At 37.2% G+C, this 144,179-nt stretch overlaps 1 protein-coding gene across 1 annotated transcript; it reads left to right on the forward strand.

Moving 5' to 3' along the window:
* Window positions 1-14,268: 14,268 nt before the first annotated feature.
* On the forward strand, window positions 14,269-104,972 carry SLC15A5 (solute carrier family 15 member 5). Its single transcript, XM_019452090.2, has 9 exons — window positions 14,269-14,629; window positions 18,779-19,001; window positions 34,464-34,633; window positions 44,867-45,087; window positions 49,316-49,502; window positions 70,142-70,330; window positions 80,473-80,601; window positions 99,538-99,646; window positions 104,676-104,972. The coding sequence occupies exons 1-9, from the start codon at window positions 14,269-14,271 to the stop codon at window positions 104,821-104,823; spliced, it is 1,737 nt and encodes a 578-aa protein (XP_019307635.2). The 3' UTR covers window positions 104,824-104,972.
* Window positions 104,973-144,179: the final 39,207 nt, after the last annotated feature.

The following is a 144,179-nucleotide window of genomic DNA, read 5'->3' on the forward strand; positions in this document are numbered from 1 at the left end:
CACAACTCCTTTTCTGTCTTAAATATTAGAATTCTCCAAGGTGCTTTGTATTACCTTTGTTTTTCTCTCCCCACCCATCTTGAATGGCTTCAACTACTTTTATGTTTCCATCTAGCATCAGTAAGTAGATGACTCAATCTGTATCTTTGGTCCTTGTTTACCTTCTTAACTTCAGATAAGAATATTCTGGATATCTCTTTCTGCCTGATCCATGGGCTTCCCAAAGGCATCATAACAAATTTAGTTCACTATCTTTCTCAATCCCATCAAGTTTCCCACCACAAATTGCCTCCACCAACCTGTGTCTCAGGGAGTATCAGTGTGAAATTTCTCCAGCCAGAAGCCTGGAAGTCAAATTCTCCTCCCCTAGTACGAATATTTAAATCAGCCAAAAATATTTGTAACTTTTCCCTCTTTAATGACTCACTAATCTATAACCCATTTTCTATTAAATTCTCATTTAATTCTATTAAATTCTCATTTAATTTCTATTAAATTCTCATTAAAACACTCTTAAATAGGGGCGCCTGGATGGCTCAGTTGGTTAAGCGTCCGGCTTCGGCTTGGGTCATGATCTCACGGTTTGTGAGTTCGAGCCCCGTGTCAGGCTCTGTGCTGACAGCTCAGAGCCTGGAGCCTGCTTCAGATTCTGTATCTCCCTCTCTCTCTGCCCCTCCCCGGATCATTCTCTGCCTCTCTCTCTCTCAAAAATAAACATTAAATTTTTTTTAAAAAACCACTCTTAAATAGACACATGATAAGATGCTCAACATCGTCAATCATCAGGGAAATGCAAATAAAAACTACAATGAGATATCACCTTACACTTGTCAGAATGGCTAAAATAAAAAAAGACAAATAACAAGTATTGTCAAGGATGTGGAGAAAACGGAACTCTGGTGCACCATTGGTAGAAATGCAAATTGGTGCAGCCACTCTGGAAAACAGATAAAGATTTCTTAAAAAGTTAAAAATAGAATTACCATATGATCTGTAATTCTACTACTATTTACCCAAAGAAAACAAAAATACGAATTTAAAAAGATACATGCAACCCTATAGTTATGCAACATTATTTGCAACAGCCAAGATATGGAAGCAACCCAACTGTCCATCCATAGTTGAATGAATAAAGAAGATGTATCATGGACTATTACTATACGATACAGACACCACACATATATGAAATGGACTATTACTTAGCCATAAAAAAAATGAGACCTTGCCATTTGTAACAATATGGATCATCCTGAAGAGTATAATGTTAAGTGAAAGAAGTCAGACAGAGAAAGACAAATGCCATATGATTTCACTCATGTGTTTAAAAAATAAAGAAAGAAAGAAAAAAGAAACAAAAAAACCCCAGACTTTTAAATGCAGAGAACAAACTGGTAGTTATCAAAGGGGAGGTGAGTGGGGGAGATGGGTGAAACAGATAAAGGAGATTAAGAGTACACTGGTGATGAGCCCCAAGTAATGTACAGAAATGTGGGATCATTATACTGTACACCTGAAACCAATATAAACCTGTACATCAATTATACTTCAATACAACAAAAAAGTCCTAGAAACCTCAAAACAATGAGGAGGAAGCATTCCCATCGGTTAGGATGGGGACAGGGAGAATTTCCCACACTGGATGCTTCTTCACTTTGTCCAGTAGCCACTGCGGCACCCCCCCGGTAGGTCCTGAGGAAATGAAGCTCTTTCTGTACTGAGCACACCCTGGAGTCCCCTGCATGAATGCACATGTGCTCTATATAGCTCGGTAATGGTGAGTTTGCCAGTCACCTGTTGGCTTTTGGGCTCTCAGCACCAGGGAGTTCAGGATTCAGTATTTGATTGGACACGCACCCCCTGCCATCTGTCAAGGGCAGCGCAGGATGCACCAACCCTACCCAGCCACATCTATTACTATACATATTAATATCAGATGAATAAAACCACTTTGCCGAAATAAAAGGCATCTTGGTATAAAAAGATTTTTTTTTAAAACCCTTAAACAGACTCCCATTACTTATCACACGGATTGTTTCTATGCTAGCCAGTTTCTACGGCCTCCTGTCCATTCTCCCCATTGCTGCTAGAAAAGTGATCCTCATTGTTCCCTAGAATGTAGTTCTGACTACATTCAATCCACAGGTGGACACTTTTGATGGCATTTTACGCAGCTCCGAATAAAATCTATACTCTTTATCATGACAAAAGACTTTCCACAATTTCACCTCATCTAACTCATCTCTCACCACCCCTTCTCTTTACATTGTGCTCTGGTACTATCAAAATGCCTGCAGTTCTCAAACTCTCTGTTTGGTTTCACATACTATTCATTGCCTGTGGCTCACTCCTCCCTCTTCCCAGAATACACTTCCCTTCCTTCTTAGCCTGGATAACCCATTGCCCCTCACTGAGATTTCATTCAAGCCTACCTCTTCCACAAAGTTTTTTCTATATAGTCTCGTTAAGGTGTATTTTATCTGTTACCCCATAGTGTCCTGTGCACACTTCTTTGAGAACAATTGCCACTGTTTTCTAATTTTATTTTTATTTCAGTCTGTACCATCAGACTATGAATTCCTTGAAGGCCAAATCTATGTTTTTCCCCCCTGGGTCCTTTCTACTTATTATAGTTTTCTAGCACACAACAAATATTAAGTAAATATATCTTAGTTGAATGAAGTAATTTTGTCATAGTTATATGTATATATGTCATATCTAAAATATATACTCATTGGAAGAAATTGAAAGTTAACCGTCAGATCATATTCACCTTTGAATGCCTAACATCAAGAAAAATGCCTGACATACAAAAAGTATTCAACAAATGTTAATTTTTTGTTGGTCCTAAATGCTCTAGATTGAGTTGATTTGGTGCCTGAATTCATTAGAAAACCATGCCAGCCCTCTGCTCTTTTGTTCTATGCCAAACTATCAGAAAGTTCGTCTGTCAGTCTGTCATTTGAGGACCAAAATTGGGCAAAATACCGTGAAAACCTTAAAAGGTTTGGCCTTTGTTCTTTTAGAACTTTATAATCTAAATATACACATAGCTGCAAATATATGTTTAGTATCAGAGTCCATCACATGAACAAGACAGGTGAGATCTCACGAGTCCTATAAAATAGTTCAACACTCCCTCTGCCCTCCATGCATTCAAAGATGACATTGTTCCCATTTGTGGATGCTGCTTTACAATACAAAAACTTTTCTGAAATCCGTATCAAGAGCTAGGAAATGAGTCAGAGAAAGACATTTCACTCTATGAGATAACTCGCTCTAATTTCCTCATTAGTGAAAACGACATCATCATAAAGAATATCTGCCAACAATCTGATATAAAAACGTACATGCATCATGAAAAATAATTGCTGTTCAATTACTACTGAATTATAAAGCCGTCGTACAGGTGCAATAATGCAAGAGCTTTCAAAGTATGAAAAACTGCTTAGCTTAGGTAATTACATGTGTTCAAATAAAGTTCCCAGAATAAAATTTGCAGAGTTTGAAAAAACAATAAAATCAGGACCCAAGTGCTATTTATAGCTATATATTTTTAAATTTTCTGGGTTTTTTTCTCCTGTATAAATTTTGAAAGGGCAGAGATAATAATTTTTAACTCTGGGGTCCAGAGAAAGAGAGCGATGGAGTAGCTCTTCCTTTGCTTTCCATCTTCCCCACCTGTCAAATTGGATCCACAGGGACTGTACTACAAAGATAGAAATCTAGCCATAACCAAGGTAATTGCATCTTTTAAAATAGTTAAATCTTACTTATGCCCTCTGCATAGTTTACATATACAAAAAGAAAAATTTATAGGAAGACAATTCTATTACCATTCTGAAAGGGATATATTTCTTGTAAATTTTCAAGGTCTTTAACAAGGGAAATGAGAATCAGAGAACCAGAAAGGATCTTAAATATCTAATCCAAGGCTCTTAGTCACTGTTTAAGAAAACTGGGGCCCTAAAAATTTTATTGTACAAATTTGTGTAGATAGTGGAAGAACTGAGTCTAAAAGCATTTCTACAATATTATAGATTTGATTAAGCATAAGCTCTATTGATTGTTCCAGGTCAATTTCTAATTTTCAAAGTACTCAAACTTCAAAGCTCTAAGGGAAAATTTTACCCAAATACAATGTTATAAAAATACGATTAGACTGGCAGCAAAAGGACATGAATTTATGGCAGGACAGGCTATTAATTAGTTAAAATAGCTTAGACCAGTCATTTCACCTCTCAGACCTTCAGTTGTAAAACACTGTAAAACAAGGAGCTTGGCCAAAATACCCTCTTCCAAATCTAAAATTATACAATTTTGAAATTAGGGGATATTAGTCTAAAATTATGGGGTTTCTTTTCTTTTTATATTTTAGTTTATTTATTTAATTTTCAGAGAGAGAAGGGGCACACACAAGCAGGGGAGGGGCAGGGAGAGAGGGAGACAGAGAATCCCAAGCAGACTTCCTGGTGTCAGCACAGAGACCAACAAAGGACTTGATCTCACGGTTCATGAGATCATACCTTGAGCTGAAATCAAGAGTCAGATGCTTAACTGACTGAGCCACACAGGCACCCCTAAAATTGTGGGTTTCTAAAATGATATACCACCAGTCCTATCTGCGTATCCACGATCTCTAATCCTCCCCCCTCCCTATAGGAAGTTATCTTCCTTAAAGGAGCCATCATTCCTTTACATGTCTGTTAACTTATGGCCAAGCTCATATTCTAAGCAAATGATTGGTTTTTTAAAGCACTTTTTTTAATGTTTATTTATTTTTGAGAGAGACAGAGAGAGACAGAAGCTGAGTGGGGGAGGGGCAGAGAGCGAGGGAGACACAGAATCTGAAGCAGGCTCCAGGCTCCAAGCTGTCAGCACAGAGCCCAATGTGGGGTTGGAACTCAGGAACCAGGAGATCATGACCTGAGCCGAAGTTGTATGTTTAACTGACTAAGCCACCCAGGAGTCCCTAAGCAAATGATTGGCTTAAAAGGGCATAGATGGCTTTAACATTCATCATTATTTTAAGTTTTCAAGACCAGTGCTATAGAGGTTAATTATTTCTTCCTGTATATTTTCCCCCAAATTGGTGCAGGCAAAACCCAAATCTGAGATCAAGGACGGGGAATTAGTTTTACCTCCTTATTGATTAACATAGTACGTGATCCAACTGCTTGCATTTTTCTTTTAATGAAATATAATCTAGTGTTAAAATAACATCCACATTGTTTAGATTACCTCAAGAAATAAAAGGAAGTCACTCAAAGTATTAAAAGTAAATTAGATTTGTATTTTGTAATTAATTTTAAAACAAGCATACCCATTTTCCTGTTTTAATAAAAACTTTTTCTCAAAAAAGATGATTGTTCTACAGTTTATATTTAGCATTGGCTGCAGTCTCCTACACCTTCTCTAGGCACTTTCCATAGGAATGGCATAGTGCCCCATAAATTCTCATGAAATTTGAATGGTATTCAGTAGAGGTGGTTTAAATAGTAAGCAATGTTCTAAGCTTTCTTTGCTTCTGGAATGTTTAATATTGTTACACTAAGTTTCATTGGAAGATATGTTTCACGTCAGTTCAGAGTAAGAAGTGACTCTTTCCACACCCCCCAAAAGAGGGAATTTGACTCCCCTGTTTCCTCGTCTATTGAATATGCCATTGGTGTCTCGAACTCAGTCTGTCACATTGTAAAGTTATCTTCCTTTACCCCAGAGCTGTTCCTTTGTGCCGAATAACACCATTATCCACTGAGATGTCTACACTAGAAACCTACACATCATCCTTGATGGTGGTGGTGATGGAGAAAAAAAGTAGCTAGAAATTACTGAGTCTTGCCAGCACCTCTTAACTGATGCCCATACCTCTGATCTTGAGTAGGAACAAAAAATGATTTGGTATGAAAATACTTAGTCCTTTATACGTTGGTTTATGGTAGAAATTCATTCTACTTAGATAAGTCTGGCATATAGAAGAAAAATGACTTTGAGAAACGGTCAAAATTCTGTCTCATAAAGTCATTTATGATCTGGTTTTTTCTTGTCTTTTCACCGTCAGTGCTCATTTCTCCCCAGATCCTTGTCACTCCCTGATCCAGACCTGCTGAATCTGCTCCTGCATAGAACCATTAAAAACAACGTCTTCGGTCCTTCAAGAGTAAATGTTCTATATGACAGAGAATATGCTCTCTGTTAGGAACACCGCTCACCTTACATATTCTCCCCAAACTGAATTCTATCCCTGTAAAGGACACCCAAGCATAGCTATTGCTTCAATGGAAACCTTTTTGTGAACTTGCTGAGGTTGTGATACAAGCACTGCTGTATGCTCTGTGGCACTTTCTTCTTCTTCCATCATGGCGCATAGCTCACTGGACCTTAGCTCTTGCTTGATTGTTGATATTCCTTACCACATTGTAAGCCCCAGAAAGCCAAGGCTGGTATTTTGTCATTACGGGATCCTCAGAGCCTGGCTCCTACTAGGTGCTTAATAAATATTTGGTCATAGTCAGATAAGGTCCACTGGTGCATATGAATGCTTTTGTTTCCTTCATAATGTCCTGCGAACATCTAATCTTAAACCATATCTTTTTCACTTATTCATTCAGGAAGTCAACTACCCATTTATCCATTTAAAATGTTTTAATATATAGATATCAAGTAGATTTTACCCAGATATTAGAGTCAAGATCCTGGTAACATATTGGGGAAAACTACACAAATAGCACTTCTTGCAGAACTTTGGATAAATGTTATTTATGACTGAGTATAGCACGTGGCACAGACACCCTTAGTCACTAGACACAGACCAAAACAACTAATACACTCCAGGCAGGGTGCTAGGCAGTGGGGGGATAAAGATAAGTAGGAAACTGCTCCTGTTCTCCAAGATCTCATAGTTCGTGAGGAAAACAGTCAGGCAAACTAATTAATATAACATAGCATATGTATTAAAAGAAAGAGAGAGAAACATAGTGTTTTAAGAGCATAGAAAAGACTATGTGAGAATCAGAGGAGCCTTCACTGAGGATGTGATACTTGTGCGGAGTTTTAAGGAATGAGAAAAGACTCCCTGAGTGCAAAAGGGTTCCAGGCAGAAGCAATAGCATGTGAAAAGCATGAAAAGATAAAAGAGCATAGCGTAGTCATGAAACTGTGAGTGTGCTAACCAGCTCCATGGCAGACTGGCAAGGGAAGATTCTTGTCACAAGGCAGCAACTTGATCATCAGAGGCCTTACGTGCCAGCAAGGAATTTTTAATTTAATCTCTTAGTCTAAAGGAGTTTTTCACAGACTTTAAACATGGGAGTAAATTAATCAAATTCAAATTAAAAAAAAGGTCTCTGGAAGGTTTAAGGAGACTTAAATAGAAGAGTGTTTCCCAATATCTTGGAATTGGAAATTATTTCAAGTGATATGTAGTTTGGGCATTGAATAATGTAGAATTCTGGGGGGGAGGGAGATGTTTTTGGTTTGTTTGTTTGTTTGTTTTTTACATATTCTCTTTCCATGTTTTTATTAATAAAAGAAAAAGCATCTGTTAAGTGTAGGTTCTGGAGTCAGAGCACCTAGGTTTAAGTCTTTGCTCTATTATTAATTATCTTGAGTAAGTTAGTTGTAGTTTGTGCCTCAGTTTCCATAACTGTAAGATGGGGTTCATAAAAATGTATCTACCTCATCAGATGGTTACAAAGATAAATGAATTAAATTTTAGAACAGAACCTGACCAGAAAAGCATTTAATAAATGTTAGCTATTATTTTTAACTAGTATTATTATACAGATTTTTTTAAAGTTGATTTGCTTATTTTGACAGAAAGAAAGAGTGTGCATGAGCAGAGGAGAAGCAGAGAGAGAGGAAGAGAGAGAAACTCAAGCAGGCTCTGTACTGTCAGTGCAGAGCCCAATGAGGAGCTTTATCCCACGAACGGTGAGATCATGACCTGAGCATAAATCAAAAGTCAGACACTTTAATGACTAAGCCACCCAGGTGCCCCCCCCTTTTTTTTACCTTCTATTATGGCAAATGAAACCACGTATAGTAATAATTTAAAACTTCCTGTTAAGGGGCATCTGGGTGGCTCAGTCAGTTAAGCCTCCGACTTCGGCTCAGGTCATGATCTCACAGTTACTGAGTTCGAGCTCCGTGTCGGGCCCTCTGCTGACAGCTCAGAGCCTGAGCCTGCTTCCAATTCTGTGTCTCCCCCTCTCTCTGCCCCTCCCCTGCTCATGCTCTGTCTCTCAATAATAAATAAACATTAAAAAAAAATAAAACTTCCTGTTAAATAGACTTACTTGATTTTAAAGAGCAAATTATTCTAAACAATACTCCTAAGGAAATAATATAACATGAAAACTTCAAAAAAGTCAAAGAATACACAGGTATGGCAAATCGGTGAAAATAATATATATATGAAGGATTGAGATAAAAAGAAGCGATACTAGATGCAGGCATTGAGAAAGGGAGAAAGGTTAAGAGTTCAAATTAAGATCAGAGTAGAAAAGGTGAAGAAGGAAAAAGATTTATCAAATATTTAGAAGGTTGAATTGACAATACTTCCTTGATCCCCAAATCTAGGATGGCACCTGGCATGTGGTAAGAGCTCAACAAATATTTTCTGTGAAAAGGTGAATAAAATAGGTAAGGAAACAATAAAGAAAAAGCCTAAGATATCTCATAGTTTTCTAGTTTGAATATTTGGGTAGATGGTGACGTTAAAGAAAGTAGAGCAAGAGAAGTAGGACCCAGAAAGATGATAATGAGTTAGCATAGGATGTGAGGAGTTTGAATTTTTCAGTAAAAATCTAGACAGACATGTCTGTTAATTTACCAGCAACTCAGGACAAATGTCTTGGGTACACATAGAGATTTGGAAGCTATCAATCTTTAATTCCATGTTCCTTTTTTTAAATTTTTTAAAAAATTTCTTAATGTTTTTATTATTTTTTAAATTTTTTAAAAGTTTTATTTATTTTTTTGAGAGAGACAGAACATGAGTGGGGAAGGGGCAGAGAGAGAGGGAGACACAGAATCTGAAACAGGCTCCAGGCTCTGAGCTGTCAGCACAGAGCCCAACATGAGGCTCAAACTCAGGGACTCCAAGATCATGACATGAGCTGAAGTCATGCGCTTAACCAACTGAGGCATCCAGGCACGTCTCAATTCCATGTTCTCAAGCATGTCTGTTTTTCCTTCATGAACGAAACAGGAAGAAAAGAAAGAAAAATAGGGATGGTTTAGATAGTGTCTCTATCAGTCAGAATTCTCCAAAGAAACAGAATCAACAAGGTATGGATTTATACAGTAAGAGATTTATTTTAAGGAATTGGCTCACCTTACTGTGGAGGCTTTGTGAGTCCAAAATCTCATCAAGGAGGCTGGGAGGCTCAAGATTCAGGAAAGAGTTACAGTTCTGGATCAAAGGCAGTCTGCTGGAAAACCAGGAAGAGCCGATGATGTAGGGAAGTCCAAAGGCAATCTGTTAGAGGATCCCCTTTGCTCAGGGGAGTGAGCTTTTTGTTTTATTCTAGCTTTCAATTGATTGGATGAAGCAATCTGCTTTGCTCAAAGTCAGTGATTGAAATGTAAATCTCATCCAAAAATGCCTTCACAGAAACATTCCAGAATATTGTTTTGCCAAATATCTGGGCACTGTGGCCCAGCCAAGTTGACACACAAAATTATTACAGTGTATGTGTGTGCATACTCTTGTCTTACTTTATACAAATATATCTTGCATGTAGAGCTCAATGTAGTAGCAAAATTCATAATAGTCATTAGTGGTATGGAAGAAAATCCCCTTAGGAGTGCAATGGCCTTCATTCTTAGTTGTCCTCAGAGAAAGAAGAATGGAACATTTTCTGTGTTCTTGGGACTACTTGAGCTATTACCTGCTGGAGTTGGAAGTAATTCTCCTTCACACTAGATAGAAGGATCAGGATAGAAATACATACAATTGCCAAAGCCTCTGTATAATGGAGTAGTAAGGATTAACACAGAGAATGTCTTTCCCAAAACAAAACTACAGCCCAATACGTCCCTTTCCATTTCCACTTTACAGCTTGAACAATGGAGCAGAAATTTCACTCCAACAAGTCTTTGGTGCACAATTTTTAGTAATTAAATTATAGTTAAGACCAATCTTCTATGTTCTTGATAACGGTCAAACCAGGTTTTATACCAAACTTCATAGTCAATGAAATAAAGCAGAATTGATAGACCTAAAAGAATAAATATCTTCAAATGGCCTTTGTCCTTACCACATACAGACAATTATTGAGCTAGAAAAGCTTTTCCATTAAAAAATGCTTATTAAGAGTGTAGAAGACCTATGAAAACCCATTCTGCAAATGCACATAAAATTTGAAAGTGTTACAGTAACACATTGTAAAACCACTTTAGAAAATACTACAGTTTTCTCAAAATTTATAATCAACTTGGAGATTATAAAAATACTTTATAATCTTGCATTGCTAAAAATAGTCTCCCTAAAGCAGGGCTTCTGTTTCTGGTAGATTCCCAATGCAGCCCTCATGAGATCTGATGCATTAAGGCTCTAGATGCTTAGTAAAAACCATGAAGGGAAAATAAATAAAAAACGGAAAAAAAAAAAACCATGAAGGATCATTGGTTCCTCAAATGAGCTTCTGACTAATTCCATCGTACGTAAGATACATTTTCCAATACCTGTAAGTATGGTCAACACTGTTACCCCACACAATGACTTATGACTTCTGTTTTTCCAGTGAAGAATTCTAGTGTTAAGTATAGTCTTTGCATTCCAAAAACAACATGGGCTTTTCAATTAAAAAAAAAAAATGCCTGAAGTTTGTACTGCAATTTGACATATGTCAACATGTCTGAAAATTTTCCCACATTTTAACTCAGTAATACTGTTAAATACTGGTCTAAGAATATATCATGGGTTTCTTAAATTGCACATATGAGTGAAATCGTATGGTATTTGTCTTTCTTTGATGGGCTTATTTCATTTAGCATAATACTCTCTAGCTCCATCCACATAGCTGCAAATGGCAAGATTTCATTCTTTTTTATGACTAATATTCCATTGTGTGTGTGTGCGTGCATGCGTGTGTGTGTGTGTGTGTGTGTGTGTGTGTAATATACACAGCATATCTTCTTTATACATTCATCTGTCGATAGACATTTGGGCTCTTTCTATAACTTGGCTTTTGTTCACAAAACAATCATGGGGGGGGTGGGAATGAAAGCCAAGAAAAGGCTCTTAACTATAGAGAACAAACTAAGGGTTACCAGAGGGGAGGTGGGCATGGGTAGGGGTTATATAGGGGATGGGGATAAAGGAGGGCACTTGTGATGAGCACCGGGTGTTGTATGTAAGTGTTGAAACACTAAATTGTACACCTGAAATGAATATTAACTGTATGCTAACTGGAATTTAAATAAAAACTTTCTTTTTAAGTTTACTTATTTATTTTGAGAAAGAGAGTGTGCGCATGCGTGCACAAGCGGGAGAGGGGCAAAGAGAGAGGAGAGAAAATCTCAAGCAGTCTCCACCTTGTCAGTGCTGAGCCCAACCGAAGGCTCCATGTCATGACCCCGAGATCATGACCTGAGCTGAAATCAAGAGTTGGACGCTTGACCAACTGAGCCACCCAGTTGTCCCTTAAATAAAAACTTAAAAAATAATATAATGTGGGACTGAGGGAATTTTTATATATAATCATTCCAGCATTATTTATAAAGGTGTTTTTCTCTTTTAGATGTGGATTTGTAATCAAAAGTTAAAGAAAATTTGGCTTATAACTGATCTGAGACAAATGTAACTAACCAAAAATGGAGGAATAAAGGAATGATGTATCTATGAATACAACCATAAAAATTTATGTTCACAAAGACTTCATAATGGAATGTTAAATTACCTAAAAAAGGAATGGAAAATGCATTATACAGTAGTTGTATATAATTATATAATTTAAATATTTAAAGCCTATTAATAAAAAATAGTCATGAGGGAAAACAGCAAAATAAATTCTGCATCAATTTTCACTTTTTTCTATTTCTAGATATTTTCCACATTGCATCTACTGTACACACATTGCTCTTAAAATGGAGGGAAAATATCATTTTATTAAGGGAGGTGGGGGAAGAAAGAGAACAAGCCCAAGGTTTGGGTGGGGGGAAATTTGAATGAAGCTCAAGTATGCATCGGCCCCCACTCAAGGGCTCAAGTCTGTTGACAAAGAGGATGGCATTCAATATTCCCTGCCAAGTGTTATTCTCAAGTGGAATTTGTACTTGTTCTTTAAGCTCCCTCTGAGCTTGGTATCGAGAAATAATAACGAAAAAGAGGTGTTTTCCTATTGCTCTAACTCTCGTCAGCAAATGCTGTTGCTCTCCCTGAGTCAACCATCTCCAACACAGGTTTCTAATACCTGTAGCCTGTTTTGGGGCAAGGATACACATTTTAGCCAAAGAATTCAAACATGATTATCATCAGTGCTACCCTTCTTATGATATAATCCTGCAGGAGTCCTTTGTCAGGTGCTGGTTAAATATACACCCAGTGGCTGGGGAAAGACTCTTCCCTTGCACCTGGGGTAAACAAAAAGATAAAGATCACTCAGGGTTCTTTGTAAACCACAGGAACCAAACAACCAAAATTGATTGGAAGGTGAGTCCTTTACAGAAGAAAAGCTAATCATGCCTCCTGAAGGATAACAACCAGGATGGCCCTGAATTTTCCATCAGAACCTCTTGAACAATCCCTTTTTTTGAGAACTGCCATCTGAATGACTCAGCTTCCATGTCCAAATTTCAGTCATTTCACTCGTGATTAAAATTCTTGGGGGGAAAATATGAAAGGGCTGCCTGAGACCATGTGCTGATTCCTTTAGCCAGAAGAAAACTCCACCAGGAGCTCACATAATAGATGGGAGCTATTTCCCAAAAGTAAGATGTATGTTGGGCCTTGCCCTAGATGGTCTAGTTTATATCTGTTTTGGGGAATAACTATAAATAGCTTCATTTTCACTCACCGAAGAGGCCAAGTTTGGATAATAAATTGCATGATCACCCTACACAAAGGAAAAGTAGGGCATTGTTACCAAAGAAGACGATGCTGAACAGATGAAAATAGTTACCATTAGAATGAAACTATTAGAAAGAGCTGAAGCAAAGTGTTTGCTCCCAATCTCTCAGGTCGGAAGATAAGAATCAGAGTCAAAAGCCCTTATCAGTCTTTTGCTTCTGACTCCACCATAAAATTAACATTCTTATACTCATTGCCTATGTGTTGAATTATTATGACTTTAACCCAATAGTTCCATCTCCTTGTCTTCCTATGTTCTTGCAGCTAAATCCCTACATGTTCAAGTGTTCTATTTTACTGCTGCTTTTTTCGCTTAATTGGTGCCCTCCTGTTTTCCAACATAGAATGCTAACATCCATTCACCCAGCTGGAGGAGGGTCAGGGTGATACCAGATCCAACATTCCCCAAAGCATGTGTAGGATGGTTGCTGTATCCCTGCTGCTGACTAATAATAAGGAGTCAAAAAGCACCTTTTGATTCTGATTTCCTCTGAGAGGCTGTTCTACAAGCATGGGGTCAACTTAAAGGAAAAGGGTTTTTGTTTAATATTTTCTCCTTTCATTAGAGCACTTAAATTACTTTCTTGCAAACTCTGCTTGTTACCTAAATGTACCAGCACTTTTGTTACATAATTAGCTTTCTTATCAGAATTTCAACCAAAAATAACAAGAAATGTAATAATGATAAGGTATTCTGCCCCCTCAAAAATAGATTTCCTTTCGCGCTTTATCTCTTGGTGCTGTTCTGGCTTGTTTAATTAAAGTATCAGAAATTATTAGACTCAAATTATTTCTTGATCTAGTACTCAAATTCTCCTGAAAAACTGCTTCTTTTGCCTCAGTATTTAAACCTTTATCAGTGTGAGGCAGATGAGTTTCTACATGTATGCAACAGGATTCATGTCATACAATATAAGTTTGGAGGAAAAGCCTAATTAGCCTCTAAATAATTAGACAAACAAATCAGATTTGGCTATGCTGGTCTACCATGAACATTTAAACACTTGTGTCTCCTCCCCCATGCTCCCGGATCATCAAAATGAACAACATTAATGTGCAAAAAGAGTATGAAACTTCAGCATGGAGTTGTGAAATTCAAAGCAAAGATCTTATTTATTTTTTCATTAGAGGGTTGGGAGTAAAAAAAATCACCAAGTTCAAAACACTAACAAAAGTTGTATTCAAGGAGGGTAGTCATGTCTGTTACAGACTTTGAAATATCGGATGAAGAAATATCCTTAAATCACCGCACTGAGAAGGAGAAAACTCTAAGACATATTGGTTATTTCTCTTCATCATACTCTGTGAAAAAAATTCGGGTTAGAATCTGTTTGTTTCTGGTGGAGCTGTGTGAGAGGTTCATTTTCTTTGAAGTCGTCTGCAATATGATCCCCTTTTGCACTGTCAAGCTTGGCTACCTCAATTACCAGGCAGCCATTTTGAACTTGTGTTTTATTGGAACTTCAATACTTACCCCTGTGTTTGTGGGATGGCTTGCTGATGTCCGTCTAAGAAGAAACAAAGTGGTATATGTTTGCTTATGTCTACATTTTCTAGGTGAGTGTCCTCTTCTCACTGGATTGTTTTGCAACTCAATTGAATAGCTTTTTGGTAGAGTTTTCACTTTCTATTATCCTTATCTTGCTGTTAGCCTAAAATGTGATAAATGAAGAGTATTGTTTCAATTTATACTATTCTTTGTATTATTTGAGGGATGCTAGTAAACATCTGTGCGTATGTGTGAGTGTGGATGTGTGGATGCTTTGATACCTATATCGTTGCACTGATTATCTTTTATAATAATTACCTCTTTACGTGTCTGTCTTCTGTGCTTCAAATGCGCTCCTTTCCCCCTTCCTGCCCCAAGCCGAAATTCGTGACAAATTCTATGTGAAACCTGAAGTTCACTTGCTTCGCAACTACAATGAAATGTGCTAAGAAGGGTTTTGAAGTTCACGTAGAATAATTGAGGATGTTTTCATCAAAAGGTGGTTCTTAATTAGCCATATAGTAATTAAGATTGCATATGCAGGCATGATTTCTATATTATGAACTATGGCTATATGCTAAACAAATGAATGAATTCAAGCACTACACTGTGCTTCTTTATATAGAGAAAAATAAATAATCTACACAAGTTTGGGAGTCAAGAGATTGTGAGAAATGTTGGGGAGATATCAAGATTGTTTGATACGGTATAGAGAATAAGTTGATGAACAGTCTGGAACTTGGGGCTGAAAAGTTATGTTGTTCTTCTGGACAACAGAGTCACTGAAGATATAATTAAAACAGTTGGGAAATGTTTTTCTTCAATAAAAAGGATAGACAACCACAGTGACAGGTTTTATACAGGGAGACCAGAACACCTCAGAGGACAGTCTAGGAGAAATGTCAATCCAGGAGAGAACATGGAAAAAAAAAAAAAACATTAAAACTTGGCTACTAAATAAGAGAACAAATATGATGGAAAAACAAACATTAACTCCAAGTTTCTGAGCTGAGGAACTTAGGAAGGTAGTATGCAATTCACCATTACTGAGAAGTGTAGCAGAAATGCAGGTTTGGGGGAACAGGGGAGGAGATAAATGAGGAAGGGGTGGATATCAGGTATGCAACATATCACCCAATTTCCAGCAGGTGATCAATTACCTTCACCATTCATCCAATAGAGTGTGATTTAAACTTATAACTTCTTCACTGCTCCAGTTTTGTTAAATAAAAACAAAGCCACTGCATGGCAAATATTCAGTCAACATTCAACAAACATTCCTCAGTGACCACTTTGTGCCAGGCATTGTCCCAGGATCTGGGAATGCAACAGAGGAAGAATGCAGTCTCTTCTCTGTTGGAGTTGACTTTCCAAAGAAAGAGAAATGTAAACAAGCAAATGACACTATGCCAGGTGCTCAGTACTGTTATGATGAAAAATATGGCTCAGTAAGGGGACAGGGGAGACTAAACAGTGACATGGTTACTATTCTGTATCTGGGAATGTTTTCTGATAAGGAGACATTTAGGCAAGCATCTGAATGGTTTCTCTTCTGAATTTGGTAAGAGACCACACCCATAGATTTTGGTAACTTCTTATTTAACATGGTGATTCCTATCAGTCTAAATTCTTGTGTAAGCCATCAGACTAGGACTGAAGTCCCAATTTTAGAATTTGACCAACAAAAGACCTACGTCAACTCCATAACCATTCATTTTCTTACTAAAAGCTATTTCCTTGGCCCCCACTCAACAGCTGCCATCAAATTCCAACCAGTCACTGAGTATCAGAGGTTCTATCAAAAATGTGTCTTTTATTTCCAATGTTAAACCTTAGCTCAAAACTGCAGATTGCTTTTTCTTGATCATTACAATGGCCTACTTACTGGTCTATCAGTATGACTCCAATCCATATACCTTTCTACTAACAACATTGACTTCCTCAGCCAATAAATCTATATATTGGCTGTATTGTCTAAAAAAACAAAATCCAACTTAGTACAAAAGAACCTCTACAATCTGTCCCAAATTTACCTCTCCAGACTTTTGTGTCAATATGTGACCTCAACCATGCTGAACTTCTTGTCTACTACCCTTCTTTAAAAATTTTACATATGCTTTTTCGTATGTCTGAAATTTTCAACCTTCCTTTATGTTTCTGCCCCATATCCAAGACTTGAAAAATCCTGTCCCTCCTTCAAGACCCATGTTGTTCACTTCTCTGTGCTCACCCATACTCTAATCAAACCTCTATAATTTCATTTAGCACATTATAATATAATTTCCACCTGTATGTCTGTCTTCTCTGATGGACTCATTAGCTTCTGGAGAGGAAATCCAGTGGGGCCCCACGACCTAGCAGAGGAGATAGCACATCTTGGTGTTTTACAAAGACCTGTGAAGTATGTGTGCTGATTATGTAGTGCACAATAGCACACATCAAACAGGAGACTTTCTATCATACGTGTAATAGACTTGTATTTTTATTACATCAATTTTACAACAGATAAAAATAAAGTTTTGATCCAATGAAATCAACATATTACATTTTCTCAAAAGATGGAAGCAAAGCATCTTTCTAATGTACACAAAGGTAAAAGTGTTTTGTCTTTAGGGACGCCTGGGTGGCTCAGTTGGCTAAGCATCCAACTCTTGATTTCAGTTCAGGCGATGATTTCATGCTTTGTGAGCTTGAGCCCCGGGTCAGTCTCTGCACTGACAGCATAGGATTCTCTCTCTCCTTTCTCTCTGCCCCTCCCCTGCTTGTGAGTGCTCTCTCTCTCTCTCTCAAAATAAGTAAACAAATGTATATTTTTAAAAGTGTTTGTCTTTAAATATATGGTTGCTGCAAGAAGTAACTTCTCTGCCCATCCCCTTTGGGTGCCCTTAGCCTAGCCAGGCCTCACATCACCCTTCCAGAGACAAGTGGACTGAGTGGCAGAGAAAAAGCAGTTGGTATCACATCTGGCCAAACTTGACAGGAAACATCTCAACCTCAGTAATCTAAAGGGCCCACTCTCATGATAAATCAATTTGTTACCAAGCAGCTATTGAGTGCATATATTCTTCACATTATAAAAGCCATTGTAAGAGGGAGATAAAATATTAGACCTAAGTTTTGCCTTTAGGAGCTTATAGTCTAATTGAGAAAATTAACCACACAAAACCACCATGTAAAAATTTATATCAAAAATACGAAAGCCAAATTAATCTAAAATATGGAAGACGAAAGTAACAGGGAGAAGCATTTTTCACTAATCAAATTGATAAGTAAATAAATAAATAAATAAGATGATTTGACCACTTGATGGGAATTACAAAAAGAGGCAGATAACATCACGGTTGCTCTGTAACATTGGGCAAGTCACTTAACCTCACTAAATCTGATCTATTTTCTTTGAAAAATTGGAATAAGAGAAAATCTACCTCTGACATCACAAAGCTTTTCCAGGATGAAACAATATAATACATATAATTGCTTTGCAGAATTTAAAGAGCTTAGCAAAAGTATGAAATTTCTATCAAACAAGGAAAGTGCTCAAGTGTGGTCCCTGCGAGATGGAAGTGAGAAGGCTTGACTGGCCCCAGCCCTGTCATTTCCTGTCTTTCCCTCCTCTAGGCTTGCACTGCTTCACCCACCTGACCTTCTTACCTCTGTGTGTGCCAAGATGGCTCTGCCCAGCTGCCTCAGTGAGAGAAATCAAAGGGCATTAAAAGGAGAAAGAGAGTAGAAAAGGAAAAGAGACTCTGTTCTTCTTACAATTCTGATAATGTTCTCCTTAAAACATTTTCTTTAGCAGGCTTTTGACATGTCTGAGATCTTCGAGTTTTCTATCACTCTAGTGACCGAGAACAAATAACCCTTACTAACAGTGGTTGGCTCTGGGGCGTGAGATTACAGGCATCTCTAGCTTCTCATATGACATATTTCCAAATTCTGTTAAAATGGACATGATTTCCTTATACATCTGAGAGAAAAGATACGTCAAATTTGAGAGGGGAAAGAACTAGGCTTCTGGATTCATTAAAAGACATATTGAAGGGAGTTTTCACATTTAGATAAATCATGCTATCTCCAGAATCGCAGTGACTAACAAATATTTTGATAAGACAATCACACAATGATGCTACTTTCAGAGTTAAAACCTTATTTATAACATGGTCTGGTGATTCGGTTGGTCTGTGCCATATTTATTCTCCTTTTTTCTCTCTCTACAGGCACTGTTTTATTATCCGTGGTTGCTTTTCCCTTGGAAGATTTCTATATAGGCACACACCATATGATTAACAATATACCAACAAAGGAGCAGAACAGGCTGTTTTACATGGCACTATTGTTCATCTGCCTTGGCACAGGAGGAACGCGAGCCATCATTTGTCCACCGGATGCTTATAGCCTTCAGGAGTATGGATCCCAGAAACAAATGTCTTTTTTTAACTGGTAAGTAGCACTGGCTAGAAGAGAAACAAGGTTTATGATGTTCCTCTCCCTCCTGGGATTTCTCATTGTTTGCTCTCTGGTACCCTGTTGATGGTAGTAATTCAGTTTTTGTCATTGACTGGGTTGGGTAAGTGAGGACGTGACAATGCCTGTGACAATGATTCAGCCAGGAACTGTGGGAGCCTGTGAGTCAGGTACAGACCACCACAGCTTACCAGCACCTTCCTGAAATGCAATGATAAATTAATCTTCCAAATAAACAAGTGGCTTATCATATTAAATACAAGGTGGCTTTGGAGCCAAACAGGCCTGGGTAGAAGTCTCAACTCTACTTAACACAAGCTATCTGACCTTGGTCAAGTCATTTATTCTCTATAAGTTTCAGTTTAATCATTTATGGAGGGTTATAATGATACCTCTTCTTGGGTTTTATTAGAGGTAATAATGTGTGCATTGTGGGCAGAGAACCTGGCACATCGTAGGTGGTCAATAAATGGTAGCTGTTGTTAGTTATGTCTACACTGTAGCAGACTAATGTGGCAGAGGTTATAAATGCACAGGTTAGTGCAGAGAAGATAAAAAGTATTTTACAATTTGTTGAATTGCAGTTTACAATTTTTGTATTCTACAAATTGTAAATTTTTTAAATGTGTTGAACACAATTTGAATACAATTTGTTGAATTATATTTTGCAACTTGTTGAAACATCAACCAGTACCTCTGTCTTGCATCCACTTCACCCCTAACACCTAAAAGAGTTTGGATTCCATGAAAATCTAACTACTTTCTGTAAATCTTTTTCTCTTTCAGTGAGTTCTTACACAGCTTTATGTGGTTTTAGAATCAATTTTTGTTATCGAATACAGATTCAAAAAAATAAAATTTGGATCTTAAAGTAGAGCATTTCAGCGTTTACTAGCAAATTTTGTTGTTATTATTACTCATCAGTGGAATATCAAGTAGATCTGAGATACATTCTTTTGTTCCCCTGTTTCTGTGAAATGATTTGCCAACATTTTTTCTAAATATTCTGTCTTTCCATCAATGTTAGCAATGGGAAAAAGCAATGTACAGACAGAATCAGACAAAACATTTAAAGAAAATTCATATTAAAATCATTAAATGAAAAAATTTAGAATCAATAATCTAGGTATATATAACCATGTAACTATCCAAGGCAGTTTCTTCCTTCCTTCCTCCCTCTCTTTTTCTTTCTCTCTTTCTCTTCCCTCCCTTCCTCCTTCCCTCTTTCTTTCTTTCTTTCTTTCTTTCTTTCTTCCCAGTTATATTAATATTACAAAGCACTCAGGCCTGTTTTGGATTCAGTCCAAACGTCAGAAAAAAATGCAGTTTTACCAAGGGTGGAAGGGACTCTTTACTTCCTTATAGCAAATTCTGCCTCCTTGACCTGCCCAAAGGAGAAAGAAAAATCCTTCTTTTTTATTCTATTCGGAGGTTTTAATCCTTAATTAGCAACATCATTTTGATTAAATAAGACTCTGGAGGATTAAGACTGGAGAGCAATCAGTTGTTCTGAAAGATAGCTCTGGAGAATTTATTGTACTGTGGTCTTAGTCATTCAGAGTTGTGTTTAATCAAAGTGACATTTCTCAGTGTTGATTACAAAGGAGACATTATATGAATGAAATATTTCCTTTGGGAAAGGGGGGGACTCCCAATGGGTTTGTACTTTAGGCCTTTAAAAGGGGGATGGGGAGCAGGGTGAAAATGAATTTCTGCAGCTGGGAGGAGCAAGGCCAAATTTAGGATGAACACATTTCAATTTGGCTTCTTATTATTTCCTAATTTTACTAAAATCTCTAATAGAAAGAATCATGCAGAATCTTTAAAACCTAAAGTTAAAGCACCTAGAAATGTGCATGAGGAATCAAGGTGTTACTCTTTCATGTTATAAAGGACCCCCCTGGAAGGCAAGCTTCTTGAAGGCTGAATCTGGTTGTTTCAGTTTTTTGATTTTTGTTTTTTTGATTTTAAGTTCCTAAAATCAAGCTACGGGAAAACTATGAGCAACTGCTTTTTGTAATTTATAGAAAAGAATGTTAACTCTATTGCTGTATATACTGCGGGGGCTGGTGGCAAGATGGACAGGGATCCAACTGGGCAGCCGGCAAACTGATGGGATCCTGGCTCTGTCAGAGGAGTTTTATGCTTTTCAGCGGGTCCCTTAACCTCTCAAAGCACCAGTCCCTCATCCACAAAATGGGGTTAACTTGGAGGGCTGTTTTATAGCTTATTTTATATAAAGTACCCTAGCACATCACAGGAATTCAAATTAGGGTAGCTGTTACTATAATTAAATGACTAGTAAGTCCTCAGCTAAAATCGTTGTCTAAATTCTGGGTAAGAGGGAACCTGTTTAGGAGGAGGCCATCTTTAAATGGGCAGCACATTAATATAAAATCTATTTCTCCAAGTCAAAAGTGTGTAGAGAAATTACAAGCTTGGTTAATATAATGAATTTCAGTAGTATCTTTAAAAACCAGCATACCACTTGAATGTGTAACCACTTGAAGGCTGCATCCAGTTCTATTTTCAGCACAGATGTCAGATGTTCCTAGTTACAGGACCTTTAATGAGACGTGTCATTGCATCTATACCACCTAAAGCTTCCCAATGATCATGTTAAATAGTATAGACTGGAAGTCTCGAGCACTGAAAGCCCCACTTCCGAGTGGGGCTGCCAAGTGTAGGTGAGAAAACCACTCCCAGCCAACATCACCATCTGGTACTGGATCTTCCTCAACTATGTACCTTATTGAAAGAATATAGCTAAACTCCCTGAAATCAAGAGGCATACTAATCTGCCAACATTCTTGTGCTGTTATCTAGATTAGAACCTGGCTCTTCCAGCATTTTCCAAAATCTGAGATGTGCAATTAAGAGTCACCACACTGGAGATCATCTAGGTAAATACACCTGTGCAGAATCTTTTCTGGAAGCAAAAAGAAAGGTGGATAATTAAGTCTGTCTATAACCATAATTTTAAATTCTACTGCAATTAACTTCAAATCTTGCTTCCACATTTCTCTAGTTACTTCACCTGATAATTTGCATCCTATCTGCATATCATAGTCTGTTGCTAACCAGTTACCAGAGTGAATTATACATGATTTGAAAGTCCAAATAGAATATTGGTGGAGTTCTTCAAAAAGTCTAGAGACTGACTTATTCCATCCCAGAAATTTTGAATATCTAGTACTCAAATTGATTCTATATAATATTTGTTTCCCACTAAAATATTCTGATGTTAATACTTACTTGAATTTAGTAACTTTTATCTTAGGGAAACACGAGAGGTAAAAATTTGTTATCCCACGGAATGTTTTTTCTGAAGCTGTTTAATATTTACTTGAGTGTTGTTTGAAAGCAGCGATTCTCAATCCTAGATGTACATAAAAGTCACCTGAGGAATCTTAAAAATACTGATTCCTGGGGCGCCTGGGTGGCTCAATTGGTTAAGTCTCTGACTTTAGCCTAGGTCATGATCTCACCGTTACCAGTTTGAGCCCCACATTGGGTTCTGTGCTGTCAGCTCAGAGCCTGGAGTCTGTGTCTCCCTCTCTCTCTGCCCCTCTCGCACTCATTCTCTCTCTCTCTCTCTCTCTCTCTCTCAAAAATAAACTTAAAAAAAAAAAGAAATACTGATTCCTGGGCCTTGACATCAAAGGTTCCAAATATATTGGTTTGAGGTGAGACTGAGAGACCAGAATTTTTTTTTTTTTTAAGCTGCCTAAGTAGTCAGGTTTAAGAACAACTGCTCTCAAGCAATTGCCTACTTTTAAGAATCACTTAAGGGCTTTATTTAAAAATGTTTTCCAGACCCCACCCACAACCACTTAGATCAGAATTTCCTGAAAGCATCGCTAGGGAATGTACACATTTATCAAGTGCTTCGGAATTGTGAAAACAATTCCAGAAGTTTGAGGGAAGGGAATTCCAATGTGGTCTAGGGATACCTTGAAAAGATATGAAACTAAACAGTGAGTGCACACACTGGATGCCACGCGGCTTTGGAAAGTTTTGATGATTCATAGCAATTTTTCACCACACCTAAAAATCCATCTGAATGAGAAAATCTACATGATCCTTGAGAAGAGAAACAAAATATGAATCTACTGAATTCTGCAGTAGTAAAATCATAATTTATGAAGTACATTTCAGCCATCAAAATCAAAGCAGTTTGTGGAATAACTGTATTAATATTCAAAATATCATGTGAGTTACATACTGAGAAATAGCCTGTAAATAGCTTTAAGAGAATCACTGGGTGCCTGGATGGCTCAGTTGGTTAGGCATCCAGCTTTGGATCAAGTCATGATCTCACAGTTCTCCTGTGTCTGAGCCCTGCATCAGGCTTCACGCTGACGGAGGGGAGCCTGCTTGGGATTCTCTCTCTCTCTCTCTCTCTCTCTCTCTCTGACCCTTCCCTGCACACTTGCATGCTCTATCTCTCAAAATAAATAAATAAAGGTTTTAAAAAATATACAAAAGAAATCTTCCAAACTTCTATTTGCACGGGTCCTACTCAAGTTTAACAAATGCTACCTACCTACTCTTATAACAATAGGCACCACCTTTAACTTTGCCAAAGTTGTAAGCTTTCAGGAAATACACTCAGAATTCCTCTCCAACATACAATCTTGGAAACCAAAGAATATTGAGGAAAAGAAAGACAGATTTCTTACATGACTTACTGCTCCTGCTTTTTCTTAAAGCCTGAGTGGTTGCATTTAAAATTAGTAGGTACATGACTAGGGACTTATTTCCATCAGTAAATATGCGATAGTCTAAAGTTCTTAAGGAAATAAGAAAATGATACACAGGAGCAACTGTGAATGAGGGTAAGTTAAAAGAAGGAGAGGCAGGGAGAGAAAGAGTGAAATATTCTCCTAAATTTCTTATTTAAAAATATACCTTTTACTTTAATCATACTATCTCTTCGCCAAAATCAATATCTTCCTTTATTAAATTTCCTCTTCTTTAACTGCAGCGTTGAAAAAAAAGTATGGATAAACAGTAAGACCTGTAAAAATTCCATTTGATCCTTCTTTCCCCAAATTCATGGCTACCAGAGTGTTCTCTGAAGTACTTCAATGGGCCAATGTTTCTACTAAAAGAAGCAACCTTTGACAACAGCCATCCACCAGGGTTTCAGCGCCCAAGTGTTTCCTTGACGCTTCCGAACAGTTCAATTCTATCCCATTGAAGAGCCACCAATCCCCTGGTGAATTATCTCAATATTGTTCAGTACAGAATAAAATGTTCTCCCTGAACTCCGTAAATTGTCCACTACCACCATGAACACCTGAAAGCTTTCCTCCTCAGGTTAAGAAAAACCATTTCAAACCATTTCCCCTAAAATCACTTACAATAACACTGAAGTATGTGAAACTTGGTCCATCTAAGACATGACAAAATATTCGAGCGACTCTAATAATGATTACTAAATAAGGTAAGGCAAATATTTAAAAGAAATGATCTCAAAAGGATTGCTGAGGTTTTAGCAACAAGTTTTCCCCCCCTTATTTGTATTCAATACCATAGGATCATGAAGACAAAAAAAATCAGATTTCTATGTACTCCCCGTTATTTGCAGTTCCCAGTCTGTATTTAAAAGTAGACTAAAGAAACATATTTTTACTGCTGCTTTCAATTTTCCTTAATCACTGGTATTTATTTTGCTTTAGTGCTTTGCTCTCTGACTTTCTGTGTGAGAGGTGCTTTATATACTCAATTTGCTAGTGAGCTATGAGATGAAAGGAGTCTTAATGGTGAGTTTGAACATGGTAGATTTTTATTTCTCTTATTTTTTTTACAGTTGATACATATACAATTTCCCCCTTAATTATCTATGGCTTATCCTGTCCATGGATCAATAAAGACATATATAAAACATGCCTGTACTAGGTAATTCTTTCGGAAAATTACACAATCAAATAGGTCGGATGGCATCTGTTAAAATACATGGAGTACTTTATGTGAAATCTCTTCCTATACCTAGATATTCAGCACTATAATTCTTTTGTTTCTAACTACCTTTCACAAGATTTAAGTCTTGGAATAATTGTAATTTTCTTTGACCTTCTTTAGAGTAATTTCGTTTACATCACCATGTGGTGTTTAGAAGAGCCACACAATGTCTTCTTGGATTTTCTCAGCAACATTTAACATTTAAAAAAAGGGGGGTTTCCTAAAGATTGAAAGAAATATAACACTGCTTGCGGGCTCCAGCTTCTCTCGGTTGCTGACAGCCACAGCTCAAGTGTGCAGCATGAAAGGATGACCGGAGGCTGAGCCTAGGGACTCTCCCCAGTTGTCCTACAAAACTCTGTGTGTCTCACCTGCATCGTGACAAGTTTCCATTAGTGGACAATAGCGAACCAGTTTCCTCAGCATGGCCATGTTTCATGTTTGATTACTTTCCTAGGTCAATTATTCAGTTTATTGTTCTATGTTGTTGTTTGATCAGTTGATTTTTTTATGAGATGCTGTGTTATTCATCAAATACTTATTTACTAGTCTTTTATTGTGGGCCTAGAGCTGTGTGGCCCCCTTGGCATTACCTATAGCAAGTATCCAGTATCCAGTCTTCTCTCTCTCCTCCTCCTTTAGATTAGTTCTAACATTTTCCTTTCTCCTCAGACCTTTAATATCCCTTTCCCGTAGCCAGTCCTGCCTGGTGACTCTCTTTTCACTTAGAGGAGATAAAAAGGAAGTAGAGGAGAGGCGAGGGAAGAGCGGGGGGAGGGGAGGAAAACAGGAGGGAGACAGCGAGGGAGGGAAAAGGAAGGAAGAGTGGATCAATTAGAACAAGTAGAGGAAATGCCAGAGGATGACCCATAGTGGTCATACTCTTGACAGACCCATCCCCCAGAGTTTGGGCACAGCCTGTGACCTGACTCCACCCAACAGAATATGGCAGAGATGACAGGGTATAAATCCTTGATTATGTTGCTATATGGCAAAAGTGAAGGGATTGTGTGGTGTAATTAAAGTTTCTAATCATTTGATTTTAAAGTAATCAAGGAAGAGATTATCCCGGAATCCTGCATAGGCCTGATCTAATCAGGGAGGCCCTTTAAATCTTAATGATAAGGTTAAGTGTTCTAAAACTTAGATCTATTAGTGTTTGCCCAATTGAAACACTTACCCAAACTCATAAAACTATATATTTAAACAGGTATTTTACTGTATTTAATTCTACCTCAGTAAATGTTTTAATTTAATGTTAAGACCCCCCTCTACAATGTGACTCTAACAATGCATTCTAATAATTCATTAGACCCAATGCAAGGTTGACAGGCAGAGATTATTTCCCCAGAACTAGCAAACCAGACTGCTAGTTTAGGTACTTATTTGTAATACTATTCATTGGGAAGAAATACCGAAAGTTTTATTCAAATGACAGTCGTGTCTTTGGTTTAATGCATTGTCTAGATATAACCTGAGTTTGCCCATACTCTGAAAAGTGGAATAAATAGGAAGATTCAACTCTTAAACCATGCAACTTTTTCCAGATTCATTAGGCATATTCAGTGAAGTATTGTGTATGGCTTCTCTAACACCACAACACATAGATGAGTCGTTGCTGTAGAGACTATATGGCCTGCAAAGCCTAAAATATTTACTATGAGGCCCTTTGTAGAAAAAGTTTGCCAACTTCTACTTTAGATAAGAGAACACATTCTTTCCACATGTAATCTCAAAAGGAATGAAACACAGATGACAAAATTGGTTAAGACTCCATAGCTGATATGTATACACTTACTAAGAAATCTAATAAACAATATTTGAAAATTCTAGTTCAGGGGCGCCTGGGTGGCTCAGTCAGTTAAGCGTCCGACTTCGGCTCAGGTCATGATCTCACGGCTCATGAGTTTGAGCCCCGCGTCGGGCTCTGTGCTGACAGCTCAGAGCCTGGAGCCTGTTTCAGATTCTGTGTCTCCCTCTCTCTCTCTGACCCTCCCCCGTTCATCCTCTGTCTCTCTCTGTCTCAAAAGTAAATAAACATTAAAAAAAAATTCAAAAAAAAAAAAAAAAGAAAATTCTAGTTTAGCCAACATGCCACAATTTTATAGCTTAAATGTATATACAAGCGGGAGGAGCGAAGATGGCAGAACAGCATGGAAGTTTTTTGTGTGTTTCGCATCCATGAAATACAGCCAGACTAACACTAAACCATCCTACACACCTAGAAAACTGACTGGAGGATTAACACAACGATCTGCACAACCTGAACCACAAAATTCAGTAGGTACACGGCGCGGAGAAGTGAACATGGGGAGCGAGAGGCACAGGAAGGGAGGTGCTTTTGCCAGTGGAGAGAGGACGGAGACTGGGGGGGGGGGCGAGAATACGGGAAAAGCACCCCTCCCCAAAGCAGCTGGAGAGAAAGTAGAAAATTGGAAACAGCTGCAGGGACTAAACTAAAAAAAGGAGAAAGGAGAAGGTTTAAATTCCATTAAGACTGTAAACAAGAGGAGTGCAGAGTCTGCAACTCCGCAGCTCCATACGTGGCGGTGCTCTGGTGGGAAGGGAGAATCACCAGGAACAGAGTGGGACCCGGGAGGATCTCGGGCCACATGGGGAAAAACGGTTCACTGCTGGAAGGACATTTGGTAGAGACTGTTGAAGCCACCTGGTCCCAGCAGACCCCAGAGGGTGGCCACATTCTCTGGTGCTGGAACAACGTCATTAAGGGTGAATCCTGGTGCCAGATGTGTGTTGTGATCTTCCCTAATCCCTGAAAAGCTGCTGCTACACCATCTCATGAACATTTTCGGGGGCAGGCTGGCACCTGGCTACAGTATCGGGGCACTGGCAGCAGCAGGGTCCAGCAAGCGTTCCAGGGTGCAGTCGACACTCAGCCATTGTTCATTCGGCCATTGCTCGGTAAGACCCTCCACAGAGGGGCAGAACGGGTCAAAGCTGCAGTCCTTCAGAAGTAAGGGGCTTGGGAAAGCAGCCACATATGAGACAAAACTCAGGAGAGAGGTACTGCCTGGGGCCTGGTCACAGAGAGTGAAAAAGCAGGGAGTGGACGAAAGCTGAAGACAGATGACAGGTGTGTGATTGCTGATCTGGGAGAACAGACTGGGTAGCTGGGTGGCACCATTTTCACCCCTCCGGCACATGCGCATACGCACCTACAGGGACTTCAATAATCCACCTCAGTAGGCTAGCAGCGCCATCTAGTGGAAAGCAGAGCCGTTACACTGAGCCCCGCCCAACTGGGCCAACCTTGCTCTTCAAGAACACAAGTCTCACCATCTACTTAGTATATGGACTATAAAGCGATACCTAGACTGACTTTTAGGGGAAAAAGAAGTAATTTCAGTCCTACTTCAATCTGTTAGCAGATTGAATTCAATTTTCTTTCTTTTTTTTTCTCTTTTACACTTCTTTTTCTTGAAAACAGAAAGAGAAAAAATTCATTTTTATTTTCAATTTTTATTAAAGATATTTTTCTTTAATTTTCATTACTATATTTTTTACTTTTGTATAAATTTTTTTAATTCTATTTTAAATCCATCATTTTATTTTAGTCTACTTCACTTATTCACCTTTTCAAATTTTCAAACAATCGCCTTTTTTTTCCTCTTTTTCTTTTCTTTTCTTTTTCTTGAATGCAGAAAGAGAAAAACTTCATTTTTACCTTCAATTTCTATTAAAAATATTTTTTAATTTTTTACTATATTTTTTGCTTTTATGTAAATTTTTTTAAAATTCTATTTTACTTCCATCATTTTATTTTGGTCTACTACAGTTTATTCACTTTTTCAAATTTTCAAACCATTTCTTTTTTCCTTTTTATTCTTTTTTCTTTTTTCTCTCATTTCTTTCCTTTTTCTTGAATATAGAAAAAGAAAAATTTATTTTTATGTTTAATTTTTAATAAAAATATTTTTCTTTAATTTTTTTCTATGTATTCTCTACTTCTGTGTATATTTTTTCAAATGCTATTTTACTTCCATTCTCTCATTTTAGTCTACTTCAGTGTATTCATTTTTCAAATTCTCAAATGGTTTCCTTTTTTTTTTCTTTCTTCCCCCCCGCCCCACTTTTTTTCTCTAATCTGTCAAACCACTTTCAACACCCAGACAAAAAAACATCTAAGATCTAGCATCATTTATTCGATTTGTGTGTGTGTGTGTGTTTAATTACTTAATTTTAATATTTTTTAATTTTAATTTTTTAATTTTAATTTATCTACCTCATTAATTCCTTTTCTCCCTTCAAAATGACAAAATGAAGGAATCCACCCCAAAAGAAAGAGCACAAAGAAATGACAGCCAGGGATTTAACCAACACAGATACAAGCAAGATGTCTGAACCAGAATTTAGAATCATGATAATAAGAATACTAGCTGGAGTTGAAAATAGATAAGAAACCATTTCTGCAGAGACAAAAGAAGTAAAAAATAGTAAGAATGAAATTAAAAATGCTATAACTAAGCTGCAATTACGGATGGATGCAGCGGCAGCAAGGATGGATGAGCAGAACAGAGAATCAGCGATATAGAGGACAAACTTATAGAGAATAATGAAGCAGAAAAAAAGAGGGACATTAAGGCAAAAGAGCACGATTTAAGAATTAGAGAAATCAGTGACTCACTAAAAGGGAACAACATCAGAATCATAGGGGTCCCAGAAGAGGAAGAGACAGAAATGGGGGTAGAAGGGTTATGTGAGCAAATCATAGTGGGAAAAGTTTCCTAACCTGGGGAAAGACACAGATATCAAAATCTAGGAAGCACAGAAGACCCCCATTAAATTAAAAAAACAGACCATCAACAAGGCATATCATAGTCAAATTCACAAAATACTAAGGCAAGGAGAGAATCATGAAAGCAGCAAGGGAAAAAAAGTCCCTAACCTACAAGGGAAGACAGATCAGGTTTGCAGCAGACCTCTGCACAGAAAATTGGCAGGCCAGAAAGGAGTGACAGGATATATTCAATGTGCTGAATCAGAAAAATATGCAGCCAAGAATTCTTTATCCAGCAAGGCTGTCATTCAAAATATGAACGAGAGATAAAAGTTTCCCAGACAAACAAAAATTAAAGGAGTTTGTGACCACTAAACCAGCCCTGCAAGAAATTTTAAGGGGGACTCAATGAAGGGAGAAAAGATGAAAAAAAATTTATATATATATTTATATAAATATATATATATATATATATATATATATATATATATATCTCAAAAGCAACAAAGATCAGAAAGGACCAGAGAACACCATCAGAAACTCCAACTCTAAAAGTATCATAATGGCAATAAATTCATATCTTTCAGTATTCACTCTAAATATCAACAGACTCAATGCTCCAATCAAAACACATAGGGTAATAGAATGGATAAGAAAACAAGATCCATCTATATGCTGTTTACAAGAGACCCACATTAGACCTAAAGACACCTACAGATTGAAAATAAGGGGATGGAGAACCATCTATCATGCTAATGGCCAGAAAAGAAAGCTGGAGTAGCCATACTTATATCAGACAATCTAGACTTTAAAATAAAAACCATATTAAGAGATGCAGAAGGGCATTATATCATAATCAAGGAGTCTATCCACCAAGAAGACCTAACAATTGCAAACATTTATGTGCCAAATGTGAAAGCACCTAAATATATAAATCAATTAATCACAAACATAAAGAAACTCATTGATAGTAATACCATAATAGTAGGAGACTTCAACACCCCACTCACAGCAATGGACAGATCATAATCAAAAAATCAACAAGGAAACAATGGCTTTGAATGACACACTGGACCAGATGGACTTAACAGATATATTCAGAACATTTCATCCTAAAGCAGCAGAATATACATTCTTCTCCAGTGCACATGGAACATTCTCCAGAATAGACCATATACTGGGACACAAATGAGCCCTAAGTAAGTACAAAAAGATCGAGATCATACCGTGCATATTTTCAGACCACAATGCTATGAAACTCGAAATCAACCACAAGAAAAAATTTAGAAAGGTAACAAATACTTGCAGACTGAAGAACATCCTACTAAAGAATGAATGGACTAAACAAGCAGTTAAAGAGGAAGTTAAAAAGTATATGGAAGCCAATGAAAATGATAACACCACAACCCAAAACCTCTGGGACGCAGCAAAGGCAGTCATAAAAGGAAAGTATATAGCAATCCAGGCCTTCCTAAAGAAGGAAGAAAGATCTCAGATACACAACCTAACCTTATGCCTTAAGGAGCTGGCGTAAAAAGAACAGCAAATTAAACCCCAAACCAGCAGAAGACAGGAAATAATAAAGATTAGAGCAGAAATTAATGCTATCAAAACCAAAAAAAAAAAAAAACAGTAGAACAGATCAATGAAACCGGAAGTTTGTTCTTTGAAAGAATTAACAAAATTGATAAAGCACTAGACAGTATGACCAAAAAGAAAAAGGAAAGGACCCAAATAAATAAATTCAAGAATGAAAGAGGAGAGATCACAAACAACACAGCAGAAATAAAAACAATAACAACAGAATATTATGAGCAATTATATACCAATGAAATGGGCAATCTGGAAGAAATGGACAAGTTCCTAGAGACATATACACTACCAACACTGAAACAGGAAGAAATAGAAAATTTGAACAGACCTGTAACCAGTAAGGAAATCGAATTAGTAATCAAAAATCTGCCAAAAAACAAGAGTCCAGGGCCAGATGACTTTCCAGGGGAATTCTACCAAACATTTAAGGAAGAGTTAACACTTACTCTCTTGAAGCTACTCCAAAAAATAGAAACGGAAGGAAAACTTCCAAACTCTTTCTATGAAGCCAGCATTACCTTGATTCCAAAACCAGACAGAGACCCCACTAAAAAGGAAAACTATAGACCAATTTCTCTGATGAACATGGATGCAAAAATCCTTAACAAGATATTAGCCAACCGGCTCCAACAATAAATGTATTGTTGGAGAAAGAAAATTATTCACCACGATCAAGTGGGATTTATACCTGGGATGCAGGGCTGGTTCAATATCCACAAAACAATTAACGTGATTAATCACATCAATAAAAGAAAGGACAGGAACCATATGATCCTCTCAATAGATGCAGAGAAAACATCTGACAAAATACCGCATCCTTTCTTGAAAAAACCCTCAAGAAGTAGGGATAGAAGGAGCATACCTCAAGATCATAAAAGCCATATATGAATGACTCAACGCTAATATCATCCTCAATGGGAAAAAACTGAGACCTTTCCCCCTATGGACAGGAACAAGACAGGGATGTCCACTCTCACCACTGTTATTCAACATACTATTGGAAGTCTTAGCCTCTGCAATCAGACAACACAAAGAAATAAAAGGCATCCAAATCGGCCAGGAGGAGGTCAAGCTTTCACTCTTCACAGATGACATGATAGTTTATATGGAAAACCCAAAAGATTCCACCAAAAAACTGCTAGAATTGATTCATGAATTCAGCAAAGTTGTAGGATATAAAATCAACACACAGAAATCCGTTGCATTCCTATACACCAACAATGAAGCGACAGAAAGAGAAATCAAGCAATTGATCCCATTTACAGTTGCACAAAAAAACATAAAATACCTAGGAATAAATCGAACCAAAGAGGTGAAAAATCTATATACTGAAAACTATAGAAAGCTTATGAAAGAAATTGAAGAAGACACACACACACAAAAATAAAAAAGATTCCATGCTCCTGGTTAGGAAGAACAAATATTATTAAAATGTCGATATTACCCAAAGCAATCTACATATTCAATGTAATCCCTATCAAACTAACACCAGCATTCTTCACAGGGCTAGAACAAATAATCCTAAAATCTGTATGAAACCAGAAAAGACCCCAAATAGCCAAAGCAATCTTGAAAAAGAAAACCAAAGCAGGAGGCATCACAATCCCAGACTTCAACTATACTACAAAGCTGTAATCATCAAGACAGTATGGTACTGCCACAAGAACAGACACTCAGATTAATGGAACAGAATAGAGAACACACAAATGGACCCACAAACATATGGCCAACTGATCTCTGACATAGCAGGGAAGAATATTCAATGGAATAAAGACAGTCTCTTCAGTAAGTGGTGCTGGGAAAACTGGACAGCGACATGCAGAAGAATGAACCTGGACCACTTTCTTACACCATACACAAAAATAAACTCAGAATGAATGAAAGACTTCAATGTAAGACAGGAAGCCATCAAAATCCTCGAGGAGAAAGCAGGCAAAAACTCTTTGATCTTGGCCTCAGCAACTTCTTACTCAACATGTTTCCAGAGGCAAGGAAAACAAAAGCAAAAATGAACTACTGGGACCTCATCAAAATAAAAAGCTTCTGCGCAGCAAAAGAAACAATCAGCAAAACTAAAAGGCAACCAAAGGAATGGGACAAGATATTTGCAAATGACATATCAGAGAAAGGGTTAGTATCCAAAATCTATCAAGAACTTCTCAAACTCAGAACCCAAAAAACAAATAATCCAGTGAAGAAATGGGTGAAAGACATGAATAGACACTTCTCCAAAGAAGACATCCAGATGGCCAACTGACACATGAAAAAATGCTCAACATCCTTCATCATCAGGGAAATACAGATCAAAACCACAATGAGATACCACCTTACACCCGTCATAATGGCTAACATTAACAACTCAAGCAACAACAGATGTTGGCGAGGATGCAGAGAAAGAGCATCTCTTTTGCATTGTTGGTGGCAATGCAAGCTGGTGCAGCCACTCTGGAAAACAATAGGGAGTTTCCTCAAAAAACTAAAAATAGAACTACCTTATGACCCAGCAATTGCACTACTAGGCATTTATCCACAGGATACAGGTGTGCTGTTTCAAAGGGACACATGCACCCCCATGTATATAGCAGCACTATCAACAATAGTCAAAGTATGGGAAGAGCCCAAATGTCCATCGATGGATGAATGGACAAAGAAGATATGGTATATATATACAATGGAGTGTTACTCGGCAATCAAAAAGAATGAAGTCTTGCCATTAGCAACTACGTTGATAGATCTGGAGGGTTTTTTGCTAAGTGAAATTAGTCAGTCAAAGAAAGACAAAAATCATATGACTTCACTCATACGAGGACTTTAAGAGACAAAACAGATGAACATAAGGGAAGGGAAATAAAAATAATATAAAAACAGGGAGGGGGACAAAACAGAAGAGACTCGTAAATATGGAGAACAAACTGAGGGTTACGGAAGGGGTTGTGGGAGGGTGGATGGGCTAAATGGGTAAGGGGCACTAAGGAATCTACTCCTGAAATCATTGTTACACTGTATGCTAGCTAATTTGGAAGTAAATTTTAAAAAAATAAAAAATTAAATTAAAAAGAAATGTATATAAAAGCATTAAAATTTGTGATTGTTGTCTGAGGTAACTGAATGGTATTTTTAATTCCATCTGTGCACCCCAGGTTTTGTTGGATCATGAACATGAAAGCAACCATTGTCTTTCTGGGAATATCTTACATTCAGCACTCAGGGGCCTGGGCCCTGGTTTTACTCATTCCTTCTATGTCTACACTTATGGCCATGATAACTCTTCATATGATGCACTGTAACCTGATTCATCAGCCAGAAAAATGTAAGTAAACCACATTCTACATTAATTTTTTGGTTTTCATGGTTTTCTCAACACATTTCTTCCTCTTTGATCCCCGGTAACTTCTCTTTCAACTCACAGAATTTGTAGATTCTACCAATTACTACACTTGAGAGCAACAAAGTCTCCAAGAATATCAACAATCTCTAATTTCTTTTACTTTTCCCTTGTTAAAAAAGGTTTACTAATGGGTTATTTTTAAACATAAACAAAAGTAGAAAAAAATCATGTAACCACTCTATCGAGCTCTCAGCTTCAATTATTATCAACTCCACTCACTCTTTTCCCCATCCCTCTTGGTAATTTTGAAGCAATAATGAAACATTATAGCATTTCATTTGTGCATATGTGTGTAAATTACATACTTTAAAAAATATTCACGATGTCATTATTACATACACACACACAATGAAAGACACACAGTGAGAATTTAACACCATTGAATATCTGGTCACTGTTAAAAATCTCTGTCGTCATTTTTTAATTTTTATTTACCTTTCATTTTTTAAAATGTTTTTATTTTTGATAGAGAATCAGAACACAGCAGGGGAAGAGCAGGGAGAGAGAGAGAGAGAGATAGAGAGAGAGAGAGACAGAGACAGAGACAGAGACAGAATCAGACTCCAGGCTCTGAGCTGTCAGCACAGAGCCTATGCGGGACTTGAACTTGATAACTTTGAGATCATGAGCTGAGCCGAAGTTGGACGATTAACCAACTGAGCCCCCAGGAACCCCTCTGCTTCCATTTTAAAAATTTGTTTATTTTTTGCTTTGTTCAAATCAAATCCAAATAAGGTTTGTACATTCCAAATGGCAAATACGTTCCTTAAATCTACTATATTCCCCTTTCATTTGTCTCTTCCTCTTTCATTTCTGTCTCTTTTCAATTTATTAAAGAAATCTAAACATTCCATGGAGCATTTCTCGTATTCTCGATTTCTCTCATTACATCCACATGTGTCAGACATTTCTCCTTCTTATGTCCTGTAAATTCTCTGAAAGACCTAGATGCTTGATCACATTAAGATTTGGGAGTGGGGGCAAAATTCCTTCATAGATGGTGTTATATACTTTGGCCAAGAGGCGTGATGTCTGATTATCTCTGCTTTTGCAGTAACAGTCCCCACTGAAAATTTCTGCTCAAGTCCATACTCCACTGTAGGTTGCAAGGTGGTGATATTCTGTTTCCTCCTTTATTAGCTGAAATAATTCTATAAAGAGAAATGTCTCCTCATTAATTATACATAAGTACAGTTTATATAAGAAAAAGAAAGCAAATGTTCAATTTTTTCCTCTATTTTTAGACTTTCAAATTAATGAGTTGAGCTTCAATATCTTCCATAGGTGATCTGTTGTTTTTATTTTTAAGTTTATTTATTTATTCTGAGAGAGAGACAGAGAGAGACAGAGAGAGACAGAGAGAGAGAGAGGGAGAGAGAGAGAGAGAAGGGGAAGGACAGAGAGAGGGAAAGGGAGAATCCAAAGCAGGCTCCAGGCTCCAAGCTGTCAGCGCAGAGCCTGACACAGGGTTCAGACTGACAAATGGTGAGATCATGACCTGAGCTGAAGTCAGATGCTCAACCAACTGAGCCACCCAGATGCCCCCTTAGTAATCTTAGACTGACACTACCACCACCAGTATGGTTGTTGAGAACAGTTTCAATACTCTTGCAGGTGTTTTTCTTTATGTTATAAACCCTAGGAATGTACACCAAAATTATTATTTTTAAAGTTACTTATTATAGTTTCTCTCCATCTGGTTATGTCACTAACTTTATACACAATTAACTGTATTTGTTCCATTTTTCTTCATACTTAGACATATTTTTAAAATTTAATTTTGTTTTAAGTCATGGAAATAGTTTCATGTATCTTAAATTCATGTACAAAACAAGGTCTATTTATATTCCTATATACCTTCCTATTCCCTTAGGTGTTTGTTTACATTAAAAATTTTTTTTTAATGTTTTTGTATTTATTTTTGAGAGACAGAGACAGAGACAGAGACAGAGCAGGAGCAGGGGAGGGGCAGAGAGAGAGGAAGACACAGAATCCGAAGCAGGCTCCAGGCTCTGAGCTGTCAGCATGGAGCCCAACATGGGGCTCAAACCCATGAGCCATGAGATAATGACCTAAGCCAAAGTCCCACGCTTAACCAACCGAGCCACCCAGGTGCCCCTGTTTACACATTTGTAAAGAATTATCCTCCCATTTTTGCAATAAGGGAAAATATTAAAATTTTATATGTGTGTGTATGTCTCCATGTATGTATTTTTCCCCTCTTTATATAAGCAGTAGTGTATTACTACTCACTTTTCTCACCTGATTTCTTAGTTAATATGACCTAGGGATCGTGTCATAATTGTATTTGAAAATATGCCCCATTCCTTTTTATAGCTGCCTGGTACTCCATGGTGTAGTAAGCCATTGTTTATTTTACCAATCTCATGTTGACGGACATTGGGTTGCTTTTGGTTTCTTTTTTTTGCTTTTGCTGTTAAGTAGAATCTACTGAATAGCTTGATGCAATCCTCTCTTTGCATTTTTTCCCTAGCTTAACTTAAAAGTAGGACTGTTAAGCCAAAAAAGTAAATTTACATACAATTTTGCTATATTTTGGCAAATTCCCTTCCATAGTGGTTGTACCATATGGGTTTCCACCAAAATGCATGAGAATGCCCACTTCCCCACAGTCTCTACAACAGAGTAATGTCAAACTCTTGAATTTTTACCAATTTGAGTGTGGAAAATGGTATCTCACTAAAGTCTTAATTGACATTTCCTTTATTATGAGAAAAGTTGAACCAATGTCTTTTCAATGCTTAGAATAATTTGTATGTCTTTCAGTGAACTATCTATTCATACATCTAGTCCATTTTTTTCCCTATAGGATTGTGCACTTTTGATTTTTTAGAAGATTTTTCTATAGTGGAGATGTTAACTCTTTGTATATGATAAAAGTTATAAATATTATTCCCCATTTATCAAATATCTTTTAACTTCCATTCTTGTGTTATTTTCCATGCACAAGATTTTTAAGTCTGTTTTGTCTTTTCTTTGGGGGGAGTGGTTATGTTTATAATAAAATTTATCATTCTTCTCCCTAATTGCTTCTATATTTTGAATCATATTGGAAAAGTTTTCCTCACTTTCAGATTATAAAGAAATGCTCTCATGTTTTATGTCAGTTTTCATATTCTTTTTTTTTTTACCTTTGTATCTCTGACCCATTTCGAAGTATATTAAAATAGGTTTTAAGAGTGAACTCAACTTTATCACTTTTCTTTGTAACTCTCAACTTATCCAGCCTCACTTATTTAAAAGTCTACATTTTCCCCACTAATGTGAGATGCCACCTTCATTGTATACAGTCACTTGCACTGCTGGAGTTTCTATTCTGTTCCTTTGGTCAGTCTGACAATTTATTTATCTATCTTGTCTGACTGTGGCCTTAATTTCTAACATTTTTTTTTTACTGTATAGTTGTCTATACAGCTGCTATCACTAAGAATGATGCAGTGAGTTGTATTTTTAAAAATTAAATACATTCACCAATGTTACTTCATCCTTCCCTCCCCCATACCTGTGACGTGGGCAGAGTGGGTACCATGTATCCTTTCATAGCTCAGACTCCATATGCTTTGCTCTGCAGTATATGAAGCAGCACCTCTTCGAATCTTTACCATTTTATCTACCATATTATTTTGTTTTTAAATTTTTTCTAATGTTTATTTATTTTTGACACCGAGAGAGAGACAGAGCATGAGTGGGCGGAGGGTCAGAGAGAAAGACACACACACAGAATCCGAAGCAGGCTCCAGGCTCTGAGCTGTCAACACAGAGCCCGATGTGGGGCTCAAACTCACAGACCGTGAGATCACGACCTGAGCCGAAGTTGGATAACGACTGAGCCACCCAGGCGCCCCTATCTACCATATTATTTTGAAACTATCTACTTATAATTATAATTGGGTATTCCCGTGTCTGATAAATGCTTGGAATATGGTAAATGTTCAGTGTCTGTTATCATTAAACTGAGTGCAGAAACTGAGGCATAATTAAATAAAAGACTTACCAAGGACCTCGTGGAAAATAGCTGAAGTGGAACCAGAACCCAAGCCTTATTTTTCTCAGACCGGAGCCCACTTTATTATACTACATATGGGAGCATGGAAAATATCATACACAGAAGCCCCTGCCCCTGTTTGTCAGAGTCCTATGGTCTGTGGATCACAGCTAAGCAGTGCACATCCTCCTGATGGTCTGTGGAATGGGTTCAATGTGCAAAAAAGGTGTCTGAGAGACAGTCTTTGTCAGCCCCAGATAGCAAAAAAGAGAAAAATGGAAAGTATAGAGTTTTATTGAAAGACAATGTTAGCCGTTTTTGGAGTGTGTAATTATCAAATACTTCTGGATTTTTGTGAATATATATCTTTACAATTTTTAAAATTTTATATATACATAACATTTTTAGATGCAAATTTTTCTAAATAATGATACACCATCCATCCATTTGCTTCCTGATTTCTTATTTGAGAATAAACTTATTTGAATTAAGAAATGCAATTCTTCAAGTAAGAACAGATACATATAATCAACTGTTCACCGCCAATCTATTTGTAGTCCATATGTTACATATTTTAACATATGATAAAGTAACCCTTCTTTGGAAATTTACAAGGAAAAATTTTATTACCAGCAACCAAAAGTATAATAGAAAATGTTCGCGGGTAGTTTACTTTACACAATACTCTATAAAGTGAATACCTTGTTGTTTTTAGTTTTGTTTTGTTTTCTATTTTTGAGTTATAAGATCACCCAACTATGATGTGGTAAAACTCTGTCTTCCCTCTTAGAAAAGTATATAATCCTTATTTTGGCTTCTTCTTCTCTGATGACTAAATTGGAAATTCCTCAAAGCTGTAATTCAAAGCCATAGGTGACCTTAAAGAAATGATTTTTTATATGCTACCTTTTATTTTAAGGTAACTTTTCAAATGTGGACCATGCATTCCATTATGTTTAGCTGTCAAGCACGGCCTTCATTTGCATTTCTTCCCACTGCTATAATTTTGAGAACTGGCAGGTGACCAAAGAAGAAAAAATGTGCATCTACCATCAGAGTGCAATGTAGGCTTTTTTTATTATAATTAAGTAGCATAGATATTCATGATTAGATCAAGGTCAGAGGAGCAGAACATCAGAGCCAAGGACTTAAAGGTACAAAGAATAGAAAAATTGCTTTCTAAAGTTTTTTTTAAATAGTAATAGCTACAATCTTTAAGTTTTGCAATAAAACATTTAAAATAGCTCATCTGTTTTATTTTAAAATGTGCACGCCTGGTGTGTTTGCCATGCACATTTGAACCAGAGCTTGAAGTCTCCATTGTATTTTCATTCCAGTTTTTTTTTTTTCAACTTCCCATTTCTGCTCCTGGTGCAGAAAAGCAATTTGAAAATTATAATGACAATGGATTTTTTAAAAAAGCTGAGTCTACACGACACCCAAAATTATTTGTACAGAAGGCTTGAATTTTCTATTAAGTCTAATGGATGAATCCAAGAAGATGGTGCGATATCTAGACGTAGATGTTTTCAACAGGATATCCCTAACATTCGGGGATAACTCCACGGTTTGATGGGACAACCGCTGCTCTCCTTGGGCAGACAGATTACTGTACAGTTCCTTCCCTTGCCTTCTCTAGCTACCTTGTGACTCCCTCCCAGTCCAGCTGATCAATTTAGGCTTGCTACATCCCTGCCTTCTTTCCCTCTGACTTAAAACCTGTATAGTACCTTATCTACTCCTTCTCAATTGCCTTGGCTAACTTTTCTCCCATGATAGTCTTCTAACTGATGTGGAGCCCTAGGATGCATTCCAGGGACCCCATGTCTTCCCACACTCTTTTCTTAAGTGATCGCTAATCCCACAGTTTGTAATGGCAACTATACCCCAAAACACTCAAGTTCATATTGACCTCACCTTGAAACTCACATATCCAACTTCTATTGGACCTTTCTTTATGGTGGAAAACTTTTACTTTTCAATTTAATACATTCTTACACAGTTTCTCTCCCTTTTCCATTCATATATATGTATTGTGAAATTCAGAAATAAGACATCTAATCAAATTGTAGATTGACCATGCATTCATTGCTCTCTCTCAAAACCTCATCAAAATAAAAATACAAAGGGGGCTCCTGGGTGGCTCAGTCAGTTAAGCATCCGACTGTTGATCTCAGCTCAGGTTTTGATCTCAGGGTTGTGAGTTCAAGCCCTGTGTTGGGCTCCACTCTGGGCATGAAGCTGACTTAAAAAAAATAAAAATAGATAATAATAAAATCAAATACAGAAACAAAAATATATGAGCTCTCAAAAATGAATAGAAAATAAGTCATTAGAAGATAAGAGATTTTCGTACATTTCTTGAAGACAAGGCTCAACATTTTAACTTGGTTTTTTAATGGTCCTCTCAAACTTAACCTGACCAAAATTCAACTCCTGATTCATTCAACTGCAACCGAGCCCCTTTCCTGTGTTCCCTGTCTCAGTGTAAGTCACCCACACCCAGTTTTTTAGGAGAAAAATAAGTAGTCATCCTCAAATTTTCTCTTTTGCTCAAACTCCCCCCACATCAGAAAATACTGCCAGTTGTTCAAACATACATCCTATCCTGTCTGCTTCTCTTCTTTGCTACCACTACATCCAAGTCACCACTACCTCTCGCCCTCTCTCAGCTTCCCTTCTTGTTTTCCAAAATGTATTATCCAAGTACACATCCTATAATATCTCTCCTCTGCATAAAATTTTTTAATGGTTTCCCATAACACTGAGGCGGGGAAACTCCAAGCTCCATACTTTAGCCTGTAAAGTCTGATCTCTGACCAACTCTTGGGCCTCACTTCCTTCCAATCTTCTTACTAACTGAGCTATTGCCTCATCGACCTGTACCATTCCTGAATCTCTCTCAGCTCATTTCTACCCTATGACATGCCTGGCATATGCTTCCTCCATGTCTTTTCCCTACTTCCAGTCATTCAGTCCTCAGTTCAAATTTCCACTCTTTTGGTTGTGTCTGTATCTCATAATGAGTGTCTGTCTTATCAGTCCATTTTGGTTTCATCATTGAACTCACCTGATATTTTTCTGCTTGGTTAGTGTCTCTCCCACCAGAAAGATAACTGAGGGATTTGTGAGTCTTGTTCACCACTATATTCTCAAGAATGAAAGTCCTGGGCACATAGTAGCTACTTAATATGTTGAATGAATGAATTATTGCATTCACATTTGTTTGGAATCAATTATGTGCCCTTGCTGGCCTAGCTAAAATTCTAGACCTCATTCATTATCGATCATTTCTTGTTCTTTTTTTTTTTTTTAATTTTTTAATGTTTTATTTATTTTTGAGACAGAGACAGAGCATGAGCAGGGGAGAGGCAGAGACAGAGGGAGACACAGAATCCGAAGGGGGCTCCAGGCTCTGAGCTGTCAGCACAGAGACCGACACGGGGCTCAAACCCACAAACTGTGAGATCATGACCGGAGCCAAAGTTGGATGCTTAACCAACTGAGCCACCCGGCCGCCCCAGTCATTTCTTGTTCTTAACCATTTTGTTTTTGTTGTTTCATATCACCCTATCAGATATAATTTTACTTGTTTAAATAAATTCATTTTTCAAAGTGTGTATTCAGTTGAAGCCAGTGCTACTCAAAGCCTTGCCCGCGGAGAAGTGCTGATCAATGAACTGTTTGTTACTGGAGTGCAACAAAATAAATATAGACACTGAGAGAAAACATGTAGGAATATTTACAGAAAGTTAGATTTTATGTCTGTTGAATGTAATAATAAAAATATCAGGATTTATATTTTATATGTCTTTGTTTTATTCTTTAGGTATTCCATTTTATTATATTTTAAAAATGTATTGACCATAATAGTTGAGACTTTTTTTAAAAACCTTTTTTTAACACAACTAGTTCAAGAAGCAATAATCTAAACTACTTCTCCTTAGAAATAATATGCGGGGTACCTGGGTGGCTCAATCGGTTGACCATTCGACTTCAGCTCAGGTCATGATCTTGTAGTTCATGAGTTCAAGCCCCACATCGGGAGGGCTGCTGTCAGCACAGACAGGGCTGCTCTCTTTCTGCCTCTCCCTCACTTGCACTCTCTAACTCTTAAAAATGAAAAAAAAAATAGAAATGATAAAGATATTTAACTGTTTAATAATACTGCAGGTATCAACTTACCATGCATTAAGAGCAGATGCAAGCTTATTTTGCAACAAATAGTGACTTACTTAAACAAAAAAGGAATAATGAGTTCAAAACGTATTTAATGTAATTTCCTGAATTTAAAAAATAGAAAATTAGGGAGAATATTTTTGGAAATACTCTTTCTTCTTGTGAATAGTTATCATTTCATCATAAAGCCTATTTGAAAGCATAGAACATGTTGGATTAATGCCAGTAATAACCCTACTATCTGCACAGCACTCTTTTGTAAAAGGTGAGCAGAGAACAGGTTGATGAGCAACAGAGGCGAGATCACAAGGGAATGTCAGGGAGTTAAGCCTCCTCACCCAGAACTGTTCAAATTCAGTCTCCAGACTGTTCATCAAGACATTCTCAGCTCTCGTCTTACTAAAATCTTAACTCAACTAATTGAAATAGCTAGGAAAGTCTCATAATAGAGCAGTTCTTCCTGCAATAATAAAAAGATGTCCCTGTTCTTTCCTAAGAGACACAACCACTCACAGGTGCTTCTGTTCCCTTGGCCCTCTCAGTCCCTGGGCTTTCATCTGTGTCTGGCAATAGTGACTACAGATATGAGCTCATAGGAGATGCAATTATTCCGACATACTTCCACTTGACCTCAACACACTTCACAGAGGCCACCAAAGAGCCACTGCTGTAATCATTCTTGGTCACTACCAATTTGGGCTGGATTTGATTCAGTGACTTAGAGGTTAAAGGTTCCATATTCAATTACCAGGCCCCCAGCTTCCTCAATTAATCAAAGCCTGACATAATAGGTCTATTACAACTCTTAAAAGAGATCAAATCAATATAATCACTCTATAACCATAAAAAGAAATATTAATAAATATTCTTTATTTAAATATAAAAACCAATACTCTGTGGCATTTAAATGAATTTGGTTAGAATGTATTTCATCTAGCATTTTATTGTGGGAAACTTGAACGTAAACAAAATGACAATCAAACTATACTCTGCGTTTTTATAGCGGCCTTCTTGGGAGAAACTCAAACATTTTTACATTTATTATATCATTTATCCCTCAACCATGGTTTGGTGTCTATGTAATTTGTGGAAGGGTTTATTTGGTCAAGGGAGTACTATGAAAAATTGTAACAATTATGATGGCGCACTGAATTGCTAACTAAACAGGGTGGGGGGGGGGTAGTCTCTTATCTGTTTTGTATCAGGAAGTCCTAATGGAGTCAAAGAAAAGGTGGAATCTGAAAGATCATAAAAAAAAAAAAAAAGCAACAATGAGGTTGCAAATCACGAGCAGTAAGTGACTGCTAACATCTGAAGCAATAAAATGCTTCTGATGCCAAAGTGACAGCCATATAAACCCAGAGGAAACTACTGGAAAAGTCAAAAGCCAGCTAATCCAATCTGAACTTTTAGTGACACTATCAACATGTATAAAGTCATTTGAAGGGTTCAAAGTTTAACCTTATATCTGAAATTCAAGGATAAAGTCAAAGCAGAGAATACATTTTGCTTCATTTCCATGTCAAAATAAGAAACCACCCTCTACCTGACAAGTGAGGATTATTTATATAAGAGTTTATATTAAAAAAATAGTAATAGTTCTTTGTGTTAAGGCTGTAAAAGAAAGTTCTGGTTGTCTTGTTCATTAATGAGTTAGACTTCTAAGAGATTGTGGAATTTCTTACTTTGGTGTTTTATTTTGTCACCTTTCTTCCCTTTTTAGTATGTTCCCATTGATCTTACTTTTTTCATTTTTTACATCAGCTGTCAAGCACCACCTTGGGCTGGTCACCAGGATGCCAGAACCCTTGTCAGAAGCTTGTTCCTTTGAATTCAGCCCCTTGAGTGCTAAAACCTTCTCGCTCACTTTACTGCCCTTCATCCTTGCAATTGTCATCTTTCTGATTGACATCTTGGAAAATTGAAGAACAATTCCTTTACTAATACATAACATTTCAAATTCATTGCAGGCTACTCCCTCCTGACAACCTTTGGGGTGTTTGTTAATGCACTGAAAACATGCTGTCTGCAATATTGCCGTCTTGCCAGAGATGTGACCAGCTGGTTAGACCACGCCAAGAAAAAAAATGGTGGCTGCTACAGTGAGCTTCACGTGGAAGATACAAAATTTTTCTTCACCTGTCTCCCTCTCCTCATTTTTCAGCTCCTTTACAGAATATGCATCATGCAGGTAAGGAGGGGTAATTAATATTACCCCCAAAACAATAAAATGATTGCATGTGAACCTTACCAGTAACTATTTTCATCCCAACAAGCTCTTCTCATATACTTTGTCAGGCAGTTATCCCATAAATGCTTCTCATCATTACAGGCTCTAATTTGAAGAGACAAGTGGGGTCAGGCAGAGGTATACCTGAGAACCTAGTATGTAAAACGAGAAATGTCTTCCAGAAATTGTGGACGATATTTCGGAGTGCATGTTCACAAGGCATAAGAGCAATGCATGAAAAAATGAAATCTATGGGCAATTCCCCCACCTTTTTTTAACCAAAGGTTTTGCCTTCCTCCTTCATTAAACCTTTAAAAGCCAGTACTCACATGTAGCTAACTTGACTGATTGAAGTACCACCTCCACTGTACTCTTAAGTACATGTGCTAATGAACAAGTGATTCTTTCCCCACCCACCCTTAGTTCCTTGGTGATTCAGTCCCTATGCGGTGGAGAAATGAAAGGGAAAAACAGCAAGGCCAAAGCAACTTTTATAAATATATGTGATAAAAAATAATTCCAATGTGATAATGGTCAAAGACTAACTTTCTTAGGAAGAAATATAAATGATTATAAAGTCTTTGAAGAAATTCAGGACTATATTTGCTGTCAGCCCACAACTTGAAATTTAAATGGCTAATGATCTGAGTTATATTCACAAATCCTAGAGCAATAGAGCTGAAAAGAAACTTAGAGACTAATTTACTCAACTACTTCGTTTGTTGAAGAAGAAACCGACGCTCAGTAAAATTAAGCGATTTTTGGAAGGGATGGCTAAGTCACACAATTATGAAAGGAAAAACAAATCTACCTGCTGGCTCGTAGTATAATGCTTGCTCTAATAGACTAGGGGTCAGCAAATTACTGCCTGCAGGCCAAATCCAGCCCACCGCTTTTTTTTTTTTGCAAGATAAAATTTTTTTATATGCAAGATAAAATGGATTTTATATTTTCATATGCTTGAAAAAAAATCAAAATAAAAAACTATTTTATGGCTCATGAAAATTCTATCAAATTCAAGATTCAGGGTCAATAAATAAAGTTTTATTTGAACACAGCCATTCTATGTCTCCTTATGTATGAAGCAGCAGGGTCCAGTGGTTGCAATAGAATCAGTATGTGGAAATTTTTTCTGTGTGGCCCTTTGCAAAAAGTTTCCCAAGAACCCTTGCTGTAAACAATACATGAAAGCTAAGTTGATTTAGTAGATTCAGCCTCCCTCCTGACTCCACAGTAGGAACTAGCACAAAAAGACAAAAATATTACCAGTATAAATGATCATTAATATCATATACATCTTAAAATGATAAAATTAATAATAAGTACAAAATTACTAAGTGGTCCATAGCTAGCCTCAAACCTTCTATGCAATCAGCACAAATTTATCTTCATAACGCAGTGACACTTGATTTTTTTTATTAAATTCAAGCCTTTTTTGCAAACTGACATAATTTTTTAATCTGACATAAATTACCATATATTTCAATAAACCAACTTTTAACTATCTCACTAAATCTAGAGGCCCAGTTATTGATCACTTATATGTGTCACAGCTCCTAAAAGATGACATCATAGTATCTCATTTAATTCCCACAGCAAGTTTACGATGGCTGATATTATGATGTTAAATCTGAGGCTCAGAGACATTAAGTAACTTGCACCTTGCTTACAGTCACCTTACTAAAAATGGCATTTCAACTCAGGGCTGGGATCAACAACCACGCTTTTCTGTTCCCCACAATGCCTCCCTTGCAGCCGGGTTAAAAACCCCTGACACAGATGTACGGGTGCCAAAATCATACACACTAATATCATGCCAGAAAGATTTTTCAAAAAAGTTTAGAATGTATTTCTCAAGGGAGGTGGAGGAAACTTCCAACGGGACAGGCTGAAATTAGATTTTTACCTTCAGATGAAATAATCACCAGCATAAAGGCGATCAAAGCACCAAGAATAAAACATCCTCGAATTCCATATTTTAAATTTAGTAGCCATTATTGACCTTCAGTTCCAAGGCATACATTTAAAATATGTTGATATTAAGGCTCATGATGTTGCCATTTGACATTACTGGCCACTCAAAGGTGAAAATGAATCTCTATTGACAGCAATTATTTCTGAATACTCAGAGGCTTGTATGAAATAAAAGTATTTAAAATTTTAAAAGGGGATGATTTCAGAACTTGAGGCAGAAGCAGAAATGATTTCAAGCTTTCAAGACACTGGAGCCTTTTCTTAAATTAGGCAATATATTAATATTGCTTCACTAAAGATTAATAGTACATTCACCACATTATTAAGTTAACAGGTTTCTGTGTCTGTGATTCATGCCGATAATAACTTTATTCCTATTAACAATAATTCTCATTTGAAATCAGTAACAGAAACTCCCAAGTTATGCTGGGAGCCTTTCAGTCTTAGAGCCGATCTGCTGCCAGCATTTTTTTTAAAAAACATCTTTCATTTTCCTCTGATTGGGGGATACGTGCTTAATAATTTTATTAAACTAGGGCAGAACTAGCTAATTTTTCCCTTCAGTCTTGCCATCTGAATTCAACCAAAGCAATCTTTGTTTATAATCCTAAAGGTCAAATTAAAGACTGGAAGATAAATTATCACCAGGACAAATTTTATAGAGATAGAAAGAATGTCCCTGAAAATACGGTCCATTCCTGGGTTTAGGCAGTTAACGTTGCAATAGGCTCATTTTACAAGCGGTGGGCTCGTTAACAGCTGCACTTATGACTCTGACTCTTCTGCCCTCTGAAATAGTGCAATTGATAACAGAGAAGGAGTCAGTGAAAGTTTCAAACAGGAAGTTATCATTCGGGTATTTGAGTAGTGCTGTTCTCCCAATACAGCGATAAGGCAGAAGTCTTACTGCGGTGAATGCACGGCCAGAAAAATGGTTTGGAGAATCCATTTCTTAAGGACAGATTTGGGGTGACTTCCTCTCCAAGCCACTTAGCAGCTTTGTGTTCCAGTGGGAATTAAAGAAACACTATGCACTATGAATAATAGTGAGTGATTGCAACAAAGTTCACAAACTAGAAAAGTGAAGAGACGCCCTCTTTCCTGTGACACTGTGCTTATTAACAAGAGGTTTGGAACATGTGAACAGGCTCCAAGTTAGGGTTAGGCTTTCAGTGAAAATTATTAGGGTTATTTAAATTTTTTTTTTAGTGTTTATTTATTTTTCAGAGAGAGACAGAGACAGAGCATGAGCAGGGGAGAGGCAGAGAAAGAGGGAGACACAGAATTCGAAGCAGGCTCCAGGCTCTGAGCTGCCAGCACAGAGTCCAACGCGGGGCTCGAACTCATGAACCGTGAGATCATGACCCAAGCTGAAATCGGACACTTAACCAACTGAGCCACCCAGGTGTCCCAGGGTTATTTTAAAAATGAAGAAATTCAGACACTACACTGAGAGTTTGGGATGGGGTAGAAGTTTTCTTTGTTTTTGCTTTTTGGTTTTTGGGGGTTTTTGTTTGTGTTTTCATTTCTTATCTGCTAGTTTATTATGCAGATCTTTTTCATGCAGCTCCCTTTGTGGTCCTCCAGTGTCACATACTTAGTTTAAAACGAGAGTGTAAACACAAGTATATATTTTTTCTCTTTTTTTGTGTTCTCTTCTCATTGTAGAAGTGAAACCAATCCAAGGAGCCCACAAAGGCAACCTGCTACGAGTGCTATGTTTCTACCCTGGGCCCCTCTTCTTAGTAAAAAATCATTCCTATCTATTTTGTCACCAAACTACATGCTATTTGAAGGATTTTTTTTCTAGCCCCCAATTTTTTTCATCAGGTTAAAAAGAAACATCCTTAATACTTTCTACTGGTTTTTAGTTTGTTGTTTGGGGAAAAAAGTCTATTTGTTTATATGGAAAATTATATACTTTTTATATGTCATTTGATTTCTTATGTGTCATCCTAAGCACTTTCCATAGGAGAAGTAAGAAGTTAGACTGAAGGACAAAAGCTTCCTCCATAAAGAATCAGTAGTTTTGCCAAAGACTAAATAGAACTCATACTGCCTTTTCTCAGCTCATAGTTGGGACGTTGAAGATCTGGGGAACATCCAGCTCATCTGCCCCAGAGAATGTGTAAGGGGCAAGGACATCATCTGCAGGATGCTGTCTGCAAAGTTAAATCACTATCTTGATGCCAGTTCCTTTCCCCCTCAAATACAGATTCCTTCAGGATATTATGTGCAGACCATGAATTCTAACCTGAATTTGGATGGATTTCTCCTGCCAATTGCAGCAATGAATGTCGTCAGCATTCTCCCACTACTAATTCTGGCTCCTTTTATGGAGTATTTCAGTACCTGCCTCTTTCCTTCTAAGAGAGATGGATCATTTCTGTTGGCATGCATTAGTAAGTACAACTGACCATCTCAGGTGAATTGTTTGCAACTTTGTAAAATACACAACACTCTGCTAAGGTCTAAGCTAGCTATATGTTGCGGAGTAGAGACCGATTTTGACAAATTGGGAGGAAAGTGAATGCGAGAGTCATAACATGCAGCTTCTCAAGTCTCTCTGCGGACATCCGTGCCCCATTTTCTTCCCATCCTTTTATACCTCCTCAGAGGACACAGCTGATATAAAGACATGGTGAAACTTCCAAGACCACCGAATGGCCTATCTTTCCTCGATTGAGGCGGTCTTTATTCCTAAATCAGTGCTAACTATGTTTTTAAAACTTAACACAGGAAGGGGTGCCTGGGTGGCTCAGTCAGTTAAGTGTGCAACTCTTGACTTTGGGTCAGGTCATGATCTCACAGTTTGTGAGTTCAAGCCCTGCACTGGGCTCTCTGCTGTCAGCACAGAGCCTGCTTTGGGTCTTCTGTCTCCCTCTCTCGTTCCCCTCCCGCCCCCCCCCCCCATGCTCGTTCGCACTCTCTCTCTCTCAATCTCTCTCTCAAAACTAAATAGTTAAAATCAGTTAATTAACAAACAAGCTTTAAAAAATTAACACAGGTGATGAAACCCAAAAATAATGTCTGGCTGTTCTTGGGAGGCATTAGCCTGTGAACCAGTAGCAAAATTTCCTAAAGATTAATACTGTGACTCACAGCTTCTCATTGCACTTATTCAAATAGTAAGGTATATAGCAATAATTTTCAAACATTTTTTTCCAGTTTTATTGATCTTCCAGCTCACTTGACATATAAGATTGTGTAAATTTGAGGTGCGCAATGTAATGATTTGATACATCGATATATTGCAAAGCGTTTACCACAATAAGGTTAGTTAACTCATCCTTTACCTCACATTACTGCTGCTTTCTTGTTGTTATAGTGAGAACACTAAAGTTCTACTCTCATTTTTTAAAGTGAAAAAAAATTAGGTCATCTTACCCAGAACACAATCAGGAGAACCATAAAACAAAATTTCTCTGACTGCAGTGGGAGAGAAGGAGATGAAGACCGTTCGGATCACACACTCCTCTACCTTGCTCCTGTCCCTCAAGCACTGCCATGAAACAGGAAGAGGCATTGGTACAGCAAAACCAGGCTGAACCCCAGAACAGGAGATCTGGGTCTCAGCCTGTGCTCTGTGGCTAAGCTAGACGTGGGCGACCTTGAAAATCCACTTAACCTTTCTTGTCCTCTAGTTCACTTCTTTCGTTCACTGAGGGGCATATCCTCCATAAATTTGGGGTCCCTTTGTTCTGGAAGACTTTCAGAATCACTCTGAATGACATCAGTGCCTGAAGCGTATCCTGACACATAGTGAAAGTTCTATAAATGTTAAGTAGTATTGAATCATCATGTGTAGGGGACAGGCCTAATTGGTGGGCATAAACAGAAAGCAAAGGCACTTTAAACTCTTAAGAAATATCATATGATGGTAACCTAATGTTTTAGTGTCTACTTAAGAAATAACTCCATTGAACTATTCAGGGTCAGGCATCTAGAAGATTCTCTTCTCTTGGTTAACCTATTTTTATTAATAATTCTTCCTCTTTAGAGATCAGTGGAGACCATGCAGCCTTTTAGTCATCCGTTACTATATTTTTCGGCTGTTTCTCTGTTTGTAGAAGTTACTTTTAGGGAGCACGCTTCCTGTTATTTACCAAAGCCATCGACAAGATCACTTCAGATCACATGTCAAGGTAGATTTGTAATTTACCTTGGTTTATTTTGTTATCTCCAGTTATAGAGGCCTTTAGCAAATAACCTTTTTTTGATTTAGTTCTTAAGAGGCTAACCCCAACATTATTTATTGTAATAGGTTTAGGCAAACTATACATCTTAATAGGTTTTGACAATCCTTAAATCTTAAAAAGTGCTTTTTGGTTTGCCAATGTAGAAATTCCAAAACCAATATTTAGTGAATGCCCAACACTATTTCAAGATAAAACAAGAAACAAGAGATTGTACATACCTTCAGCAAGAACACTATTAAAACAGAATGAATACAGGACAAAATGGGGATAAATTTATATTGCAAAATGCCAAAAACTTTGGCAGTCTTGTCTAGTATAATGTAAAACCAGTCTGGGCTCCCAAATTATGCTTAATTACTAATTTAAAAAAATTTGGGCCATTTTAGGAAAATATGCTATGCAACATGGCTGAAAGAACTATGTTAGAAGTCCTTCCTGAAAATAAGATATCTTAAATTCATTTTAAATATGAGCAAATTTCTCTTGGACAATTCTCCACTCTTGCATATTTAATCATGTCTATTCTTTAAAAGGGGTATGTTTTTTATGGATGGAGGAAAGTTAGGCAGAGTTATCTAACATATCTCATGTATATGAACTAAATATTCCCCTTCAAGATTGGTAGCAGACTTGTTGGATGGGAAAAAAAGGAAAAACTAGACTCATTAAAAAAAAAAAAAAAACAACTAAGATATGTTCCTTTGAGTACAGCATACTGAATTCAGTTGTTTCTAAGCCAGGCTCCATTCATTTGTTCATTTACATACTTGTTCATTTATTTGCATAATATTTTGCTATGGGAGTATAAAAAAAGTGTGATGATATGCATTTTTTAAAACTAGATGTTTGCTGAAGTTCTCCATATTTCTGCTTATGATTATGGAAGATTAACAAGTTTTATCAGGACATACAAGCACAAGTCTTGGGTACATTTTTTTGTGGTAATGTACATAACTGAGTTAGTCTAATATTAAAATTTCCTTTCACTTTAAACCCAAGTTCCTTGAAAATGTGAGTGAAATATATAAGTACACCCATTGTGAACAAATATGTATGAGTTCCTAATTTGAACCTAGGCACTTCCTATACATATCCCATTTAGCCTCATGATAAACCGTCATTTAATAAATCAAGAGTCTCAAAGAGAGTAAGTTCCATTTGAATTCAAGTCTTCTAATTCAAGGCCATTGCATTATTATTATTATTATTATTATTATTATTCTACTTACGAGCTATAAATGACTGCTAGATTATAGTAGTTACATTACCATTGTTAATTTGGAATCCTTACTGCTATTTCTAATTAAGGCTATGATATGAATGAAAAAAATCCTTTCATCACTACAACGGGCAGTTACTGCTTAGACACCCAACTCTCTTCCACATCCAGTCATTCCCCTTAAAGGGACTGTCCTACTGAAGGAGGCAGATGGTACAGACAGTGCAGATGCCTCGTGTTGGACGTGGATCATCACAGCCCAGGACAAGGGTGAGGGATGGGGAAATCTCAGTTGGTCAAGCTAGAAATTTAATAAAGGAAAAAAATAAACTTACTTTCTCTATCTAGCTCATAAACAATGCAACGAAAGAAGGGTTTCTGATTCAAGATACGACAGTCTTGAGTTTATCACCTACAGCCATCAAAAAGTATATCACAGTATTAACAATAAAAAAATCTCAAACCCTTCCGGAACTGTGAAAGGCAAAGTCTTGATATGCTCTGAGTTTTATCTTCCTAATATCTTCCCCTGTATCTTCCTAACACGACATGTGAGCAGATGTATCTGTTTAAAAGTCAACCGTAATTTACCTAAAATCTAAAATCAGGGATATTGTGATTTATCCTCGTCATAATTGGGCATACTTCATTTTAGCCTTTTTCAGTTCCAAAATGTTTACACTGTGAGCATTTCCTTTCCTTAGCATTAATTAAAATCCTGCAGTATGTGGTATTTAGTAGTTAGTGCTGACATACACAAGTATTAATCTGACTAAAATTAGCCTAATTAAGATTGTTATTAAGTCTTACATAAAGCAGAAGTGTGCAACACAGTAGGTAGCAATTATCTTGGCTTTTAAATAACATTTAATTTGAAATGTGGATGAAGTATATTCAAATATCTCCCAGACCTTGCTCCTTAAAATAAAAACTTGAAAATTCAAATTAACTCCAAGTCCTTTATGATGTAGGGACAGCCAAGGTTTTGGTCACTTTTTACATAACCAGTGACTCTCCTTGTTCTAATAATTAGCAGTGATGAAAGACTCCTTTTCTGACTGGAGCCAAAGCGCTTGATAAATTAAAAACTGAGTCAGGGGTCCAATCACCTTCATTGAAAGTAGGATTATTTTGGAGGTGGTCGGAAGATGGCGGCGTAGGAGGACGCAGGGCTCACAGCGCGTCCTGCCGATCACTTAGATTCCACCTACACCTGCCTAAAGAACCCAGAAAACCGCCAGAGGATTAGCAGAAGGGAGTCTCCGGAGTCAAGCGCAGACTAGAGGCCCACGGAAGAGGGTAGGAAGGGCGGCGAGGCGGTGCGCGCTCCACGGACTGGCGGGAGGGAGCCGGGGCGGAGGGGCGGCTCGCCGGCCAAGCAGAGCCCCCGAGTCTGGCTGGCAAAAGCGGAGGGGCCGGACAGACTGTGTTCCGACAGCAAGCGCGACTTAGCGTCTGGGAGGTCATAAGTTAACAGCTCTGCTCGGAAAGCAGGAAGGCTGGAGGACAAAGGGAGGGAGAGCTGCTGAGCCCCCGGACGGCAGAGCTCAGCTTGGCGGGGAACAAAGGCGCCAGCGCCATCTCCCCCGCCCATCCCCCAGCCAAAATCCCAAAGGGAACCAGTTCCTGCCAGGGAACTTGCTCGCTCCGCGCAAACACCCAACTCTGTGCTTCTGCGGAGCCAAACCTCCGGCAGCGGATCTGACTCCCTCCCGCTGCCACAGGGCTCCTCCTGAAGCGGATCACCTAAGGAGAAGCGAGCTAAGCCTGCCCCTCCAGCCCCCGTGCACCTTGCCTACCCACCCCAGCTAATACGCCAGATCCCCAGCAACACAAGCCTGGCAGTGTGCAAGTAGCCCAGACGGGACACGCCACCCCACAGTGAATCCCGCCCCTAGGAGAGGGGAAGAGAAGGCACACACCAGTCTGACTGTGGCCCCAGCAGTGGGCTGGGGGCAGACATCGGGTCGGACTGCGGCCCCGCCCACTAACTCCAGTTATACACCACAGCACAGGGGAAGTGCACTGCAGGTCCTCACCACGCCAGGGACTCTCCAAAATGACCAAACGGAAGAATTCCCCTCAGAAGAATCTCCAGGAAATAACAACAGCTAATGAACTGATCAAAAAGGTTTTAAATAATATAACAGAAAGTGAATTTAGAATAATAGTCATAAAATTAATCGCTGGGCTTGAAAACAGTATACAGGACAGCAGAGAATCTCTTGCCACAAAGATCGAGGGACTAAGGAACAGTCACGAGGAGTTGAAAAACGCTTTAAACGAAATGCAAAACAAAATGGAATCCACGATGGCTCGGCTTGAAGAGGCAGAGGAGAGAATAGGTGAACTAGAAGATAAAGTTATGGAGAAAGAGGAAGCTGAAAGAAAGAGAGATAAAAAAATCCAGGAGTATGAGGGGAAAATTAGAGAACTAAGTGATACACTAAAAAAAAATAATATACGCATAATTGGTATCCCAGAGGAGGAAGAGAGAGGGAAAGGTGCTGAAGGGGTACTTGAACAAATTATAGCTGAGAACTTCCCTGAACTGGGGAAGGAAAAAGGCATTGAAATCCAAGAGGCACAGAGAACTCCCTTCAGACGTAACTTGAATCGATCTTCTGCACGACATATCATAGTGAAACTGGCAAAATACAAGGATAAAGAGAAAATTCTGAAAGCAGCAAGGGATAAACGTGCCCTCACATATAAAGGGACACCTATAAGACTCGTGACTGATCTCTCCTTTGAAACTTGGCAGGCCAGAAAGGCTTGGCACGATATCTACAGTGTGCTAAATAGAAAAAATATGCAGCCGAGAATCCTTTATCCAGCAAGTCTGTCATTTAGAATAGAAGGAGAGATAAAGGTCTTCCCAAACAAACAAAAACTGAAGGAATTTGTCACCACTAAACCAGCCCTACAAGAGATCCTAAGGGGGATCCTGTGAGACAAAGTACCAGAGACATCACTACAAGCATAAAACATACAGACATCACAATGACTCTAAACCCATATCTTTCTATAATAACACTGAATGTAAATGGATTAAATGCACCAACTAAAAGACATAGGGTATCAGAATGGATAAAAAAACAAGACCCATCTATTTGCTGTCTACAAGAGACTCATTTTAGATCTGAGGACACCTTTAGATTGAGAGTGAGGGGATGGAGAACTATCTATCATGCTCCTGGAAGCCAAAAGAAAGCTGGAGTAGCCATACTTATATCAGACAAACTAGACTTTAAATTAAAGGCTGTAACAAGAGATGAAGAAGGGCATTATATAATAATCACAGGGTCTATCCACCAGGAAGAGCTAACTATTATAAATGTCTATGCGCCAAATACCCGAGCCCCCAGATATATAAAACAATTACTCATAAACATAAGCAACCTTATTGATAAGAATGTGGTCATTGCAGGGGACTTTAACACCCCACTTACAGAAATGGATAGATCATCTAGACACACAGTCAATAAAGAAACAAGGGCCCTGAATGATACATTGGATCAGATGGACTTGACAGATATATTTAGAACTCTGCATCCCAAAGCAACAGAATATACTTTCTTCTCGAGTGCCCATGGAACATTCTCCAAGATAGATCATATACTGGGTCACAAAACAGCCCTTCATAAGTTTACAAGAATTGAAATTATACCATGCATACTTTCAGACCACAATGCTATGAAGCTTGAAATCAACCACAGGAAAAAGTCTGGAAAACCTCCAAAAGCATGGAGGTTAAAGAACACCCTACTAACGAATGAGTGGGTCAACCAGGCAATTAGAGAAGAAATTAAAATATATATGGAAACAAACGAAAATGAAAATACAACAATCCAAACGCTTTGGGATGCAGCGAAGGCAGTCCTGAGAGGAAAATACATTGCAATCCAAGCCTATCTCAAGAAACAAGAAAAATCCCAAATACAAAATCTAACAGCACACCTAAAGGAAATAGAAGCAGAACAGCAAAGGCAGCCTAAACCCAGCAGAAGAAGAGAAATAATAAAGATCAGAGCAGAAATAAACAATATAGAATCTAAAAAAACTGTAGAGCAGATCAACGAAACCAAGAGTTGGTTTTTTGAAAAAATAAACAAAATTGACAAACCTCTAGCCAGGCTTCTCAAAAAGAAAAGGGAGATGACCCAAATAGATAAAATCATGAATGAAAATGGAATGATTACAACCAATCCCTCAGAGATACAAACAATTATCAGGGAATACTATGAAAAATTATATGCCAGCAAATTGGACAACCTGGAAGAAATGGACAAATTTCTAAACACCCACACTCTTCCAAAACTCAATCAGGAGGAAATAGAAAGCTTGAACAGACCCATAACCAGCGAAGAAATTGAATCGGTTATCAAAAATCTCCCAACAAATAAGAGTCCAGGACCAGATGGCTTCCCAGGGGAGTTCTACCAGACATTTAAAGCAGAGATAATACCTATCCTTCTCAAGCTATTCCAAGAAATAGAAAGGGAAGGAAAACTTCCAGACTCATTCTATGAAGCCAGTATTACTTTGATTCCTAAACCAGACAGAGACCCAGTAAAAAAAGAGAACTACAGGCCAATATCCCTGATGAATATGGATGCAAAAATTCTTAATAAGATACTAGCAAATCGAATTCAACAGCATATAAAAAGAATTATTCACCATGATCAAGTGGGATTCATTCCTGGGATGCAGGGCTGGTTCAACATTCGCAAATCGATCAACGTGATACATCACATTAACAAAAAAAAAGAGAAGAACCATATGATCCTGTCAATCGATGCAGAAAAGGCCTTTGACAAAATCCAGCACCCTTTCTTAATAAAAACACTTGAGAAAGTCGGGATAGAAGGAACATACTTAAAGATCATAAAGGCCATTTATGAAAAGCCCACAGCTAACATCATCCTCAACGGGGAAAAACTGAGAGCTTTTTCCCTGAGATCAGGAACACGACAGGGATGCCCACTGTCACCGCTGCTGTTTAATATAGTGCTGGAAGTTCTAGCATCAGCAATCAGACAACAAAAGGAAATCAAAGGCATCAAAATTGGCAAAGATGAAGTCAAGCTTTCGCTTTTTGCAGATGACATGATATTATACATGGAAAATCCGATAGACTCCACCAAAAGTCTGCTAGAACTGATCCATGAATTCAGCAAAGTTGCAGGATATAAAATCAATGTGCAGAAATCAGTTGCATTCTTATACACTAACAATGAAGCAACAGAAAGACAAATGAAGAAACTGATCCCATTCACAATTGCACCAAGAAGCATAAAATACCTAGGAATAAATCTAACCAAAGATGTAAAAGATCTGTATGCTGAAAACTATAGAAAGCTTATGCAGGTAATTGAAGAAGATATAAAGAAATGGAAAGACATTCCCTGCTCATGGATTGGAAGAATAAATATTGTCAAAATGTCAATACTACCCAAAGCTATCTACACATTCAATGCAATCCCAATCAAAATTGCACCAGCATTCTTCTCGAAACTAGAACAAGCAATCCTAAAATTCATATGGAACCACAAAAGGCCCCGAATAGCCAAAGTAATTTTGAAGAAGAAGACCAAAGCAGGAGGCATCACAATCCCAGACTTTAGCCTCTACTACAAAGCTGTCATCATCAAGACAGCATGGTATTGGCATAAAAAAAGACACATAGACCAATGGAATAGAATAGAAACCCCAGAACTAGACCCACAAACGTATGGCCAACTCATCTTTGACAAAGCAGGAAAGAACATCCAATGGAAAAAAGACAGTCTCTTTAACAAATGGTGCTGGGAGAACTGGACAGCAACATGCAGAAGGTTGAAACTAGACCACTTTCTCACACCATTCACAAAAATAAACTCAAAATGGATAAAGGACCTGAATGTGAGACAGGAAACCATCAAAACCTTAGAGGAGAAAGCAGGAAAAGACCTCTCTGACCTCAGCCGTAGCAATCTCTTACTCGGCACATCCCCAAAGGCAAGGGAATTAAAAGCAAAAGTGAATTACTGGGACCTTATGAAGATAAAAAGCTTCTGCACAGCAAAGGAAACAACCAACAAAACTAAAAGGCAACCAACGGAATGGGAAAAGATATTTGCAAATGACACATCGGACAAAGGGCTAGTATCCAAAATCTATAAAGAGCTCATCAAACTCCACACCCGAAAAACAAATAACCCAGTGAAGAAATGGGCAGAAAACATGAATAGACACTTCTCTAAAGAAGACATCCGGATGGCCAACAGGCACATGAAAAGATGTTCAACGTCGCTCCTTATCAGGGAAATACAAATCAAAACCACGCTCAGATACCACCTCACGCCAGTCAGAGTGGCCAAAATGAAGAAATCAGGAGACTATAGATGCTGGAGAGGATGTGGAGAAACAGGAACCCTCTCGCACTGTTGGTGGGAATGCAAATTGGTGCAGCCGCTCTGGAAAGCAGTGTGGAGGTTCCTCAGAAAATTAAAAATAGACCTACCCTATGACCCAGCAATAGCACTGCTAGGAATTTATCCAAGGGATACAGGAGTACTGATGCATAGGGGCACCTGTACCCCAATGTTTATAGCGGCACTCTCAACAATAGCCAAATTATGGAAAGAGCCTAAATGTCCATCAACTGATGAATGGATAAAGAAATTGTGGTTTATATACACAATGGAATACTACGTGGCAATGAGAAAAAATGAAATATGGCCTTTTGTAGCAACATGGATGGAACTGGAGAGTGTGATACTAAGTGAAATAAGCCATACAGAGAAAGACAGATACCATATGGTTTCACTCTTATGTGGATCCTGAGAAACATAACAGAAACCCATGGGGGAGGGGAAGGAAAAAAAAAAAAAAAAAGAGGTTAGAGTGGGAGAGAGCCAAAGCATAAGAGACTGTTAAAAACTGAGAACAAACTGAGGGTTGATGGGGGGTGGGAGGGAGGGCAGGGTGGGAGGGAGGGGAGGGTGGGTGATGGGTATTGAGGAGGGCACCTTTTGGGATGAGCACTGGGTGTTGTATGGAAACCAATTTGACAGTAAATTTCATATATTAAAAAATAAACAACAACAACAAAAAAAAAGAAAGTAGGATTATTTTAGCAAAACCACGTTTTTGTTGTTGTAGTTTTAGAACTGATGCATGTTTTTCAAAACAATCACAGTACATACTCATTGAAAATACCTGATGAGAGGAACTGTAAATACTAAAAGAAGTAATGTATAAATATCTAGCCTGAATAATTCATTCATTCGACTGTTCATTTGTTTCATACATGGGTGGCTCAGTCAGTTGAGCATCCGACTTTGGCCAGGTCATGATCTCACGGTTCATGAGTTCGAGCTCCACATCGGGCTCTCTGCTGACAGTTCAGAGCCTGGAGCCTGCTTCAGATTCTGTGTCTCCCTCTCTCTCTGCCCCTCCCTCACTCATGCTCTGTCTCTCTCTCTCTCTCTCTCAAAAAATGAATAAACATTAAAAAAAATTTTTTTTTAAATAACCCAGGGTCGTGGGATCAAGCTCCACATCAGGCGTGGAGCCTGCTTAAGATTCTCTGCCCCTCTCTCCCACTCATGCTCTCTTTCTCTCTCTAAAAAAAAATAACACACATTAATGTTCTCGCGTTCTTACTTTTAGAGTGGACATCAACAATGGATTATATTTGAGGTAACATAGACCATCTAATACACCATCTGAAGTGATAATTGATATCTTAATAGATACATGTGTATATCTGATCTCTATATAATGAGTTACCTGCTCCATACTTAGAAATTAAAACACAAACTGAAGCTGAATCTCCTGAATTGAGTTCCAGTGGTCTACAGAGCAACAAAAGACACAATATGAGTAGCTCAGTTCAAATATAGGAACATACCAGGAATAGGAACAATAAATGTAAAAAACATGCCATTCTTATAGTGGGTAAGTAATATCTTCTGCAAAGGCAGAAGATACATATGACAATAAAATTATAGTTGTCTCTGTGAGAGTGGTTTATGGACACCAGTACGTCCTCACATGAGCAAATTTCTTATTCTGGAAATTTGCCAAAATCATGGATCAAGGCTCAATAGAATTTCATACACACAGTTGTGTTACATATCAGAGACTCATATATCAGACTACCCATAAAAAAACACCCATAGTTTCCTCAGTCAGTAAATTTAACCAATAACTGAAGAAACTTAACATATCTGTTTTTTAGTATTAGATTTTGCTTCAGTGTGAAATGGCAATGTTTGAATAAATTCTGACTTTCCTTTATTTCATTGTTGTCTAATTTGGAAAATTATTACATGGCAGGATAATAGAATAAACTATAAGAGCTTCAAGACTCTTATGGACTTGTCTACAACCACACAGCCAATATTAAAACATACATTATTTATCTGAATATAATATCTCCTTTGGAACCATGTGCTTTATCTTGTAAATACAGATCTGCTAGAAGTTTTAAATGTGTACATTCTGATAAACTGCACTGTGCTTCAGACGAGTTATGATCTCATACAAGTTAAGAATAAAATGGAATGGATTAAATTTAGGTTAGAATCAAACTTTGTTTTGAATTTTAAGAAAGTCATTTTTCACTAGCATCAGAGAGCAGTGGCAAATAAAAAGCAAATGTAGTTATCTAGATCCTTCAGGTAAAAATATGCTTTGCCCTAAAATATCTGGGTAAATGAGTTAAATATTTGTCTTTTGCTCAAAATTGTCTGGAGAACCGTCTTTCATTGGATTTTGCTACATTAGGTCTCATAGTGCTTTATGCTAGAGTCACACTTCTCAAAATTTAATGTGTACTGGCATCTCTGAGGTTCTTATTTAAACACAGATCTGATTCAGTCCTTCTAGGGTGGAGCTGGAGATTCTGTGTGTCTAGCAAGTTCCCAAGTAATACCAAGTGCTGCTGGCCAGAGACTACTCTTTGAGTATCAAGGACAGAGAAAGAGACCAAAAGACCACTCTGTCGTGCTTCATGCCTGTGTACAGGGAGCAGGAGCCCAGAGAAAACTGCCCCAATTTCTCATCAGGCCAGAGTAGACAATAAAAGCTGATGACTAATCCAGGGCCAAATCTGGCCCACCATTTGTTTTTACACTGCCTGCAAACTAAGAATTATTTTCACAGATGAACATTTGCTATTCATCTCATGATAAGAAACAATAACATTTTTAAAAAATTTTAATGTTTATTTATTTATTTTGTGTGAGAGAAAGACAGAGAGCAGGGGAGGGGCAGAAAGAGAGAGAGAGAGAGAGAGAGAGAGTGAGAGAGGATCCCAAGCAGGCTTCACGCTGTCAACACAGAGCCCAAAGCAGGGCTCAAACTCACAAACCATGAAATTGTGACCTGAGCTGAAATCAAGAGTCAGACGGTTAACTGACTAAGCCACCAGGTGCCCTAAGAAACGATAACTAAACACCAATTAAGTGAAATTCCATCACCTCCCCAAAAGAATTATTATTTTGAATTTCATCAATAGAAATTTGTAGAAACATATTCTATCTCTTGTTGCAGACGTATCTCCAAAATTTTGCCCTTTACCTTACAAAATCTAAAATGTTTATTACTGAGCCTTTACAGAAAAAAATTGCTAATATCTTGTCTAAGCTATTGCCTCTAATGTTATAAACTTTTCTGAATAAAATATAACCTTTTTTACATAGTACAAGGAGATAACCAAAAAAAGAGTAGTGAGGGGGCAGACATGATGTTTTTTTCTCTGGATGATCCTAAATTAGTGAGGATGAAGGGTATCATCGAAGATTCTCATAGAATTCAAATTCTAAAACAAGAAAGTTTGAAAACTTATTCTTACCTACCTCAACACTTTCTTTACAGTTGACATGATTATCATGGACAATATAATTCGTGCAATTTGAACAACTGAATTTTTATGTGATGCCTGAACATACATGCATTAGTTTGCTATAGCTGCCATAACAAAATACCACAGAATGGGTGGCTTAAATAACATAAATTTTTTTCTCACAGTTCTGGATGGTAAAAGTCCAAGATCAAGGTGTAGGAAGATTTGGTTTTTCCTGAGGCCTCTATTCTTGGCTTGCAGATGGCCCTGTTCTCGATATGTCTTCATATGGCCTTTCCTCTACTCACGCACAGACATCATGTCTTTTCCTCTTCTTCTAAGGACACTAGTTTTATTGGATTAGGGCCCCACCCTTCTGACTTCTTTTAACCTTAATTAGCTCTCTAAAAACCTGTATCCAAATAGTCACATTGGAGGTTAGGACTTCAATAAATGAATTTTGAAGGAACATAATTCAGTCCACGGCAATACCATATATATGTATAAAGTCATCTCTGAAATTGTGTTACATAAGCATTTCTTCCTATCTCAGTGATACATAAAAAAGTGTTTCTTCTTATAGTTGAATTTATCTTTGATTCAGGGAAACGTGTAGGTTAGTAAACAAATAATACTGAAAGCCTTATAATAGTAAGTACCGGTCTCTAGCTCTGGCTTTCTCCACCATCCACTCAAGGTTCCCAGAGGCAGATCTTTAGGTGTTGTTTGTCTAAGTTAATATTGCTAAATAATATGATTATAGAATATTTTTATTTAAATCAGCTATCAGTTTTACACACACACACACACACACACACTCATGGCAAAATCAAAGAATTAAATTGCCTCATATAAACATTTATTTTCTATATTTAAAAAGTATATGAGGGGCACCTGGGTGGCTCAGTTGGTTAAGCGTCCAACTTCAGCTCAGGTCATGATCTCACAGTTTGCGAGTCGAGCCCTGCATGGGGCTCTGTGCTGACAGTTCAGAGTCAAGCACCTGCTTCAGATCCTGTGTCTCCCTCTCTCTCTGCCCTTTCCCCGCTCATGCTCTCTCCCTCTCTCTCTCTCTCTCTTAAAAATAAAATAAAACACATCAAAAATTTTTTTAAATTATTTGTTTTTTTAAACAGCCTGGACAGGCTCCGGGCTCCTAGCTGTCAGCACAGAACCTAACATGGGGCTCAAACTCACAAACCGCGAGATCATGACCTGAGCTGAAGTCAGACACATAACCGAGTAAGCCACCCAGGTGCCCCCAAAATTGTTTTGTTAATTCTCAGACTGCTCTACCAATTTCATCATCCCATCACCAGCTTTGTCCCAGTGCTAAAACATATAAGATAATATACTAAAGCCTCTTTTTCCTCTGGTGATCTTCTCACAGACTTCTATGTCCTCATTCTGTCTTGACTGTGGCCCTTAGGAACAGCAGCATGGTGCTCTTTGTTGTTAGATTTCTAATTACCTCTTCCTCTTTCTTGACTTACTTCCTTTTTCATTACCATTTATCTTTTAGCAACTCCCTATGAAAGGTATATGGGAAGCAAGTTTTCCAAGAATTTATATGGCTTGAAAAGCCTTCTTTTTACCCTTACCCTTGATTAATTCACTGTACATAGAATTGTAGGTTGAAAAGAATTTTTCTTCAAAATTTTATTTATTTATTTTTAATTTTTTTAAGTTTACTTATTTATTTTGAGACAGAGAGAGAAAGAAAGGCAGGGAGAGGAGAGAGAGAGCAACAGAGAGAGAATCCAAGCAGGCTCCACACTCTCAGCACAGAGCCAGATGTGGGGTTGGAACCTGCAAACTATGAGACCATGACCTGAGCTGAAATCAAGAGTCGACTGCTCAACCGACTGAGCCACCCAGGCACCCTTCTTCAGAATTTTAAAGCTATTGCTCTATTGTGATCCACACACTTGAAGGACTGTTGAAAGGCCTCGTGCCCTTCCAATGCTCTTTCCTGTGTTTATGACCTCTTTTCCTAAGTGGAGTGTTCTATCAGTGATATTCTAAGTTGCCATGTTATTGTGCCCTGGTAAAGGTCTTTTCAACCATCACACTATTCACCAGGTATTCTCATTGTTCTCTTAATCAGAGAAATTTTCTTTTATTTTTAAAATAGAATTTCCTCTCCTTCATTTTCTCTGTATTTTTGTTTTCAACTCCTATTAATTACAATAGGTGTTGGATCCTCCTAAAATAATCCAATAAGTCCCTTTTAAAAAAAAACTTTATTGAGGTACGATTGACCCACAGAAGCTGTACATATATAATGGTCACTGTTTGATGAGTTTGGAGATAAGTATACGTCTATGAATCCATCACATAATCTATGCCATACACATGTAGATCATCTCTAAAAGTTTCCTTCTGCCTTCTTTATTTATTAATTTGTAATAATAATATAAAGCATATATTAGACTTCTAAAATATATTACTTATTATGTATAATATTTATTATAGGTGATAAAATATAATTATATTTAAAAATAAAATATATAGATACTAATTATAGTTTTGTGTGTGTGATAAGAACACAAGCTCTGTCTTCTTAGTAAATTTTAAGTATGCAACAGAGTATTATAAACTATAGGCACTATGCTGTATGATAGATCTCCAGGACTTCCTCACCTAGAATAACTGAAACTTTGTACCCTGTGACAAATACTTTCCCGTATCTTCCTCATTCCAGACCATGGCAACTTCATTCTACTCTCTGCCTCTTTAAGCTCATAGCATGATTATTTTATATTACATATATATGTGATATTATGTAGTATTTGTCATTCTGTGTCTGGTTTATTTCACATAGTGTAATGATCTCCAGGTTCATTCACATTACACAAATGGTGGGATTTCTCTCTTTTTTAAGATTGAATAATATTCTGTTGCATGTCTATGACACATTTTCTTTATCCATTTGCCCATTCATGGACATTTAGTTTGCATCCGTGTCTTGACTATTGTGAATAATGCTGCAGTGAACATGAAAATGGAGATATCTCAAGATTCTGATTTCAATTCCTTTGGATATATACCCAGAGTTGGGATTGCTAGATCATACGGTAGTTCCTTTTTTAATTTTTGTGAATCTCCATATTGTTTTCCATAGTGGCTATACCAGGTTATTCTCCACATCCTTACCAACACTTGTTATCTTCTGTTTTTCATAATAGCTGTCTTGACTGGTGGAAGCTGATATCTCATTGTAGTTTTGATTTGCATTTGTCTGATGATTAGTGATGTTGAGTACCTTTTCATATACCTGTTGACTTTTTCTGTCTTTGGATAAGTGTCTGATCAGTTCCTTTGCCCATTTTTAAATCAGATTATTTGAGTTTTTTGACATTGAGTTGTAGAAGTTCTCTATATATTTTGGGTTTTAACTCTTTATCAGATATACGGTTTGCAAATACTTTCACCCTTTTCATAGATTTCCTTTTCATTTTGTTTCCTTTGTTATGAAAAAGCTTTTTACTTTGATGTAGTCCCATTTGTCAATTTTGCTTTTTTTTTTTTTTTTTTTGTGTGTGTGTGCCTTGTGCTTTTGGTATCGTGTCAAAGAAATCACCAAGACCATTGCTTTTTCTCTATATTTTCTTCTAGGAGTTTTACAATTGCAGGTCTTATGTTTAAGTCTAATCCATTTTCATTTAATTTTTTGTGTGATATAAGATAAAGGTCAAATTTCATTTTTTCTGCAGGTGGATATTCTGTTTTCCCAATACCACATGAGACTATCTTATCCCCATTGTATATTTCTGGCACCTTTGTCAAAGATCAGATAGCCACATACGCATGGGTTTATTTCTGGGTTCCCTATTCTGTTCCATTGGTCTATATGTCTGTTTTTATGCCACTACCATATTGCTTTGGTTATTGTACATTTGTAATATATTTCAAAATCAGGAAGTGTGAGGGCACCAGGGTAGTTCTTGCTTAAAATTACTTTGGCTATTTGGGGTCTTTTGTGGTTACATATGAATTTTAGAATTGTTGACTTTGGTGTCTATAAAAAAAATGTCATTGGGATTTTAATGAAGATTGAATTGAATTTGTAAATCACTTTAGGTAATATGGATATTTTAACAATATTAATTCTTCCAATCCATGAACATATGATGTCTTTCTATTTATTTATAGCAACTCTAATTTTTTTGATCCATGTTTTAGAGCTTTCAGTGTATAATAAGTCTTTTGTCACTTTGGTTAAATTTATTCCAAAGTATTTTATTCTTTTTGTTGTTATTGTAAATGGGATCATTCTCTTAATTTCTTTTCTTTCTTTCTTTTTTTTTATTTTAGAGAAGAGAATGTGTGAGTGGGGGAGAAGGGCAGAGGGAGAGGGGGGAGAGAGAGAGAGAGAGAGAGAGAGAGAGAGAGAGAGAGAGTCCCAAGTAGGTTCCATGCTCAGCACAGAGCCTGACATGAGGCTCAATTCCACGACCCTGGGTTCATGATCTGAACCCAAATCAAGAGTTAGATGTTCAACCTACTGAGCCACCCAGCACCCCACTTAATTTCTTTTTCAAATAGTTCATTGTTAGTGTGTAGAAACACAAGTGATTTTTTATGTTGATTTTGTATCATGAAACTTTACTGAACTTGTTGATTAATTCTAACAATTTGTGTGTATGTATTCTTTAGTATTTTCTACATATGAAATCAAACAAATTGTTTACTTTTTTCCTGCTTTGAATGACTCTTATTTCTTCTTTTTGCCTAATTGTTTTGGCTAGGATTTTCAGTAATATACTGAATATCAATGGTGAGACTGGGCAAGTAAGCAGTAGGAAAAAATGTTTCAGATAGAGTGAAGAGCAAAGCAAAATCTCTAAGATGGGAAAGAGTTTAAGATAGTGAAGAACAAAAAAATTGGCTGAAAAATGGTCCGAGAGGAGAAAGTAGCAAGCAATGAGAGTGAAGCGATAAGTACAAGAAAGATCATGAAGACCATGTGAAAGATTTGGGATTTCATCTTAACTGTATGGAAACCTAGAGAAGGAATTGAAGCAGAAGAGTAACATTGAATTTGCATTTATATAAGATCACCCTGAATGTTAGGTGCTTAATAGATTACAGGTGGGCAAGAGTGAAAATAGGAAGACCATTAATCATGCTATTGCACATAGTCTGGTTTCAAAATAATAATGACTTGGACTACAATGATGACAGTAGCTATGAAGAGAAGCAGGTTCATTCACAGTATATTTTCAAATAGAATCTGGATAACTTAATAATATATTTGGGAAAGACAGAGGATCCCAAATTTCTGCCTTGAGTGCATGAAGGTACTGGAAGAGATGGGGAAGAATGAAGAAGTAGGGAAAGATCAAAAGTTCTGTTTTGTGTAACCTCTTCGTTGAAAACTTCCTTTAGAGATTACCCATCTTCCTGACCTTTCTTTCAGTGGTTTTAGCTCTTTTTCTTGCCCCCAAATGCAAATATGTCTGAAGGCATTGCTTAGATGTTCTCTTCTCTCCCCAGTCATTTTTTAATTTCACCTGACCTTAAATTTCAATTCCATGTAGATGATTCATTAATCTTTATCTTTTGACTCAACCAGGCTTCTGACCTATGATTCACATTTTCAATTGTTTTCTGAGGACTCCTCTTTAAATTATTTCTTTGTATCTCCAACTCAACTCAAAATCAAATTCATGTTATGCCCCATCTATCATGGATCTTATTTATATTATTGGCACTATCATCTTTCTAGTCAACTGGATTCATATTCAACTTTGACATCTGCTTCTTTCTTGCTCTTGCTATGGTTTTATCCGTGGAATCTATTGAATCTTACATTTCTATTCGCAATGTTTCCTGGAAGTGGGAGCCCTGATTATAACTCAATCCCCTACTATACTTTATCAAGATTATTTTTTAAACTTCCTAACTATCTTCTGCCTCCACTCTCTCTCCCATCCTATGAACTAGCATGTAGCCTTTAGAGTAATCATCCCAAATGACAGTTATAATCATTTCACTTGTGTCTCATATCTTCAATGATTCCATTATCTTCAGAGTAATTTAGAAATTCCTTTAAAATATATTTAATGCCTCTTACGATCTGACCTCAATCTATCTTGTCCCTTGATTCCCAAATAACTTGTTTCTCACTATTCTGAAAATCTGACTCTTCACAACTCTGTGCTTTTGCTCATGCCAATGATGCTGCCATCACCTCTTCATATGGATGCCTTTCTTTCTTCAAAGCATAAAATTATTTCTCTCACCTCCCCAACTAGAAATAAGTTTTTCCTACATTCCCCAATCGAATATGAATCTGAAATGGCTAAGAACAGATATTTTCTCATCCTGTATCCTCAGCTGTGCCTAATATACTGCCTTGCATATAGCAAGAAGAGAGTAAATATTAAATTGAATTGACATATTAGCTCTTTTTCTGATGAGTCTGTAATGTGCCAAGTAACCTAAATAAATGCAATTGTGTGGTGAATGTGATCTGAAAAGTAGATAATCTGAAAAGTATAAAAGTAGATCTGAAATTCAAACTTTTTATATGAGCTGTTTAAAGAACCAAAATCTCTACTTCACTATGAATGGGCCTTTATGGAACTGATTTAAAATAAAAATGAATTAAAAATTCCTCAAATATTTTGTTATTCAGATTCCCCCCCCCCTTTTACACCTTCTATTTCTCAGGGTCTCAGTAAAGAGCAGACTTTATGGATACATTTAAATGCTGAGATATAATCAAAAAATTTACCTACCAGTTTCTCTATCAACCAAAACAAACACTAAGCTATTTAAACATTAGATTGATTTTTTTTGAATTGAAAGCTTTGCCTTATCTGAAATTTTATGCAAGTTAGCAAAATGTGACTATCTCTAAATTTCAAGTAAACTCCATCAAGCTAAAGTCTGCCTCTGCTCTAACGATGGGATTAAGTCCAGTAATATGAATGATAAATTGAGAAATGGAATGGTTGCAGTGGATATAACCTGTAACAAAATTGTAACAGAATCCCTACTCATTTTCAACCAAACTTCTGTAGCTAATTCCTCAAGAGTAAAAGGAAAAGAAGAGGTAGGCTACTTTTTGAATAATTGCTTCCATTTACACTCTTTACTAGCTAATTCACCTTTGCTATCTCTTTTTCTAAACAAAAGTTTCTAGCTTTTAATTCTCTAATGGCTGCTTTACTTTGTCTGAAAAGATTACAGAAATGTCAGAAAACTGAGGACTGAAAATACTTATAGATTATTTCAAAACCATTTTTTAAATGATTCAACCCTTATGAAGAGATAATTTTATTTTAAATTTTCTCCAAACTATTTTTGATTCATATAAATTTTAAAAATCATCAAAACCAATCTATCTTATCTGAGGACAAAAATTCAAAACTATCGCTTTATCTTTAATAATTGGTTCCTATTGCTACCAGGAACTGTTATAATAATACCAATATAGTCTCTGCTTTAAATCTCATTGTCACCCTACAAATTCAGCATCACTAACCCCATATTAGAGCTGAGGAAAGTGATAATGAGGTTAAATAACTTTCCAGAGACCGTCTAAGCAGTAAGTCAGGAAATAGCGAGTCAGAGCAGCTATTTTTGAAAGACTGGGGTATAGTCACAGTATAGTCAACACAGTTAGTGGGCATCTGGATATTCCCAGGGCAAAAAATGTTGAGGAAACATCTCCTAGTGTCAATGTGTAAGAAATGCTATGGCCTATACACTGATTTGGGGGCTCACTCATTCTTTTTTTTTTTTTTTTTTTTTTTTGCCTGCCTGATTTTCCTTCAGTCACTGGAAATCTTTCTGCTGCATTGTCTGTGATGGTAGCTGGCTTCTTTGAAATACACAGAAAACACTTCCCTCCCATGGAGCAGCCTCTTTCAGGCAAAGTTCTCACCGTTTCTTCCATGCCCTGTTTCCACCTGGTTCTTCAGTACATTTTACTTGGAGTGGCTGAAACACTGGTCAACCCAGCCTGTGAGTAAAGCCTTCATCACCTCATGTAAGAATACCCTGAGTATTTACACAGAACACATCACCTCAAGGGGTTGGCAACCTATTCACTCCATGGAGATTTCCCATAATGCTTGAGGACAAGTCTATTAATTACACTCATTTTTTTAACAAACGTGTTTTTTTAAATGTTAATTTATTTATTTTGAGAGAGAGAGAGCACAAGCTGGGGAAGGACAGAGAGAGAGAGAGAGAGAGAGAGAGAGAGAGAGAGAGAGGAGAGAATCCCAAGCAGGCTCCAGGCTGTCAGTGCACAGCCCAACAAGGGGCTCAAACTCATGACCTGGGAGATCGTAACCTGAGCCAAAATCAAGAGTCTACATTTAACCGACTGAGCCACCACATACCCTTTATTATTATGTTTTAAAAAAGTGTTTAATTTCATTTCATTCCTCTGCCAGATACAGAACAAGTATTAGTTCTTCCTGAATGTATATGGAATAAAAGATTTATGAATTTGTTAAAGGCAGTAACTATTTGGTCAGATACACAACAAGAGTAAAAAAAAAACTGCTAAAACCTAGAAGTCCAATACATTCAGATGAAAATTCTCCTCTTCTTCTTCCCACCTCCTCCCTTCTCACTCATAGAAAACTCACATATATACACTCCTTCCAAAAATGACACTTTTAATGTACTTTGAGAGTGTATAAACATGCAAATGAAATGAAAATTTGAGCCAATTTTCCAGATAACTCAATGTCTTTAAATTAAGTTTCACTAAATTAAGTGTGATCACTAGTGTTTCATAAGATGAGTTCAGAGTAACTTTATTAAATATCAAGGGTTTTCTGGATTATCTAGATTGCTGATATTAATTAAACTAGCCACTTTAAAATTCATCAAGGTATTTCAGTAACTTCTTGCAATACAGCAGTGTGTGTGTGTGTGTGTGTGTGTGTGTGTGTGTGTGTATTTATCAGTGTAATCTATTGCAATTATTTTTTACCTTCTTTTTATTTCCCTGCAGTGGGAGCCATGATTATAACTCAAACACCCATTATACTTTACAAAGATTATTTTTTTTAACTTCCTACTTTCCTACCTCCACTATCTCTCCCATTCAATCAAACAACACATGACCTTTAGGGTAATCATCTTAAATGATATCTCTGATAATTTCACTTGTCTAAAGTCTTTAATTATTCTATTATCTTCAGTTATTCAAAATTCATTAAATATACATATTTAATAAAGATATATATATGTATGCACACATACACATATATATGTGATACCAAAGCAATTCACTGAAAAAGGTAATAAAAATAAAGTCAATTAATAAAGTTTGTGTAGGATGTGAAAATAATCTGGCTGTGACATGTGTCACCCCCATTGATCATCAGGGTTCATTCAGCTGATCTGGCTGGCTAGGCATATGTCCCCTTCCTCCCTCACTGCTCCATGTACTTCTCTCTCAGAGCTGCACACTCGGTCAAGGAAGATGACTTTCCCCATAGAGGAGGAACATTCTTTGGTCAAGGGTATATGAGTAGCTGCATTCCCCTGCTAGAACCTCCAAACAAGGTCTCAGGGTCCATTTGTAGGAGAATTTAGGGTAGTCAAGCTTCCAAGACCCCAGACACATCCAAATGAGGCACTGCATGTGGTAATCTGCCTGAAAGAAAGAAAGAAAGAAAGAAAGAAAGAAGAAAGAAAGAAAGAAAGTTAGTGAATTATAATCATATATGTGTATTACACTTCTTCTTATAATTTTAAATCATTCCATTCAATACATTTTATATAAACAAATTACTTTATGAGAGTCTAAGATGTGGATATCACTGTTTGACACTATACGAAACACAAAAGAACCATGAAGAAAAATGCCACTACACAAACGTTTGTGACTTCCCTGATGTTGTTGGCAGAAAATTGTTGGAGGTAGCCAAAATGTTGTAGGTTGGAAGTGAAAAAAGGTAATGAATGTGGATGATGAGTGAATGCAGTCAGGAAATTCCCAGCCAACTTAACAATAGTGGTTCATTATGTAAAAGCCAGAAAGTTACTTAAAACAACAGACTATTAAAAAGGTGGATCATGTAATATAAACCACTCAATCTACCCTTCCCTGATTTACTGATAGGGAAACTGACAACCAACTAAGTCAATGGTCTGATCTGTTACATAGACCATAAGGTAGGGACAAGAAGATTTTGTTTTGATTTCCAGCTTTGTCATTTATATTTGTGACCTTGATAATTCAAGTAAACTTGAAGCACCTTCCTGAACTTTAAAATGGAAATAATTATAAGTCTTCTTTATATCATAACATCAGTGTAAGAATCAATGGGAATGGGGACTACTCCTTGAGAATTAAATGACAACACGTGAAAGGATATTTTGAACTGTAAATTCAATAATTACTTAAAAAAAAACAAAAAAAACTACTCTTTTAGGAGGCAGTACAGCATAGGGGTTAATATCTATGGCCTTAAAATCAAACAAATCTGAGTTTAAACCCCAGTTCTTCCATTGACTAAATGTGTGACTCTCAATTATTCTGCATTTCTGAGACTTTCTCATCATCTATAAGCTGGGGAAAGGTTGTTGTAAGGACTAAGTGAAATATTTTATGTAGAGGAAAAAGCAAGGTATCTGGTATAAGACAGCACTCAAAAATTAGCAGCTATAATGTGTGCTGCTATTATTATTATTCTAATATTTCACATGAATTAATAGGGCAAGACTGGACTCACGCACCAATGTCCTGCTCATATCTCTTTCTACCAAACCTACCACAACTTGAACACCAAGGGATCTGGTAGTGTGAATGAAATTGTGTCTTTCTCACGTGAATCATCCTAGATCCTTTTTTTGCCCTTCTCACTTTTAATCCAACAGCAAGATTTAGTCTTTACTCTGAAATAGAATCTAAATCTGGCCATGTCTCATTATCTTCTTTGCTACCCACTTGGTCTACATGGTCACCATTGTCTCTACTGCCATTTCTTTCAGAGCTTCCTAACTTGTCTTGCTGTTTCTTCTCCTGCCCGTGAGTCCATTCTCTTCAGAACAGCTATCATACTCTTTCCAGAAGAAGTCCTACCATTCCTCTACCATTTCACAGTAGGATTTTGAAGACAAATTCCTTAAATGGTGAATGAGACTGCACATGATTGGGCCTCTTGTACTGCTCCATCTACATATTATAACTTTCTTCTCTTTGACCACTTCACTAGAAATGTGATGACCTTCATTCTGTGTTTCTAAAGTGTCAAACTTATTTTTGTCCCAAGGCCTTTGTATTTGCTCTTCTCTCTGCCTAGAATCCCCTTTCCTCTGTTTTTAAGTGTCTGGCTTCACTACATCATCAAGTTTTCTCAAAGATTATCTCTTCAGAGAGGCTTCTCTGGTGATGCTATCGCTTTTATACCATTACCGTGTTCCATTTTTTCTAATAGCACTTGTCAGGATCTAAAGTATCTTATTTATATGTGTATCTTTATTGCCTGCCTCTTACCATAAGAATGTGCAGTCTTTAAGTTAAGATTCTTATCCTCATTATCCATCCTTATGTTCTAATGTTCTTCCTTCCTTAAAAGTGCACGTACAGAGCAGATGATTAGTAATTACATTTTGAATAAACAAATGAATTAATAAAATCTATAGCTATTTCTATGTGAGCACAATAAAACATATTATTCAAATTACTGTCAGTGTCTTACATTGATGACATTGAGCAAGGAAACACAGTAGATTACATTCCAAATTTCAGTGGACATTGTTTCCCATACTAAGTCATGTTATATCTTAGAGATGATCTACAAGAAAGAAAAAACACATAGAAAACTTTTCAAATTATGTTTTGATTATACCAATGTATATGCCAGCTATCTCATAATCTGTGTTTGTTTTATTTATTCAAAAAATACTGCATGGATGCCTACAATATGCCTGACACTACTCTAGAACCTTAAGATGCATCAATTAAAAAAAAAAAAAAGATGAAAATTTCTGTCCGTGTAGTTTCTTTTTTTTTTTTTAAGTAGGCTCCACACCCAGCATGGAGCCTAATGTGGGGCTTGAACTCATGAACCTGAGATCAAGACCTGAGCTGAGATCAAGAGTTGGACACTTCGCCACCCCTGCACAAATAATCCAGTGAAGAAATGGGCAAAAGACATGAATAGACACTTCCCCAAAGAAGACATCCAGATGGCCAACTGACACATGAAAAGATGCTCGACGTCACTTATCATCAAAGAAATACAAATCAAATCACAATGAGATACCACCTCACACCTGTCAGAATGGCTAACATTAAGGCCTCAGGCAACAACAGATGTTGGCGAGGATGCGGAGAAAGAGCATCTCTTTTGCATTGCTGGTGGGAATGCAAGCTGGTGCAGCCACTCTGGAAAACAGTATGGAGGTTCCTCACAAAACTAAAAATAGAACTACCCTTCGACCCAGTAATTGCACTACTAGGCATTCATCCACGGGATACAGGTGTGCTGTTTTGAAGGGACACGTGCACCCCCATGTGTATAGCAGCACTATCAACAATAGCCAAAGTATGGAAAGCACCCAAATGTCCATCGATGGATGAATGGATAAAGAAGATGGGGTATATACATATACAATGGAGTATTACTCAGCAATCAAAAAGATTGAAATCTTGCCATTCGCAACTATGTGGATGGAACTAGGGGGTATTATGCTAAGCGAAATTAGTCAGAGAAAGACAAATATCATATGACTTCACTCATATGAGGACGTCAAGAGAGAAAACAGATGAACAGAAGGGAAAGGAAACAAAAATAATATAAAAACAGGGAGGGGGACAAAACATAAGCGACTCTTAAATATGGAGGACAGAGGGTTACTGTAGGGGATGGGCTAAATGGGTAAGGGGTATTAAGGAATCTACTGAAATCATTGTTGCACTATATGCTAACTAATTTGGATGTAAATTTAAAAAAAATGAAATTTAAAAAAAAAAAAAGAAGAGGAGTGGTATATACATGCAATGGAATGCTACTAGGTGATCAAAAAGAATGAAATCTTGCTATTTGCAACAACGTGGATGGAACTAGAGTGTATTATGCTAAGCCAAATAAGTCAGTCAAAGAAAGACAAAAATCATATGATTTCACTCATATATGGAATTTAGGAGACACAACAAAGGAACATAGGGGAAGGAAAGCAAAAGTAAGATAAAAACAGAGAGGGAGGCAAACCATAAGAGACTCTTAAATACAGAGAACAAACTGAGGGTTGCTGGAGGAAAGTTCAGGGGGGATGGGCTAAATGGGTGATGGGCATTAAGGAGGGCACTTGTTGGGATGAGCACAGGGTGCTATATCTAAGTGAAAATCACTGGGCTCTACTAAAATCAATACTACGCTGTATGTTAACTAACTTGAATTTAAATAAAGAAACTAAAAAAAAATGAATAAAGGATAATGGGAAGAGAACTGTAGATAATTCACTTGAAGGATTTTGCTGCAAAAGAGATAAAACAAATGGAACGACGGTAGCTGACAAAAGACTGGGGCTAAGAAAGAGTTGTTTATATATATTTAAGGAGGGAAAGATAATGGCATCATATAGCATGTTGGTGGGAATGACTCGAAAGAGGGAAAATTGATGGTATTTGGGAGTGGGAAATACTGGAGGGAGTGAGGTCAAGATCTAATTTACAAGTTGAGAATGTGGCAAGAATAATTCATCAATGGTAGTTCAGAGATCTGAGTATGTGGGTACAGAAATTCATAGGTGCATATATATGATGTGGAAATTTCTGTGGAAATTCTCTTCTGGTAATTGATTTTTTTCAGTAAAGTAGGATTCCAGGCCATGACTCTGAGTGAAGGTGAAGCAGGATATTTGGGGGTTTGAGGAGAGGGGAGAGGTATGAAATCGTTGTCTAAACGATGAGAGAGTGAATGAACTAAGGAGATATAAAATATTGGCAGGGAATATTAGGAGACCATTTGAGGTTTGTGGTCAGGAATTTCAAAGGAGTTGGTCAACATGGTTGCGGTTTTCTTCCAGAAACACTAGGCTGCATGGATCTAAGAGCAGAGATGGCAGAGAGTGAATTATTTGGCCAATGAACTTCCAGAAAAGCAAGAGAAAGACAAGGGGATGAGGGTATAGAAAAGAATATGGTCATACCAATTGACTATGGAACTTGGCTAAAAGAGAAGTAAGAACATAAAGGGCATCAAAGAGGTGAGAATAATGAAAAAAGCAATGGAGTGGAGGTCCTGAAGGAGTATAAGCATTTTGTGGTTGAGTAGCACACAGTAAACTGGGAAGACAGAAGGTGGTAGTCAGAGGATGCACAAAGTTGAGATTATGGAGTGGTTACCATTACTGGTCTAAGGTATGGGTTAACTTTTTCCAAAAAGTGGTAGACAGTAAATAGGATTTTCATACCGTCTCTCTTACAACTACTCTGTCATTGTGGTGTATGAGCAGTCATAGGTATATATAATGAATGGATGTGGCTGTGTTCCAATAAAACTTTATTTATAAATGGGTGGAAGCTGAACCTTACCTAATGGTAGTTCACCAACTCCTGGTCTGGGGGACAAGGTTCAGGGTGTGACCATGGGTATGAGTGGCTAATGTAGAGTTAGGAGACATTAGATATTAGAAAGGAACTGAAAAACCAAGATTTGGGAAGAAGGGAGGTTGGAAGGATGATCTATGTAGATGGTAAAATTGCCAGGAACTAAGGCAGGAATAGAAGTGGACAGAGGACCAGGAGAGAGGAGGTGATGACTTTGAATAACAGAGGAAAATGTCCTAGAGATTGATAGATGACATCACAAAAGAGAAGTATTAGATGATACAATCAGATAACTTTGATATAATCAGAAACAATAAGCTGAAGGTTTTCAGTATGTGGAAGGAATGATGATCTGAAAGCAGTAATAGAATAAAGTTCCATTTTCTAGGACTACGGTACTTCTCTTACACATGTTCAAAATAACTTCTCCCCTGTGCTAGCTTCTGCTGCACATATACAAAATAACTTCTCCCCAGATATAATAAGCACCTTTAACAGTTTAAGAACAATTGGAGTAAAAGAAATTTCCAGCAATGAGTCCCCAATACCAGGTGCCTCGGGAAGGGGATTACAACGCTACGGTTTGTAGATTCCGCAGATGCTGTGATGGGGCATCTTTGCAAACACTAACCAGCCTCCACCTGGAGGCACATTTCAGCTCTCCTTGGCAAGACCAGCTTTCACATACACTGAATATTTTTTACTGTGTCTTCATAGTAAAATGAGAATTTTGGAATAGAGGCAGACTTGTTGCTACTATCTATACTATTATGTGCTAAAACAAGCACCACAGAGTCTAAAAAATCAGGTTGATTATCACTAAAGTCGAAAGAGATCGGAACATGCAAGTAAGATGCCTGAAAATGGAGATCCGAGGGCTTGAAAAGCTAAGTCCTCTAAAAGGGAACCGGAGGCTTTCAAAACGACTAAAATGACACCAAAGAGAGATTAACCAGCAGGCAGAGAGCTGGCAAAGTGTGCTCATGAATTATATACCGCACCAGAAGTTCTAGCAAGAGAAAAGCATAGGATTAATAATTAACTAGCAGAGTAATAATGGGCTTGTACGTTCTGCTTTTTCTCAGTGAAAGAAATCGGCCTACTTAGTCTTTCTGCCCATTGTTTGTCTCCTCGTATTTATAGAAAGGAAAGTTCATAAGCCAAATCCTTTTTATAACTGTGAATCATTTCTTCCCAAAGCCTCTTCAGCATTTTGCTCCCACTCTCCTCTGGATCGTCCTGAAAGAAACTTGTGAGATTGGCCTCAGGCTCCTGCTGGTGATTTGCACTACACAAGAGAGCTAGGGTACCTATATGGCCCCTTGCAGCCAACATTTGAAGCCCTTCTCCACAGTATTTTATTTATCACCATCATTATCTTCACCTCCAATAAGTATTTTGGTATTAAGTGCCTGTTTAGCACTCTCCTTCCTGTTGTGCACATCTCTGCTCTCTGCCTGCCTGGAGTTGGAAATCTAGGAAAGATGCACCGTGCCTTTTCCACTCATGCCTTCGACACTCAGCACATTTCCTGGACCACAGACAGGGATTCGTTTAAATGTTTATTGGATGATAAATAAAAACATGCAGAAAACAAAAGAGAAATGTTAAATGAATGGCAGGAAGGAGCATGAATACATTTACATTATGTATTAGTAAGTTTATTTCAAAGTGCTGAACAGGAAGGACTGCCTGGGTGGCTCAGTTGGTTAGGTGTTGAACTTTGGATCTGGTCATGATCTTGTGGTTCCTGTGTTCGAGCCCCGCATCTGGCTGTCTGCTGTCTGCACAAAGTCTGCTTGGGGTCCTCTGTCCCTGTCTCTCTGTCCCTCCCCTTCTTTCTCTCTCTCTCAAAAATAAGTATTTTTTTAAAAGTGCTGAACAAATGCACAGTTTTTCTGGGCTAAAGCACAAGTAAATCAGGGGTGAAATTTTCCTGAGAGAGAAGGGAAGAGATGATAAGATCTCTTTTTATAGAAAAGGAAACTAAAGGTTTAGCCTTTACAGTATATAGGTTTCCTATAACCACTTTCCTTTTAATGTTTATTTATGATCTCTCACTACAGAAAAATTTGCAAATTACAGAAAAAGTAAGAAGAAGGAAAATTAAAAATCTGATAATTCAACCACTCAGAGCTAACATTGCTCACGTTATTTAATGTATCCCCTTCCAATTTTTTGCCACACATATGCAAAAGAGAGAGATTAGTGTAATGAACTCCTGCTGTATTCACATTCCAGCTTTAATAATTTTCAACTCCTAGCCAAACCTGTCTCATCTCTACTCTCACTTGCACACTCTCTTCCTCCTCTTTGTATAATTTTGACGCAAATCCCAGATACCCTATTATGATAAATGTTGTAAATATTTTAGCATGTATCCCTAAGGTTGCGATGCATATTTTAAGATAGTTAATATCGTATGTACAAAATCAGATATACTCATTTTCATCTATTTCTGATATCAGAAAAAAATTGGGGGGCTTTTTAAGTTTTTACTGTAATTCTAGTTAGTTAACATACAGTGTTATATTAGTTTCAGGTGTACAATATAGTGATTCAGTACTTCCATACATCACCCTTTGCTCATGATGGCAAGTGCCCTTCTTAATCCCCATCACCTATTTCACCCACCTCCCACCTCCTCCCCTCTGTAACCATCAGTGTGTTCTCTATAGAGTCTGTTAAAATATATTATTTGTAATTGAAATTAAAAAAAAATTCTCCATGATTGTTTCCAAACCTCTCGCCACCATTACCCCAACAATGACTTGGGGAAAAAAGATAACCATTTTGGAGACCCAAAGTTTAAGCTATTGTCTCTCTCTAGGTAACCTCTCCTTGAATAGGATAATTCAAATGCATGTAAGAGGTTTTGTGGAAGTAGGGGACATTTGACTTGGTAAGATTAATACTGTTAAAAAATAGCCAATCTGATTCCATTCCTACTAATATAGTATTATACATACAGTACAGCAAGTAAGAGCCACAGGACCTCTGCAAGTGGGTGATAATATTATTCCCATTTTATAGAGAAGAACACTGAGGCTTGGAAAGTTTGAGTAACATACTTAAAATCACAGAAGTAGTAAATAGTTGACCTAGGATTTTAGCATAATCTTGCTTAACTCCAGAACCCATCCTCTTAATCTCCATGCTAATTTTATATGATAAATTCAAGTTTTCTACACAGAAACTAATGATGTATATACACTCACAGAGTGGTAGACCTCATTATTACATTGTCATATTACCTAGTATAATCCTCACCTCAATCTAAAATTAGTAAGAAATATTCAAAAAGGAGTAAAATTTGGGTGAATATATTGGGACACTCAAACCACCAAGTAATCAAATTTTCCATGTACCTGCACAAGAGTATATTTTGCCATATTTTATTCCTTTTAGACATACATAAATTCTAACATCACAATGTCTTACTATAGTAACTTTAACAAAATCTAACTCAAATTTTGTCTTTATTGGTAAACTTTTTCTGAGGTATGATCAACACGAATTTGAATAGTATCTATGAAAGTATTTTATAGTGAATGTTCTAAATTTTGACCTCTTTTCCTCTCAGTCTCTGTAATACACAGATTTGTTCCAAGTACCATCAGAGGAACCTGTATGAATCTTTTGACACTGTTCAATGGATTTGGTTGTTTCATGGGGGCACTGCTGGTGGAGTTGGTATATCTCATCTCAGAAGGTAAAAATAGATTCACGGTATGCTTATATATATATATGTATATATATTGATTTGATGACTAGAGAATTGGGAGACAAAACCTTAAGAGAAGGGCTTTGCCAGGGTAGTCTTTTTTTAATTGATCCACTTTTGCAATTAAGATAGAATTAAGATAGGAAATAGACTCTTGCTGTATTCATTAATTTCTGGGAATTGTTTTTCTTTTGATAGGAGGAGGTAATTACAGAATGTCACTTCTCATGAGACCCTTTCTGCTGTCTTTCTTTAGCGTATTTTAAAACAAATCGGTCATTATATTCTTATTAGATCTTTCAATGAGGGCATATTCAATAATGTCTCACAGCTGGCATACATAATCCTCAGAAAAGGTGAGTCCTATGTAAATGTAGGAGGAGGGGGGTATCTGGATGATCTTTTTTCCTTGTGATTGCCCAGAAATCATGTCTACGCAACCAAAGAGAAATTGTAAATTGAATAGCAAATGGTCTTGGAAAATTTTTCCCATACAAATTGATTAGGAAAAACAACCCATCTGAAAAATTCACGTGCAACAAAAAAGTACAACTCATATGTGCTGGTAGAAAAATCAACAGGATGACAACAGTAATTAGATATCATGGTGAAATACCTTTGGCTGTATTTTAAATCCACAGACTTTTTCCTTTATTTGTTCTAAGATGTTAATACGGCTTCACATTTTTTTGAAATTAATTTTGCTTATTTTATGAAAATCTTACAAGCTTATTCTTCTCTACTTTGAAAAATACAGTTGTGCACTTAAAAGAAAGCATTGGCTTGTGTTCTCTTGCAACAAACAAATTTAATTTACTTGCTTTCAAACTAGGGAAAAATTAATTTCTATGAGTGAAAAACTCCTTTTAACACTATTTTCATTCAAAAATATTTATAGGTGACCCACTCTGTTCTAGACATCATATTGAACACTGGGGACACCATGGCAAAGAAATACACACTTCCACATTCTCAGTGTTTCCATGGGTATAGCGAAGCAATAAAATGAAGAGTGATAAATTTGATGATAGGTATAGTAGAGTTCTAGGAAGCAAATGTACAACCCTTGATTGGTTCTTAATAAGATCAAACCCTGCCTTTTTCTTAGTTAACTGAGAAAGTTCAACAAGTGTGTATTGAATGCTTACTGTGTGTTAGGTTCTGTGCTATATGGAATTATTTAAGATTTGGTTCCATTTCTCAAAGGACAAAAATCCAGCCAGTCATAATAACACGTGTACACGGCAGCAAGCTGTTAACCTCTCTGATGGTTAGGTTCTTTATACATATAAACACAGAACAAAGCACTGGTATTAGAGTTTTAGAGGATAACCTGAGAAAGTCTTACCTATATCTTTACATACACATGTGTTCAGCATATATTTATTTTCTTCAGCATTACTCACTGAAGATGTCTCTGAAAATTTGCTTAAAAAATGTCTATAATCAGGGGCACCTGGGTGGCGCAGTCAGTGGAGCGTCCAGCTCTTGATTTTGGCTCTCAGGTCACGATCTCAGTTTGTGAGTTCAAGCCCCACCATGGGTTCTGTGCTGACAACACAGAGCCTGCTTGGGATTCTTTCTCTTCCTCTCCCTCTGCCCCTCCCCTCCTTGAGCTCTTTCTCTCTCTCTCTCTCAAAATAAACAAATAAAGGTCTAAAAAAAGGTCTATAATCAAACCACATTTGACATATTCTAGAAGAATTACAAAGTCAAATTTTTTTTTTTTTTAATTTTTTTTTTCAACGTTTATTTATTTTTGGGACAGAGAGAGACAGAGCATGAACGGGGGAGGGACAGAGAGAGAGGGAGACACAGAATCGGAAACAGGCTCCAGGCTCTGAGCCATCAGCCCAGAGCCTGACGCGGGGCTCGAACTCACGGACCGTGAGATCGTGACCTGGCTGAAGTCGGACGCTTAACCGACTGCGCCACCCAGGCGCCCCACAAAGTCAAATATTATTATCAGTTTATCTTTTACATAAATCTACATTTTTCATATGCATGTTTGAGGAACTTACCCAGTTAGGCCAAACTTCACAAGACTGTGCTAACCTCAGTCATCAGCCACAAGTTCAGAGGTCCCCAGGACTGCCATTGCTTCTGATAAGCTGGCTATAATAAATGTCGAGGTCCCCAAGATCCCCTCCAGTTTGACAATTTGCTAGAGAGACTCACAGAACTCAGGAAAGCACAACACTTATGATTACAGCTTTATTATAGAAAAAAAAAAAATACAAATCAGGACAGGGTCTACGAGGGTTCCAAAAGTGAAAGCACCTTCATCCTCAGTGATGCAGTGGCCAACTGGCTCACCAGTGTGACAATATACAGAATATAGCCAACCAGGGAAGCTTACTTAAACTTCAGTAGGCAGAATTTTCATTGAAGTTTTATTATTTATGTAGGCAAGATTGATTGAACCATTGGCCATATGATTAAACACAGTCTCCCGCCTCTCTTCCCTCCAGAGGTTGGGCTTTCACTTGGCTCAAAGCCCCAACCGTCTAATCAGTGCTGGGTCTTCCTGGCTGGCCAGGCCCCTTAGGTGTCAGCTCATTAGCATAAGCTCTCAGGTGGGGCTCCTGGGGAACCACCAGGAATAACAAAGGCATTCCAGTTACTCAGAAAACTCAAAGGGTTTGGTGTTTACCAACCAGGCCTTTGCCTGACAAAGGCCAGGCAAACTCTTTATTACACACCGTTATTCTTGCAATCTATTTCACTGAAAACCTAAATTTCTGTTGAGAATATGAATAGAATGGTATATTATTGTATTTAATGCAAGAATTTTATAAAGGCAATATTATTATCCTTATTTTTGAAATGTAATAATTGAAACAGAAAAACGAAAGCAAAATGGTTCAGTGGTCATAACTAGTATGACAGAGATCTGACCCTCTCAGCATTCTAACACCAACATCAACATTGCTTTTGATACACCAAACAACTATTAAGGGTCACCCAGTGAAAAAGCCTTTTAAAGACATTTGTTATTTTGCAATACAACCTCCTTGGATAAGGTCTACATGTAGAATATCATTGATAATATTCTAGATATAGCAAAAGATGAATAAATAGAAGTTGATATAAATTTATCAGAGTTTGGTGCCCATGAAAGGAGGTTTACCAAGGACAAATGGTGAGGACGTCTTCACCACATAAATGTGAGTGAGGTGCTCTCTAAACTTATAGTCAAGAGAACACCATTTAAATTACCACTAATTCAATTTACTTTTTCTTTAAAGGTTTTTGTTGTTGTTGCTCATAATAATATTGTTTTGCATCAAGTCTTATCCCAATAAATTAGAATTTTACAATTGGATATTATGTCAGAGCCCATCTAGTCTAACATTGTACCCCAGACTAGACGGACCAGCGTCATCTAACACCCAGAAAAATTCTCTGCTTTGAAATGTAACCTGAGTCTGCCCATCTGCTGACAACTATGTTCCACAGAATAAAGGTGATTTTCTATCCACATATCAACTCTTCCAACATCTGATAAAGATTTGGAGAAATAATGCTGTACAATGTTCAAATCCAGGCAGTCTAGGTATGTGTCCTCAGTTTCCATATCAATAACAACAATACATAGCTCATTGTGTTGTTATCAGGGTTAAGTTCGTAATACACACAATATGTGCTCAGTAAAGATGGTTATGGTCTAGTATTACAGTTTCTAGGATTAAACACAATACTCAAGTTGTTACTTTTATCAACCTGGTGACTCTCTCACCCTCTCTCTTTTTGAATGCCAACAGAGATTGCATTGACTTTTTTAGTAGCTGCATTGTGCTTATGGTCAATTAAAACCTGAGGTGTGTTTTGTTTTGTTTTGTTTTGTTTTGTTTTGTTTTGTTTTTTTTAAGCAGTTGCTCTCAGTTCAGTTTCACTCATCGTATCCCAATTTTTTTTTCTGATTAAATTCAGGACGTTATCCTTTATAAATGTTAATTCACCATCTTAAATAACAGACATTTTTAAAACTTGATTCTGTCACCCAGTGAGTTACTAATCTTTACTCTTCTACTCGCTTTGTGTCATCTGCAAATTTAGTAAGCAAGTTCCTAGACTTCTTCCAGGTAATTGAAAAAATTGTTGAATTGGACAGGACCAAAAATAGAACCTTATGGAAAGTTCCTAAAGATCTCACTGCAAGTTATCAACTAATCTTCCTCTTTTGGATGTAATCAGCTCCCACTTCATCTAATTACTATCATTCAGCCCATGCATTTCATCATTCCCTGAATGATGTCACAGGAGACTGTCATATGTTTTTCTGGGAGCAGGATATATCTGTGTTTGTGACACTCCCTTTAGCCATCAGAATAGCATTCATCAAGAAAGGAAGTGAAGTTTATTTAGAGGATTAGGTCTTGTGACCCTAAATTGGCTTATGTGACCAATTAAGGCCCCTAAAAAAGAATGATCCTATATGGATGACATTGGGTGGGTCATTATCTTCTCTAAGACTTTCCCTTTATTTAAAAAAGGGAATGCTGCACTCCACTTTTCTCAGAGATGATGATAATTTTAATGTCAGAGCTTACTTTAAATATAAAGGAAGTCGTACGTTGTCATGGCCTGTTTTGTTAAAACAAGATCAGTCTTTTAGTCAAACAGCCAGACCAATTTTCATGACAGAGCCGACCATAAAGACCCCAACACTGTAACTATGTGTTTAAGCATCCCACATGCCTCCACGTTCCATTTAGCATATAAGATATTTTAAACCTTTAAGGATTCATGTCAGCTGAGCATGTGTGCATGTGAGTGTGTGTGAGTGTTGGTGTATGATTGGAAGAGACGATCAGCTATCACAGTCTCCCAGTCTCCAAGCTGCATTAGTCATTTTTAGCACCATGATGGAGAATGGTGTGAATGTGGTAAATTCAAAAGATTTCTCAAAACTTGACTGTGCAGACAGATAACTGTTAGAGTGACATTTTCAGTACAAGTGAGAAAACTGATCCTTCTGGGATCTCTAACTCTGAGTGCTTTAAAGGAGAAGATACAAGACTAAACCCATCCTCCTACACTAATCATTTCAGGAATAGTTTATCTAAAAGTAGCAATGCTAATATAAGGGGGTGAAGAAGTCAGTCAAACTGCTTATTTCCACCATATGCCATTAGCAGTCAGATCAATTTTCTCATACTCATGAGTCTAAGCTTACCTTTTGAAAAAAAAAATAACAAAATAGAATTCAGTGAAAAGTGACATCTTAGTTATGGACGCGAAGATGATTGAAAGATCCAAAGCAAAATGTCTAAGGGAAAAAGGATAATTGGGCAGAATCAAGAAGTCGAGGAATACATCTTCTTGTCCCTGTTAGTCCTTCCTCTTAGAATTCAGGAAGGGAGTAAGGAATTTAGCCGTTTGATTGTATATTGTAGATGTACAATAACAATACAAACCATTACTTTTGTGCACTTTTATCAGTGTGGTGCTTTATGTCTATTTCCTCTAGTTCTCATAGAAATCTTGGAAGTTATTAGTGACACCATTTTAGAGAAGGAGAAATTGAGACTCAGAAAAGTTAAGTATTGTGCTCAAGGTCTCACAGCTTATTAAGAACTGAGTTGAATTTCAGATTTGTCTGACGCAAAGATCTGCCCTTTCTATCTCTTTTGAGCCAATAACAATGGATAGTTCTTTCCATCGTCTAAGAGATATTTTGAACTCTGCCCTGATATTGTTATGAACTCTAAGGCCTCTGAGCAGCTTCAAAGGTCTCTGTGGAGCCAAAGGTTGAGGATGTAGAACAAGTTATATCTGAGATACATACCCCCATTGTACAAGGAGGATTCTGAATCTAATTCTGACTGAACACCATGAGCAGGATTTGCCTGTGAGAATTGTGGGCCCACCAAGTAAGCTGTGGGAGCGCTGGCACTAGACCAGTTGACAGACAAGTAGAGAATGGCCTGGCTAAAGATAAATTATGAGGTAGCAGGCCATTTTCCCTTCCTAGGTCTAAAAATCTCATTTCAAAACCCAGATGAAGCTGGACCTGAGGCACTGATATGAATTTGAAGAAACATATCTTTAAGAAAATAGGCATGGACTTATGGGATCCAGTTAAATAGTTTTCCAGATGCATAAATATTTTCTTTCAAGTTTACTGCAACTACAAATTCCTGTTTCACGAGCGACTCAGAGTTTCATGGCAACACGGCTGTCAGTGGTCTCAATAATCACAGATATTTAAATGAGAATTTTAAAAGATCACATTTTTAACTTAAAATGATCTTGATAGGAATCAAACAGCTAAATTCTTTACTCCCTTCCTGAGTTCTGTATCTTCAATATTTCTAATATTTTCAAAATATTAAACTACTAAAATTTCCATAACCATAGATAAATAAATATGCATATATATATGCATATATATATATCTCATATATATATATGCATATATATATATATGCATATATATATATGAGAGGATTGTTTCAAACAGGAAATGGCAAACTGGGTAAAACCCTACTGTAAGATCAAATAAAAATGAAGAATGGAAAGTATTTGCAGGTTTGGCAACATCATTATCACCGAAAACTTTACAAGAGTCATTTCAGTGGTAAAAAGGAAATGAAGACAAGTTTGGAATAGGGTGAAGAATATCTAGTAAGTGAAACATTAAAGGTATCACATTCTAACAACCTTTTTGAGGAACTTGGCACTAAAGAAGATTTAAGAGCTAAAGTGGTAGCTAGATGGGCATGTGGGTAGATTTGCCAGATTTAATAAATAAAAGCACAGAGTCTTTTGAACTTTCAGGTAAACAATGAATACTTCGCTTTTAGTATAAGCACGTCTCATGCAATACTGTGAGCATACTTTGAACCAAAAAATTATTTGTACGATATTTATGACAGAGCTCATCCTAGAAAATAACTCGTTGTTGTTCTGAGATTCAAATTTAATGATGGGTCCTGTATTTTATCTGGGACGTTAGGTGTGAGTTCAAGATACTTTTTTATTTCCAGAGATACTTGGCCATATTTAACCGATAAGAACATCTGGTGTAGATGGAGAAGCTAAAAATACAAGAGAAAGAAGAGAGATTGACTTCTTACTGGAGGGTGGATGCTTCTTTCCTGCACTAAAACAGAAGAGAGAATGGGGAGGTGTGGTCCTGGTATTGGCAAGATGCTGACTCCTACTGTTCAAGGCTCTCAGTTTTCTTTATGACATACGCAGCAAACCATTCATGAGAGCAAAGGGGGATTAGGATGAAAATGAGGAATAGGAAGACCAGGGAGCTAAGAACGTGTTGTCACAGGAGAGAGAGATGATTTAGAAGAAGAAAATTAGGATTGCCATCAGTGTTGAAGGCCCAGTTGATACCGGTCATTAGAAAGAGCAATACCAAACTACCTAAAGCATGATTTTGTCCAGTGATAGTCAGGTATCCAATGCAGTTATGAAGCTGTCTGGTAGATTTTAAAATGGTCTGAAAACCACAAGAGAGGAAGAAAGGCACAAACCGTACTCTTGAATTAAAGCAATTTGAAGTAAACCTCACATGTGGTTTCCCTCCAAATATGCAAGAGGGGGGTGCATATCTTTTCAAATTCTGAAATAAACAAGTCTACATCATTAGCTAACTGAAGTTACAATAGAGAACAGACTGTACAAAAAAGCAGATATTGGGAAAAATCAGTTCCTGCTATATCCATGATATTATTTAAATTCAGTATTTTGCTATTTTAAACAGTTCCACTTCGAGGTTGACTTATAAATTCAGTTCACAAATACGTATTGGGTTCCTACTATGTGCGAGCACTGGCTAGATAGTGAATTAATAATACCATGGCTGATGTTTAATTAACAAGAAGAATCTTATAGAAATATTTGACACTCAAATTAATATCAGATATATTCATTTGACTAATGCTATTACAATTACAGTTCATAGCTAATGGCATTATCGGGCTATTATCACAAAGCATTACCTCTCTTCTAAAACTCATTTCCATGATAATTCATTGAAATCATCATGAGAACACACTATCTTGATGGGTTTTTACCTCCCAGTGCTCTTCAAGAGAATGACCTCACCCTTATAAGAAAGCCTGTTTTCCCAAATATCATCCCATGCTCATTCTTTTTGCAGATCAGGTGAACAATGCACATAGTGCTTTCTCTACAATTTTGAAAGCCACGGCATCCCTTCCTGGAAACAGCAACCTAACTTCATTTTTATTCACAATTCCCAGGAAGAACAAATGCCAATTAAAGTCTCCATGCAGACATTGTTAGGAGAGCCAGGAATTGAGTATGTGCAGATTTGGGGCCCAACCTCAGTTCACCCATTCGATCAACAAATAATTATTCTGTCTCCTTTACATGACTTCAGGCAGACACTTTAGCCTCTCCATGCCTCTGTTTCCTCGTCTGTAAATTGAGGCTAATAATAGTTTGAGTACTTATTCGACAAATAGGAAAAGGTGGTAGAAAAGCCAGAGTAGAATATAGTTGTTAGATATTATTTCCTTCAGGTATCATGAAAATTAATGTGTTTTAAAAATTAACTCAGGTAGGAGAGCTATGAATCTCAAATGAAGCATTTAAATCAGGTTACTGAATAGAGGAAGGAAAGAAATTAACATTTATTAAGTGTCAGTTATATGCAGACCTTGCTATATGTATTTCACAAAGATATTATTTCATTAAATCTTCACAACAATTCTTTGGGGGTGGATATTTGTAGCCCCATCACATGTAAAAGGAAAATGAACTCGGAAAGTTATATAAGTTGTCCAAATCTTACAACAGTGGTGGATTCCTGATTCCCAAGCTCTTTTTGCTGCACAGGGTTTATTTCCCGTGGCACAGAACTACATCCACCCTGGAGAATGACTGTTACATGTCTTTAATTACATACTTCTTCGCACATAGTGAAGTGATAGATGTGCCTAAGATAAAGTTAGGTATAAAAGCCATTTCAGTTTTGTCTCAACAATTTTGGAGGTTTACCACATCACCAGTGTTACAAAAAATAACTTTAAAAATATATTGCCAAAGTCTCAGGGAAAATAATTGCTTACTGTGCTCAACTCTAATTTGAAGAGATTCCAAAAGGCACCATCTAATATTTTCAAAGGTCCACTACATTCAAAATAAAACAGTAGTTAGTAAAAAGGGGAAATATTGAATCTTTCTCCAAAAAGACATAGCAGAAATCTGCCTCTCATCAAAAGCAACATGCCGTAGCCCTTAAAATAATGCCATGTATATTTGAGATAGTTGGTAAATCTAGGATTTCAGTAGGGAATATAGTGACATATCACTGAAGTGAGTGAATCTTAGGTTTCAGAATAGACTGGTTATTGTTACTTGGGATACTATGATTTCCAAAATGATATCTTAGGACAGTTTTATAAATAGCACATAACTTCCAAGTTACAACATCCAGGCTGCTATTCAATACTTCAATTGCTGAAGAAGAGTAGGTTGTGAGAGAAAACCACCCTTTTCTGTTGTTTGATAATAAACCAGAAATGACTTTTAGAAGTCAGAGTTTTCCCGAAGTATACTTGAGGAAATCATTTTAAAATATTATTTTTTGCTGCTAAGGTAATGTATGACCAGATAAATCCAAACTGTAAAGGAGGAGGGGAAAAGGCCAAAAAGATGATGGCAATTATTATTGGGGTAAATTTTTTTCCAATTTTTTTTTTTATTTGTGTGCATGTGGGGAGGGGGTATTACATTTATATAGAGAGAGACGCCTGGGTGGCTCAATCTGTCAAGCGTCCTACTTCAGCTCAGGTCATGATCTTGCAGTTCATGGGTTTAAGCCCCGCATCAGGCTCACTGTTGTCCACCAAGAGCCTGCTTCAGATCCTCTGTCCCCTTCTCACTGCCCATCCTCTGCTTGCTCTCTCTCTCTCTCTTTCTCTCTCAAAAATAAACTTAAAAAAATTATATACAGAGATATTTTAAACAAAATTGTAGTCTGAATAACTCCCGAGGAATGCTCAATAAAAAATTATATCAAGTCCCACTTTTTTTTCCTTTGAAAATATCATGAGCATCTTTCCATGTCATTTGAATTTCTAAAACAAACAATCAAAAAGACTCTTTTTTTTTTTTTCCAGAATCCTGGGAATGGAATTACTCATTCAATAAGGATAAATATTTTAAAGACTATTGTTTTCTAAAAGGCTGCATCAATTATACCACCATTGTGATAGAATAATACTTGTCTCAAGATGTTAATTGCAACCCTGAGCATAATAGTATTTTGATCTTTGTGAATATGATTGGCAAAAATTATATTCCATTATTACTTTAATTTGTATTTTTCAGAATGGAAAATTGAAATTTTTAATGTATGAACACTTTTATCTTTACTCACTCATGACATGCTTGATCATATTCTTTGCCCATTTTTCTTTTTGTCTATTTGTCATTTTTTCCTATTGATTTATATGTTTTTTAAACTTTAAGGATATTATCACTTAGTCAAATATATTGCTAATATTTTCCTATTTTAACTCAACATTTTAGTTTCATAGATGAGTTTGGTTTGCACAAGTTTTGCTGATATAGGTAATCAAACCTATTAACCTTTTTCATTGTGAACATGAATAACATGTTCATGCATTGTGAACATGCAATATCATTGCATTTATCTATCGTTATGGAAATTTTAGCAGTTTAATACTTTGAAAATCATATTTTTATCCATGTGGACTTTTTTTATGTTAGGTAAATACATATTTCCTTCAAATAACCAAATTTCACAGCATAACTTGATATTTGTTGTGAAAAGTTACTTAAACCATAAATACCCCATAGCCATAGGATAAGTGGAATGAAACTAATCAGTTAGTAATATATACTTTAATATATTCTTAGTTCTTAGGCTATTGTAGGGCTATTTTAGAACTGTCTATTTTGTTCCTGTCAGCTGCCACTTGATTTTAGCTTAGTATCACCCTCTGTTTAATTATTATGACTTTATGATATGTATCAACTATTGCTAATCATACTTCTCTTTATAGTTTACTCATCATTTGTAAAGCTCTTATTTCCTATAGTGTACATTTCCAGGTGAATTTTAGAATCATTTTATCAATTTTCCCCAAATCTCGTGTTTATGTTAATGAAATAAGTACTACTTGTTAATTAAAACAATAAAGCTTTTCGGGGTGCCTGAGTGGCTCAGTTGGTTAAGCCTCTGACTTCGGCTCAGGTCATGATCTCATGGTCCCCATGTCCGGCTCTGTGCTAACAGCTCAGAGCCTGGAGCCTGCTTCAGATTCTGTGTCTCCCTCTCTCTCTGTTCCTCCCCTGCTCACACTCTGTCTCTGTCTCTGTCTCTCTCAAAAAGAAATAAAATATTTTTAAAAATTAAATAAATAAATAAATAAATAAAAGCTTTTATAATATTTAGTGTTCCCTCTAAGTAGATAACATAACTTTTTTATTTATTCAATGTTAAAAAATTCAGTTCAGTTAGATTTTCTTTTCTTCATCCATGTCTTGAACATTTCTGTTGGACTTATTGTAGGCATTTTATGCTCTTTCTCATTTTGCTGTTATGAACTGACTTCTTTCCCTCCTTCCAAATTCACTGAGATAATAATTATGTGTCATATAGGGGGAGTATTAATATTTATGTCTATATCTTACATCCAACTTCTTAAACTTTCTTAGTAAATTTATGAGAGTATTTATCTTTTTCAGTTTACAGAAAAATTATCTAATCTTAAATATAATTTTTAAAAATCCTTATTTCCAATATTAACTCTGATGCTTTATACCTTTATCAGGACAAAGAACTTCAGAACAGTGTTAATACCAGAAGGCAGTCACATTTTACCCTGTTCATAATCTTAATTTGAATCTCTATTTTTTTAAACATATTTGTAGGTCTATAATGTTAAAGGATATTCTTTATCATAAGAAAATTTCTATTTCTTGTTTTCTAAGATCTAAACAAATCAGAGAAAATTTTATCGAATGCTTCTTAAGTAGCTCTTGAGATCACCTCTTGATTTTCTTACTATTCCTGATATTATAGTATATTTAATTAATAGATTTTTCAATGTTAAATCATCTTCACATACATGAGATAGACAACAGCTGGCAATAGCAATATTTGATGGTTCTTTGCTTTCTAGAAAGATCCAGGGGAAAGAGTCATCTCTTCCATGAAAATTAAAAGGTACATTCAGGATGCATTATCTCTTTTGAAGATACTTCCTGGTAACTTTTCCCCCATTGTTTCTTGCCAGTAAGATTTTCCTTTTTTCTTGGTTCAATTTAGATAATTAAGGTTTTCCTAGATAATCATCCCATTTCCATAATATACTTTTTTAGTTTTATTTTTTTATTCAATTATATTAACATACAGTGTTATATTAGTTTTAGGTGTACAATATAGTGATTCAACAATTCTATACATTATTCAGTGCTCATTAGGACAAGTGTAGTCTTAATCCCCTTCACCTGTTTCACCAATCCCCCTCCGACCTCCCTTCTGGGAACCATCTATTTGTTCTCTATAGTTAGGAGTCTGTTTTTCAGTTTGTCTCTCTTTTTCCTTATTCCTTTGTTTTGTTTCTTAAATTCCACATATGATTAAAATCATATTATTTGTCTTTCTTTGGCTGACTTATTTCACTTAGCATTAGACCCCCTAGATGGACCTGTACTGTGGCAGATGGCAAGATTTCATTTTTTAAAAAATGTTTATTTATTTTTGAGAGAGAGAAAGAAACCAAGTGTGAGTGGGAGAGGAACAGAGGGAGAGGAAGACACAGAACTCAAAGCAGGCTCCAGGCTCCGCACTGTCAGCACAGAGGCTTAAATTCACAAACTGTGAGATCATGACCTGAGCCGAAGTTGGACGCTTAACCCACTGAGACACCCAAGTGCTCCTCATTCTTTTTATATGGCTGAGTAATATTCCATCATATACATAATGAGATACACACACACGTATACACCACACCTTCCTTCTTCCATAAGATTTTTGAAACTAATATAGCACACTTATAAATAAATATTATTATGGCCCCTGACTCTTTTGTTATCTATTCTCTTTGGATTTGTCAGGGTTTCTGTTGTTGTTACCTTTTCTTGAAATGAACCAGGTCTTAGAATTATTAAATCTAATATTCTTTAATATATTGATTTTCTGCTGTCATCTTTATTTTTTTCTTTGACTTTCCTTATAATTCTTATTTATTTTCTAGGGTTCTTTTGTGCTGAATGTTTAGTTCATTTATTTGCATTCCTTCAAACTGAAAAAATATGTGCCTTTAAATGTACCTCTGAATAGAATTTAAATCTGTATCCCTAAATTTATAAATGCAATTTCCTCATCACTTCATTTTCAAATACTTTGTGGTTGTGGGTTTCATTTTTCTCTTTGACCAAATGATTATGTAGGGGCAGTATCTTAATTTCTAGGAGATTTGGTTTGCTATTGATGTTATTTAAACTTCTATAAGAGAGTATTTTTTTTACTAAACAATAGTATAATCTTTATTAAACTCTTATCAGTCACATTATTCTAATCCTCTACATCATTTTCTTTGTTGCTTTTTCTATCAAAACTTGAGCAAAATGTGACAGTCATTCACAAAAATTGATCTACCTGTTTTTATCCAAGTTTCCAACAGACTTGTTATATTTTCATTACTTAAAGGATATTCATTGACCTATCTTCAATTTGGACTCTGCTTTTTATAAATAGAAAAAAATCCTCAGTGTCTCTTTGACACTATTTTTCCTTTGAATTCAACTTTGCCTGAAATTACTATTTTTTTTTTTATTTTTGTCTCTTCCTTATGATTTCCTATATTATTATTATTATTATTATTATTATCATTATTGTTATTTTAACTTTTGTCGTTGTGTGTTAGGGGTGTTTTTTCATAAGCAAAAGTTGTAATATGTATACAGTCCCTTTTCCTTCTTCATTTTGACCTTTTTTGTATTTAGTCATCCTCAATAGGAGAAATTTACTGATAGGCAGTATTTACCAACTAAGAATGTATATGGATTCCCTTAGCCTATGTCACTTTCCATATGTTTAATGAAGTTTTCTGTGAAAGTGCCCCCATTAAAACCCAAGTAATCGTGATAAGCAAACTGCTGGGCTGGAGTGAGAATTTGACACCATTTTCTGATTGTCCAACAATCTGATCAAATAATGTGATTGTAAACTGGTCTCAAGCATACATGACTATTGAGTGCTCCCTAGAGCCCACATTCACCTATAATGCTTTTCTTTGGGAGCTACGCTACCTGAAAGCAATGTGCCTTGACTGCCATGCACCCACTACTTCCTGTCTTCTTGTTTTAAAGGAGTCATACCGCCTGATGTAGTTTAGAAGCAGAGCTACTTGGTACTGGGTACTGATTAGAATGGAATATGGAACTGCTCCTTCTTCTCCCCAAAACAGTAATCATGCATCAGAGCCACAGAAGCTACTAGAATTCTGTGTAGAACTGACCTTGATTTCTGTGTAGGGGCATGTTCTCATCACCTCCTATTCACCTGGTCAGTGTGGGAGGGGTCCTCAACCTAAATAGGATAAGGTGGCTGAAAATATGACACCTGACACTGGAGAGATGGGCTGACAGCAGCTTATTAGTCAGACACGCTCACAGGTCAGGGGAGGAGAACGTGTCACACAGGGCCATATGGGGGCTAACTTGAGAATAGAGCAACAAAGGTCTGTGGAGGGCAAGCCTGGTAGTAACAAAACAGGGAGTGACTCCTGGATCCCACAGGAGGATGTGACTTCCTGTTTGCTTGATGTTGAGGTCTGAGAAGGAGGTGAGAGCTTTAGGGTGAATACCAGTAGCAGGCAGCTGGGCTGACTAATAGGGGAACTAACCAGGTGAGGGAGGCCTTCCCCTGGGGTGAGGAGTGTGTCTGAAAGGGCAAAGAACTATGTGGTTAGGCCTTTGGGGCCCTGTGAGGCTCAAAGACATAAAGACAGCATATGAAATTTGGGGCTTTACAATACAAGGCATAATATGGGACAAGAATAAAGCATTTTCTTCTTTCATATTAGTGACTTTGTGCTGTTTATAGTAACATAATTCTATTAGCATCATTGGGGCTTTAGTAGTGCAGTTTGTAAGATGAGGATTCTACTGAGCAATGCCTCAACATACCTCTCTGCACCTTCACTCTTTAATCTGTAAAATCTGTAAAATTCTATAGTCCTTTTGTCTCTAAAATGGCCATGATAATTTAAAATAAATAGAAACATTTTACTTAGTGTCTATAAGGTCTAATACTCCAGAGTAATTACCTGTTTGCATGTCTCTTCTACAAATCTATGAGCTCGTTTTCTTAAGCAACTTGAAATGCCCATTTTTTGATACATGAAAATTTCTTAACAAATAATTTTCAAATGAACGAATAAATCTAACTGAACAAGAAATATGTGGAGAACTTCTGAGCAATGCTAAATATTTCGTGAATGTTCTATTACCGAGTGGTCTAATATTCATTACTAACTAGCTGGTTATTCTACTAAAGTACTTAACTTGGGTTCACTGTGAGCATTGACATATGGCACTTACCACTGTTTATGTAGCACATTCTTTTCTCATGTTGTTAAACTTCCTTACCTTCCCAAGCTAAGATCTGGAGAAGTTTAGTTTGTTCCATTTTAGACCTAAAGTCTTCTCTTTGTCTCCTTTGGCAAGGATGCCCCAGATTTCAATCAGCTACTAGAAATGTCAGGTGAAAAATGGCACAAATGTGAATTACGACAATAAAAGTTTATAAGCTACTAAAATAAAGTTATAGTACCTAAGAGCTGAGTCAACTGACAATGTTAAATGGAACATTTTACAACCAGTCCTGGGATAATGATAAAAAAAAAAAAAGTGGCACACAGAACATGAAGAAATATCTGACAGGAAATGGGCCCGAGATCAAGTTCAGGCTACATGATTTTGTATGAGCTACTTCTAAAGTGTGTGTGGGTGGGAGTGATAATCTAAATTTTATGGAGCGCCTCCTCTGTGTCCAACCCTTGACATCCTAACTTCTCATAACAGCTCAGTGAGAAAGGTGTTGCTGTCATTTTAGAGAGGAGAAACCGAGGCTGAAGTGGTTCAATTAAACAAATGCCCAAAAACAAAACTATTAAATAACAGAGACAATATTTGACTTCAAAATCTCTCCACCTCCAAGCCCATTCTCTATCAGTCTATGTAAAGAGATAGCTTTGGGTGAAACTCACACCCAAAGCTATCTCTTTACATAGACTTATAATCTCTATATAAATAAAACAAATTTTAGGTTTCATGAAGTATCCCTCTGTCCAACTTGATGCTAGTGTGTGTCCTATGCTATCAATTCAGGTGATTGTTCCCCTTACCATGGAGCTCACCATATAGATTAGCTACACAGGGAATGTAAAATTATAGCTAAGTAAGGCAAAAATATGGGGCTAGCATGAAGATCAGCATTAGGAAGGAAGTTGAACACTAAAAATGATGTTCAAGAAGGACTACAGAAATGTTATCAGGAGTTTGAATTGGTGATATGGCAATCATTCATTTTATTTTTTTAAATAACTCCACTCACAAAGTATTTTGTGTTACTCATAAATTCCCGCTGCTTTCCCTAACCTTTCTAGCATGACATCCTCTTGTCACCCCACATGCCCATAATTCCCAGTCACGGTGCTTCTCATTTGTGCCCACCACAGTATCCCCAGTGACAGATACAATGGCACATGCAGGGGGAGCTGGTGCTATCCTGATAGGCTGGAGCCTATCCTGATAGGCTGGTATTTGCTGTAATTGCATAATTTTTTAGAAATATTATGTTTTACCTTTAAAGATCTTACAAAATTTATATTCTTCTCCCTCATCTGACTTTGTTATAATATAAAGATAGCCTTTTCAATTACTTATTATGGACCAAAATTCATGCTCCAAGCAGAATTAATGTCATGTTAATTCTGAGGCTTCGCATACTCTGTACAAACTCCTCTCATTCTAGCCAGAGAAACACAGTGATAAAATGGTCTAAACGCATCACATGCAAAGTGCTGATGTGAAATGAAAAGGACAGAAATATGATTGGGATATTAATTCAGGAGAAATAAGGAAATAAGACTGTTTGAATAAGGTTAGCAGGGTGGTTTAGTTCTTCCTGAAAATATGTGTGATGTTATCTCACCTTACCTTGACTTCCACCCCAACTACCCCCGTTCAAGTACAATCAAATGCTTGGTTTCTACACACACACACACACACACACACACACACACACACAAGAGGGCTACACAATACCCAATAGACAGACACAGACGGAAACGTTATGTGAAATTACTCCTATCAGATGAAGGCATTATGTCAATATAGCAATAACACCATGCATTTCTATTGTAATGGAACACAAATTAATAAAATGGGGAAGTAGAACTTGCCAAACAGCTTTAAACTCAATACCAGATTTCAATTATAGGTCCAAGACACGAGCTAATTTTCATGGTTGGTCCGTAATAATAGTCATTGTTAAATGACAGAAGAGAAACGGCTTTAAATGGGAAGTGGCACAATTAATCACAGCTGTCATACTTATGTACTTGCTGACTATCAACCCTGAACAGAACATTTAATTCAAATCTCATTTAAAAGTATGCACTGTCAAGGGAGAGGCCAAGAACCATTTTCTAGCTCAGGGAGCAACTCACAACCCATGTGCCAAGGATGTTACTGAAGATCGAGTGTATAGGCACATGGACTGATTGCTCTCGTCCCACACCTCTCTTTACAACCCACTGTAGGAACTTCTATAAAAAAGCAAGAAAATGTCCAAACCTTGGCATCTGACTGCTCAAATTCCTGTTCTCATAATGTATAACTTTTTGGGGGAAGACTCTGCCCATTCAGAACTCCCACTGAATTTAAGTTTTGTCCATGGTGATAGGTTTTGCCTTTTGAACAATCTTTTTAATATTCTGTAATACTATGTATCTATAACATATTTGTTAATACTAATATCCTATTCTTGTTTTAAAAGTACTGCAAAAAATAAGTGCTGCATATATAATACATTATTTCGTATAATGTATTAAATAATAATGTATCAAAACCCACTGAAGGAAAATTGAGTGTGTGTAGAAATAGAGATAATGCATATAGATATAGATATGGATTTGGGTACAGAAAGAGAGAGAGAATTATAGCAAAGATCCAAAGAAAAGTTAAAACTTAGGAGCAAAGTAAGAGCAATTGCCTTGAATCCTAAATAGTTTCATATATACTGATGTAATAGTTTTGTGTATAGAAGTTTGACATCATAAGAAAGAGGGGGATATCTTATTTAGAAGTATTAATTTGAAGGAATTAGTTATCAGGTCAAAAAGTACTTTCATGTCGACTAGAGATTTCAAGTAGTTTGATAAATAGGTTCTGTGATACTATAATAATGTAATATTAGATTTATCTAAGATGTCAAAATAATGTAACATCTGGCATCTACGTCTATTATGTCACTAACCTTACAGCTAGAACTGGCTGTGGTAAATATTTTACCTTTATTCAATGTATATTTACTGAATAATTCCTATGTGTCAGGCACTCTAGGTACTAGATATATAAGGATGAATAAGATATGTACACGGTTCCAGTTAAGTTAGCATAATCAGGGTTACTTTTATAGCTCAGTTCTTCTGAACCTATATTGCGTTATACAAATTAAGGTTTTTTTGACCTTCAAAATATTTGTGGTACTTTGCTTGTTATTTTACCATTAATTACAGAATTAAACGAGTCTCGACAATGAGTTTCAGATGAGCTTTTTTGCTTTGTAGATATTATTGAAGCGAATAAATCTCTATGAATAGTGGAATGATAAAATATTCACAGAAACTTACAACTCTGCAGTTGAATAACAATTACTTTTGTTCCAAACAGGCAATTGGTTTCCAAACACATTAAACAAAGGCAATTTAGAAAGCTTCTTCTTCTTTTTGGCATCATTAATGTTGTTGAACGTCCTGGGATTCTGGAGTGTTTCACAAAGGTAAGTTAGTGGTAAGATGAGCAATTTCTGAGTCCATGAAATATTGATCTGGGAACTATCACTGAGCCAACGGGAATCCTGTATGCCATGACTGGACAAATTAGCATATTAGAGAAATTTAACAGATTATTCAGAGCAAGAAATTTCAATTTAGACTTCACTTTTGCCATTGATCCTTATAATAAAATAGTGCTTTACTCGATTCTAAAACATGTTCTGAAAGAAGATATGTTTTATCCACTATATAGCACCACTTTAGAATTAGAAATAACCATATTGATAATAAGAATGAATGAGTCATTATCATTAAAAGCAAATATCATTAAACAAATAGCTAGAAATCTAATGATGCTTAAGATTTGGATTCCATTCAGGCCTTTCAATCAGCAGTGACCATTTCAAGGTCAATAACAAACTGCAAAATCATTTAGTCAGTCACCTGAGACCAGTCAGTGGCTTATTATGTATCATCTACCATCCATCCATTGCCAGCCCACCTCTCTCTCTCACTGACATATTTTTGGATGACTGTGGAGTTTTGAGCAAATTGTCTAACTTCTCTGAGCCTCTGTTCTTATATTTGTAAAATAAAATCAAGAAAACCAACATCTTGTGGGCTTTAGGCATATGAATTTTGGTAAAGGGCTGAGCACAGTACCTGCCATGTTGTGGAAACTACAGAGATCTTTATTTTTCTCACTTCCCTCTATTCACTTATCTATTTAGTCATATTTTATCTCATCACTGTCACTTCTCCCTTGCCTATATCATTCTTTCATTCATTGAATAAATCTCTGTTGGAACACCAGTCATGCGATAGGTACTACATGCGATAGTAAACTAGAAGGACACAAAGTCAGTAAGTCAATAAATGTTTAGTGCCATTATGTTCCTGCTCTCATGGAGCTTATGGTTCAGTATAAAAGAGAGGCACTTAAATTTCATGCAAGGCAGAATTAATGACAAAATCAAAAGTTTTAATGGCTCCCTGAATTTTTATATTTCTTACCTTCCAAAGTATATAAATTGTTGAATTGATCCTCCACAATATAAATACCTATCTCATTCTTGGATTGAAAGCCAAATTAGAATATCAAAGAGTCTTGCAGAAGGATCCAAGGGGAATATCCTCAGTTTTGGAGCAAAATAGAGTCATTGATGAAAACCGAAGGTGAAGGCAAAGCCTCTTTCCCCTCCATTCGTTGCCTCCAAACACATAAGTGGTGCTCATCTTCTAGTTCTCACAAACACTGCACTTCCTACATCTTCTCCCACTGTAAGATCTGACCTTTGTCTTTTCATAAAGTAGTTTGAAAGGTAATTTTTTTAGTCAGCCAGGTTGAATCCACTTCCACTACTTGGCTGTAGAAACTTCAGCAAGCTATTTAACTTTGTTAAGCCCATTTTTTTCATTGTAAAGTGAAAACAGTAAGAATAGCAATTGTGCCGCAAAATTGTTGTGAGGATGAGTAAATGCTCAGAAGTGTGAGCAATAGTAATAATAATGACCTCATGCTTTGCCTTATGCCTCCTTCTTCCTCCTTTTTAATTCTTCTTCTAGGCTCATGCAGAGGTGTGGCAAAAATGACCAGGATTATGGGCTGAATTCATGGAAGAACTAGCACTGGAACCAGACTCTATTAGCTCGGGGATTTACTCATTCATTCATTCATTCACTCACTCATTCATTCAATATACTAAGCATTGTTCCAGGCACTAGAAAAAAAAAAAAAAAAAAACTGAAGACAGCAAAGTACCAGTCTATATGAGCTACTATTTAGTACTCAAATTCAATTATTTAAGTGTGATTCTTTCTCTGTGATTGTTGAACAAGTGAGTTACTACAAAGAAGTGACAGATGGTGGAGTGGGGTGCAGAGAAGGAGACAAGAATAAAATGGTACAAAGCACCAAATATTGGAGGAACCAAAAGTGGGAAGGGACTAAGTGATAATAGAAGATTTATTGAGAAATAAATCTGATTCTTAGCAAATCTTCTCTATTTCCCTACATTTTCTTTTCCTTTTTTTCTGTTTACTTTTTGAGGAAAGAGGGAAAAATAGAGACAGGATAAAACAAAGCAAGAAGGGAGGAAATTAATTTTCCAAGTGTTGAGCACTCCTATCTTGGGCAGTATGCAACACACACACACACATAACCTCGTGTAATCTCTACCACCTCCCTGTTGCAGAAATCTTATCACTTTTTATAAATACGAAAACTAAAGTGAGAATCTAGGTAAGTAAATCGACTAGGTTCACACACCTAGGATTCAAACCCATGTGTGTTTCTTTATAAAGCTCACACACTTTCTCCTACCAGCATACTGTTTCTAAGTGCCACAGAAGAGCTCTCTACCTACTCTATAACAACCCCTTGACTCTGATGGGTAGGGAAGAAACCCATCCCTTCAGTTAAAGTAACCATACCCACCATCACCTCTCGATCAGCCACTCCACTGGGAAAGAATGGGTGTCACATATCAGAAGAAAAGAGAGTGGAAAATTTGCCAGCAGAGATCAAGCAGCTAAAACCAACTACATTAGTGCAAAGTCACACATTACCCTGGGTATCTATTGCCCATTGGGGCGGGACAGACCAAGCCAGAAGTTAGGCAAGAAACTATATGGAACTTATGGTAGGAGATCAGTGTCTCTAGTAAGGAATGAATGATTTTGATTTAGTTCTATACTGATTGTGTGATTGTCAAACACTAACAAACAGTAAGTATGTGAAGAAACAGGAGAAAACACAGGTGTTCTAGAGACAGTATTATTGAAACATATTATTTAGGAGCCAGTGTTTGATTGCAATAAACATTTCATCACAATTCAATTTTTACCAAACCCAATGGTGTTCAGAGCCAGATAACAGTGACAAATCTATCAAGAACAAGACAGTCCCAAGTTATTCTTGTTCTTAAAGTTTTGAGAACAGCATATTAATTATGAAACAGCATCTTCACCAACACACAGCTGACCTTAGGTCTCTGTTGGCACCTAAGGGTACCCCCACCATGATTTTTATATTAGTGTGATAACAATCCTAGTTTAAGTCCTAGAACAAAAAGAATCTTGCCAGGGTCACTCAGATATCACCTGAGTACCATTAGGAATTATATATGAATATCAGGCAAGATTTATTTTTCATTTCTACAAAAACAAAACAAAACAAAAAACAGCCCTCTGCCTCTGTCTGTCTTAGAGTCCTCCTCAATCAAATCTAAAAGTAGCAATGGTAACATGTCATACCTGAGGCTCTTCAGGTTGGGGGTGAAGGATGTAGGTAGATGAAATGTCTTTCCCTAGCTGAAAAGTATTACATAAACATCTCTATAGTGCTGGATAAAAATATATATCCCACATTAGATGCTGAAATAAAAAGATATTACAGATATTTTAGGGAGGGAGGGCAAAAGGGTGTTTGTTTTTATCTCAACACCACTGTCCTTCCAGTGTGGTAAAACACATCTTTTTTAAAAAAACTTTTAATGTCTATTTATTTTTGAGAGAGAGAGAGAGAGAGAGAGAGCAGGGGAGGGGCAGAGAGAGGGAGACACAGAATCCAAGGCAGGGTGCAGGCTCTGAACTATTAGCACAGAGCTTGATTCAGGGCTTGAACTCACAAACTGCAAGATCATGACCTGAGCCAAAGTCAGACACTCAACCAACTGAGCCACCCAGGCACCTCTGTAAAACACATCTTAAAGTTGATACCATTGCCCCAATTTTGTCAATGATACCAGTAATCTTTGTGCATAACTTGTCATAATTATTGAAAGCAACATAAATCAGAGACAAAAGACCACTTATTCAAGCATTATTCTTCCCTTACAGTTACTTTTAGCAATATATTGAGAGGGAAAAGCAGGTAAAATTCACTTTGGAAACTTTCACAAATCAGAAGTAGATGTTTGACCTCAGAAGCTTACATGTATCTGATAAAACTGAACTTATAGCCTATATTCACTTGTTCATTCAACAAATATTTTTGAGCATGTGCTATCCACCAGGCACTAGGAACACAGCAGTGAATAAAGCAGTTTGAAATTCCTATCCTCCTAAAACTTTCTCAGAAGTGTTTGTGTCTTTTTTTTTAATGTTTGTTTATTTATTTATTTTTGAGAGATAGAGAGAGAGAGAGAGAGAGAGAGAGAGAGAGAGCACGAGCAGGGGAGGAGCAGAGGGGGGACAGAAGATCCAAAGCAGACTCTGTGCTGACAGCAAAAAGCCTCATGTGGGGCTTGAACTCAAAAACCATGAGAGCGTGACCTGAGCCGAAATCAAGAGTTGTATGCTTAACTGACTTAGCCACCCAGGTGCCCCAAGAGAATAATGTGTCTTTAAAAGTAGTGTGCTACAGGGAGAAAAGGCCAGAATTTTGAATAAGAGAGTTCCCAGCCTAGGGTCTGCCAACTACTATTCATATGAACCCCAAAGAAGTCATTTAACCTCTTAGAATTTTAGTTTCCTTATCTGTGAAATGGGGATGATTTCATCCTTCTAGGGTTGTAGTGAGAATTCACTAAGCGAGGGTGGGTATAGTGCCCTAGCATGGTGCCTGGCACTTAGAAGACAGACACTCAGGAAAACCACGTGTTCCTTGGGTCAGGAGTATAGGGTATGCATTCTAGAAATGTATTCATGGATTGTTTGACAACGGTGTTTTCTATATGGGTTCAACACTGAATTTACAAATCTCCTGTGCATCTGAAGTATTTCATGAGTCCTGGCCTCCATGAAAACTGTAAAGTTGAGAGGGTTTCAGACTTTCCCCCATCTCGCTCTGTCATTGCAAGTTGTAAAACAGCGCCATCTAAAGGTCTTTATGAGACAACTTAACATGTCCTAAAACTCCCTTTGTCGTTTTATAAAGACTGTTCTGGTACGCAGTGCTCTTAAATAATCATCACTGTTGTGCCAGTATCTATGGACCCGTAATAAAAGGTAGACAGCACAGGAAGAAAGCAAATGATTTATCAAGTCATCTACATCTGGTCCTAAAAAAAGCTTTCTTTCTTTCTTTTTTAGGTATTGTAATCTAAATCATTTTAATGCCCAGAACATCAGTGGAAGTAATCTTGAAGAAACACTTCTCCTCCATGAAAAGTCTCAGAAATTTTATGGCAGTACACAAGAATTTTCTTCAAGTATTGATCTTTGGGAGACAGCCCTATGAAACTACATTTGACTCTACCCATCCTATGAGCAAAGTATTCACGTTTTCTTCACCTGAACACCTTATGCATTTTAGTTTAAGAACTAATATGCATGGCAGTGACTTCAGGAATATTATCGGTGTACTTTATTTATAAAGACTAATCATGACTCTTCTGGTGAACTATTATGCTTTTGCATTAACACATACATTACAATTAATAAAGTAATTTCAAAGTCTGTGTTGCCTCCATGACAACAAAATGATTAGGTCCTAAACATTAGTATATTTTACAACTTTTTACAATAGTGGTTCAGCCATTAAAAGCAATATAAATGCTATTTTTAGTTTTAATGTGCCAATAGAATCAAAATAATAGTATGTTAACATTCCTCCTTTCTATACATTTATTGAGCACTTATTACAATGCCAGACCTTGTGATCATATGCTGTCTATATCTGACTAAATAATAAATCTATACATGATTTTACTATATTTGATCTTCATATTATCCTATCAAGATATGAAGGAAATTTTCTCGAAATTAAAAAGCAATGTTAACTAAAACTGAGGCCCTTAACAAAGAAAGAATATTCAATCCTGAAGACATTATAAAATAAAGGTAAGTGATGGAATTATTCTGATTAAAGGAAAAAAGAAAATTGAGGAAGATTAAATGAGTGTTGAGAGAGTAATTGATGAATCAAATAGAGAAGCTTAAAGAGGATCCCTAACTCAAATGACACCTTTTGGTCTTCAATGCTACCAATTCAGATATATTCAGAAGATCGTCTTCCAAAAGACATAAATAACATTTATCCTTTGAATAAACAAAGAAATGTGGAAACTCATATAAAAAATAATAAACCAATATCAAACAAAACTAATGGCCCCTACCTTTGTAGCAATGCTTGTCAAAGTTTGGTTGAGGATCACCTGCTTTAGGAGAATCTTTCTGGCTCCTACCAAAGACTGCTTTAATCCAAATCTTTTTCCAGGAATCAGTGGGTTTAACAAACACACCCCAATCATTCTCATTCTCCCTGAAGTATAAGTGCCACTGCTTTCTAGGACAGTTCACAGCAGATAGGATAGCTGGGTTTATCAGCTGATTGCAAACGACTCTGCAATTAAGCACCTTCCCTTGTGTATACCTAAAATATTTTAGATCTGTAGAATAAAAGATTTATTCATCTTGATTAGATATGATATGCATTTTTAATTGCAAAAGAGCAGCTGTAAAGCACCAGGTGTTTCTCATACTCAATTTTTTGTTTGCTTGTTTGTTTGGAGGACAAATAAAACGACTAGCTCTTGCAGACATAAATTCTTGCCCTGTAACTTTTCCAAATCTCATTCTCTCTCTCTCTCTCTCTCTCTCTCTCTCTCTCTCTCTCTCTCTCTCTATTTGTGTGTGTGTGTGTGTGTGTGTGTGTGATCTGAAAAAATAGTGAGGCCAACCCCTGGATACGTCTTACAGGTTTTCTTTGCTGCAAAGGTTAAATGTCACGTTTGCAATCTGGGTTTAGTGAACATCCAAAATATCAAGAAACCTTTAAACACCTCACCTTAGTACAAAGTGAGTAGCTCTGGCAGTCTCTCCCACTATTAGAAAAAAAGGGTCTGTTTTATTTTGTTATGTTGTGTTTTCCCTCCCCCAAAAAATTTGCCTTCATTTCCCCAATTTCTACACGGTAATAGAAAAAAGTGCTCATTACGCTTTCACTCCTCCTTAGAGATGAAAAGAGATCTACAGACTTATAAAGTTGACCCAAAGCAAACACCAAAAGAGCTTAGAATTCTCACATTGGGGTTGACACTTGCGATTAGCTAAACTGCAGTAACTACACATGCTTCCATTCGGAACAGGATACATTCACACGGCAGTTTCTTCTCTCGAGCCTAGCAACATTATCATTGAGCACCTGGAATAGTTTAGGCATTAAGTGTAATTGGTTTTGCTTTACATAAATCTGTAGCTTTGTAAATAAGCGGAGCATTTCAGCTTCTATATAACACCAATTAACTTAAAGGGATGTGTTGTTTGCAGAAGCCTGCTGGGTCTGTACTGTATTTCTCCCATAATATGCTCAGCGGCGGGCAAAGTTCTGGGTCCCTGCAGTGTTCCATTTACTCCCAGTCACTTGGTGCCAAGGGTCTGTACCCAGACACTCATTTGCTCCATTTTTCAGTTGTGAAAGATTGAGAAAATGAAGTCTTCCCTAAAAAGCACCTTCTGTGCTCTATTTTTGTCCATGAGTGAGACCTGAAAGGCAAGGTATTTGAAAATGTTTTCTGTGGCCCGCAGAGCACAGGTCTGACCCCATCTGATTCTGTCCACAACAGTGACATCTCTTTCCTCTTCCATTTTTTTCTTGTAGCACTTCAGTCCAACGCAGCCACTACATTGAACACGACATTAAGAAAACCATATCCTTAGTTCATGAATTTGCTAGTGAAAGTGTTTCCACCAGAATGACTTTTTTTAATAATACCCCAAAATCTGCTCTTGCAACTTGTTAAATTTTTCCAAGCTCCTTGGATATTTCCCCCTTGTTATCTCTTTACTCCACTTAATCCCTTATCTCTCATATCCCTTCAGGTAATCTTGATTTATAGCATTCATTCCACCCCGGCCAACCTCTGATTCTCTTGGTTTCTGAACTTGCTTAATCGACCATCAGAGTAACAGTACCACCAAAAAGAACAGCTCATGATTCCAAAAAGTTTCCTATTAATATCATGCGATTCACAAATTGAGGAAAGAAAAGCACCCCTTCTGAACACTGTCAGGATTCATTGTTTTATGGAAACAGAGCTTCAGCCTTAGTTCCCTGAACCGGTCCAGCAGTGGGCATATACCATCTCCACGGCAAGAGAAGCCGCATACAATTACCAGTCACAGACTCACTTCACTCATTTGAGTGAAGGCCTCAAATAAAATCAACAGCCAAGCGATGACAGCACACCTGAAATGCAGGTGTGAAATGTAGGTCTGCTTGTAGAGAACAGCGATATTAAAGGAACCACGACTAATGACAACTCACATCTATGTCACCCTTTACCGTTTATAGGTTGGTGGCATGCATATCATCACATTTGCTTAGCGCCACCCCTTTGGGAGGTGGGCACATTTTGGCATGCCTGTTTTATAAATGAGAAATTGCAGCTCTGAGACATTAAGTGATTTATCCAGACTCGCAGAGATAGTAGATGTCACAGTCAGAACTTGAACCTGGGTCTATCTGTCTCTAAAGTGCCAGTTCCTTCTACAAACAGCACTCATAATGTCACCAACACTGGCACATCCCCAACCCCTTAGGCGAAACACTTCTCTACATCATCTAAAAGGAAACGAGAATGAGAGGAAAGACCATGGCGGGGTTAGAGACCCTGACAAAATGGTTAACAAAAAACAAGGATCTTTCTAACATCTCTTCCCCCTCACTCAGCTTCTGTGGAGCAATGTGTTGTCTTCATGTGGAGCTTAGGGTGTCAGAAGCACCCCACTGAAAAGACCCAGAGTGACCATGGGGGCAGGGGTTTGGGGCTCAAAAACATCCTTTCCTTCTTTCATCAAAATGCTCTGGATGTGCTACAATCCATTCCAAACTGCCTTAGAAAACAATTTGAGAAAAACAAATTTACCTCCAAAAATATTATTAATAATTGTGAAGACTCCGGTAGTACTTGCTAAGGGTAAGGCACTGTTCTAGGTGTTTTGGGTATATTAGTTCATTTAATCATCACAATAACTCTATGAGGTAAGTACAATTATTAACTCCATTTTACAGATAAGAAATAGGAAGCATAGAGAAGGTGATGACTTTGCAAAGGTTATACATATACTGTGGACAGAGTAAAAATTTGGACCTGGAGAGTCTGGCTACAAAATCCAGGGTCTAGCCTTCTCTGTATACTGCCTCTCAGTATAGCTGTTGTCTGTAGTAGATTTTTAAATAATCTCAAGGGGATTCCAGGGAAGGCAATGCCTTAGCCTAATGGATCTCAGTCTTTTCTGTCCCAACACATAAGAATATGACTTCTTCCATAAGTAATTGCCAGATTGATTCTTAAGGAGAAATTTTTAACACCCCTAAGTTGTGCTCTCATCCTCCCCCTCTGTGAATAATTACTGCCTTCTGCTTAAACCCAAAGGCATGATTCTATGGGCAGAATTTCAGGGGACTGAGACTGGGTGGCTTAGTCGATTAAGTGTCCGACTCTCAATTTTGACTCAGGTCATGATCTCACAGTTGGTGAGGTCGAGCCCCAAGTCAGGCTCCCTGCTGTCAGCGTGGAGCCTGCTTGGGATTCTCTCTCTCTCTGCCCATCCCCTGCTTGTGCACGCACACGCATGCACTCTCTCTCTCTCTCTCTCTCTCTCAAAATAAATAAATAAACATTAAAAAGAAAAAAAGAACTTCATGCACTGTGGCAGTGGATTGGTACATCTATCTAATAACTATTGTATGGCTACTTTCCCAGTGATCCTTAAATCACATGTGAGCCATCTGTTCCTCACATAAAACATCCCTTGCTAGGTCAAGATTAGAACCTGAGGTCAACTAGACTCTCTACTTCCTTAGCATCTGTATAGATTTTGAGGATTCCTCCAGGCTTGTTATCCAGTAAGTGTGAAATTGTCAAAGATAATCAAGGACAGTGATGGCAAGACTCAATCTCTCTGTCTTTCTCTACCTATCTCTGTCTCTGTCTTTCTCTGTCTCTTATTCCTTGTCTTTTTCTGTCTCTTTCTAGCTGAGTGTCTCAGTAAGATTGTCTACAGTAGAATAGATGCTATTTGACAGCCCAGATCACTTCCCTAGGTGATACACTGTCACTAGTCCACTCAGAGAGCTTGCTAACTATAAAATAATAATAGCACCCAAACCCTAATCTTTCATCCATCTTAGACAGGTTTGAATCCTTCTACTGGCTGGGAATCCAGTTGTTTCTTAAGCATGCTAAACCACCAGTGACCAAATCTTTTATAAATACAGTAATGAGTCTACGACAAGTGTCTATTACCATGGTAGCAGCAATCCAGGAGCACATTTAACAACATTTATGCAAAGAGCAAGGCTATAGTTCTACCAGGGATAAAAGATGGAGAAAAAATGGAATCAATGAGAGGCAGAAATTCAGCACAAATCAGGAGGAAGTCACCATAACATCAAAAAAACTACCAAGAAAGTACACATGTCATCATCATGGACAGTTTTCATTTTCCCAAAGCAATCTCTTGAAGCAAAATGAGAGAATGGAAAGGGTATGCTAAATTTTAAAATAAGAGAAAGAGCTCTCGATTGGAAATGCCAGAGGGAAAGTGTGAGCTTCAACAGTGAGATCAGAGGAAGGCCATCTGGAAACTCATTTCCCATTTTAGCATAATGTATTGCACATAGTAGGTGCCTTGGTTCACAGGAATTGATTATCACCCCCTTGAGAATGCCAGCATGCCTTTCATCATTTTCCCATGCCTCTCTTAAATGAGCTAAGCCTCTCTGACCAGTTTCCACGGTGTCTCCAGAAATGCAGACTTTTGTTTCTTGTGCAGCCTGTGCAGCTCTGCCTTATTTCATTGCAGCCAACCGTGCCTGAAAGACAGGAACAAACAAGATGGACAAGTGTGGCAGTGAATGAACCATTTTACTGCAATTAGAAGTTCACGGAGAATAAATTATCCTCTAGTTCAAGCTGTCCAGCAGTAATCCTCATTAATAATAACACTTCAACAACAGTCTGCTTCCCACAACGGCAGTGAGTGCTACAAACTTCAGCATTACTCTTGAAGCAGGAGTCACATCCCATACGGCTAGCCCAGATCGCCATATGCAGCACACGAGAGAAGGCTTAAATTACAAAGAAGCTTGAATGCATAACTGTCCATGAAGTTCACTGGCTAGATGAGCAGGTGGAAAAAATCCAAGGGCTTCTCTCCTTCCAGCTTTCTCTTCTAATTCATGCTAAACTGTAAATGATTTTTCACATTAATGAGTAAATCTATGTGAAAGGATACTTTCCTCTCTTCTTGCTTCATTGAGGACATCTCTTTTACTATAATATCCTTATTTCCTATACACGGCCACAAGGCTATGGGGAATATATGGTCCATGAAGGCAGAGATTTTTGTGGAGCTATATTATCTCCACATATATACATACAAACAGACAGACATATATATGACATACATATATATGCATATCATATCTCTCTTTCTCTATACTTATACATATTTCTCTTTCTCTCTTTCTATATATATTCATTTATCTCTGTATATCTATAATTGATGATATAGATAAATATAGATAGATATAGGTATAGATATAGATAGTCCAATCTGGGCAAACTCGTCTAGTTCTCACCAGTTTATCCTCTACATTTCTGACTGAGTATTCTTTTTGAATCACAAATCTGTCATATTATTCTGCCCTTGCATCTTGCACTCCAGTCAAACAACTGTTCCAGTCAAAAGTCCAAACTACTTGTAGTTTTCAGAATAAGCTGTGCTGTTTCACACTTCAGTAATTTGCTTGTGCCACTTTCTCATGTTACCAGAAATGCTCCTGCCACCGCCCTCTGCCTAAAACATATCTGTTCAACTTTAAACCGAAAATGTCCACAACAACATTTTTGGTTGCAGGTGAATTTCTAGGATCTTGCTACTTCTCATAAAGAGATGGAGCCTATTTCTTCTCTTTTTAAATATAGACAGGACTTTCTGACATCCTCAACAAAGAAAGTCAGTGTAGGTGATGCTGTGTAGTCCCTGAGGATAGGTCATAAAAGGCAATAGGATTTATGTTTGGCTTTGTTTTTTGGGACGGGAGGATACTTGCCTTTGGATATCAGCTACCAAGCTCCAAAGAAGCCCAAAGTAGCCCATGTAGAGAGACAGCATGAAACAGTCCACATAGAGAGGAACAGAGGCTCCTAGCCAGTAGCCAGCATCAACTGCTAGCTGGAACACTCTCTCTTTCTCTCCCATTCTCTCTCTCTCTGTAGAGATAGACAGATGATAGATAGATGATAAATGATAGATGATAGACATTATATCTAGGTATAATTATAACATATATAGATATAATATCTAGATATATGTAGATATAGATAGATGTAGATATATAGATGATATAGATTGAATATAGATATAGATGATATAGATATAGATATAGATATAGATATAGATATAGATATAGATATATAGATATAAAGCTTCCATGACTTCTGACTCTCGGTCTAGCTCAGTAGAGTATGGAATCCCCAAAGAATTAGTCTAGCTCAGTAGAGTATGGAATCCCCAAAGAATTATTATGAAAGAGCGAAAGTGTCCATTGTCAAATGCTAGATTTAGCAAACAATTTACTTTGATTTCTTCAGGACTTCTCAGAAGCGTTATTATGCACATTGGGAATTGCTAAGAAACAAGTTTTCTATCCAGAGTTTTCTAAATTCATGTAGCCACACAATCTGTTACTCAGAGAACACTTCTCAGCACTGATCTTTTCTATACATTGGAAATGCTGGTAGGGTAAAAAATACATAGACTTTGAAATTAGGACTGGAATTAACTAAGTATCCATATGCGAGTAGCTGAGCAGCCTTTGACAAGTCATTTAATCTCCCTGAGCCTTAGTTTCTATGTCTGCATAATAGGGTAAGAACATATTCTTCACAGTACTTCACAATACTTTCTATGACCAACAAAAATTAGTTACCTACTATTTTTTCCTCCTCTTTAACCAGCAATTATTTACTGGACATCTCCTATACTCCCCAAACCATTCACAGATATGTATTAATTAATATGATATTCCTCACTATTATTTCAGGAAAATTAAAAGGATTCCACCTTTCCTATTTATTTTATTGAAAATAAAATTATTAATACCAATCACCTTGATACCAGACCCTGAATTCTTCCAATTTGGGAGCTAGAAGAGATGGAGAAGTAGAAATCTCATTTATCAGAAAAAAAAGGCCCTGTTGATTCATCATAACAAGACTGCATGGAATTTGGAATTTCTCCAGATACACAATTAACATGTCTTCACTTCCTCAGTACTCATAATTGAATTATAAATGGAGTTGGAATGTCATACAGATAATCAGTATATAAGATGGAAAGAAACTGTGATGGTTAATTTTATGTGTCAACTTGACTGGGTCACAAAATGCCCAGATTGAACATTATTTCTAGGCGTGTCTATGAGGATGTTTTCAGATGAGATTAACATTTAAACCAGTGGACTTAGTAAAGTAGATTGTCTTCCCTGATGTGAATAGACATCATTCAATCCATCGAGGGCCTACATTAAACACAAAAGGAGAAGGGGAGGATTCCTTCCCTTCCTACTTGCCTACTGAGCTGGAACATTGGTCCTGCCTCCAGACTGAGATATACACCATTGCACCTCTGGTTCTTGGGCCTTTGGACTTGGACTGGAATCACACCACTGACTTTCATGGGTCTCCAACTTATAGACAACAGGTTGTGGGATTTCTCAGCCTCCATAATTGTGCGAGCCAGTTCTTCATAACAAATCTCCATATGTATATCTTATTGGCTCTGTTTCTCTACAGAACCCTGACGAATAAAGATTTTAGTACTGAAAGTGATTCTAGAGAAACAGAATGTTAAGAATGAGTTTCTTGAATTGATCCCAGGTTTTCTGGAATTGGTTCTCTAACCTGACTAGATTTAAAGATGCAAATGACTCTGTTTCCAATAGTAAAGAGAACACTGATAGTCCACAGCATGACCTACCCAAAACACCTGCACAGGATACACCTAATCAACCACTTATAAGAATCAAGAAGCGAGGTAACTCTGTAACGATATTTTTTAGTATTTTTGAAAAACTAATGAATATAATGATGTTGGTTGGTTACTCCTAATGTTGCTGGACAAAGTAGTACAAGAAAAAGATGAGCTAAGAGGTTCGAATTCCCAATTAAAGCATCCAATAAATGACCTAAGAGTTTCTTTATGTCCCCCAAAGGAGTCCCCTATATTCTGCAGCTGCAGAGCTGAAATTGCTGAAAATCAAATGCAGAACCATCCTGTGATTTTGATGATTGAGTTACAAAGCAAGTGGAACTCAGAGCCTCACAGGGTGTCTACTATTAATGTGAGGTCATTTATTGGGAAAGAATGAGATCCTGTAGATTGAAATGGGGACATGTGGGAAGACTTTGATGAAACTGGGGACATTGAAACAAAGTCTGAAGTCTTTGCCAGTGGAAGAGGGCTTCTCCCCACCCTCAGTGGAATCAACCTCTTCAGCATAAGAGCATTGACGTTTCCCATTCAGTCTGCATTGCCTGAAGAAACTGCAATGGCCTCCCCTGAGGCAGTTTCTTTGCAAGCTAATGCTGAGCATCCTCGAGACCTGCCCAACCGCCCCTCTCTACTTCTAGATCTATAAGCATATCAAGTACCAGTAGACCCCTTAAGATGAGGTATAATATGTATCCCATGAAGAGATTCACTACATTCCAGAAGGACTATATGAGTTTTCTAATTTATACAGACAGAAAATCAGGACACATCTGTGGCTATGGACACTAAGGATATGAGACAATGATAGAAGGAATATAAAGTCAGGTTAGGTAGAATTTATTGATATGGGTTCACTCAGCCAAGATTCTGCATACATCTCAGAAAGTTGCACCTCAGAAAGTTGCATCTCAGAAAGTTAGAAAAGGCTTTATAACAGTTTCTTCAGTTAGTTGGCTGAAACACAAACCAAATATGGCCCATAATGAACAAACTGGAGAAGTACAGCCTGCTTTGGCTTAATGTGTAAGAAGGGATTCAAGGGCTTAGGGAGACTGCAATATTAATGTGGATTTGTCATTTAAGACCAACTCACACACAGTGGAAGGATCCAGGATACATACCTTTCACCAATACTATGAGAAATAAGTTTATGAGGGAGCTCCAATATCCTTGAAGGGCTCTGTGATCACTCTTCTCAGTAGGTAAAAATCTACAGTGAGAACTGTCATTGGGAAACCTAAATGTGATAGGAGTGATTGGGTTTCAGCATGTCAGGGGCCAACTGGCAGCACTCAGTGTCTATGCCACCAAAGACAAGAGGGGCATAGTTACCATAACGGACAGCAGAGTCAAAGTGACAATCGTAATAGCCTGAACAATTGGGGCACTGAGTAACTGATCTCATGATGTTCTTATACATTAAATGCCAAATACATATTCAACCTCTATAATTCTAGGTCAAGTGAACAAAAATCTAACCTGGATTGTAAAACAGAGAGTCACAGCCATTCAGTCAATTTTCAGGCTTAAGCCAGTTTACGGACTCGGAAGAACTTGGATGAAGGGGAGTCCAGGTCCCCTTGAGAAAGAACCACAGTACACTACAGAAATGCAACACTGTTAATTTTCCTCCCTTCCAGCTCTCCCAAAAAGGGACTTACTGCCTTTTACCAGAGTACTTGTACATGAGGGAAAAGGAAATACTCACACGCTAGGGGGACTACTGGATACTGACTTTGAATTGATTGGTCCAAGAGACCCAAAATATCACTTTGGCCCACAAGACAGAGTAGGGACTAACAGATGCCAGATGATCAATGGAGCTTTTAATTCAGGTCTATCTCACAGTGGGTCCTGTGAGTCCCCAGGCCCATCCTGTGGTATTTCTCCAGTACCAGAATGCATAATTGGAAAAGACATACTTACCAGCTGGCATAATGCCCACATTAGGTCTATGATTTGTAGAGAAAGGGTTATTACGGTGAGAAAGGCCAAGTGGAAACCATTAGAATGGCCTCTATGGAGGAAAATAGTAAACCAAAAGCAATACTACATTCCTAGAGGAACTGAAGAAATTAGAGCCACAATCAAGAACTTGAAAGACACAGTGTGGTGATTACCAACACATCCTCATTCAACTATCTTATTTGTCCTGTGCAAAAGACAGATATCAATATAAAAAAATCAACAAGACACAAAAGAATATGGCAAGAGAAGAACAAGGAGACAAAGAACTAAAAGACTGACAGAAAAAAAAATTAAATGACAGTAACAAATCCTTCCTACTCAATAATTACTTTAAATGTAAATAGATTAAATTCTCCAAACAAAAGACATAGAGAAGCTGAATGGATAAAGAACAAGATGCAACTGTATGCTGTCTATTAGAAAAAGATATTACATGCAAATGGTAAGCAAAATAAAACAGAGATGGGTATACATATATCAGTCAAATTAGATTTTAAGACAAAAACTGTCACAAGAAACAAAGAATGACATTTCATAGTGAAAAAAGGGTCAATTCAACATAGAGATATAACAACTATAAATATATATGCACCCAACATCAGAGCACTTAAATATATCAAACAAACAATGACAGAACTGAAAAGAAAAACAGACATCAATACAATAATAGTAGGATACTTCAATACCTTACTTCCAATACTGGATAGAATATCCAAACAGAAGATCAATAAGGAAACAAAGTAGTTGAGTAACCCTATTGACTAACTGGACCTATACAGAACATTGAACCCAAAAGCAGCAAAATACACATTTTTCTCAAGTGCACATGTGGATCTTTTTACAGGATAGATCACGTTAGGTCACAAAATAAGTCTTAACAAATTTAAAAATGATTACAGTTTTGCCATATGTTTTCTGACTGCATGGAATTAAACTAGATATCAATAGCTGAAGGAAAACTGGAAAACTCACAAACATGTAAAAATTAAACAACAAGGTCCTTTTTTGTTAAAGTATAGTTGACACACAATGTTACATTAATTTAAGGTGTGCAACATAGTGATTTGACAATTTTATACATCATGTTATACAAACAACACAATCTTGAACAACCATTGGGTCAAAGAAAAAAAATTTTTAATTAGAAACTATATCGAGACAAATGAAAGCAAAAACACAACATACCCAAACTTAGGGAATGCAACAAAAGCAGCACAAAGGGGAATTCATAGCAACAAATGCCTACAGTAAGGCAGATGCCTCTGCCAGGGAAAATAATGAAGACACATTACCAATGGGGTCACATAAATAAAGACAAAATAAGAGATTATCATGTATAATTATGCACCAACAAACTGGATGACCTAGAGGAAATGGATACATTTCTAGAAACATACAACCCACCAAGACTAAGTCATACAGAAACAGAAAGTCTGAAGAGACCTATAACTGGTATGGAGGTTGAATCAGTAATCAAAAATTTCCCAACAAAGAAAAGCTCAGGACCAGATGGTTTCACTGGTGAAATCCACCAAACATTTAAAGAATTAACACCAATGCTTCTTATACTTTCAAATACTTGCAGAGGAGAGAATACGTCAAACTCATTTCATGGAGCCAAATTACCCTGTCAACAAAGCCAAAGAGCACAGAAAAATTTATAGGCCAATATTCCAAATAAATGTACATGCAAAAATCCTCAGTAAAATACTAGCAAGACAAATCCAAGAGCAACATTAAAAAGGTCACCATAACAAAGTGATATTTATCCCTGGGATACAAGGATACTTTAACATATGAAAATGAATTAATTTGATATATCACATTAGCATAATAAAGGATGAAAATGACATGATTGTCTCAAAAGAAGCAGCAAAAGCATTTGAAAAAAATTCAACATCCTTTCATGATAAAAATTCTCAACAAACTAGGAATAGAAAGGAATTACTTCAACAAAATAAAAGCCATATATGAAAAGTCCACAGATAACATCAATTCATGGTGAAACACAGAAAACTTTTCCTCTAAGATCAAGAACGAGACAAGGATGCTCACTTTCACCATTTCTATTCAATGTAATATTAGAAATTGTAGCCAGACCAAATAGGAAAGAATAAGTAATAAAATTATCTAAATCAAAAAAGAAGATGTAAAACTGTTTTTGTTTGCAGATGGAATGCTCTTACATATGGAAAATCCCAAAGACTCCACAAAAAAACTTTTAGAATAAACCAATTCAATAAATTTGCAGGATACAAAATCAACAAATAAAAATTAGTTCTGTTTCCATATGCTAACAACAAACTATCTGAAAAGGAAATTTGAAAAACAGTCCCATTTACAATAACAAAAAAAGAATAAGATACTTTTAGTAATAAACTTAATTAAGGAAGGGAAAGACTTGTATACTAAAAACAAGACATTGATGAAAAAATTAAACAAAAAATAAACAAATGGAAAGAAATACCATATTCATGGATTGGAAAACTTAATATTATTGAATGTAATGCCTATCAAAATCCCAATAGCAATTTTTACAGCAATAGAAAAAAAAATCTAAAATTTACTGGAACACAAAATACCATCAATAGCCAAATCAAACTAAAAAAAAGAACAAACCTGGAGGCATCACACTTCCTGGTTTCAAAATATGTCACAAAACCACAGTATTCCCACCCATGAAATTGAGTACAGTGCCCAGAAATAAATCCACACATCTAGGGTCAGCTGATCCTTGACGAGGGTGCCAATAGCAAACAATGAGAGTCTCTTCAACAAATGGGTATCCACATGCAAAAGAATGAAGTTGGATTTTTAGCTTACAGTAAACACAAAAATCAACTCAGAATGAATTAAACACTTAAATGTAAGACCTCTATCTGTGAAACATCCTAAGAAAAAACATGGGAACAGTTTAATGACATTTGTTTTGGCAATAATTGTATGGAAATGACATCAAAAACACAGGTAACAAAAACAAAAATAAACAAATGGGACCATATTAAACTAAATTTCTACACACCAAAGGAAACTATACACAAAATGAAAAAGCAACCTACAGAATGGGATAGAGTATCAAAAATAGTCAAACTCATAGAATACAAAGAATGGAATGGTGATTACCAGGGATGGAGGGAAGTGGAAGTGGGGAGTTATTAATCAGCATAAAATTTCAGTTAAACAGATGAATATTCTCTAGAGATCTGCTGTCAAACACTGCACCAATTATCAACAATAATGTATTGTACACTTAATTTGTTAAGAGGATAGGTCCCATGTTAGTGTTCTTACTACAACAAAAGTTTTAAAAAGAAAGTTAAAAATCATATCAATTCCAGTGTTTGCACTTACTTAGATCCCGATTCAATACACAAATATAAAGAAATGAGGTAAACTGAACACTGACAATATTTGATAATATAAGAAATATTGTTAATTTTTAGGTATAATATTGACATGATGTGATTTTTAAAAAATAATTCTTATCTTTTTAAATATCCACATAGAAATACAGATGGATGAAATGCCATATTGTCTAGTATTTGCTTCAAAATAACTTAAGGTGAGGGGAAATGGTGAGAATTTAGATCAAATTTGGTTATCAGTTGATATATATTGGAGCTGGGATTATGTGCATAAGAGTTCATTACACCATCCTCACTATTTTTGTGTATGTTTAAAATATTCCAAACTAAAACTTTTATTTATTTTTTTAATTTTTTTAACGTTTTATTTATTTTTGAGACAGAGAGAGACAGAGCATGAACGGGGGAGGGTCAGAGAGAGAGGGAGACACAGAATCTGAAGCAGGCTCCAGGCTCTGAGCTGTCAGCACAGAGCCCGACGCGGGGCTCGAACTTGCGGACTGCGAGATCATGACCTGAGCCGAAGTCGGACGCTTAACCGACTGAGCCACCCAGGCGCCCCCTAAAACTTTTGTTTAAAGTGTGCTATAAATATTATCAGTATGTCAGCAACATGTACAATTAGTAGCCTAAAAGGTGCTTCTTGATAATCCAGGTTTTTGGGGTTTTTTTCATCTCCTTGGTAGATCCTCTGTCAAAACTAAGGGAAAAGAAATAAGAAAAAAAAAAATTGAATGCATGTCTGCCCCAGTGAAAGAAGCTCCAGATTTCAAAACTATAGTTCAATAATCTTTCCCAAATCTAAGATAAAGGACTGACATCTAATTCCCATCCTTCATGTTGACTGTGCTGTGTCATTGTGATTGACCCAAATTAATCAAGATGGAATATTGCATGCCAATAATAAACTTTTGTCTTTACTCTGAGGATACATAATAACTCTCTGACTTTGGTAACTGATAAAAGGAAGAAAATCCCAGACAACAGGTATCTTCCTTGAAATATAATCTTTATCCTTAAAAAAATTTAGCTCCCATGTATAGCTGAGTTGAATATGGATGTGGTTTAAACAAGTGGAAATAAGCACTATTCTCTCCCCATCATATGCCAATCACGTAGAATTACTTCTGTGCAAATCTTGTTAACTAGGCTAAAGACACAGTGGCTACAAGTATGATAGGGAAAATAAAAATAAAGAAGAAAAGAACAAATGAAAGAAAAACTAGAGGGAGGAAAGGAGGGAGGGAGAAAGAAAAGAAGAAACCGAGGAAGGAAGAAAGACAAAAGTTGACCCTTCTTAGCAAAATGCAGAACATTTCAATTTAGTAAGCGTGGTGCAGCTGTTCTTCATAAACCCATGAAGAGTGCAGCCAATTGCCCATTAAAGATTTACCAGCCATTCCTAATCTTCACTGTGCAAAGTGTCCATTGGAGATTTCCCTGTACTAGTTGGTGAGGATTACTCTTCCTTTCAAAGTCATTTATTGTCACTGAGGAATCTGGACTGTAAGAAATGGATTGTTGGTTATATAACCAAAAATTTACATATGATTACTGACTTTATCAGATCTCAAGTTGTCCCAGAGCACTCTAATAAGACCTTAAATGTATGCAAAAATAAATTTGTTAACTAACTACCTGAAAAGTTAAATAAATGGCATCTTAAAACCGGATCATGTCCCTGAGTTTTGAGCTCAATAAGGGGTATTAACTTGGGAATAGTAACACTTCCCTCTTAATCCACTATCTCCAGATTTGCAAAGATGTAGCCAGGACTAAGACAATAATTCCAGTCTTCTTATATAACTGAACTACCAAATCTAGAAAATACCACCAACCTCTGAAATGTCCAAATATACTGGTTCAAATAGTTCAGTTATTCATATTTACATTAATTATTTCAAAGATGTGTATTGGCTGCTCATATGCCAAGTACAGTACCTGGTAATACAAAGGTGATAAGAACAGAAAAGTCTCATGGAACATACAGTCTAGAGGGGAACTAAGGGATAGGCCTCATCTAGACCTTAAAAGGTAAGTATCCTTTAAGCAAACAAGATGGGACTCTTGGCAGCCTCCTCAAATGACTACATTGATCCAGAGAGTCCTTGGAGATCTAGAATTATTCTTTCCAGGTTTCTTAGAAGGGCCCTCATCCTCTTCCCTCTATTCCCATTTCAGAAATAGTTACAAAGAGAATGCAGAAAAGAATAGAACCTGTGTTTAGTTTGGGGAATCCAAAAGAAGAGAAAACATATTCCCTACTTCCCTTCTGGAACTCTGGGAAACAACATCTGCATTCATTCAGTCAGTGGTTTCATAGGGATCCTTGCTTTGGGGCAGGCACATCTTTATATGGCTTTTTCCTCCCCACACCACTAAAGCAAGACAGCAGTGGAGCTAAATGGTTTCATGGGATGCCTGGGGTAGAGGGTCCCAGATTTCTCCAAGTCTGCAACACTCCAAAAGGTGTGGGAGGTACACTGACTCTTGCTTCTTCCTTACCTTTTCAGGATACTGATGTTAGCTCTGAAAGAGAGAAGAGAATGTGAGAGAGAGAGAAAGAGAGAGAACAAGGGTCCCCAAATGGATCCTGCAGTCTGATGGTAGGGCACAGAAGTATGAAGCAGCATGGAAGACGGAATAGGACAACTGCATATTTCAGGAGAGACCAGTGCAGGACAGGTAAAGACCAACACGTAAATAGCATCTCTATCGCTATCAGACTGTTGAAACATCACAGCTTAGATTAGCCCCAGGGAAAAACAGAAATTATGACTGGATGGCGCTTAGACTAGAAATGGAGAAAACTCAGAATTGACTTAGCTTGTAATGTTTATAACCAGGGAGTAATGGTGTCCTTGAATGTATATTTAGTCGAATCATATAAACTTACATTTTTTTACACAACTAAGACAATTGAAAATGGTACAACCTGTATGCAAGCTCTGTGTGTATTTGTATATATATGTGTGTGTTTGCAAAAATAACCAAATGTACTTGAATATTAGACCCTTCGTAATAGCCACCTTCAGAAGTTCTATTTTTGCTGTTGTCATCGTTCAACTCTTTCTTAAGCTTTCAGCATCGTTTTGTGAACCATATAAGAATATCAATTCCATTAGTTTACATTGACTTTCCATGTTTAATTAGCAATTGTACAATAAAAAAACAAGAAAAAATATGATTTGCTTAAATCATGACTTTATTCACCAAACTTGGCATTTGTAAGCTTGTGGCAGTTTCCAGAAATCAACAGACACATGTTTATTAGTTCTGAATATATTCAAGGAATAAAGACAATCCCAAAGATGTTTTAAGCAATGGCTACTATGTTATCATGCACACATTGTTAAGGTGACTATTTTGAATTAAAACATTAATTTGGATGTATTAACATATTTGTGGAAAACCAGACCTAAGCCAAAAAAAAAAAAAAAAAAAGATTACTTTATAGTCAGACGTATTTAGGACAATGACAAATATCTCAACTTTGACCAAGTGGTCATTTCCCTTGAAATCACATTCCATCACTGTCTCACTTTCCACAATGCCATATATTATTCTGTACTTTAGAAAGAGCTCCTTTAAGGAGTCCACAGCATTAGTGCCATCATGCAAGAAGTGAGGGAGCTTGAAAGAGTCAGTCACGCAGCCTCCACTGTCTCTCAAGCAGCTATCTTAGTATTTTTACAAACATTACTCTTAATCTCATTTTTCATTCCCATCTTGCAACTTTATGCCTTCCTATTGATCTAAGTGCTGCTGCTTAGAGACACCAATGAGAAATGCTGAGAACATTCAATAAATAAAAAATATCCATCCACCCTGTACGTGATTCCTCTTTAAAAATTGTGCAAGTAAAATAGTGTTTTTCTGCTCCCTGTTCGTTCTTGAGACCAAAGTCTATGCCCTGCATGTGGAATTAACTCCAGGGGATGAGTAGAGGGTGTTCTAAATTTCAAATCTCAATCCTAGTTCTGAAGCCCAATATTGCCTTAGAGAAGTTGCCTTCTATAATTATTGATTACCTTGCACATACTGTAATTGAAGTCACATCTACAAAGATCTCAGTTTAGATTGTAGCACTTATGATTTTTCCTCGATGAGAAATTCATTTATTTGCATTACTTCTATAAAAGAAGTTGTTTTTTTTTAAAAATGAGAAAACACCCTTTTATTGCACATATTTAGCTAGTTAGAATTTAGCCGGAGATCTTGGTACATTTTTGTACACTTGACACATTTTTTCATTCAAATGATTGTTTGTTTTAAAAATTTCCAAAGGCCACCTGGGAGGTGAGGTTTTTATCAAGTAGGTGAGCCAATTCAGGCAGGGATCAGAGTTATATGCTTCATCTCTGTTTATAGACGTTGAAGGTGAGTATCACTGAGCAGGATGGAAAGAATCCTGACCTAGGCATCAGGAGATGTGGGTTCTAGTATTCGCTTACCAAGCTATCTGGATTTAATTTGACTTCCACAAACTCTGATTCTACTATCTACGAAAATGAAGGAGCTGATACCTGATCTCCACTACCATTAGTCTTTTCTGGGCTTCATGCACAAAGTGTGAAGGTGTATTTTCATAAACAGCTGGTTGCACTTTATGGCAACATTATCTGTCTCTGCTCCCTCATTTCCAAGTCCCTTAAGAACACTAAAATTATTTTGTCCACGGAGAACAGAATACTGAGGAGAAGGACCCGAGAGTTTGCACTGGGAAGCAGTCTCAATTAGGCTCTCTTAAGTTCTTAGTGACCAAAAAAACAAAACAAAACAACAACAACAACAAAACCTAACTTGATGTGATGAGCAAACAGCTACTTTGAGGTGCTGCCTTGGCATTTACTGTATGACCAGCTCATACCCAGAGTCTGGACATTTGGATAAGTATCTGAGCTTAGGATTCCCGCCACAAGTTCCTGCTTTGGTTTTCCCAGGACATCTGTTCAAATAATCACTATGGTTGAGCCCACGAAAAGCTGACCTCCGCCCTGACCACCTTAGAAGTAATGGGTGCTTGCTTCTCTGCTCTCTATCCCCTGCTTGCTCATGACCTGGGATGGAGGCCTGCTCTTCCCCAGGCTCATGCGCTCTGCTCCTCTTCTGGGATTTCTGTATAACAAATCTTGTGACTTTATTTCTTTTGAGTGAGTATATGGAAACTGAACCTTCAATCAAAATGACTCTGGGGTTTTTACTTCCCTTAAGTGGGAGCTCAGATGCTGAGGAAGCTACCTGCGACCCCCATGTGTGAAGCCGATCTCTCCTCATTCAGCAGGCCATAATCTACGTATTCTTAATTTAATATACTGGCTCCAAGCACCCTCCAGCACACTTGACATAAAAAAAAACGGGGGGGTGGTGGTGGAATTTATTGCTCATGTCATTGAAAAGTCTAGCTCTGGATTGAATTGTAGCCTTTCAAAATTCATACACTGAAGCCTTGACCCTCAGCATCTCACAATGTGACTATATTTGGAGAGGTGGTTTACAGGGGTCTTTAAGGTTAAATGAGGTCATTAGGTTAATGGGCCTTAATCCAACTTGACTGGTGTCTTTATAAGAAGAGGAAATTTGGATACACAAAGAGACACCAGGACGACACATGCACAGAGGGCCAATCACATGAAGAGGCAGCAAGAGGGTGGCCATCTGCAAACCAAGGGAAAAGGCCTCAGAGGAAACCAACCATAATAACACCTTGACCTTGGACTTTCAGACTCCAGAACTGTAAGAAAATAATTTCTGTAGTTTAAGCCACCAAATCCAGTGTTTTGTTACAGCAGCCCTAGCTAACTAATACCAGTCTCTTGCAGGGCTGGATATATCATTTGCAAATCCTCGTGAGAAAAAAAATGTGGTGCCCCTGGTTCAAAAAGCAAGAAAAAAAAGTGTCACTAATGATACTAAACATGAGGCTTTTTTTCCCTTCTCTAGTGTCCCTCTGACTTGTCATAGTTGTTTTGTTGTTTAGGTTTGGGGGGTATTTTTGTTCCTACTTTTTGCTATTTCAGTAATTCTAAGCAGAGGAAAATCGAAATGTTAAATTATTAGCATGAATTTTACCATTCATCTCTGTATTGTGCAATGCCAGTTTTAAATGCAAATGTAAGAGCACTTATCTCACATGCAGGATCACCAAAATTGTACAACTCCTATTTCGTAGCCTATACACACATAGACACATCAATCTTAGGTGAATAGTGGAAACATGACAGAAACTAACTCAACTGTTTTTATTTCACTTCTTGAGACACATAAATTCTACCAACACTCTATCCTACATTTATTGATAAGTATGGAAGAACTGAAAGGAAAAGCAACTAAAAGTTGCTCTTTCTTTCCCTTTCCTTCTAGTGATTATTTTCAAAGTGGTTAACTAATATGGGGAAGTAACAACACAAGCAAGAAAAGTTCTGACGGAATCGTTTGGTTGTTTGTGGGTTTTTTTTCTTTTCTTTCTTTCTTTCTTTCTTTCTTTCTTTCTTTCTTTCTTTCTTTCTTTCTTTCTTTCTTTTCCTTCCTTCTTTCTTTCTTTTTTTTTAGAATGCTCTTGTTTACTTTCTGCATTCCAAGCCAGTTCTGATTCAGAGGGAAGACATGGCCTCCCTGGACGGTCAGCGCCCCTGTTTACTCAGTCAGAGACATGTCAGGCTTACCTTGTACTCACTTTGAGTCTCACTGAGCCTCTACACATTGTGGAGTTCACTGGAACTCTGTGCTTCTGGCTCATCGTGAATGCTGTATGCAAGTGGGGGGCAAGGGAAGCAGACAGGTGTACAAGCACTCCTGTGTTCACACACATGTTCCATTGTTCCACTGGACTTTACTCACAGAATACAAGTTCAAGAACAAAATGAATTTTTTCAAGGCAACAGCAGTGCATTAAATCAAGCTCATCATCCTTCTGAGCATGGGGCCCTGTGCACCTGCACAGGGCATACGCCCATAAAACTAGTGCTAGTCCTTTGATATGATGCTATAGAAAGCTCAAGATAGCATCAAAAGTCAATGTCTCTTCTTCCATTATCTGCTTCTACTTGCCCCCATGTTGGCTTTACTCTCAGCCAGGCTCTTATTTCATTCATGGTTACTAGATGGCTGCAGAAAACAAGCCAGATAGAGTTCTTTCTCAAATACTCCAACGATTTTTCTCAGTACATCTCATTGATTCCATTGGATCATATGCCCATTTCTGAGCCAATCACTGCAACTAGAGTAATACAATTGTCTAATTACCTGAGCTCTATCCCATTCCCCATCGCTGAAGCTGGAGATTGAGACCACTCAATTAGAATGAAGGACATGTACAGAAAGTCAAGAATAGAGTAGTCTGTCAGAGGAAAATTGGGGTACGGTCACCAAAAGAAGGATAAATGGATTCAAAAAAGCAAAAATAAAATAAAGGTCAGAGACCATTCCAGTGGTCCTGATCTAGGATGTCAGTGTAGAAAGCTCAGTGCAATTAAGAAACCATACTTGATTTTGAAACTGGAAGTCACAGAACCTAGGTTGATTATTTTTCTGTTGCAAGCTAGGACCACCAGGTAAGGTTGTATAGCACACCACATATTATGGTTCTTTTCCAAGAAGCTATGATGTGTACAAGTTCTATTCTAGGATATTCCATTTGGATGCTTCTTTCAGCATTCTCCCTGCATTCTACCATTATCATCCAAAACTTACAATCAAATTATCTTATACTCCCCAAAAGCATTTCTATTTCTCACTATTATATAAGAAATGCCTTCATACATGCAGTAACCAACAATGCAACTACTTTAACTCGGTTCTCTTCAGACTTCCGACCGAGTGGTTTTCAGCTCGGAGAATAGGAGGTGGTTAGAAGGAGGAGGCTGGTGTGGAGGGGTGCTATTGGAGGGAAAGGAGGGAGAATGAAAACAGGGGGGCACATTTACAGTTATACACTACGTTGTCCAATCGCCCCCTGGACCTGTGATTGTTGGAGCTTCTTCCCTATTCAAAGTCCCCCCCGCCAAGGGGCCTGACAGATTATCCACCTTATGTGGAGTACACATTGTTGTGTAACATCTCTTCTGTACACACATACTCCTTAAAAGGCCACTCAAGAAGATCTCACTGGCACAGCTGCAGCATGTACCCACAGAGAGGCCACCAACCACAAAGGTCCTCCTTCCCAGAGTACCGAAGATCACTCCAGGTATCACCACTGCCAGATCCCCTTGTCAGAGCCCCTGGGTGTCTTGACAGCTCCTGAGAGTGTAACTGCTAGAGCCTGTATTCTGACTCCCTCGATTCACAGAAGTCCCACTTCAGTTCCCTACCAAAGGCCTTGCACATTTTGTGTTACACTCTGCCACACAAATACCAAAGCAGAGCAGTCAGGCATTCTTAGTTCTCATGGAGTTGTTAGTGGGAACAGAAGAGAAAAAATAATGAACACCATTAGGTACTCAAAACCTTTTCAACTACCAAGGCTAATAAAACAAGCGTGGGTGCCTAGAGCTCTCTTCTCCAAGAATTTTCTCCCTAGACAGAGAATACATAGAGTTTACAGGTCTCTATGCAAATAGGCTTCTAATGAGTGGGTGACCTCACTGGCTACGTTTCGCCAAAAGGAGCGGATGTGTCCTACTGTCTTGGAGTGACAGCAGCTTGGACTTAAGCTTGGAACTCACTAGCAGTAGATTAATTCTGATGATGAATTCAGCCAAAAGAAGGTCCAAGCTCAAAATTGGGGAGTCCCAGAGGTATGGATTACAGAAATGTTACTCTATTTCTCACAGAAATTTCTGTCACAGAAAGTTGTTTGGGATTCTTCTTGGCATATGAAGAACCTTTTTTTTTTCCAGCTAGTGAGTGGCAAAGCTGGAGCTAGAATCCAGATAATTCTTTCTTTAGTCTCCTCATGGAAAAATCACAAAACAACAGGGCAAAGATTACTGACACTCTTATAGCCTTGGCATCTACCACATTTGTCCCAGATTATGGAAAACTTGCCCTCATACAATCCAGATGACTTCTTATTCTGTACTCTCATGAGAAATGTTAGAGAGAAACTGTCAAAATTCTGTGAACTTTGATTGGCATCTATTCCCTAGCTTTATATGACAAAGCCAAAGTCTTACATCTTATTTTCCATAGCAGGTACCCTGGCTCTTTCAAGCTTTTTTCACTGAATTTTTTCTCATCTGTGATCCATCTAAAAGGAATGTTCTCATCATCTAAGTGACTTTCTCTCCCATACTTTATTTCCCCCAGAAAACCAGGATAGAACTCTAGAAAGCTAATGAACTCATGTCTCTTTAAACTTCACAGTTCTCTCTAATGTTAGCCTCCCCTCAAAATGTAGTTCTGCAGAGGTATGGGAGAGTTTTCACAGAACAGAAAACAATAAAGGCTTAGGTCATTTTAATAATGGAGAAACTGAAGAAAAGTTAAGTAAGAGTCACACAAAAACACTCTAGGGACCCAACTGAGACACATGTGATCTTGTCCCCAGGCTACTAAACAGAACCTATATATTATTCAAAGAATAATCCTGCTGACCCTCTGATCTCTGTGTATAATTAGGTAGAGCTCAGATTCTCCTTAAGAGAAGTGTGTGTGTGTGTGTGTGTGTGTGTGTGTGTGTGTGTGTGTTTGGCTCATGGCATTTAGCCCAGATAAATAGTTTTCCAACTGCTTACAACAAATGTAATGCTTCCTGAAAACTAATAATAATCTCATTCAATTCTGCCTCCCTCTTCTTCATTCATAAGACTAAACAAGGACCTGTGAGACTAGTCCCCAGGTCACCACCATGAGTGATTGAGTTGTCAGCCTTTCTACTAAAGCTCCTACCTGGATCTCAATTAGTGCTAATTATTATAGGGACTCCATTACCCAAGTGAGGAAATGTCTCCCCTGATAAAATCCATGCTATAAAAAAGAAATTTAAACTTTCCTGCTTCTGAATCAAACATCCAAATTTTTAGTGATCCTAACACCTGACCTATGAGCGGAGTAAATAGTAAGACAACATGGCGGGAGTGTACCCCAATAGCACCAAGTCTCCGAAGACCCAAAGACAGTGTTGACAGGAGTATTCTATACATAAACAAATATTAGCTGCCATTGGCATCTAGCATTGTGCTGACAGGAAGCCCATACTATTGTTAAAGGAACAGCCCAAAAGGAAACGAACTTGTCCTCAACTCTGCTGCTTCTCACTAAGTACCCAGCTCCACCAGATCTGCCTCCAGTCCCCAGCTGGGCTTCCGTTGATCTTAACTCTAAGACAATGTTTCTCAACCTTGACATTATTGACACTTCAGATTGGATAATTCTTTGTTGTGAGTGGCTGTCCTATTCAGTTAGGATATTTTGTAGCATCCCTGGTCTCTACCCACTGCATGCTAGTACCACCCACTACTTGTAAAACCAAAACTATCTCAAGATATTGCCACCAGGCAGAGGGAGCAAAGCTACCCTTGGTTGACAACCACTCATCTAGAGTCACAGAAAGTGGGGTGAGGAAGAAGTCACAGGTAAGCTGACTCTCAGAGGATTATTGTTAACCTTTCTGGCATCCTAGTACTCTCCCTGAATTTGATAGGGGAAAATTTCTTACCTGGAATCCACCAAAGCATATAAGTACATATAGGTAAAATTTTACTTCAGAGACCCCCTCAAGCCCAAGAACTAAAGCTGTAGGGCATTAATTTCTTTACATCAATGTTAAAATTATTTCATACCGGACTTTGCCAAGAAGCAAAAAAAAAATTTAAAAAACCCAAATACTTCAAATGTAGTTCAAACACAGACAAGTTTACAAGATAGAGATATCTTAAAATAACTGAAATCTAGTCACAAAATGGTTTGGCACAATTTAAGAGTTCACAAGCTCTATACTTTTTTCTTCTATTCTGAGTAACCTCATTTTCCCAGCTCTACCTGCATCCCCTTTCCTTCCCAAAGAAGCACTGAGTTGGAAGTAAGAGTAGTAAGAGCTAACTTCTATCTGGCACTGACTAAGGGCCAGGCCTTAATTCTGGGCACTGTTCTGAACGCTTTTACTTACACTCTCCCATGTCTTCCTCATAGCAGCTCTATGGCATAGATATTATTATTCCCACTTTACAGATAAGGAGACATTAAGAGAGTAAGTAACTTTCTCAAAGTCACACAGCTAATACGTGGCAGAACCAAGAGTCAAATTCAGACAGGATGGTGTCAGAGCTCATGCTCTTTGACCCCTTTATCATCCAAACTATGTGTGGTCCACAGTCCTAACCAGACAATGGGTAGTAGTCATTTCCCATAGAAAGTCGTACATTTCCAAGATGTATGATTTTCACAGTCAACACTAGAGACATCTAACCAACTACCTTAACTCCGTGTCCCCCTTTCTCCCTCAGTTGCCATGTCCCTTATCACCTCCTTTCTCTTAGGAGGAAGGTAAAGCTTTGTTTCTTTATTACATCCTGACTAGTTTTCAGTGAATTCAAATGATTCGGGTATCATTTGAATTTTAGGCCCTCGAAGTTTGGCCCAAGAGCCACCTGAGGATGAATCACCAGTAGTACTTACTAAAAATGCAGATTCTTAGGTCCTACCATAGATCCGCTGAATTACAATTTTGAAGGATGATGCCCAAAGCTGTACTTTAAACAGCTCCTTAGATGATTCTGATACATACAAAAGTTCGAGCTTAGTTTAGGCATCTATGATTGGTTAGCTCAGCTAGTTAGAGCTAATTAGACTGCAGTTCAGTTCTCAGAGACAAGAGCCAACTTTGCTCCGCGGTTCTACTTCTATCCTTTCCTTATTTAGTCAGCATTCCAGCTGAATAAAAAAATTCCCAGCTACAAACAGCTAAACAATATGGGGAAACAGGAAACAGTCTGGATAGATTATTACCCAAACTTACTACCTCAAGCTTATAACCCCAACTGGAAAACTAATTTCAAGGGCATCATTTTTATTCACAATGGGCAATATTTTTTTCCCATGGGTATTTCGTGAATGAGTAACAATGCCCAACTAATAATCAAGACATAGTTTCCAAAAAATAAACAAGAAAAAAACCATCAGTAAGACTTATCCCAGTTCTTGGCTAATTCATGTCTGGGGCTTAGGTCCAAAGATCTTGAGCATCTCGTATAGTTACATTGTGGGTGGATTTTTATAAATATGGTCAGTAAAAGCTCTCAAAGGGCTAAACAAAGCCAATTTACAAAGTTACATCTTGGCGGTAAACCCTGGGTAGTAGTATTTCTTCATCCCCCTAACTCCTGAACTAGCGAACCTCTCAGCAGTTCAGAAGCACTTTCAACCAAGCCAAAGTTAATAAAAGCCCTTGAATCTTACTCTCAGTCATTCAAATCAGACAGTATCTCTGAAATAACTTTTACTTAAGCTGCCAATGCCAGAAATACTATCGGATTTTTTTTTTTTTTTTTTTTTTTTTTTTTTTTTTTTTTTTGGCTTCACTACATAGAAACACTGGTACTATTGTAAAGAATATATAACAAAAAAAAAAAAAGAGTCCATTTCCTCCTTTGAGAAATCCTAATTAGTAGCCTGGTAGTCAGTGCTTGGAAGTGAGCACAAGAAAGTGTCTCCCAGTAGATGAGCTCCGATACTGTTTTCCCAGCAGGAACCGTGTGCCAGGACTGCTCTTTAGTTACAAGCAAGTTTTATTGTTTTCCCTAAACGAAAATAAAATAGTCTGGTGGTAGAATGGAATTAGAGAAATGGGACTTCGTTGGGGAGCCTTTCCAAACCCAGTTCAGAGAGGAAAGTTCCCGATGTTCCATAGTATTCTCTGGACGTTTCAGACCGTGGTTCCAGAACAAACGTTCTTAAATTCTACCGCACTTCATTCCCTCAATTTGACTTTGACACAGTCGTGTGATTAATGGTGCAAAAGCATGCCTCAATTTTGCACAGCATTCTGTGCTTCAGCTTCTTACCGTTAAAAAAAAAAAAAAAAAACTCATTTCATTTTCACTCCCCTTCTCTCTCTATAGAATCCTAAGAATTAACTAAGTATCTACAGCAGTTTTTTAAAAAGAGGGTTCTACTTTCCAAGGACTTTTTCTAGGTGAAACATTAAGTAGTTTGCATGATTCTCCTTCCCTGACACTTTAAAGGGAGAGCTGATGTGGTTAAACAAATTTTCATTAATTCCAAGTAGATAATAAAATGTATTGTAAGTAAAACTAAATCCTTCTGTTTTCCATTTTAACTCAACCTAGATCTTTTGAAGATTTAAAGTCCCTTTTTAACTTTCAATTGCATCTCAAATTTCTAATATATTTGACATTTATTCTGTAACCACCATGTCCTAGGCTCCTTCATATATATAACATATCATTTAAGCTTCTCAACAAATCTGAGGACAGTACTATTATCTCCATTTTACAAACAAAATCCTGGGGTTCAGAAAAATAAAGCATACTTGTCTAATGTCATTGAGCTAGTAAGTAATAGAAATAAGATTCAAATCCTGGTCTAACTCCAAATTTAAAGTTCAGGCAGTTGTCCCATAGCTATTACCTGGTTAAGTACAACTGCTCCGAATAAATGAGTGATCAAAATTTAGAGTTTCTAGCGTGCCAAAGAATCTCATATGCTTTATATCTTGCACTCCCATGAGGCAGTTTTTCATGTATTTTGCAAGGTGGGCATGCCCCCATGTTCTCACCCTTCCCAAGTCATACTTGTTTCACCTGCAGGAATTATAATAGAAGTATCCATAGACTTACTTCCTTTTTAAGGCTTTTTAGAAAAACAAGTCATTGGAGAGGATATGGAAGTAAATATGCATGACACAGAGTGACATGACCCAAAGAATTCCTTCTACTCAACTCAGTCTCTTAAGTCACCATTTCTAGTCCACCTTGCTGTTGCCTGGGGCAAACAATGCTACTAAGCACACCAGAACTCTTGCAGGATCTTTCTAAAGGTTCCCTGCAAAATACATTGTTTTTATAACTGCCAGTTAAGTGATGCCTTGGCTGCATTTGAGGAGGACTGGGGACATCCAGTGGCCACCTACGTTGATAACAACTGAATTATCACTACAACGACACGTTATGATGAATTTGATATAAACTCTTGTGCTGCAAAGACTGTTAAAAGATTTCTGGTTTTAACAATTTTTAAACTATTATGAATGGGATCCTTTGGTAGTCAGCTACTTGTATATTTCCCCCAAATAAATTTAGTTTTGTATACCTGGGTCATAGGCCACCACCCAAATTATCTACCACATTAAGCCAAAGTACATGATTACGTTAACTTCCAAAAAATAAAAAAGATTCCGAACATAAGAAACTGTTTGACTCAGTCCATTTCCATGGATGGCCTTCTGGCCTCGGGGTATGCATGGTATACCTATACTGACGAAGTCTTCTTTTTGGCAGTCGGAAGAAAAATTAAAAAGTTGGAGGGATCAAGAGGTCTCATTGACCAGCTAGTGCAATTTGGGAATTGAAATTTTTTCAGAGAGGAAAGAACACATGTGTCTTTTAACCTCGCTAGAATAATATTATTGAAAGTTACTTGGCGTTGTCCTGACATGAGATGAAAGAGTTTGGCCGATAAAAAATACCAAATAATATTGTTCTCCTAGAATGCAATTTAATTATTATGCTTGTAATTTTTCTTCCCATCACATGGAAAATTTTAAACCCACTTAAAACTCAACATTCATATTCTTATCTGAATAGAACAGGTAAAGGTGGAGGACAAGGTGTACAGATCAAGGACAAGTACAAGTGAATTCCTAAGATGGAACCTTTGGATCGTGCATTGTTATAACTGTCCCCCAAGCTGCTTAACTCAGCAGAAGTCACCCTCAAAAAAGTTGCATATGGGTGCATCTAGCTTTGAGGCTTCCTCAGTCCTGGTCCATGTCCTGGCTTTCTACAATAGTCACTGCAGGTCTGTAAGCTGTTCTCCAACCTTCCTTAACTTTTCCATCAATCATCAACAAACATACAAACTGCGATGGTATACCATCGCAGGAACCTGCTCCAGGTGAGATGCTCCTAAGAAGAAAGGAAATTAATGCATCTTTGGTAATTTAAGGGTAAAAGGCAGAGATGCTAGTTCACAGTGTTACTATTCCCAAAGAATTTTTCCCTAACAGAAGACAATGCCTTATCTATAAAAATAACTTGCAAAGTTGAAATTTCAAACATAATGGCAGGTGTTCAAGCTGTCCATCTCAGAGTTTTGTAAATCCTACCATGTAGAATCTCAGCTATAAATAAAACCAATCCTGATTTTTATCCATTAAAAGTAATCAGAAGAAATGAAATCCTGCATTCTGGCATCCTCATAAATCTCTAGATTGTTGTTTGACAACCAAAAAATATACATACATACACTGTGTTTAACCATACGTCACTCACATTTACCTTGAATACAAAGCTCATGTACACAGTTGATCACCTAATGATTCTCCCCAGTATTCCCTTTTTGAACTCTGTCATCTGTTTTGTAGTAACATAGTGTTATATTCTGGGGTTGCTTTGGAAGGACGAACATCAAGAGACCAGTGTTCCAGCTCTGATTCTCTCACTTACAAATCATCTGAACCCACATTAGTCAATGCACACTTCAAGTCTGGCTTTCCCATCTGTGAAATGAGTGAAAATTTCCTCATACCATTTCGTTGTTTGTAATTGATCTGTTCATCCAGTGTTATGACCAGGCAAAAGTCATCTGACACCTTGAGGTTTTTGTAGCTGATTCTCTCCTTCCAGAAGAAACAACCACCCAAAGTTTCACTAACACAAAGAAACTCTGTACTTAGTTAATTATATGCCAACATTTAGGCTGGATGACGCGTGGCACAGAAATGCCCCAGATCCTACCTCTAAACTCCCAAAGTACTTTATTTTCCCTCCTATTTCTGTGAGATGTAGAAAAGGGGAGGATGAAATGCGAACCCAGGAATCTTACATCTCATTTTCTGCTCTAAACAGTAATTATAATGCTTTCTGAAGACAGCAGAAAAAATGAGCAAATGAGCGGCGCTGCCGCTCACGCCATGGTTCTCCACAGTGCGCCATCATATGCATTTGAAGATCTTTCCTTATTTTTTTTTTCCTGCCGACACAGGAATAGGAAGCAGATCAGCAAGGAGGGCTATCACAGGAATTTGCTTTCTCTGTTTTAAGAAGAGCCATTCCATTTCTTGCCTGAAGTTTAACTTGATTATGCATTCATTAAAGGCGAGTGATGGCAATGATTAAACAAAAACATCTTTAAAATGCAGAGTTCATTCCAGCCCATTTGGTTGTGTTACACACAAATTGGATTTGCATTGCATCCTGCACAGCAGGTACTCCACTTGAAATCAAAGACAGATGCTTTTATGGGATTAAAAAGAAAACCGAGGGGGAGGGGGAGAGGGAGAGATATTGAGATATTTTGCATTTCAGTAATAATGGCTCCGAAATGAAATAGTGATCGTCCTGCCGCTTTATCCATGTAAGTGTTTGGGCTATAATTAAAAGGAAACAAGAACCCCCCCATCATAACTTGAATCGTTGTCACAGAAGAACATTTAATTTGCAGGGGAAAAATGATTTTTCCCATAAATGTCTAATAATACCTTAGCATATTTGAAATTTAATCATAAGTGGCTTAGAATTAAACCATTTGAATTATTACTGAAACATTTCAAGTGGTGACATTAAATGCTTTGTTTGAAATTAGCCATTAATTCAAAAGTCTTCTCTAGTGCTGCTGTGAGAGTTTAACTCTTTGTCTGTAAACAGAGGTCCCTGGTTCTCACACTATATAATTAATCGGCACACCTCTAGAACATTCACATTGCTGGCTATTTACTCTGGCACCTCCGGTTAAATTACTCTGGGCACTATAATTCTACAGTTGATATCATCTGCTGTTTTAAAATTTTTATATATTTGTCAGCTTCTTGGACATCTCTCAGAAGCACTGTATGAGTAAAAAAACAATCAGACTGGAAGAGCCCCAGTGTGACTTACCTTTCCATTGCTTCCGAGAAGCTTTGTACAGTGAATATGGCTAATCTCTTACAATGTCTTGCAGTGTCTGACTCTATAACAGGTCATGTTATATGAGCATTTCTTATCTATTTGATGATGGCATCTTCTGGTGGACCGAACGTACTGATGGCCCCAATCATTGGCTTCGTTCGTATCTATGCCCTTTGCGATGTGAATTTGCAGATCTTCCCATGAAGTGGTGGAATCTGTTTCTCCATGTCTTGAATCTGGGCCGGGCTTGTGATTTGATTTGGTCAACAGAGTCTGGTGAAAAGAATGATGTGTCAGTTCTAAGCCTAGGCTCTGGAGGTCCTTCTCATGAACTCTGATTCTGCAGAGCTGAAAGCCCAGGCTGGTCTGATGTAAAATGAGAGATATGTGACTCTGTCACCCATAACTCCTATCGACAGTCCAACTACATCCAGAAGCAGAGCTTCCTAGCCAAGATAAAGCTAACCCCAACTGACACAAGAAGAACTGCCTGACTGAGTACAAAACAAATCATTAATTTGAGGGTGCTTTGTTATACAACAATGGGTAATGATACATTTCTGGATTCGGTTTTGTTTTGTTTTGTTTTGTTTTTAGTATTTAACTCGGACTTTAAATGAGGAGTAGGTTTCCAATACTTTGCACAATGTTCATGTCAGCATGCATCCTATAAGTATTTACTAAGTCATAGTTGAGTGGAGATTTCTTTATTTTAGACTGTTAGTCAATATATTCTAATAAACTGTCATAGCATGTAGCTATGCTTTTTTGTACAATGCTTGGGAAACAACAACAACAAAAAGGTATTGTGTCCCACTCTTTTTCTCACTGAGAATAGCACACATGAAAAGTAACCCAGGAACAATGGACAAAGGACTTGTTGGAGAGAAAAGCCAACCTCATCTGTAAGTATTTTAGCCTGAAGAGTCATGTGAAATCAGACCCACGTGAGACTTATGATTTCAAAATCTTCATGGAAGAGAATTCCATTTCAAGGCCGGATGTCACTTTCCAATGATCTGTAAACCTCTAAAAAGAAGGTTGTTTCCCCACTATGGTGAATCTATGAAATACAGGATTGGAAGAAATTGTAGAGATCATCTTGTCCAGCCTCCTACTTCACACAGAAATCTCCACCTCAGTTCCCCAGAAAGGTAATAATTGTAACTAGTAGCTACCATTTAACATACATTTACTAAGTGCTAGATCCTGTTCTAAGTACCATCTGTGAATTAGTTCTTCACAAAAATATTATAAGGTAAGTGCAATTCGAAAGTTGGGGGAAATGAGCTTCAGGTTAAGCAACATGTCCGAAGTCATGTAGCTAGCAGTACATGACAGAGACAGAATTCAAACTCTACAGTCTACTCTCTTAACTATGAACCAGTACTCCCTGTTAATAATTAGATCCATTCATTGAAGATTGAGCTACCCTATGGTGAGGTGAGTTCTCCCTCTTCCCCAGAAATACTCCAGCAGAAGCAAAACATCTGAAAACCCACATAACATAATGGGTTAAGCCCAAACCTCCCACACTGTAATTTCTACCCATTGGCTTTGTTTCTAGCATGAGGGCTGCAAAGAAAAATTCTGTATTCTTTTCTACATGACAAACTTTCAAATACTTAACCATTTTCTCTTCGCATTCATTCTTCAGTCAGTATACTTTTGATGTTCTTCACTAATCTGATCAGCCTCCTAATGAAATCTCCACAACCTCCCCAGTCCCTACCTCACCATTTTAGTTCAGAGACTATTATCTTTGCAATGTAAGATAGCATCTAGTTTTTATGGTGTGGTTGGTTGGTGTGTGGTTGATTGATTATATGACTTTAACTAGAAAAATTAATACTGAAAATATATCAAACATTGAATTACAAAAACTACAAATATTTTTCAAGTCATCCAACCCTATAAACATTTTGTAGAGTTTTGTTCTTTACCTAAGTGTAAGACCTCAGTAAGTACTTGGAAAGGCACATGAGTCAAGTCTATTACCAGATTCAGAACAATGTCATTGTTAGCCTATCATAAACATTTAGAACCCAGAAGATGGTAGGAATCCATAATGCCATTTTTCTGGATGGATTGCCTTCTAATTCATTCCAAGTCTGCCTCAGAAAGCTGTCCAGCATCACTTCTTACCACTGGCCCACTCCCAAGTTTCTACCTCCATTTTGGTAATACCTCTGTACCTGAGGTCATAATACTCATACTCATAGTATGGATATGGCACCAGTACATAGTAAAGGATATCTTCCAGATTCTTCAAAATGAAGCATCTGAAGGAAAAGTAATGTAGTCAATTAATCTTTGACAAAGCAGGAAAGAATATTCAATGGAAAAAAGACAGTTTTAAACAAATGGTGTTGGGAAAACTGGTCAGCAACATGCAAAACAATGAAACTGACCCACTTTCTTACACCCTACACAAAAATAAATTCAGAATGGATTAAAGACCTAAATCTGAGACCTGCAACCATGAAAAGCCTAGAAGAGAGCATAGGCAAAAATGTCTCTGGCATTGGCCATACACAACATTTTTCTGGATATGTTTCTTGAGGCAAGGGAAATAAAAGCTATTTTATTTGTCTCCAAACTATAATGAGATATCACCTCACACCTGTCAGAATGGCTAAAATAAAAAATACAAGAAACAATAAGTGTTGGCAAGGATGTAGAGAAAAAGGAACCCTCTTACACTATTGGTAGAAATGCAAACTGGTACAGCCACTGTGGGAAATAATATGGACATCTCTCAAAAAGCTAAAAACAATACTACTCTGTGATCTGATAATCATACTCCTGGGTATTTAACGAAAGAAAGAAAGAAAGAAAGAAAGAAAGAAAGAAAGAAAGAAAGAAAGAAAGAAAAGGATAAAGGAAAAAACTCCACTAATTCAAAGGGATACATGTACCCTATATTTATAACAGCATTACTTATAATAGCCAAGATATAGAAGCAGCCCAAGAATCTATCAATAGATGAATGGATAAAGAAGATGTGATATGTACACACACACACACACACACACACACACACACACACGGAAAAACATGGAATATTATTCAGCCATAAAAAAAGAATGAAATCTTGCCATTTGCAACAACATGGATGGATCTAGAGATTACAATGCTAAGTGAAATAAATCAGTCAGAGAAAGACAAATACCATAAGATTTCCCTTATATGTGGAATTTAAGAAATAAAACAAATGAGCAAATGAAAAAGGAAAGAGAGACAAACTAAGAAACTGGCTTTCAACTATAGAGAACAAAATGATGGTTACCAGAGGGGAGGTAGGCGGGGAGATGGGTTAATTAGGCCATTGGGATTAAGGAGTGCGATTGTGATAAGCACGGGGTAATATATGGAATTGTTGATTCACTATATTGCACATCTGAAACTAATATAACACTGTATGTTAACTACACTGGAATAAAATAAAATTTAAAAACGACGGATAAACCTCTTTTTTTGCTAATGTTGACCAGCTTTCTGTGAAGAACTTAAATATTGTTATGGTAACAAAATATATGTTTGTTCATTTATGTGGGGGTTTGTTTGTTTTAACCAAAGTCTGTCCATAATTGCTGGCATTTTATAATGATCATTGCTCATATTCTTGTATTTAATTCAAAGTGCCCTAATGATAACTGTAAGAAATGACAAAATACACATTTCATTTATTTATTTGTATTTTGTTACTATATGCAAGACACTTGCTATATATTTATATAATATATACTTATACTGCATGTGTGTATAATTATTATCTCACAGCAGTTATAAGAGGCAGGATTTTTTTGAAGTTAACTATATTGAGAGATAATTTCAAACAATAATATGTATTCGTTTTAAGTGTCATTTGAGTTTGATGAGTGTTGATAAATGAATGCATCAGGTGGCCACCATCTAAATCAAAGTATAAAACATTTCAAAATATTCCCTTGGACCCCGCTTAACTCAATTTCACATCCAGGCAATCGCTGATCTGATTTCTGTCACATAGATTCCGTTTGCTGGTTCTAGAATTTCACTTAAATGGAATTATACAATTCCAAACCCTTTTGTGTCTGTTTTCTTTTTCTCAGTATTATTTTTAAGAGTCATCAATGTTGCTGTATGAGTAGTTTATTCCTTTCACCTGTTGGGTACTTGCTCATTGTATGGCTATAACACAATTACTTTTTTCATTTATCTGTGGATAGATATTTGAGTTTTTTCCCAGGTGAGGGCTATTACCAAAAAAGGTTCTTATGAGCACTTGTGTATGAACATTTTGTGGACATCTGTTTTTATTTCTCTTGGACATATACCTAAGGTGTGGTATTTTAGGGTATATGGTTAGTGTATATTTAACTTTATACAAAACTGTCAAACTGTTTTCCAAAGTGGTTGTACCATTTTACATTCCCACAAAACAGGTTTGGGTTTTTGAGGTTTTCTTTGTTTTCGTTTTCTGTTTTTGTTTTTCCTGTTGCTGCACATCCTTACCAACACTAGGAATTATCAGTCTTTTTCATTTTAACCACTCAGATGGGTGTGAAATCATATTAATTTCGGTTTTAATTTGAATTTCCCTAATAAATAATGATGCCCAGTATATTTGCATGTGTTTATTAACCATTATATATCTTCTTTAAAAAAAAAAAAAAACATTTGTTCAAGTCTTTGCTCATTTTGAAGGGTTGTTTGTCTCTTAGTGAGTTATAAGAGTAATCAATCTATTCTGGATTCTAGTTCTTTGTTAGAAATTGCAAATATTTTTCCTTCTTTTGTTGCTTTCCTTTTCATTCACTCAGTGATGTCTTTTGAAGAGCAGAAACTTTTAATTTTGATGCAGTCCAATTTATTATATATTTTCTTGTATGTTTTTTGTGTCCTAAGAAATCTTTGTCTACTCAATGTTTAAAAGATTTTTTTGTATGTTTTCCTCTAGGTGTTTTATAGTTTTATTACTTATCTTTAGATCTATGCTCCATCTCCAGTTTATTTCAGTATATGTTGCAAAATAAGGGAGGAGCTTCATTTTTCTCTCCATACAGATAACCACTCTTCCAGCACCATTTGTTAAAAAGACTGATTTTTTTCTCCCTTGAATTATCTTGGCACCTTTGTCAAAAATCAATTGACAATATATGTCTGGACTCTATGTTGCTCCGTTGATCTATATATCTATCCTTACACCAATATCACAGTGTATGGATTACTACAGTTTTATAGTAAGTCTTAAAATCAGGTGGTGTAAGTTGTCTGTCTTCCTTTCTGTTTTTCAAAATTGTTTTTATCTAGTCCAGATCTTTTGCATCTCCTTATAAATTTTAGAATCAATTTGTCATTTTCTATAAAAATCATAGAGTAAGATTTTTATTAACATTGGATTGACTCTATATATCAATTTAAGGAGAATTGCTCCTAACTACATTAAATCTTCCAATCTATAAATGTGATATATCTTTCCTCTTATTCAGGTTTTCTTTAATTTCTTTTATCAGTGTTCTTTGATTTTTACCAGACAGGCCTAGTACATATTTCATCAAATTTTGTCTAAGTATTGCAGAAATTATTAGCTAAACTTTTGCAAATGAGAGAACGAGATGATCAGAGAGGTTATGCAGTTCATCCAAAGTCACAGATCTAGCAACTGGTTGAATCGAGAAGTGACTGAATCTAAAGACGATGTTCTTAACCACTAGGCCAGCAATTTTCAGAACAAAGATAGGAGTTGGACCAACCAGGAAGCTTTTTCAAACCTTACATGCCCATTGCCCCGCTAGACATCCTGATAACTCATTAGAGAAAGGAAAAGTGGGCCCGGATAGGTTAAAAATCTCCCAAGATGCTTTCTGTTAGAACCTGCTGGTTGAGAACTACTGAGTAAGGCTTTCTTGCATTCTTCAGTCTCAGCATGGTCAATCTCAGCTGGCCACCATTTGAATCCCATCCGATTTGGTTTCTCTCCTGGCCTACTTGATTAGGCCAGGAGAGAACGATTCTGTATGACTGGAGAGCCAGACAGATCTTACACTATGTAGCTTCATAAACAGCAAAATAGGTGTTGCTCCCACATTCTGGTCTCACCTAAGCTTCTATTCTGTGAATAAGTTTATAGTCTAGTCATTAGAGATGAGACATGCAATCTAATTTTAAATACACGCAATGTTTTAAAATCTAACAATTATTTAATTTATTTCACTTCACTCATTCCACTTTAACCTACTTTATTTTGCCTCCAGTCTCTCCTTTCTTTAATAAGCTAAATATTTAGTTTTGAAATACAAAGTTTGAAGAATATGAAGAGTGGGGAAGGTAACAAGAAAAAGAAATGGGATAGTGAATTGCAGATTAGAGGCGCCATGTGCTAATTCGAGAGAAAAGAGGATCATGGTCCTGGGTGACAAGTCAGCAAGGAGCCATGCTCAGGAATTTCCATGCCTGCAGAGTTTTGCCATGATGTGCTGGTCATAGGATACAGCAGAGGAATCTAGCAGCATGGAAAAGAAATGAGCTTTGTAATGAAACCTGCATATATCTGTTAGAGAGAGAAGGAATGACAGCCATTCATGAATAAGCTATTTGAATGGAAAGCAAATCTTAGTAGATACTTTTATTATAGTACTAATAATTACTAAAATGTATTTATCTAGTCTACCAGGTACAAATACTGCCCTTGGAGCTGTATCAATGAAAAGGGAGAATAATAAGATCATGTTTATTGCTCTCAAGGAGGGTTCACTTCATAAGGAAGAAAACACACACGTGCAAAACAACAATTCAAAGCATCCTGTAGCAAATGCTGTTGATTACCCAGAAACAATTTCTGCCCCCCAGTCCACTCTGCACAGCACCCTGCTATCCTGGGACGCTGACTAAAGGGTTAATCATCTTGTACAAAATGACAGAGGATGTGGATTTTACAGGAGCTAAGTCAATTTATTTGTAATCATGGCCTTAGACTAGTGACTAGATTTAACTGAATGTATACTTTTTATCTGTAAAATGGAGTAAGTGCTTTACAACTTTTTAATGAGTATTAACAGAGATAATGGGGAATACTTGGTAAACTGTCAACATATAGTTATTGGTGCTGTTGGTAATGGTAGTTGTAGTAATAGTATCATAATTATCATCTTTGTCACCCAGCCCTTTGTCTATGTGCCCTACCTCAAATCAATTACTTCTGTCTTCACATGGTCTTAGCAACAACCATGATAACCCTTTATCTATAAACTCATCCTGTTCCTTAGCTCCCATTCAGTGAAACTCCAACTATTATCAGAACACCAGAACAAAGATTCAGATGCCTGCATGGTGACTGCTAGGACCGTTCATTGACCTTGGAACAAGTTTATTTGTTGCTGGTCAGATTCAGAACCCCGTACCTTGGGGATTCTTACAATCGCTTGGGATCTGCACTGCCTCCAAGCCAAAACACTTCCAGTCTTCTTTGGTCTGTCCAACTATACAGAGACTTCTGTCTTGACCTCTGATTCAAATCATTGATGTAATTTCCCTCAGGGTAGCTGGCATTTTGCCATGACTAGCACTCTTGATTTACCCATTCTGGAAAGGCTACGTTGCTTTGTTCCTGACAGAGCCACTTACCTTTAAATGTTGCTGTATAATGAGGAATATTGGGATCATATTTGTAATAATGACTAACATCTAAATAGTATTTCAGATTAGAAAGCACTTTCACATCCATCCTAATAGCAACCTTATAAGAAAGATATTTTATGCCCACGGTGAGAAAAATTGAGACTGGAAAAGGTTAAGTGAATTTTCAGTATCATATTATATATCTAAGCTAAAACTTAAAACCAGGGCTTCTGACCCCCGCACCTATGGATTTATCATACCCAAACTTCTATTTGGTAAAAGAATCCTTTATTTGCCAACTTGACCAAAACACACATTTATTTATTCATTCAGAAAACATTTAGTGAGTACCTATATGCTATAAATACCTTTCCCTTCAAAGATGTTCACCGTATAGCAAGAACACAATTCTATAAACATAGGAGCTGTTTCTTATTCATCTTGGAATTATCAACTCCTGATACAGTATCTGGCACAGAGCATATTTTTTGAGTGAATGAATGGTATATGAATGAATATATTAAATATTGAGTTACTTTTTAAGGCAAATGCTAATACAATGAGAAATTACTCTGTAAAGCACAAAGTGCTACCTAAATTTTAAGCATTATAACGGTAGTCAATTTTAGGTGGAATTTTAATTTCAA

Source organism: Panthera pardus, unplaced genomic scaffold (genome assembly GCF_024362965.1).
Source record: "Panthera pardus isolate Hobbes unplaced genomic scaffold, ASM2436296v1 HiC_scaffold_6, whole genome shotgun sequence".
Taxonomy (NCBI): domain Eukaryota; kingdom Metazoa; phylum Chordata; class Mammalia; order Carnivora; family Felidae; genus Panthera; species Panthera pardus.

What these genes read in the sequence shown, in the direction of transcription:
- SLC15A5 (XM_019452090.2), top strand. Translation starts at nt 14,269, where the DNA reads ATGTCTGTTACAGACTTTGAAATATCGGATGAAGAAATATCCTTAAAT. An exon ending in GATTCATCAGCCAGAAAAAT is followed by an intron (nt 34,634 to 44,866) that starts GTAAGTAAACCA and finishes AATTCATTGCAG; the next exon opens with GCTACTCCCTCCTGACAACC. An exon ending in ATTTCTGTTGGCATGCATTA is followed by an intron (nt 49,503 to 70,141) that starts GTAAGTACAACT and finishes ATTTTCCTTCAG; the next exon opens with TCACTGGAAATCTTTCTGCT.